This window comes from Lycium barbarum, chromosome 1, assembly GCF_019175385.1.
Source record: "Lycium barbarum isolate Lr01 chromosome 1, ASM1917538v2, whole genome shotgun sequence".
Taxonomy (NCBI): Eukaryota; Viridiplantae; Streptophyta; class Magnoliopsida; order Solanales; family Solanaceae; genus Lycium; species Lycium barbarum.
The window spans coordinates 11,465,863-11,610,041 of record NC_083337.1 but is presented as its reverse complement, the minus strand read 5'-3'; the positions used below and the strand labels follow the sequence as shown (position 1 = coordinate 11,610,041).

The 144,179-nt window shown below is 38.1% G+C and overlaps 3 protein-coding genes, 4 long non-coding RNA genes, 1 other non-coding gene and 1 pseudogene across 8 annotated transcripts; 6 read left to right on the top strand and 3 right to left on the bottom strand.

Annotated features, from left to right (window-relative positions):
• Positions 1-53,040: 53,040 nt before the first annotated feature.
• On the top strand, positions 53,041-53,694 carry LOC132609551 (uncharacterized). The gene is made up of 2 exons (XM_060323602.1): positions 53,041-53,343; positions 53,413-53,694. Exons 1-2 carry the CDS (start codon positions 53,041-53,043, stop codon positions 53,692-53,694), a joined length of 585 nt encoding a protein of 194 aa, XP_060179585.1.
• Positions 53,695-56,342: 2,648 nt separating this feature from the next.
• On the top strand, positions 56,343-69,108 carry LOC132631854 (uncharacterized). Its single transcript, XM_060347564.1, has 3 exons — positions 56,343-56,542; positions 57,313-57,450; positions 68,841-69,108. Exons 1-3 carry the CDS (start codon positions 56,452-56,454, stop codon positions 68,855-68,857), a joined length of 246 nt encoding a protein of 81 aa, XP_060203547.1. The 5' UTR covers positions 56,343-56,451; the 3' UTR covers positions 68,858-69,108.
• LOC132631862 (uncharacterized) lies at positions 61,694-68,817 on the top strand. The gene is made up of 2 exons (XR_009579130.1): positions 61,694-64,220; positions 64,562-68,817. It is a non-coding gene; the product is annotated as an uncharacterized LOC132631862 (long non-coding RNA).
• Positions 69,109-71,223: 2,115 nt separating the features above from the next.
• On the bottom strand, positions 71,224-71,340 carry LOC132618491 (U5 spliceosomal RNA). Its single transcript, XR_009574147.1, has one exon. It is a non-coding gene; the product is annotated as a U5 spliceosomal RNA (small nuclear RNA).
• Positions 71,341-72,719: 1,379 nt separating this feature from the next.
• Positions 72,720-75,103, bottom strand: LOC132628668 (MYB-like transcription factor ODO1). The gene is made up of 2 exons (XM_060344447.1): positions 74,267-75,103; positions 72,720-73,646 (listed from the first exon to the last, which is right to left on the bottom strand). The coding sequence occupies exons 1-2, from the start codon at positions 74,442-74,444 to the stop codon at positions 72,724-72,726; spliced, it is 1,101 nt and encodes a 366-aa protein (XP_060200430.1). The 5' UTR covers positions 74,445-75,103; the 3' UTR covers positions 72,720-72,723.
• Positions 75,104-78,472: 3,369 nt separating this feature from the next.
• LOC132619092 (small nucleolar RNA R71) lies at positions 78,473-78,566 on the bottom strand (annotated as a pseudogene).
• Positions 78,567-86,635: 8,069 nt separating this feature from the next.
• LOC132628630 (uncharacterized) lies at positions 86,636-89,667 on the top strand. Its single transcript, XR_009578125.1, has 3 exons — positions 86,636-87,361; positions 88,078-88,128; positions 89,333-89,667. It is a non-coding gene; the product is annotated as an uncharacterized LOC132628630 (long non-coding RNA).
• Positions 89,668-90,214: 547 nt separating this feature from the next.
• Positions 90,215-94,623, top strand: LOC132628586 (uncharacterized). The gene is made up of 4 exons (XR_009578121.1): positions 90,215-90,876; positions 91,301-92,317; positions 93,034-93,084; positions 94,289-94,623. It is a non-coding gene; the product is annotated as an uncharacterized LOC132628586 (long non-coding RNA).
• Positions 94,624-95,170: 547 nt separating this feature from the next.
• LOC132628542 (uncharacterized) lies at positions 95,171-99,579 on the top strand. The gene is made up of 4 exons (XR_009578117.1): positions 95,171-95,832; positions 96,257-97,273; positions 97,990-98,040; positions 99,245-99,579. It is a non-coding gene; the product is annotated as an uncharacterized LOC132628542 (long non-coding RNA).
• The last annotated feature ends 44,600 nt before the right edge of the window (positions 99,580-144,179 follow it).

Below are 144,179 nucleotides of genomic sequence, written 5' to 3'. Positions count from 1 at the left end.
AACTAAACGAAATCAGATTGTACATACCAGGTGGCAAAGAGTATGCCAACACACACAAAACAACAAAATCAGACCAACAAACAAATAAATAGGACCGTTAAAAACCTTATCCAGGCATACATGTAGCCAAACAATATCTTAGCCATCGAGTAAATCACCACACACCCTTTTTGTGGTGGTGTGGTGGCACAAGGTGGCTAAAGTCTTAAAGGCTCGCCCATGGCATCCCACACCACAAAAGGGTGGGGAAATACCCGTTATAGGCTAAAAATGGTGGGAATGTGGCGGAGGGGCGATGGCTGGTGGTGGAAAACCCTAGCACCGCCATTAGAATCTCTTAAAGAGAGAGAAATGAAATTAGGGTAGAAAGGGGTAAAAATGACGCGTAATTGATTGGGGGGGGGGGGGTAAGTATATTAATTAGTCCCTCCCTTTAATGAAATATAACACAACTTTAAAAATATAACACATAATTTAAGTTAATTAGCTTAAAATGCCCTCGTAAAATAACATTTTGACGAAATAAAAATCATAATACGTCGTTTTAAAATATGAGCTTCGAAACAAGCCCAATATTGATATACTTTTGAGAAATATTTAAAAATGGAAACAAATGCAGTAAAAAATGAGTGGTAGTTTACACGTCGTCTTCAATTAACAATTTTCTCGAGTCGGATGAAGCGGGATATGTATCTTCTTTTCAAATTACATTTGTGACAGTAAATAACTCGTAATTTCTTGTAATTGTTAATTTTTATGAAAATAATAATTAAACGTCAATCTTTTCAATTTGCTCGGGATTTTTAAATTGTTAATTTTAAAGGTGCATCCTTGCTCCATCTTTGACTCGAAATTTTGAGAATTAAAATATGCGTCTTACGCGGTGAAAATTAGGTGTCAACAGTGGATCGGTTGACTAAGTCCGCTCATTTTTTTCCCGTTCAGGTTTCCTATAATGCGAAGAAGTTAGCTAAGATGTAAATTCGGGATATTGTGAGATTACATGGGTCCATATTTCTGTTGTATCTGATCAGGGTATTATCTTTACCTTCCAATTTTAGAGGGCATTTCATGAGGAGTTGGGTACTCGATTAGATCTTAGTATAGCTTTCCATCCCCAGATCGATGGCCAGTCCGAGCGGACCACTCAGGTGCTCGAGGACATGTTGAGAGCATGTGCTATTGATTTCGGTGGTCATTGGGATCAACACTTGCCCTTGGTAGAGTTTGCGTATAATAACAGTTATCATTCGAGTATTGGCATGGCTCCTTTTGAGGCCTTATATGGTAGGAGATGTAGATCTCCGATTCTAGGATTTGAATTGATGTCCTCTCATTGATTCCTCCTAAATTAGGTTTACGACGAAACCTAGAAATCGATCACTGATCCAATTTGAATACCTCTGCAGGATAGACCTCAACAGAAAACTGAAGAGTAACGGTAGCAAGTGATTGAGTTCAGTAGTTCCTCATATAAAATTATTGACTCTAGAGATATAGTAATATGGAGAAGACAAAATTGATTTTTTAAATGAGTCATTTTTCGTGGGTGAAAATATTTTAGAAAATACTTCTTTTTTTCTGCTTAAAATTATTACAGGTCCCAATTGATTCAACAATTAGATTATTGGAGTTATCAGGTTATTATTTTAGGATTTACTTTTTTAACCATAGGAATCCTTTCGGGAGCGGTATGGGCTAATGAAGTGTGGGGGTCGTATTTGAATTGGGACCCAAAAGAAACTTGGGCGTTTATTACTTGGATTGTATTTGCAATTTATTTATATACTCGAACAAATAGAAATTTGCGGGGTGCAAATTCTGCAATTGTAGCGTCTATAGGCTTTCTTATAATTTGGATATGCTATTTGGGGTGAATCTATTAGGAATAGGGTTACATAGTTATGGTTCTTTTCCATCAACATTTAATTGAATTCAAGACAAGTTATTCCAAATACAAGAGCGGGGCGGCGCATTGTATGAACCAGCGTGCGGACTGTGTGAATCAAATATTGCATTGATGATTCACACGGTTTTCTACCATATGTAGTTCAATTTCATTGTTTTTACTTAACTTAAGAGTTAAGAGAATAAAAAGGTCTTCTTTTGCCGAGGGAGCAGCCCCATTTGTCACCTTGAATTGGTCAAAATATGCGGACTTTCTTACTTTTCGTGGAGGATAGTTGGTTTGATGGGTTTGAGGCTACACCTTGGAGCACGGACCTATTGATAGAGTCATTTGATAGGGTGAGAGTTATTCAGGCCAAGCTATTGGCAGCTCAGAGTTGGCAAAAGATGTAAGCAGACCGGAAGGTATGGATTTGAAGTTTGCTATTGGTGATCAGGTTCTACTGAAGGTTTCACCCATGAAGAGTGTTATGAGGTTGGGTAAGTTGAGCCCCAGGCACATTGGTTCGTTTGAGGTGGTGGATTGTATCGGTGATGTAGCTTATGAGTTAGCATTGCCACCAGGTTTGGCGGGAGTTCATCCAGTCTTTCATGTTTCGATGCTAAAGAAGTACCATGCCGACGGTACCTAAACTTTCTGTTGGGATTCTATATTACTTGATGAGAATTTGACTTATGAGGAGGAGTCTATCGCAATCTTGGATAGGCAGGTTCGGAAGTTGAGGTCAAAGGAAATTGCTTGCAATGGAAGCACCGTCCTGTGGAAGAGACTACTTGGGAGACCAAGTCTGACATGCATAGCTGATATCCCCAGTTGTTCACTTATTCAGGTATTTCCCTACTTTCCTTCTTTTCTTCTCTCGAGGACGAGCGACGGTTCAATTGGTATCTGATGTAACGACCCATTTAGTCGTTATAGTCTTTTAGGTAGCTCACTTTTGACTCGAGGGAACCGCTGACACGCTTCCTGAGGTGTCTAGATTGAATTCGGGCATCTTTGTGAAAATATAGGCTTAAAGTGAAAAATAGTTGACCCAAAGTTGGCTTTTGAACAAACGAACCTTTGTCGGAATTCCGTCAATTTCGAGAGGTCCGGATGGTCGTTTAGAACTCGTGTGTGTATTTGGTTCGGTTCCCAATGCACTTGGATGCATTTCGAGACATGGGTTGGGAATTTGGGATTAAGGCATCGAGGGTTGAATTGGTCAACGAGACCTCCGTTGGGAATTTCGAGGCCACGAGCGCGTTCATAGTATATTTTTATGTGGGTCTATGTATATGGCATGTGAGCAGATGGCCTCGGGAACTAGACGAAAAATCGAATCGAATTACGAAATTTGGGAAGTTTTCAGGTGTTTGGTGCTCGCTTTGGCGGCAGCAGCGGTACCATTGTGGCAATAACCCTGTCGCTGAAGCGGTCTAAGCGTTTAGGCTTGACCGCTGCAGTCAGGTGATCGCTAGGGCGGCGCAGCTGGGGCGGTCCCAGTATCGCTAAAGCCGGTGACGGGTAGTTAGTGACATTAATAAAGTATTAAAAGCCCTTAGACCCTCATTATGTCCCATTTCGATATTTGAGCTTGAAGAAACTGTTCTTAGGGATATTTGGAGGAGAATCTTGGAGGTAAATCTTGACCATTTGTTCATTCTTCCTTTAATCTATTATCATGTTAGATTCCCCTTTTCCCTTAATAAACCCATGGTGATGGGAGTTCAAAGAGGGTTTTGGAAGAACATTGTCCCTAGGATTATTAATGATAAATTGGTGATGTTTATGTTAGATATTGACTAATATAAGCTTATTAAGCATATATCTTCCACTTTTAGCGTTGAATTTCGGAATTGGAGATTTAGGGTTTATACCCAATTTGGGGGGTTTGCTTGAAATCAGAAATTAGGTTAATCCTTGAGTTAAATCAATAATTAGTGGTTGGGTTATGATTACCTAGTACGGAATTTGGTATTTTGTCCCCGAATTTTCCGTTTTACCCCTGTGGGCTCGTTTTTCCAATTTCTAGGGTTAGAATTGACCTAATTGATATAGTAGAAATATTAGTATCATTCTTCATGATTTCTAATATAGAATTCTATTATGCTTAGAGTACTTTGGTTCTGAGGTTCAGCGGAAGGGCAAGGCAAAAGAGTGAGTTGTTGGTGTTGCGGTTCGCCAGTCCAGGTAGGTTATGGCTTACCTTTGGTGAGACTTCGTATAGCAAAGCACATATTTAGATTATAATGTCGGAGACAGCATGTGAACTTTCGGGTATGAAGTTGGGTTGGATATTGCCTTAGGTTGGGCCCTGATGTGTGTTGGGACTAGCCACCCCGTTATGTGTACCTTAATTTTTATATTGTGCTGGCTTGATGCCATGAGTAGTTGGTAGATATTGAATTATGTGTTATCGTCTTGATTGGGATAGAATTGACATACCCGTTGTTGGTCTTTGTACTTGAATATGTTGTTGGCGTACCCACTATTGGTACATGTGATATTGATATATTATTGGCATACCATTGTTGGTATTGTGATATGATACATTGCTGGCGTACCCCATTATTGGTACTTGTGATATTGAACCTGATTGTTGATGATTGATATACGCATTGCACGCATTCTCTCACATTCATGATGCATGGCCGATACCCGGTGATGATCAGGTATCGTTGAGTGAGTAAACTTATTTTGATAAACTCATTTACTTGAGTGATTGTGAAAAGGCCGATGTCCGAAGATCAATTCGAGAATCGTTGATTGTATGAAACTGATATTTGATAACTCTTTTACTTGAGTGATTGTGAGAAGGCCGATGTTCGAAGATCAATTCTAGAATTGTTGATTGTATGAAACTGATATTTGATAGACTCTTTTACTTGAATGATTGTGAGATGGCCGATGACCGATGATCTATTCCGGCATCATTGTTGCATGGCCGATTCCGATGATATTTTTGGAATCGTTGTTAGTGCATGGACTCCGCGGGTCCCCCAGGGTGGTGCCGGTGAGAACCCCCAGTGGGCAAAGATCCGGGGTCCCGTCTGCCTGTTGGGCAAAGATCCGCGACGGGTGGCACTTAGACTTCGCAAGTCACGTTGGGTTGTGCTACCGTGACGTCGATATTTTCGTCCGGAGTACATGTGTACACCTCATTTGCATGGCACGGCATTCCATTCATACCATTATTACACTGCATTGCATTACGACTTGATTAAGATGCTTGATGATTGGATTGTGATGATTAGATTGGATCGGATATATTCAGACTTGACATATTTGGGTTTAGTTACTTTACATAGGCGATGATGGATACTCGGTTGTAATTATATTGCCTTATGCTTGGTCGGTTTATTTGCTTATCTGCTTTATTATCTGAATTGTGTTAACTATGCTTAGTCGGCCGATGATGCCTACCAGTACTGTTATTTGTACTGACCTACACTTGCTGTATTCTTTTATGAATGCAGAGTAACAGGTTGGATCCACTTTAGTGACCCGTGGCTGATTGACGCTTCAGCTTTCTCTTGAATTCCCAGGGTGAGCATGGCATCCGCTTACCTTGAAGACCTTCCTATCATATGTCCTATTTTTATTTCAAAAACATAAACATTTATTATTAGTGTTCCAGATTGTATTATTCTCCTTAGATGCTCTTATATTATTCAGACTAGACCCTGGGGGTGTTTATTGCCTTCCGCACTTTCTATTACTTATTTATAGATATATCATGAGACTTACGTATTTGTTCTATTCCGCTGTTTAAATTCATTCTTTCGTGTATTTATTCATTATTGGGTTGAGGGTTCGCTTACCGAGGTGGGAAGGTAAGTGCCCGCACGGCCTAAGCAAAATGGGTCGTGACAGCTGCACTCGAAAGGTACACAATTCGTTGTTCTTGCCCCGTTATTCTTTTCTAACAGCCAACAAAACAGTGTTTTTTTAAATCCACAAAATTCTAAGTGATCAAGATATCATCATTGTAACAATCTAATTATGTGCTAGTTGTTTGCGACGCTAAATTTGAATTGTTACTATGTATCACTTATAATTGTTCATTGATCAATTCCATATTTAAAGGGTTTACTCATGTTCAGCACTTTACTAATGTATGTAAATGTGTTTTGTCATTTTAAACACTATTCATAACATGATAGTGGACAAAAATATTTCCCCGTCTTGTTCAAATGATTGTATATATGGTTTCACTTTGTTAAATCAGCTTCTTTCCTTTTCATTGGAGAAGTTCTAGAGATGGAAGTATTAGGAAGAACGTTTATAATCAATAAACCAGATGCGCTATTGAGTATATACATACGGAGCAAAATTGGGTAACAAATAAGTTGGGGCAACATGGCTATACTCGAATGTCGTTCAACTTCAATTTTTTTGCAAAACCGCCTACTTTTGTCAAAGCAGTCCTCCAGGAGGAAAAATTAGCTATAGATGACCTTTTAGTTGTGAAGTTAGTATAGGTGACTCATGGAGACCACTTGAAAGCAAAACTCAATTAAATTTGGGATTAAGAAAATTGGGGTCCAAAATGTATTTTTTCAAATTTCTTAATCTTTTACAAAATATAAAAAGACCCCAACTTAATCCAAAAAACCCACCAACCCCCTTCTCCTCCTCCTACCCCCCCCCCCCTCCCCACAATTTTTTTTTGACAAAGTTTTGAATTTTTTATTTACTCTTTCATCAGCCCCCCCCCCCCCCCAAAAAAAAAATTGAATTTTTTTTAATTTATTTTATTTTCTTTTTCACCAGCCGTCAACTTCTCCCCCTCCCACCCCTCCCCCCCCCCCCCCCCCAACAATTTTTTTTTTTAAAAAAAGTTTTGATTTTCTTTATTTATTTTTACATACCCCTCCTCCTCCTCCCAACCCTCCCCCTCCCCCCGCCCCAAAAAAAAAATTAAAAATTTTTAACCAGCCCTCACACCTCCTCCTCCCATCCCTTCCCCCCTATTTTTTTTTTTAAATTGATTTTCTTTATTTGTTTTTTCACCCCTCCTCCTCCTCCTCCCAACCCTCCCCCCGCCTCCCCCCCCCCCCCCTCCTCCGGATTTTTTTTTTAATTTTGATTTTTTTATCAGCCCCCACTCCTCCTCCCCCCCCCCCAATTTTTTAAATAAAGATTTTATTTTCTTTTAAAAAAATTGATTTTTTTACCAGCCCCCACTCCTCTTCCTCGCCCCCATTGTTTTAAAAAAAAAAATGATTTTCTTTATTTGTTTTTTCACCCCCGCCCCTCCTCCTCCTCCCCCACCCCCTCCCCCAAAAAAAAAAATTTAAAAATTTTTGAAAAGTTTTTCTTTTTGTTTTTTTGCACCCCCACCCTTCCGGAAAAAAAAATTGTTTTGAAAAAAAAAGGTTTTGAAAAAAATTGTTTTATTGCACCACTCCCCCCCCCCCCCCCCCCCCCCCCACACACACACACACACAAAATGATTTTTCTTGAAAAGAAGTTTTGATTTTTTTTTTTTGGTTTCTTACTTCCCCCACCCACCCAAAAAAAATTAATTTTGTTTTAAAAAACAATTGAAAAGTTTTTATTTTTGATTTTTTGCAACCCACCCCCAACTCCAAAAAAACAAAATCTTGAATTTTTTTTTATTTGGGTTTAGGAAAAGTTTGGATAAAATCCAGGTTGTTGTTGTTATGTGTTTGTAGTGAAATAGATGGTTTTTCTGCTGTTTTCCTGGTATGATTCAGGGTTTAGGAAAATATATCTAATAGATAGTTTTTTTATTCTTGTCCTGGTATTTATCTAGTTCTATTTGTAGAAGATAACCAACAGATTTGTAGTTGTTGCAATAAATTCTACACTTTTTGCAACATTTAGACAATCTGTTGTAACGACTCACTAATCTGTTGGACATAGATTCAGTTATTTGCTTCTGTTTGTAGAAGATATCCAACAAATTTTTAGTTGCTGCAACAAGTTCTACGCTTGTTGTAACAAATAGACAATCTGTTGCAACAACTACAAATCTGTTGGACATAGCTTCAGTTATTTGCTTCTGTTTGTAGAAGATATCCAACAAATTTTTAGTTGTTGCAACAAGTTTTACACTTGTTGTAACAAGTAGACAATCTGTTGCAACAACTACAAATTCGTTGGACATAGCTTCAGATTTTGGGTTCTGTTTGTAGAAGATATCCAACAGATTTTTAGTTGTTGCAACAAGTTCTACACTTGTTGTAACAAGTAGACAATCTGTTGCAACAACTACAAATCTGTTGGACATAGCTTAAGTTATTTGGTTCTATTTGTAGAGGATATCCTACAGATTTGTAATTGTTGCAACAAGTTCTACACTTGTTGCAATAAATAGACAATTTATTTATGAATCAGCAAATGTTGAGGAAAGATACAGTCAAATTGGCAGTCAAACTGATAATCAACCCTCAAAAAAAGATGAAGAATAGAGCGAAGAAGCAGTATATACAAATGAAGAAAGTGAAGAAGAACTAGAAGATGAAGAAAGTGAAGAAGAAATAGAAGATGAAGAAACTGATGATGGAAATGAAGGAGATGAAATAGATCAAGGAAATCTGCTACACCCCCAGAAGGTAGTTGCTGAACAAATTATTACTTAAGTTGTGGTATTTGGAGGCTGTTGAATTTTTTTTTTGTCCTTTATGTTATTTGTGAATGATGTTTATGAACTTATTTATTTTGATTAGTTGTGGTATTTGGAGCCAAGGTGGCTGTTGAACAATTTCTATTTATGAACTTATTTATTTTGCTTACTAATTGTTGCAATAGATGCATACAGTAGAATTGCTTAGTTGCTTAGTCGTTACAACAAATTACTCACCTTGTTGGAAAAAATCAAACAATTGCTTAAATTATTATAAAAACTAAAAAATATGTCGCAACAGATGAGTTAATTGTTGCAACAAATCATACACCTGTTGAAGAAGTTGCAACAAGTTACTAATCTGTTTCAACAGATGGATCAGTTTAAACAAGTTGCCAAAATGATTGCAACAGATCATACAGTTGTTGAAGAAGTTGCAACAAGTTACTAATCTGTTTCAACAGATGGATCAGTTTAAACAAGTTGCCAAAATGATTGCAACAGATCATACAGTTGTTGAAGAAGTTGTAACAAATTACTAATCTGTTTCAACAAGTTACTAATCTGTTCCAATAAGTAACTAATCTGTTTAAACAAGTTACTAATTTGTTGAAACAGATAGTATAGTTGTGGAAGAAGTTGCAACAAATTACTAATCTGTTTCAACAAGTTACTAATCCGTTCCAACAAATAACTAATCTGTTTAAACAAGTTACTAATCTATTGCAACAGATCATACAGCTGTGGAAGAAGCTGCAACAAATTACTAATGATTTTAGTAGATATATATATATTGATTACTAAATATGGTTGATTTTCACTGTTTATCACTAAATATGGGTGAATCAAGTAGTTCACACCAATTCACTCCAATGATCACTCCATTTAGTGCGTATTGGACTTAGTTGATCATCTATCTTGACCCAAAACACCATCAAATTGCTTAAGTATATATATTGATCACTAAATATGATTGATTTCCATTGTTTATCACTAAATATGGGTGAATCAAGTTATTCACACCAATTCACTCCAATGATCACTCCGTTTAGTGCGTATTGGACTTAGTTGATCATCTATCCTGACTCAAAACACCATCAAATTGCTTAAGTATATATATTGATCAATAAATATGATTGATTTCCATTGTTTATCACTAAATATGGGTGAATCAAGTAGTTCACAGCAATTCACTCCAATGATCACTCCGTCTAGTGCGTATTGAACTTAGTTGATCATCTATCCTAATCCAAAACACCATCAAATTACTTAAGTATATATATTGATCAATAAATATGGTTGATTTCCATTGTTTATCACTAAAGATGGGTGAATCAAGTAGTTCACATCAATTCACTCCAATGATCACTCCGTTTAGTGCGTATTGGACTTAGTTGATCATCTATACTAACCCAAAACACCATCAAATTGCTTAAGTATATATATTGATCAATAAATATGGTTGATTTCCATTGTTTATCACTAAATATGGCTGATTCCCTTTATTGATCACTAAATATGGGTGAACCAAGTAGTATATGTTGCAGCAAGTGTAGTATCTGTTGCAGAAACGTCGTATCCGTTGGAACAACTGTAGTATCTATTGGAACAACTGTAGTATCCTTTGTAACAACTGTAGTATCTGTTGTAGCAAGTGTAGTACCTGTTGCTACTCAAATTACCATCAAATTGATTAAGTATTATATATTGATCACTACTTATTATTGATTTCCTTTGTTTATCACTAAATATCATTGATTCTCTTTGTTGATCACTAAATATGGGTGAATCAAGTAGCATCCATTGTAACAACTGTAATATCTGATGCAACAAGTGTAGTATCTGTTGCAACAACTGTAGTATCTGTTGCAACAAATGACATAGTTGTTGAACAAGTCCTTACTCTTGTTAGATAAAACACAACAAGTTACCCACTTTCTGCAACAAGTCACTCCACTTGTTGGATAAACCCCAACATGTAACTTAGTTGCTGCAACAAGGCCTGTCAGCTGTTGCTACAGATTGCTTATTTGCTGGAAATCTTTTAGCAGTATATAAAACACAAGTTACTAGTTGTTGCAACAAGTACTGTTACTTGTTTGATAAAACCCAACAAGTTACAGAGCTGTTGCTACAGATTCATTACTTGTTGAAAAATGTTCAGCAATTTATTAACAACAATACACACATTTGTGATTTGAACACGTTCAACATATCATATAAACCAAGTTCACAAGCACCAAGAACAAAAATTACCATTCTAAAAAAGAATAACATTAAAATGTCATAAGTTCCAACAAATAACTATTATTACAACACAGTGCAATTAACAACTATGGAGCATTTCAGCTTGGACAACAACTACAAATCTGTTGGATATTTTCTACAAATAGAACCAAATAACTGAAGTTATGTCTAACAGATTTGTAGTTGTTGGAACAGATAGTCTACTTGTTGCCACAAGTGTAGAACTTGTTGCAACAACTATAAATCCGTTGGATATCTTCTATAAACAGAACCAGATAAATACCAGGACAAGAACAAAAAATCCATCTATTGGATATCTTTTCCTAAATCCTGAACCATACGAGGGCAACAATAGAAAAATCATCTATTTCACTACAAACACACTACAACAACAACCTGAATTTTATCCAAACTTTTCGTAAACCCTAAAAAAAATCAAAACTTCTTTTCAATATTCTTTTTGAGTGGGGGAGGGGGGTGGTGCAAAAAGAAAAAAAAAACTTTTCAAAACTTTTTTTTAAGGGTGGTGGGTGCAAAAAGCCAAAAAGAAAGACTTTTCAAAACTTTTTTTAAAAAAGCAATTTAGGGGGGGGGAGGGGGGTTAGTGAGGGGTGGGAGGAGGAGGGAGGGCTGGTGAAAAAATTAAAAAAAAAAGTATCAAAATTTTTTAAATAAAATTGGGGGTGGGGGGGGGGGGGGGGGGGGGTTGGTGAGAGGTGGGGGGAGGATTGCGAAGAGGAGGAGGACGAGGGGTGTGAAAAAATAAATTAAAAAATCAAGTTTTTTTAGGGGGGTGGGGATAGTGAGGGGTGGGAGGAGGAGCGGGGGCTGGTGAAAATAAAAAAAAAACATATCAGAACTTTTTAATTTTTTTTTTTGGTGGGGGGAGGGGGGAGGAGGAGTGGAGGCTGGTAAGAAAAAATCAAAACTTTTTTTAAAATATTTTTTTTTGGGGGGGGGGGGGGGGGTGGGGGTGGGGGGAGGGTTGCGACGACGAGGAGGAGGAGAGGGGGGGGTGAAAAAATAAATAAAAAAATTAAAAAAAAAATGGAGGGTGGGGGTTGGGGGTTGGGGGAGAGTTGCGAGGAGGAGGAGGAGGAAGGGGGTGGTGAAAAAACAAATAAAGAAAATAAAAAATTAATTATTTTTTTGGGTGGGGGGTTAGGGGGTTTGGAGGAGGAGGAGTGGTGAAAAAAAATAAAGAAAATCAAAAAGAAATTGGCGGGGGGGTGGGGTGGGAACGGGGGCGGGGCTTGGGGGGCATGGGGGGCATGGGGTCGGGGGCGGGGTCTGGGCGGGGGTGAGTCAAAGTGTTAAAAATAAAACTTGAGTGCAAAGTGTTAAAAATAAAGTTGAGGATCAAAGTGTCAAAATGAAAATTTTTGGGCAACTTCAAAACCCCTTAATCACTAATAGAAAATTATCACCTCTACCTAATAATTAAGAATTGAGTCACCTCTCCTAAAATAAAAAACTAAAGAGTCACCAATAATTAAATGCCCCTCCAGAATGATATATCAGGGGAACTCTACCAATGCGGTATATTAGTTTATTCTGATTTTTCTCCGGTTCCGCCGCTGCCTTAAGTTATCCCTTTTTATAATAACTTTACTATGACTCACTCCCTAGGCCATCATGTTTGCCATGACTCTGTTTTGACTCATGAGTCATGTCTCACCTTTTTGTGTATCGGATACTCCAAATTAAACTATCCTTCCTTTACATGACTACTTAATAATATAGGAGTAGTATGTTTCTTCCGAACCAAAAAATAATAATAAACAAAATGTGCTAAGTAGTACTGTATTAAAATAAAGATAGCGTTTGTTGAGGTAAAAGATAAACTTGAGACGCACCACGAAAATCGTAGCTGCAAATTGTAAAATAACATCTAGCTGCTCTCTTGATATAACAAATCACTTTGAAATCTCCAATATACCTCTAAAGAAGATTCAATTTCTTTTAAGTAATTTAAAATGAAGGACTTTTTTTTTCTAGGAGTATAGAAAGAATGAAGAACAATAGAGGATCATTTCATCTAGTGGTATCATCTCCGATTTAATAGAGAGTCGAGGACGAGATATAGATATGCATGCATTTAAATTTATCAGACATAAATTTGTAAAATAATTTGAACTATAAATTAAATTCGGGATAAGAACACTACGTGACACATTGGAAATCAACAAGACAAATTTAGCTCTTCTTTGTACAAATTACCCGAAATGTACTTCCTCCCAAAATAAAAACAGGTTAACCACGCGAAGCTTGGGCAGACGGTCTCCTCACTGAGACTCTTCGTTTTCAGTATCAACATTGGATAGATCGACGGAGCCCCAATCAGAACCGTAGAGAACGAAAGTTGGACGGACATAGGCAAGGATGACGGGACACCTGGACGGAGGTACTAATGGACGGCCCACTTGACGGCGAAAGCGGACTCGACGTTGAGATCAACGATAATTCTGATCTTGCACTAAGCACCGGCAGTGGGGTAATCGGTGGTGGAAGGGGTGGTGGATGTGGGAAACATAGGGATGAGGACTTTTTTGATGTTAGCGAGGCGGGGGAGATCAGAATCGGTGGTGGTTGTTGTTGCATTCTTTTGGGGAATTTAGGGTTTTGTTAGTTGACCTTTTTGTATTGATTTCGTTTGAGAGAGAGGTTTACATGTGGATCATTAGTGTATAATAACTGTATAATATGTGTACCATTAATGTATAATTACCGTATAATATGTGTATCATTAGTGTGTATACATTATACACTGAGTATCTATTGATTATATATTTATTATACACAAATTATACAGAACGTGTATATAATATGTGTGTGTGTGTGCATATATATATATATATATATATATAGTATAAAAAGTGTATATATAAAGTGTATAATAAATGTATATATAGTGTATCATATATATCTTCGCTACAACATGTCTTTTGATTTTTTGTGGTCATCCGGTTGCCAATATTTTCACCGGATGATCCTTGCCCTCTAAATTCAAAGTATAATAATCCAGATAAATATTGTGGGCTACTGTAATTAAATTAATTATATAAGTTTGGTATATGATTTTATAAACATTTTTTTGTGCGGATTTCCCTTGAAAGGCACTGGTCTTTAATTTTTGCCCCTCAAATTGATGGTCTTTAATCTTTGTCCTTCACCTAATACCCTGAGATTATGGGTTCAAACCCAACTTAGTAAAAAAAAAAAAAAGAAATTTCGCAAGGCAGAGGTTTGGATTCGCAAAACTCTGCCTGAGGCCTAACTTTGGCACGAATAGGCCTAACTTTGCTACAAAACTCTACCTTATGATTTTTTTATTTTGACTGAGCCGGGATTCGAACCCTAAACCTCATGGTATCAGGCGAATGGCAAAAATTAAAGACCACCAATTTGAGGGGTAAAAATTAAAAACCAGTGCCTTTGAAGGGTAATCGTGCAAATGACCCTTTTATAAATTCAAATTAATTGGGCTTAGCCCATTCAATTACGTTATAGATGATGAGCCTACTTTATTAAGCTTAAGATGTTATCTAATTTTAGAGGCTTAATTTAGTGTCACGTGTTAACTGATGTGGCACGCCGGGTCAAACGGAAAAGCCAATACGATCCTGCCACATGTCAAAATGACATATCATGTCTAGTTAAATCAAAGACCAATTAAACTACACCATGTGTATAAGTGACATGTTTCAGCCATTTAAATATCTTCATATCACTTGAATCTGATTGGTACAAAAAATATTATCCTCCCCATAACTCTTTGATAAGCAATTTTGATGCTTATCAAAGAGTATTGTAAAAGTTCTTACATTATATATATATATATATTCTTTTGATCAATGTTTAGGATACTTATTAACAAACAGATTTGAACCTTTAATATTTAAATGACATGTCATTTGGTTATAGTATTGAAGTTAATCCCATCATAAAATCAAGCATAATATAATAGAATTTGAGTGGTAGTCATTTTCTTATTTGTGTTGAAAGTTTAGCCAGCATTTGAAATGTAATTGAAAAATAATCACTCTTTAATGCGAAAATAAAATTTGGACAAATATCCTAGCTAAAACAGATAAAAACTCCAACATAAATATGAGAGAAAATGGCCAAATGCACCCCCTATGTATAACTAGATTACCAACTACACTTATTTTACACGGGGGTCCTATTACCCCCATAAACGTTGTTAAACTGAAATATTTACCCCCTAAACGCTGATGTGGCAAAGAGAGTGAGGCTAACAAAACTAATTACATTAACAAAATTGTACACATGTCATTTTCTTATTGGAAATTGTCACGACCCAGCCCCGTGGGCCGCGACTGGCACCCTACATAGGTACCCAGACCAAATCGCATATTCATTTATCAAATCAAAACTTATGTCAAAATTTCACCAAAAGCCATTTCAAACATAGTTTATATCAAAATCTGTCTTAAGCGGTCGCGTGTATCAAAATATCATACCGAATCAGAAAAGAGCGGCGGAATATCCATCGCCGGTCAAAAGTACAAACATAAGCATAAGGGTCGTTTGGGGCCACCATAACAACGGACCGCATTAAGACCAAATATCAAAATCAAACGAACACATATAGGACCCTCGCCCCACATACATGACTACAGGCCTCTACGAATCCAAAACAAAGACATATGGCGAGACAGGGCCCCGCCGTACCCGAATAGTCAAATGTACAAAATATATACATAGCAGCAGAGGTATGTACCAAAAGTGGACTCCGGATCAAAGGGGAGTACTCTGAAATAGCAGAAGGTAAAGCCTACAACGGTGGATCACCGGCGTCTGTACCTGCGGGCATGAAACGCAGCCCCCGAAAAAAAGGGGGTCAGTACGAAATATGTACTGAGTATGTAAAGCACGGAGTACAGAAATATAGGCCACAACTGAAAGCAAATAAGATACAAAGGAGGAGTTTTGAACGGAGTATCAAAATCTTGTATCAAAATCATATATATATAATGCAAACAAATTCATGCAACGCTCAAGAACGTGATCACCACTCCGACGCTGGTGCCACACACAGCATAACACCAGAAGGTTCAAATCTCCGTACATCCCCAAACACACACATATGAGCATATCGCATCACCAGCCATATCACAGCATAACTCCAAACGGAACCCGGCCCTATGGCGAGGCCTCGGGGAACCGTAACACAGCATACGGCCGAATCATCATAGGGCGCACGAATCATAACCGGCCCGGGAACCGGTGAACGAAGTCATAATAAGGGCACGAGCGGAGTCGTGAGCAAATAATGCAATTTATATATCAAAATAGCCTTTCAAAACTTGCTTACTTCATAAGTCAATTCATTAATCAAAATAGTCGAATAATTAGTTAGTACAGAAGTTCATTTCACCAAAATGTTTCCAAAATGGTATGTGTGGCTCAAAACATAGCCTAGTATATTATAAGAATCAAAACATTATTTCATAGAGGACAATTTCAAAATCAAAGACCCATTGTCAAGATTTTTCTAAAAAGGAGAGCCTAATAGAAAGAACAAGGCATCTCGGGGTTAGCGGGCCCACCTCGGGTCAAGTCGAGGTGGCGAACATGAATTACGGACATTTAGGGTCTATGGGATCATACATAAAGGTTTCAAAGTAATCCGATTGCATTTGCATAAGTTTCGGACGTTTGATTGCTGTCTAGCCAAAATAGGAACATTAGGCTTCAATTGAATTGAATGAATAGTAGTCATTTTCTAGATCGGATTTCGAGGAGCAGAATTGCTCCCGGGGTTCCGATATCAACCTAACATACTAAGACATGCCAAAAGAAGAAGTGGGGAGCTTTACATACCTTATAAACGTCTTATGCTCACCCCATACTCAAATCCCGTTTCGTCCAGAATCTGCAAATGGTCAAGGTTACCAATTAGAGATTCTAAGGCTTAAGAATTCCCTTAACTTCATTTTTGCCTACCGAAATTTCGGCAGCATTTCCCCTATATATCTAACACCCCCGAGACTTAGCTCGGCTCAATAAACATCAACAACAACGACCCAAACATCACAAACAACATAAACCACAACTAAAGCACTCTAACTTCAATATTCTTCCTTTCTATATGAGTTGACAATTTTTCATTCAAACTTCACAATACCAAACTGGTGTCCACATTATTATATTCATTCACTCATTCAAGATCATTCAAACACATCTCAATTATGTTCCAAACAATATACACAAATTCAAGAAGTTCGTCACTTTCCATATTTCATCCGAAACGTCAAAAATTCCGACGAACATACTAACTCGTATTGTTTCATTCCGAATTCATTAACAACAACCATAAGTCACATTTAAAGTCTTAATATCGTAATTATACAAGGATATACACAAATATACCGAAATCATATACTTTCCCATAATAATCCGCAACCATTTCCAACGCCAATTCAATTCGTTAAACATTCATTTACGTCATAAATACCACAACGATGCAACTAATCAACTTAAACAAAATCAATTTCACTTGCCTTCCACACTACACAAGTCACGGCCACAACACCACACACACACACACCCACGGTTTCATACATACATCAAAACTACGAGGTTCTCGTCTATTCTCAATCCTTATCATATTCATACCAATTCCATAACATTAAAAGGGTAAAATTCTTACCTTTTCTTGAAATTCCGACTTGTCGCAAACGTGCTCCTTTCGCCAAACTAATTATATCCCGTTGAAGAGCGTCTTGAGTACACTACAAATATGGGAGGAACAAGATTTTTGGATCAAAACAAAGGCTAGAAAAAAAAAATTCTTTCTCCCCAAAGGGGGTTCGGCCGAGAGCCTCAAATGGGGTGTTCTTCAATTCTCTTTTTTTTTTTTGATAAGGTTTCTTGATAATTCCAAAGGAGCAATGATATATATCCAACTAAAGGTCATGTGAAAATCACATGACCACTTAATAAGGGGCTTGGGCCTAGCCTTGGCCGGCCACCCCCTTGGACTTGGGCTCAATTTTTGTTAAGTTTTTCCTTGGCCCAATTCGATGAAGGCTCGTTTTGTAATTCCCGAAACTAATTTCCGAAATTCCAAACTTACCCTCGGCCTTCCCCAATGTATTTACACCAATAATTTCGCAACCAACATAGTCATGTTAACTAAAATCAAAATATTTCCTCACAACATACAAGTCTTAATCATCTTTCTCGATTTCCAATTATGCGAAAACACGGGACATAACAGAAATTATATAACTATATAATCTTATTATTCTTTTATTAATGTGGCATTACTCCTAATATGTAAAATATTATTTTGAGACAATGATTGTTTTTGGTTACCCTCTTCACTGATTGGCGGCAAGACCACCAGAAGCGAAGAAGACGATTGTCTCGGTCACTCTTTAGATTTCTCTCTTCTAAATCTGTATCAAGAAAATCCATAAAGAAGAAAACATTTTAATAGGGTTCAGCAAAAGAGGACACATTAATTTAGAATTATCGATCCAACTCCTACCCGCCCCATTCGTTTTTTACTCAGATCTGTATCAAAATTGTTTTTCTTGTGGATGTGTTCGAAGACTAAACCGGAATACGTCGAATTTGCTTTCCCATGACATGTATAATCCTCATTGTATGAATTCAAACTTGATCCAAAGAGAATGTGCAGAAGTTTCACAGGTTTTTCTGTTGTACCAACGGCCGACGGTGATGAAAGGAAACAGAGGAAGAAGAAGCTTTCAAGAAACTTTCGTCAGTGATGGCGACAGAGAAAAAGGTGGTGGCGGTAGTGGTGAGTCAAGGGAAGGAGAAGGGAATGGGTTACGAATAGGGGGTGGTGGTGGAGGGGTTTTGATGGTAGTAGCAGTAGAAGAGTGTTATATCTCGTGTTTTCACACGTTTGGAAAAATTCGATAAATATTGGATTCTTGAGATATAAGGTTAAATTTGATAGTTTGTTGAACATAAGAGTTATGTATGAAAGAATATTATCGTGGAAGTGTGGGATAAGGCTAAGGGCAAAACGTGGAATTTCGGAAATTGGTTTCGGGAATTGCAAAAATAAAATTTGTAGCCATTTGGGCTTGCAAAAATAAGAAGCACAATGAGGCCCATTTCTTGATATGGCCCAAACCCATGCCTTTAAGATATTTCCCATGTGCTAATTAGTGAATATTAGTCTTTAACTCTTAAGAAGGTTCAAGAGAAAAATAAGACAAGGAAAGAAAAACAAGAACAAGAGCAACACTAGAGACCATTTCGGGTTTGGCATAGAAAAATTACCCCCTCCAAATCTTGCCTCCAAAATTATTTTCTTGTTGGAATCCTACTAATTCTAGGTCCCTTCTCAACTTGGTGTAGTTGGTTTGGAAGAAAGAGGTCTTGTTCCTTCAAGTTGACCTTATATTCAAGTGAAGAAGATTGAGTAAAAAGGTAAGAATTTATCCTTTATTATTGTGTTATGAAGTCTTGTTTGTGTTGTAGTATGTAGAAATGAGTTGATTGTGTGAAGAAATGAAAGTTTGCAAAGTGGGTGTGTGTTATAGCTATATGGCCGTGAGTATGTATATGTTGTATAGCCACAATGTATAGAATTCATGTTATATCTTAGTTGTGGTTGTGTGAAATGCATATAGGAATTGAAAGTTGCATGAATTTAGTTGATGTTGATAGAAGGGCATATGGCCGTGTACTATGTAGAAGTTGGAATGGAATGGATTAAGTTTGTTTAGTATGTTAGTTGTGTTATTGAGATTCTTGTAATGTAAATGAAGTTAGAATGATAAAAGTTTGTATCGAAATGAGATATGGAAGCTTATGTCGTTTTAGTACGATTTTATGACATTATGAAAATGAAGTTATTAGGTTGCTAATTATAACAAGTATTGATGAACTTGGAAGAAGGAAACATGTTATGAATACGTATGCCAAAGATTAGGAGTTTTGGATAAATTATGACTATGGCGGAAAGTTGTATATTATGTATATCGAGTGTATAACTTAAGGAAAATGATATGAAATGTCTCTAAATCTATATTGTGATGATCTTGAGTGATAATGGATGTGAAATCAATGATGTTAGTTTGAAAGTTTGGGTTAGAATGAAGGTTATGTCAACTTGTGAGAAAAATGACTAGTTGAAGGATAATTGTGTTTTTAATGTTCTTTGTTGATGTTGATGTTGTTGTTTGGGTTGTTGTTGATTGATTTGGCCGAGTTGAATTCTCGGGGGTGCTATATGTATAGGGGAAGTGCTGCCGAAATTTCGGTAGACAAATAAGAGTTGAATTGAACTTGTAGCATCTATAACCTACAATTGGTAAATGTGACCATTTGCAGATTTTCGACGAAACGGAGAGTGAGCTTGGATAGGCTTAAAAAGCTCAAAAGGTATGTAAAGCTACCCCGATCCTTCTTTTGGCATGTCTAAGTGTTTTAGGATCGGATTCGGGCCTCAAAAGACCTTCTTGGCCATCGGAATCCGCAAGCGAAAATCTCAGTTTTTCCTTCAGTAGAATTGAACCATTTTGATATGCTTTCCTGAAATTATGCAAACTTTCTCTAAACTCCTTGAAAAGCTATAGAATGTCCGTAGAACCTTTATAGGTGGCCCCATAAGCTTAAAGGGCGTAATTTGAGCCCACCACCTTGCTTGTTCCGAGGTGGGCCCGCTATTCCCGGTTTTGCCCTTAATGTACTAAAGTCTCCTTTTCGAACGATTTTTGAAAGAAACGTTTCGACTACCCTTTTTATTACCTAACGAATATGGTTTTAAATATTCTATTAAGTCTGATAAATTATTTTGACACTCGGAACGACTTCAGGAAGGTTATGCTTCTGTAATTTATTATGATGTCCGAAATGCTTTTATTATGATCCCGTCCGACTTCATTGGATGTGTTTGTCATTAATATGCCTCATCGAGTCTCTGAAAATATTTATGATATTTTAACTGCATTTAGTTTCTCACTACTCTATTCGTGGATGCCCCAATGATTCCCACACTGAGCCCGGGCCAGGATATGTTGTCAAGCGTAATCCCCTGCATTGTTCGCCGTGCCTCGATGTGAGGGGGCAGGTATACGCGTACATGGGTTTGTGGAGTATGTTGTGCCATGTACGTTTGTTCTGATATGATTTACTATGGCCATCTGATATGACATATTGTGTTATGGGGTTATGCCCCTATTCTGATTCTTCTGTGTTGTGGCACCAGCGTCGGGAGGGTGACCACGTTCTGTCTGCCGAGTCCCTTGGCAGGGGCCGGATTTGATATGACATATGTTTCTGTACACACTCCGCATGTTTTGAAAATATATATTTGATACCTTGTATTTTCTGTTTACTTTCTGTACATTCTATACCAGTTATGATTTTGTTTCTGCAACTCAGGCTTTACATATTCAGTACATATTTCGTACTGACCCCCTTTCCTCGGGGGCTGCGTTTTCATGCCGCGCAGGTACTGACGACAGGTTTGCCGATCCGTCTGTCTAGGATATCTTTTCCGCCATTTGGAGCGCTCTTTTATTCAGAGCCATCTTTTGGTACAGTCTGTCACTTCTATATGTGTATATTCTCGTTCATGGGTACGGCGGGGCCCTGTCCCGCCATATGATTCTGTTGGTCCATTTAGAGGTCTGTAGACATGTTTGTGGGTTGGGATCTTTCTGTACAGATATGTGTATGTGTTGTGTTTGGGCGATCCCCTTCGTCGCGGCGGCCGGTCCGCATATATTTAGATGTTGCTTTGTTGGCCCTGTGAGGCCTTTGTTGGTATTTTCTGCGTGCAGGGTATTTGGGATAGTCCGTAAAACAAAGGAAACTCTGCCGAAATTTTTCTGAAAATTATCTAAATTTAGAATAAAGCCTTGTTGGCTTCTGCCATATACTAGAATGCGTTTTAGTGCCCAGATCGGGCACTAGTCACGGCCTACGGGGTTGGGTCGTGATAAAAGTGGTATCAGAGCGGTTCGTCCTCGGAATGTCTACAGACTGTGTCTAGTAGAGTCTTGTTTATCGGTGTGTTGTGCACCACACCTATAGACGGGAGGCTACAGGGCATTTAGGATACTACCCTTCTTTCTGTCTTAGATCGTGCGATAGAACTGTGTTATCAGGATGATTCCTCCCTAACAAATTGTTACATTTGCAGTTATGCCTCCAAAAAAGGCGACAGCGGCCCAAAAGGCCAAGGCAACGGCTACGGGAGAGACTAGTCGGGCCCAGAGGGTTACCAGGGCCCATGCTCATATTGCTCCTGATGTTTTGCCCCCGGCAGAGGGCTCTTCCACACCGCCACATGTAGAGGAGATTGGAGCAGCAGCAGCTGCAGGTCGAGGGGCGGCTCCACCGCCAGCTCCCGATATTCCAGTACCTGAGCCTCCAGCTCCACGGCCAGGGACTGAGGATCAGACTATGAGAGAGGCAGTCCAGCTATTGACTAGACTTGTGGCAGGACAGGTTCAGGGGCACGGACTGGGAGGTGACCGGGCTTACAGGCGTGACAGTTCGAGAGCCCGTGAGTTCTTGACTTGTGGCCCTCCAGAGTTCTTCGGGACAAAGCCCGAGGAGGATCCCGAGGAGTTCATCAGGAAGATGCGGCGCACCTTACAGTTTATTAATGCTTCCGCGACAGAGTCAGTCACATTGGCTTCTTACCGGTTGTATGATATAGCGGCAAATTGGTACGAGTCATGGGAGTTATCCAGAGGCGACGACGCTCCCCCAGCAGTTTGGGATGATTTTTCTGAGGCTTTTCTTAGCCACTTTCTGCCTCCGGAGCTACGGCGAGCCAAGGCTGACAGATTCTTATTGCTGAGACAGAGGGGTCGCAGTGTTCGAGAGTACAGTATGGAGTTCGACTCATTGGCCCGATACGCACCTGCTGTGGTAGCTACTATGGCTGACAGGATGCACAGGTATATTATGGGGCTGGACCGTTATTTTGTCGACAGCTGTTTAGTATTGGCTGCTCAGCCCGGCATGGATATTGCCCGGATTCAGGCCCACGCCCAGGGCATGGAGGACCGGCATAGGGAGCGTCAGCCTGATAGGATCCAGGATCGGAGACAGCCCAAGAGGGCCAGATCATCTGGGTATTCTGGAGATTCTCGGGGCAGGCAGCCTCAGCAGCCGCAGCAGCCTAGCAGACATCTATCCCAGCCGGCTCAGAGCGCACCTCCACAGCCTACAGGTCGCAGATTTGATAGCCCAGGTTATTCAGGAGCAGGTCAGAGCTCCAGGGCTTCAGGTTCGCGGACAGACAGGGGTTCTGGTCAGACGAGGCCACCTAGGCCTCAGTGTTCTTATTGTGGCAGATACCATCCTGGGGAGTGCTACAGAGCCACCGGTGCATGTTTTACTTGTGGCCGTCAGGGCCATTCTGTGAGAGATTGCCCGTATAAGGGTAGTTCGGGTGGTGCAGCGCAGCCTACCGGATCAGCCGCCAGGTCTTCATCTTTATCAGTGGCTATGCGCCCTACGGGGCCAGGTACTTCAGCACCAGCGGGTCACGGCAGAGGTCGTGGTGGAGCTTCTAGTACTAGCGGTCCTTCGAACCGCATCTATGCTCTGTCCAGCCGCCAGGATCAGGAGGCATCGCCTAATGTCGTTACAGGTACATTATTGGTTTTCTCTCGGTCTGTGTATGCATTGATTGATCCAGGTTCGACTTTGTCATATATTTCGCCTCTGGTTGCTTGTAAAATTGGTATAATATCTGAACCTATAGAGCCGTTTGAGGTAGCCACACCGATTGGGGACTTTATTGTAGCAAAACAGGTATATAAAAACTGTTCCGTAATTGTATGTGGCCGTGACACTAAGGCAGATCTGGTGGAGTTAGGTATGGTCGAGTTCGATGTTATTATGGGAATGGACTGGCTAGCCTCCTGTTATGCTAATGTTGACTGCCAAAATAAGGTAGTTCGTTTCCAGTTTCCTGGGGAGCCAGTTATAGAATGGGCCGGTAATACAGCATCGCCGAAAGGTAAGTTTATTTCATACCTTAAGGCAAAGAAAATGATCAGAAAGGGTTATTTTTATCAACTGGTTAGGGTACAAGACTTGACAGCAGAAACGCCGACTCTTCAGTCAGTTCCCGTGGTTAATGAATTTCCAGATGTGTTCCCAGAAGAGCTTCCAGGCCTTCCTCCAGAGCGGGAGATAGATTTTACTATTGATTTGCTTCCAGATACTCAGCCGATATCTATTCCCCCGTACAGAATGGCACCGGCAGAATTGAAAGAACTGAAAGAGCAGTTGAAGGATCTGTTAGAAAAAGGCTTTATTAGACCCAGTACTTCGCCTTGGGGAGCCCCGGTATTATTTGTGCGTAAGAAAGACGGGTCGTTGCGTATGTGTATTGATTATCGACAGCTGAATAAGGTAACCATAAAGAATAAATACCCCCTCCCCAGAATTGAAGATTTGTTTGATCAGTTGCAGGGCGCCAAGTATTTTTCGAAGATAGATCTTCGGTCTGGCTATCATCAGGTACGGGTACGGGAGGCCGATATTCCTAAGACAGCATTCCGGACCAAATATGGGCATTATGAATTCAGAGTTATGTCTTTTGGGCTGACTAATGCTCCTGCGGTATTCATGGATTTAATGAACCGGGTATTCAGGCCATTCTTAGACATGTTCGTAATTGTATTTATCGATGATATCCTGGTTTATTCTCGGTCCAAGGCAGAGCACGCAGATCATCTGAGAGCGGTATTGGGAGTACTTCGGCATCAGGAATTATATGCAAAATTTTCTAAATGTGAATTCTGGCTGGCTTCAGTGGCATTTCTAGGGCATATTATTGCAGCTGATGGTGTCCGGGTGGATACACAGAAGATTGAGGCCGTGAAAAATTGGCCCAGACCCACGACGCCCACAGAGGTACGTAGTTTCCTGGGGTTAGCTGGCTATTACAGAAGATTTGTGGAAAAGTTTGCTTCGATTTCAGCGCCTTTGACAAGGCTAACTCAGAAGGGAGCCAAGTTCCAGTGGACTGATGCTTGTGAACGAAGCTTCCAGTTGCTGAAAGAGAAGCTGACTACAGGCCCAGTTCTGACTCTTCCAGAGGGACCCGATGGATATGTTATTTATTGTGACGCTTCTGGTGTGGGATTGGGCTGTGTATTGATGCAGCACGGCAGAGTTATAGCTTATGCTTCTCGGCAATTGAAAAAGCATGAAAAGAATTATCCTACTCACGATCTGGAGCTTGCAGCGGTGATCCATGCCCTGAAGATATGGAGACATTATTTATATGGCGTTCATGTTGATATCTATACAGATCATAAGAGTCTCCAGTATATTTTCAGACAGAAAGAGCTTAATTTGCGGCAGCGGAGGTGGCTGGAGCTCCTGAAAGACTATGATGTGGATATTCTGTATCATCCGGGCAAGGCTAATGTTGTTGCAGATGCGCTTAGCCGGAAATCTATGGGCAGCCTGGTAGATTTACAGCCAGACAGGAGAGAGATAGTACGTGACATTCATCAGTTGGCTAATCTTGGGGTTCGTCTGGCCGATTCTGGAGGTACACGGATTTCTGTCCGAGGGGTTTCTGAGTCATCTATTAAGGAAAATATCAAGCGGCATCAATATGAAGATCCTGTTTTGGCACGATACAGAGACACGGCCTATGATAAGGGGAAGACTCCGTTCGAGTTCACTCCGGACGGGACTTTATTATTCAGGGGCAGGTTGTGTGTACCTGATATTGCAGGTCTTCGGCAGCAGGTTATGAGCGAGGCACATTATGCTCGCTATTCGGTCCATCCTGGGTCTACAAAGATGTACCATGATCTCCGATGCTTATACTGGTGGGATGGCATGAAACGGGATATCGCAGAGTTCGTCGCCCAGTGTCCCAATTGTCAACAGGTCAAAATTGAACATCAAAAACCGGGTGGACTGTTGCAGGAAATGGAAATTCCGACGTGGAAGTGGGAGATCATTAATATGGACTTCATTACAGGGTTGCCTCGCACTCCACGAAAGTATGATTCCATCTGGGTTATTGTTGATAGGCTGACAAAATCAACCCATTTTCTCCCCGTCAGAACTACTTATTCCGCCGAGGATTATGCCAGGCTTTATATTAAAGAAATAGTGAAGCTTCATGGAGTTCCTATATCTATTATCACTGACAGAGGTGCTCAGTTCACAGCGAACTTCTGGAGATCTTTTCAGGAAGGATTAGGGACTCAGCTGAGCCTGAGCACAGCTTTCCATCCTCAGAGTGACGGACAGGCCGAGCGCACTATCCAGACGCTTGAAGATATGTTGCGGGCCTGCGTTATTGATTTCAGAGGTAGCTGGGAGGATCACTTGCCATTGATTGAATTTTCTTATAATAACAGCTACCATTCCAGCATCCAGATGGCTCCGTACGAGGCTTTATATGGTAGGAAATGCAGGTCACCTATCGGCTGGTTTGATATTGGCGAGACAGAATTAATCGGCCCAGATATGATCCAGCAGGCCGTTGATAAGGTGAAACTTATTCGGGAACGACTATTGGCAGCCCAGAGTCGACAAAAATCATACGCTGACAAACGGCGTCGTCCTTTGGAATTCCAGGTTGGTGATTGGGTATTTCTGAAGGTATCGCCTATGAAAGGCGTAATGCGGTTCGGCAGAAAGGGTAAGCTTAGTCCGCGTTATATTGGGCCTTATCTGATCGTGCGGAAAATTGGAAATGTCGCCTATGAGTTAGATTTGCCATCTGACTTGGAAGCGGTACATCCGGTATTTCACGTCTCTATGCTTCGTAAGTGCATCGGTGACCCTTCCAGAATATTCCCTGCAGATGATATTCAAGTGACGGAGCAACTATCGTACGAGGAGCAGCCTGTATCTATTTTGGATCGTCAGGTACGGAGGCTCCGTAATAAGGATGTAGCCTCTGTTAAGGTACTGTGGCGGAATGAGAATAGGGAGGAAATGACATGGGAGGCCGAAGAGGAAATGAAGAAGAAATACCCCCATCTGTTCCCTATGCCCACAGGTAACCTTGAATCCCTGCTTAATTTCATTTTAATACCAATCGTATGTCATATGTGTTGTCTATAATTAGAAACTCCCCCAAGTTATTTTCCAACCCTATAAGATTAATTTTTCATTCGAGGACGAATGTTCTAAAGGGGGGGAGGATGTTATATCCCGTGTTTTCACACGTTTGGAAAAATTCGATAAATATTGGATTCTTGAGATATAAGGTTAAATTTGATAGTTTGTTGAACATAAGAGTTATGTATGAAAGAATATTATCGTGGAAATGTGGGATAAGGCTAAGGGCAAAACGTGGAATTTCGGAAATTGGTTTCGGGAATTGCAAAAATAAAATTTGTAGCCATTTGGGCTTGCAAAAATAAGAAGCACAATGAGGCCCATTTCTTGATATGGCCCAAACCCATGCCTTTAAGATATTTCCCATGTGCTAATTAGTGAATATTAGTCTTTAACTCTTAAGAAGGTTCAAGAGAAAAATAAGACAAGGAAAGAAAAACAAGAACAAGAGCAACACTAGAGACCATTTCGGGTTTGGCATAGAAATATTACCCCCTCCAAATCTTGCCTCCAAAATTATTTTCTTGTTGGAATCCTACTAATTCTAGGTCCCTTCTCAACTTGGTGTAGTTGGTTTGGAAGAAAGAGGTCTTGTTCCTTCAAGTTGACCTTATATTCAAGTGAAGAAGATTGAGTAAAAAGGTAAGAATTTATCCCTTATTATTGTGTTATGAAGTCTTGTTTGTGTTGTAGTATGTAGAAATGAGTTGATTGTGTGAAGAAATGGAAGTTTGCAAAGTGGGTGTGTGTTATAGCTATATGGCCGTGAGTATGTATATGTTGTATAGCCACAATGTATAGAATTCATGTTATATCTTAGTTGTGGTTGTGTGAAATGCATATAGGAATTGAAAGTTGCATGAATTTAGTTGATGTTGATAGAAGGGCATATGGCCGTGTACTATGTAGAAGTTGGAATGGAATGGATTAAGTTTGTTTAGTATGTTAGTTGTGTTATTGAGATTCTTGTAATGTAAATGAAGTTAGAATGATAAAAGTTTGTATCGAAATGAGATATGGAAGCTTATGTCGTTTTAGTACGATTTTATGACATTATGAAAATGAAGTTATTAGGTTGCTAATTATGACAAGTATTGATGAACTTGGAAGAAGGAAACATGTTATGAATACGTATGCCAAAGATTAGGAGTTTTGGATAAATTATGACTATGGCGGAAAGTTGTATATTATGTATATCGAGTGTATAACTTAAGGAAAATGATATGAAATGTCTCTAAATCTATATTGTGATGATCTTGAGTGATAATGGATGTGAAATCAATGATGTTAGTTTGAAAGTTTGGGTTAGAATGAAGGTTATGTCAACTTGTGAGAAAAATGACTAGTTGAAGGATAATTGTGTTTTTAATGTTCTTTGTTGATGTTGATGTTGTTGTTTGGGTTGTTGTTGATTGATTTGGCCGAGTTGAATTCTCGGGGGTGCTATATGTATAGGGGAAGTGCTGCCGAAATTTCGGTAGACAAATAAGAGTTGAATTGAACTTGTAGCATCTATAACCTACAATTGGTAAATGTGACCATTTGCAGATTTTCGACGAAACGGAGAGTGAGCTTGGATAGGCTTAAAAAGCTCAAAAGGTATGTAAAGCTACCCCGATCCTTCTTTTGGCATGTCTAAGTGTTTTAGGATCGGATTCGGGCCTCAAAAGACCTTCTTGGCCATCGGAATCCGCAAGCGAAAATCTCAGTTTTTTCTTCAGTAGAATTGAACCATTTTGATATGCTTTCCTGAAATTATGCAAACTTTCTCTAAACTCCTTGAAAAGCTATAGAATGTCCGTAGAACCTTTATAGGTGGCCCCATAAGCTTAAAGGGCGTAATTTGAGCCCACCACCTTGCTTGTTCCGAGGTGGGCCCGCTATTCCCGGTTTTGCCCTTAATGTACTAAAGTCTCCTTTTCGAACGATTTTTGAAAGAAACGTTTCGACTACCCTTTTTATTACCTAACGAATATGGTTTTAAATATTCTATTAAGTCTGATAAATTATTTTGACACTCGGAACGACTTCAGGAAGGTTATGCTTCTGTAATTTATTATGATGTCCGAAATGCTTTTATTATGATCCCGTCCGACTTCATTGGATGTGTTTGTCATTAATATGCCTCATCGAGTCTCTGAAAATATTTATGATATTTTAACTGCATTTAGTTTCTCACTACTCTATTCGTGGATGCCCCAATGATTCCCACACTGAGCCCGGGCCAGGATATGTTGTCAAGCGTAATCCCCTGCATTGTTCGCCGTGCCTCGATGTGAGGGGGCAGGTATACGCGTACATGGGTTTGTGGAGTATGTTGTGCCATGTACGTTTGTTCTGATATGATTTACTATGGCCATCTGATATGACATATTGTGTTATGGGGTTATGCCCCTATTCTGATTCTTCTGTGTTGTGGCACCAGCGTCGGGAGGGTGACCACGTTCTGTCTGCCGAGTCCCTTGGCAGGGGCCGGATTTGATATGACATATGTTTCTGTACACACTCCGCATGTTTTGAAAATATATATTTGATACCTTGTATTTTCTGTTTACTTTCTGTACATTCTATGCCAGTTATGATTTTGTTTCTGCAACTCAGGCTTTACATATTCAGTACATATTTCGTACTGACCCCCTTTCCTCGGGGGCTGCGTTTTCATGCCGCGCAGGTACTGACGACAGGTTTGCCGATCCGTCTGTCTAGGATATCTTTTCCGCCATTTGGAGCGCTCTTTTATTCAGAGCCATCTTTTGGTACAGTCTGTCACTTCTATATGTGTATATTCTCGTTCATGGGTACGGCGGGGCCCTGTCCCGCCATATGATTCTGTTGGTCCATTTAGAGGTCTGTAGACATGTTTGTGGGTTGGGATCTTTCTGTACAGATATGTGTATGTGTTGTGTTTGGGCGATCCCCTTCGTCGCGGCGGCCGGTCCGCATATATTTAGATGTTGCTTTGTTGGCCCTGTGAGGCCTTTGTTGGTATTTTCTGCGTGCAGGGTATTTGGGATAGTCCGTAAAACAAAGGAAACTCTGCCGAAATTTTTCTGGAAATTATCTAAATTTAGAATAAAGCCTTGTTGGCTTCTGCCATATACTAGAATGCGTTTCAGTGCCCAGATCGGGCACTAGTCACGGCCTACGGGGTTGGGTCGTGACAAAGAGGATGTACGGAGGAGCACGGCGGGAGTAGGATTAGAGGCGGCTCAATAAGATCGATGACCTAAAGCTAACTTTAACGATAGGCCTTATTTTTTCTGCTCAATATTTTTTAAAAGAAAAATTACCCTATAAATCAATTGTAGGTAAAACTTAGGCCTCATCCTTCCTTAACTAGGAGTTTTGGGTTCGAGCCTCAGAATAAAAAAAACCTTGCTAGGGTGTGCTTCCCTCTTTAATCGGCCTTGCATGTCTTGAAATTGAATTAATCAGAAAATTCAATACATGCATCGAACAACGGATGAAAAAAATGGGGCCCCTAAAAATTTGGGGCCTAAAGCCCCCGCTTTAGTGGCTTGGCCCTCTGGCCGGCCCTGAGTAGGATCAGAAACAGAAAGTGGGTTCACCGGCGGTAAAGGTAGATAACGAAGAAAGTAAAGAAAAAGCAATATAATAAGGAGAAATAATGAAAGAAGGCAAAAGAATGAGAATCAAATATGAAAAAGTTATTTCTTAAAGGAAATGTACACGTGGCAGGTGCGTGTACATCACGACATAACACAAATTTAGGTATGACCTTTTAAGGGGGTATATATTCCATTTTAAAAATGTTTGGGGTGGGGGGGAGGGATAGGACCCCCGTGTAAAATAGGTGTGTAGTTGGTAATCTGGTTATACGTTGGGGGTGCATTTGGCCATTTTCTTTAAATATGATGGAGTTAGAGCTTTTACATGTGAAACTCTAGCAAACTGTGATGGAGTTTCAAATTCAAGGACAAAGTTCTTAAGTTTCTCCCACAAACTCTATGACGGAATCCTTGAGTTATCAGTTGTAGAACCACCAACTGCATGACTTTTTTCTTGAATTCTCAGTTGTATAACCACAAACTCTACAAGTCTTTTCTTTATTTCTCAGTTTTTAAACCATATATTACACGACAAAATCCTTGACTACCACAAACTCCAAAACTCCTACTTTTAAGTTTTCAATTATAGAACCACCAATTTCAAAACTCTTCCTTTGAGTTCTCAGTACCACCAACTCCAGGACTATTTCCTTATCAATTGTAGAAACATGAATTTGATGACTCTCTCCTTGAGTTTAGTTGTAAAACTACAAACTCAATTACTCTTCCTTAACTTCTCAATCATAAAAACGACGAACTCAATGACTCCGTCCTTGAATTCTTGATTGCAGAACCATAAATTCAATCAAATATACTTTTTTTCGCAATAAGGTCATATCAATATTGTACCTGTATCATAAGAAAATTTCAGAAACATATGTAAAAGCTATTGAATCTTTGAAATTTAATCAATATTCATGTCAAGGAAATTTTAGGATAGTTCTTGAAATTCAAACTTACAAAAGTGAAATTTTATGACAATGCCCTGGAGTTCGAACTTATACAAGTGAAACTTAGTGAGATTGCATAGCGGTTCGAGAAGGAAATAATTCAAACTCCATGATTTTTTTTTTTGGGTTGATTTGGTTCAGTTTTTGTTGTTGCTTAAAATCAAAATTGTTATAAAACTATATAATTAGAAATAAATAAGAGAAACAAACTTATTAACTTTGTAGAGAGGGGGGAGAGATTGTATTTCACTTGTTGTTGATATTTCAAATGAGAAGGCAAAGGTCTATATTTATAGAAGAGTTTTTGCCTCTCAATCTTCAACATACAACTTATGCAACTTGTGCAAGTTGATTTACAATTTGCTACAACTATGATACAACTTACAAGTGCAAGTTGCATTTATCACTTTATGAACAAGTAGTAAAAGTTACATTTCTAATAAAACGTCCAAACAACAACTTGCCAAATAGTTCATAATACTCCCCCTTGGATGTTTTATTAATAGATAATGTGTCTCGTTAAAACTTTACTACAAAAAAACCCTATATGGGAAAAAATTCTTGTGAAGGAAAAAGAGTACACATATTTAGTGATACGCATTGCTAGCTGTCTCGTTAAAAACCTTACCAGGAAAGCTCAATAGGATAAAACCTCGGTTAAGGAAAAAAAGGGTACAGCGCGTATTTTACTCCCCCTGATGGAAACATCAATTAATGTATCGAAGATGACAAATTCCAATCTTGTATATCAACTTCTTAAATGTTGAAGTTGGCAATGGCTTAGGGAACAAATCCGCTAAATTATCACTTGACCGAATCTGCTGTACGTTGATATCACCATTCTTTTGGAGATCATATGTTAAGAAAAACTTTGGTGAAATATGTTTAGTTCTATCTCCTTTTATAAATCCTCCCCTTAATTGGGGTATGCACGCTGCATTATCTTTATGTAAGATGGTGGGTACTCTGTCACATTTTTCTCAAATGAGATGTATCATTGATCTCAGCCACACACATTGTAACACCTCGTAGCTTCGGGCGAAGGTTTGACTCATAAGATGATAATATAATGGAACCAATATGAGGGTTATAGGAAGTGTTTTGAAAACTAATAAAGTCATAAGGAATGCTTTGGGCAAAGCAAAGTTGGAAGCCATTCTACGGGGCATGTTTGCAAGTGAGTTTGTAGAAGGTCTTACTTCCAACGACCATAACCCCTTTATTAATTAGGAATTTGGGGAAAATTCCTAAATGAAAGTTGTAGCCCTATGAAATACCTTTCCAACGGTATATTATGGGGTCAAGGGGACATCTGTACAAAAAGTTATGGCCATTTTACTGAAGGAATACAGAGCAGTCCGTTCACTGGTCATGTTATACGAACTGGTTATACGGCCCATATAAGTCGTCCGTACTTCATGAAACTTCAAATCGACGTTCTGTTTTGCGCCATGATAAAATATGGTCCTATTATACGAACCGTATAACTTTATACGGACCGTATAACATGTCCATATAACTTCCGCCTCACTTTTGTATAAATTCAAGCCTTCAGTTCTTTTATTTCATTATTCACAATTCCAAGCCCTAGAAACAATCCAAAACATCAAGATAAGTCAATCCAAATCCTTCCAACTCAATTCTAACATATACTCTAATAATCTAAGCAAGAAATCATTGTTCCTAAACTAGGGTTTTCAACAAAACCCATCTCAAGGTTCAAGAATTCAAGATTTTGGAAATCTTCTTCAAAGTTAAAATCTTTAATTCAAGTTTGGAGCATTACCAGGTATGTATAGTTACTATCTACGTGTGGGAACATCATTGTTCTTCCCCACGCCTCATAATCCATAAATTATGATTCTCTACTAAAACTAGGGTTTTTACACCATGTTCATGACAACCCTAGGTCCATGTCCATGAATAGATTACGTATGAATTGCTATTATTCTATCATTGTGTTCTTAATAACTCCATATGATTATTGAGAATAACTCCGTAATACATGAAAACCCATATCTTGTATTCCATGGGTTCTTGCATACATGTTTTTAGCTAAGAATGCTTATTTCATGAATATCCTACATGTCTACAAGTTTTCATGCAACTATATTATGTAATTACTTTCATGCCATGTTAAATACAAGCTATTTCATGAAATCATGTTTACAAGTTATTTCGTGAAATCATGATTACAAGTCAAGTACAAGTTAATTCACGAAAATCATGGGTTTCTTAGCCAATAATATCATGTTCATGTTTTTGGGAGTTGCACGAATTACCGAGAAGGCTCAGATAGCCTGAAACTACGTAGCCACCATAGGACAAGGATATCTCCGCCCAGTTAGGACAATTCCTCAATTTTACACTGAATGGATCCTTCAGGCACGTTACCACCTTATACCCTGGCAAGGTATGGGGGCTCTGCTGGTCCGGCAAGGTACCAGACTCCACGTATCCACGTGGTGATATCATGTTGTCAGTTTATGAAATGCTCTCCCTACTTATCATGTTTTACTTATGTTATATATATATATATATGTACCCATGCTCATGCTCATGTCCAGGTTTTCAGTTTCAGTTCTTATCATGACCACTTACCTCTCATCGAGTTTTCCTATAATAACAGTTATCATGCTAGCATTGGGATGGCACTGTTTGAAGCTCTGTATGGGCGAAGGTGTAGATCACCAATTGGTTGGTTCGAAGTTGGTGAAGTAGAGTTGTTAGGACCAAATTTGTTTTACTAGGCTATGGAGAAAGTTAAATTAATACAGGAGTGTTTGAAAACGGCTCGGAGTCGCCAGAAGTCTTATACAGATGTGAGGCGAAGGGACTTAGAATTTTCAGTTGACGATTGGGTGTTCCTTAAAGTCTCACCCATGAAGGGTGTTATGAGATTTGGCAAGAAAGGAAAGCTCAGTCCCAGATATTTGGACCTTACAGAATTCTGTGAAAGGTCGGTCTAGTAGCTTATGAACTTGAGTTGCCATAAGATTTGGCTGCTGTACATCCCGTCTTTCATGTGTCTATGTTGAGGAAGTGTGTAGAAGAACCGTCGTTAGTTGTTCCTATTGATACTATAACAGTTAAGGATGGTTTGACCTATGAGGAGATCCCCATAGCCATTCTTGACCGTCAGGTTCGCAAGTTGAGAACTAAGGAAGTAACCTCAGTGAACGTCCTGTGGAGAAGTCAGAAAGTTGAGGAAGCTACATGGGAAGCCGAGGAGGATATGAAGTCCAAGTACCCATTTTTGTTTGAAGAGCAAGCAGGGAACTCTCAAGGTAACTTTCCATAGCCCATGTCATGTTATGTCTCATGTTCCACGCTCATGTTATGTATCCAGTGCCGATGTTCATGTCTCAGTATTCACGTTTCCATGTAACCATGTCATGTTAGTTCAGTCTCCATATTTCATGTCATGTTTCCTTCACATTCATGTAGTCAAGTCATGTCCAGTCAAATTCTTAAGCATGACCTATCATTCGAGGAAGAATGATCCCAAGGGGGAGATATTGTAACACCTCGTAGCTTCGGACGAAGGTTTGACTCATAAGATGATAATATAATGGAACCAATATGAGGGTTATAGGAAGTGTTTTGAAAACTAATCAAGTCATAAGGAATGTCTTTGGGCAAAGCAAAGTTGGAAGCCACTCTACGGGGCATGTTTGCAAGTGAGTTTGTAGAAGGTCTTACTTCCAACGACCATAACCCCTTTATTAATTAGGAATTTGGGAAATATTCCTAAATGAAAGTTGTATCCCTTTGAAATACCTTTCCAACGGTATATTATGGGGTCAATGGGACATCTGTACAAAACGTTATGGCCATTTTACTGAAGGAATACAGAGCAGTCCGTTCACTGGTCATGTTATACGAACTGGTTATACGGCCCATATAATTTTATACAGACCGTATAAGTCGTCCGTACTTCATGAAACTTCAAATTGACGTTCTGTTTTGCGCCATGATAAAATATGGTCATATTATACGGACCGTATAACTTTATACGGACCGTATAACATGTCCATATAACTTCCGCCTCACTTTTGTATAAATTCAAGCCTTCAGTTCTTTTATTTCATTATTCACAATTCCAAGCCCTAGCAACAATCCAAAACATCAAGATAAGTCAATCCAAACCCTTCCAGCTCAATTCTAACATATACTCTAACAATCTAAGCAAGAAATCATTGTTCCTAAACTAGGGTTTTCAAGAAAACCCATCTCAAGGTTCAAGAATTCAAGAATTTGGAAATCTTCTTCAAAGTTAAAATCTTTAATTCAAGTTTGGAGCATTACCGGGTATGTAGAGTTACTATCTACGTGTGGGAACATCATTGTTCTTCCCCACGCCTCATAATCCATAAATTATGATTCTCTACTAAAACTAGGGTTTCTACACCATGTTCATGACAACCCTAGGTCCATGCCCATAAATAGATTATGTATGAATTGCTACTATTCTATCATTGTGTTCTTAATAACTTCATATGATTATTGAGAATCAGTCCGTAATACATGAAAACTCATATCTTGTATTCCATGGGTTCTTGCATGCATGTTTTTAACTAAGAATGATTATTTCATGAATATCCTACATGTCTACAAGTTTTCATGCAACTATATTATATAATTACTTTCATGCCATGATACAAGGTACATACATGTTAAATACAAGCTATTTCATGAAATCATGTTTACAAGTTATTTCGTGAAATCATGATTACAAGTCAAGTACAAGTTAATTCACGAAAATCATGGGCTTCTTAACCAATAATATCATGTTCATGTTTTTGGGAGTGCACGAATTACCGAGAAGGCTCAGATAGACTAAAACTACGTAGCCACCGTAGGACAAGGATCGCTCCGCCTAGTTAGGACGATTCCTTCATTTTACACTGAATGGATCCATTAGGCACGTTACCACCTTATACCTTGGCAAGGTATGGAGGCTCTGCAGGTCCGGCGAGGTACCAGAATCCACGTATCCACGTGGTGATATCATGTTGTCGGTTTATGAAATGCTCTCCCTACTTATCATGTTTTACTTATGTTATATATATATATATATATATATATAGATAGATAGATATATATGTACCCATGCTCATGCTCATGTTCATGTCCAGGTTTTCAGTTTCAGTTTTTATCATGTTATTGCATGTCCCATGTTATTTCTTTCAGTTGCTTTACATACCAGTACATTCAATGTGCTGACATCCCCTTCTTTTTCACGGGGGCTTGCATTTCACGATGCAGGTACGGATTTGCAGGACGACGCCTTTGCTCATTGGGATCTGCACGTACCAGCTTATTAGTGAGCCCTATCTCATTCGGGGTCTAGGTATTGTCTTTCTTTATTTAGTTTTGCATCTAAAGGTATGCTGGGGGCCTTGTCCCAGCAAGTACGCTACGTGTTTCAGACTCATGTTAGAGGTTTCATAGACAAGACAAGTGTCATGTTAGACATCTAGCGTTGGTTAGCCGGTTTAGCTCATTTATGATATTGTCTGCATTCATGACTTAATCAAGTACTTATGTTTAATATTATGACTTACTATATTTTATAGAAGCTCATCATGCACTTCACGTTATATTTTGGCGCATGTATGCCTCATGATGATTCAGCAAGCCATGTGGTTCGCTCGGTCATATGCGGTCAGGCACCGAGTGCCGTGTTACGCCCAGGCCATAGTTTGGGGCTTGACAAAGCTTGGTATCAGAGCCTAGGTTCAAGTGTCTTTAGGAAGTCTATGAAACTGTGTCCAGTGGGTCCACTGTTATATGTGTGAGGGCCCCATACATATATATAGTTGACCACCAAGACATTCAGGATTGTCTCACTTCTTTCATATTCTAGATCGTGCAGTTAGAGCAGTACTTTTAGGATGTCTTTCTAATTCGTGCGTGTACGTATTTTCAGAAAATGCCTGCGAAAAGGAAATACACTAGAAAGGCCGCAGCCACCAGCCAAGGGGCTACTGCAGAAGCAACTGGCAAAGAGACCATTCCGACTCAGACAGCAGCCCCAACCGCTCCTACAGTTGCACCTCCTAGTGACTCGGACGGGGATGTTATGAATGCTATCAATATGCTCACATAACTGGTAGCAGCTCAGCCCCAATGTCAGGAATCTGGGTCAAGTTCAGGAGGTAATGTAGAGTCTTCTAAGACTAAGGACTTTCTTAGGATTAATCCCTCAATCTTTACAGGGATAAAGAAAGATGAGGACCCTCAGGACTACATTGATGCTCTTCAGAAAATATTCAGGATTATGACAGTTACGGAAACCGAAGCAGCTACTTTTGGAGCTCATCAGTTGCAGAGCATTGCTAACACCTGGTATGAATCTTGGGAATTATCCCGGGGTGAGGATGCACCTGATGCTACATGGGATGAATTTACAAGCGCATTCCTGGACCACTTCATGCTAATAGAAGTCAGAGAGGCTAAGGCTAAGCAATTTCTGAAGCTTAAGCAGAATGGCAGGTCAGTTCAGGACTACTATTTGGAATTTGTTAGTCTGGCTAAGCATGCTCCACATATGGTACCGGATATGAGGGCAAGAGTGAGGAGGTTTGTTGGAGGACTTGATTCCCATTTGTATGATGGGGTCAACATTGCTGCACAGAATGAGGGAATGACCATCTCCAAGATGGTTGCTTTCGTACAGGGTAATGAGACAAGGCTAAAGGAGGAGGAAGCCTTGTAGAAAGAGAAAGACAAGGAATTCAACAAGAGGGTCAAGTCTACCGGACAGTTCAGCAGGAACAGAAACAGGAAATTCTTTAAGTACAAGTCAGCAGGACCTGCTCTGTCCACAGCAAGTGCCCCAGTCCCCAAGTTCCGTAATGATAAGAAGCAGAATTTCATGTCATCAAGTTCTTACTCTCAGACTAGTGTGGGTCAGTCGACTTATACCCATCCGATATGTGGCAAGTGTAACAAGAGACACTCAGGTGAGTGTCGTATGGGTACTGATGCCTGCTTTAGATGTGGTCAGAAGGGCCACTTTCAGAAAGACTGTCCATCAGCCAGACAGGGTTCCGGAGGCAATGTGATGCAGTCCATAAATTCAGCAGCTCCTCGCCACAATCAGGCCCAGCAGGAGCATGGCACGACAAGGTCCGGCAATACAGGCGGTGGTCAGAACCATTTGTATGCATTGACAGGTCGTCAGGATACAGAAGCTAGAGTAGATGTTGTCACAGGTACACTCACAGTTTTCACTTTTGAAGTATATGCCCTTATTGACCCAGGATCTACCTTATCTTATCTAACCCCTTTTGTTGCTAAAAAGTTTGGTATTGAACCAGAAAAACTGTATGAACCATTTGAGGTGTCCACCCTAGTTGGGGAATCAGTCATAGCTAGACGTATTTATAGGGGTTGCCCAGTTTTAGTCTATCACCGCAGAACCATAGCTAATTTAGCGGAATTAGAAATGGTAGACTTTGATGTGATCATGGGTATGGACTGGTTAGCTTTATGTTATGCCACAGTATGTTCTAGAACTAAGGTGGTAAGATTCGAGTTTCCTAATGAGCCAGTCATAGAATGAGAGGGTAATTCAGTAGTACCCAGGGGTAGATTTATTTCTTACGTAAAAGCCAGAAAAATGATTTCCAAAGGTTATATCTACCACCTAGTTAGAGTCAAGGATTCAAATGCCCAGACTCCAACTCTCCAGTCTATCCCAATTGTAAATGAATTTCCAAAGGTCTTTCCTGAAGATCTTCCAGGAGTCCCTCCTGACAGGGAGATTAAATTTGGAATTGATCTACTTCCCGATACTCAGCCGATATCTATTCCGCCATACAGAATGGCTCCAGCAGAGTTAAAAGAGTTAAAAGCCCAGTTGAAAGATCTTCTTGACAAGGGGTTTATTAGGCCTAGTGTTTCGCCTTGGGGTGCGCCAGTCTTATTTGTCCGAAAGAAGGATGGTTCCTTACGTATGTGTATAGACTACCGTCAGTTAAACAAGGTCACCATTAAGAACAGGTACCCTCTTCCTAGAATAGATGACTTATTTGACCAACTGCAGGGCGCCCAATGTTATTCCAAGATTGACCTCAAATCAGGCTATCATCAATTAAAGGTTAAGGAAGTTAATATTTTGAAGACCGCTTTCAGAACCCGTTATGGCCATTTTGAATTTCTTGTTATGTCATTTGGGTTGACAAATGCGCTAGCTGCTTTCATGGATCTTATGAACAGGGTCTTCAAGCCTTATCTCGACTTATTCGTTATTGTCTTCATTGATGATATTTTGGTGTATTCCCATAATAAGGCTGATCATGCAGAACATCTCAGAATGGTGTTGCAGACTCTTAAAGATCGCGAACTTTTTGCAAAATTCTCAAAGTGGGAGTTTTGGCTTAAATCAATGGCGTTCTTAGGCCATGTGATCTCAGGTGAAGGTGTTAAAGTTGATTCTCAGAAGATTGATGCCATAAGGAGTTAGCCCAGACCCACCTCAGTTTCTGATATAAGAAGTTTCTTGGGTCTGGCAGGCTATTATCGACGTTTCGTAGAAGGATTTTCTTCTATCTCTGCTCCGTTGACTAAGTTGACTCAGAAGAAAGTTAAGTTCCAATGGTCAGATGCTTGTGAGCGAAGCTTTGAAGAGTTGAAAAAAAGATTGACTTCTGCTCCAGTTTTGACGCTGCCAGAGGGAACTGAAGGGTTTGTAGTTTATTGTGATGCTTCGGGAGTTGGTCTCGGATGTGTCTTAATGCAGCATGGTGAGGTTGTAGCTTATGCATCTTGTCAGCTCAAGGTTCACGAAAAGTATTATCCGACTCATGAACTAGAGTTGGCAGCTGTAGTTTTTGCACTTAAGATATGGCGTCATTATTTGTATGGAGTGCATGTTGATATTTTCACAAATCATAAAAGCCTGCAGTATATCTTCAAGAAAAGGGAGTTGAATCTTAGGCAAAGGAGATGACTCGAATTGCTTAAGGATTATGACGTGGATATTCTTTATCATCCGGGGAAAGCGAATGTTGTAACTGATGCTCTTAGTCGGCATTCCATAGGGAGTTTAGCCCACATTGATGCAGATAAGAGAGTTATGACCAGGGAAGTTCACCGTTTGGCTAGTCTTGGAGTTCGACTTTTGGACTCCGAGGATGGTGGTGTAGTTGTTCAGAATAGAGCCCTTTCCTCTTTAGTGGTTGAAGTTAAAGAGAAACAGTTTAATGATCCTTACTTGTTGCAGCTGAAAGAGGGGATTCACAAGCATAAGACGACGACTTTCGAACAAGAGGGAGATGATGGTACCTTGAGGTACCGAGGTAGATTGTGTGTTCCAGATGTAGATGGGCTCAGAGAGCGAATCAAGTCAGAAGCTCACAATTCCACGTATTTCATTCACCCAGGTTCCACTAAGATGTATCATGATCTTAAGGAGATTTATTGGTGGAACGACATGAAGAAGAATGTGGCAGATTTTGTAGCTAAGTGTCCGAATTGTCAGCAAGTGAAAGCCGAACACCAGAGGCCTGGTGGCTTGGCTCAGAATATTGATATTCCTGTCTGAAAATGGGAAATGATCGATATGGATTTTGTATCAGGTCTACCTCGTTTAGCTAGGAGACATGACTCTATTTGGGTGATCGTTGATCGGCTTACTAAGTCGGCGCGCTTTTTGCCAATCAAGACTGTTATACCACATTTAAACGGGTTAAATTAGAGTACAACATTTTGGTGATCCCTATTTGTTTTATTTTAAGGAGTCGCCACCTAATTAATTTAATGGTGAATTAGGACACCTAATTTATTAACTAAGGTAAAGCCTAACTAAACCTCCGTTAATGGTCTGCTTAATTAGCGTGATTCTAGGTAAGAGTTCTAGATTATCCTAAAGGGAAGGGGTTAGGCATCCTTTAGAATCCATTAATTATAGTTTACCGTCCAAACTTAGGTTAATTAATTAGGGCTAAAGACGCAAATATAATATTTAAAATTTAAGAAAATGGCTTGTAAATATTGCTAAGGTTTTAAAGGAAAATGTAATAATGCTATTTAAAATAATACTTATAAATATTGCTAAGGCTTTAAATGAAAAATGCTATTTAGAATAACACTTATAGAAAATATAATAATTTGCATAAAAGGAGACCTCAAATGCCATTTAAAATAAAACTTATAAATGTTGATAAGGCTTTAGATAAAAGGCTATTTAAAATAAGATTTGCATAAAATATATAAGTAGGACTTGTTTTTGTTTGGCAGTATTTTTTGAAGTACTACTGCAGAAGATAAAAAATTTGCAGTGTGCAGTTGCTAATTTTCATGGTTATTTGGCCAAAGAATTAATGCATTTGAAAATAGGTTCTTTCTTTAGTAATTGAATCTACTGCCTTTCGTTAATTGCTGGCATAAGAATGATTGATTCGCGTTTTTAAAATTTCTAAGATAATAAGAATAAAATATGATTCCCTTAACTCAAAAATATGAATTTACGCTATTGAAAATCAATTATTCTAAAAGTAAATATTATAGATACTATAAATAACTTTAATATAAAAAGAAGAAAATGAAACTTATGGAATTAATTGTTGGTTTTCCTTAACTTAACTACCCATTACTAAAACTAAACCCCACTAATTTCGCTAAGGTTCATTCTATCTAAGGAAACAAACAAAGCAAAGTATTAGTTGCACAAATACAAATCAAATGCATAAAATAAAATAAGGGAGCAAATGGTATTAAATGGGCTCAGCCCATTTTAGGACTGCTGATCGTGCTGCTATTAGAATGGGCTCAGCCCATTTTTTAAAAGGCTGCTGCGGATCTGCCTGCTATTGGGCTTCGGCCCAATAAATTCTGTTTTCTGTTTTCTATTTTCTGCTGCGGACAGGATTGATAGGGAATGACTCGGAAAGATTTCGTTGGGCTTTTAGCCCAACACTGAATGCGGAAGAAGAGCGAGTCCCTCGGACTCGTATGCGATGGTCATGCATAAAATGAAAGGAAAAGAATTAGTATATGATCGACGAATGAGATTAAACATGTATAATATAAACTCGAAACAGATCAAAGATTATGTATGTTGTGTATATTTAAGAGGAAAATGAAATAGAGACAGGAAGAAAAGGAAAGGCCTTAAACCAATTCAAACAATACAAAGAAAGCCCAAATCAAATAGATCACTTAGAGCCAATTCAGCCTGGCTCAAACATAAACCAAAACTTAGCACATAAAGGAAGCCCAATAATAAACAACCGAAAGAGACTTAACCCAAACTGCATGCATAGGTTACAAAATCTATACCTATATTAGTGATATACTTGATTTATACCAAAATATACAAGTTCCCTTATGCTAACAGTATGCAAGACTGCATAGATCAGGTATATTCAGACATGTCCATGGTATATTTACCCCCTAAATCAACAATCAGGTTCGCACAAGGACATGTTTACTTTTGAACTACTATGCATAGCACATCCTTTTATATTTAACTAACATGGAAACATGGATTGGGTGTACTGGTTAACGTGTAAAGAATTGTTATTGCATATTTTAGAAGTTAAGGACTCAACTCAAAATGAAGGCACTGTACAGGAGGCAAGACACTCAAGCAACAATTCATTTCAAAACAATCAAACAGGGAGTAAGATGCGGTTTCCATGTGGCCTATTTATGAAACAAACTGACAGGATCTCAACTATTCAAAGTTGCCTAAAAACCACATTTCAGATACCTATTCTGGTTAAATCAAGAATCACATAAACCATCATTTTTGTTATGTTGAGGACTAGATGAAACAAACAACTTATGTTAACACTAAACTTACAATCTCTAACTTATGAATCGACATGGGGACATATTTGTTACAGTTTTAGGCTAGGGAATATTGTATGTTAGTTAAGGATTATCAATCATACCATTTGATTAAACAAGCCAATAAACAGATGCAGATTTATACTAAGGTGATCTCAGATAATGCAAACATGAACAAACATCAAGATTAAGGCTAACTGAAACATAGACATATATTTGTTCCACTTTATCAAACAGCATTAAGCCAATATTGAAAGTATAGATTGCATTTTGAACCTCATTCAACATTTTCGAATACCAGGAATATCTTCAACTAATCACAACAAACATAACAGAGACTAGGTTACCAGGAAAAGTAACTAAGCAGGATTTCGGGATCAATAGTTAACCCATACAAACTAAACATGATTTAAAACAGGCATATACTTATCTAACTCTTGCATACTGAACCTAACTAATCGAGACCAGATTAACAACTAATTCATATGAACATGTTTAGATAGGAATCGAACTCATGTAAACATGCTTAACTAATAAATGGCATAACTAAGCAAGGAATGGCAATTAACACGTAAAAAAAAAAATCTTAAGTTAGTGATTAACATGGCTATACTAACAATTTAACATATAGGCAGAAAATAAGCAAGAAATGCTGAAAATAACTTAAAGGGAGGAGGATTACCTTCTTCGGGTACAGCGAAGTGGGTGCGGGATTTCCAATCTACCTTGAAGACTACCAAATCCGAGCTTGCGATGCTCGAATTCGAAGCAATGCCAAGACAAACGAAAACCAAAAATGACTTAGTATTTTTGACTCGATATTCAGAAATATAAGACTGTTGAACTAATCTTGCTTAGGGGATTTTGGGTGGCTGAAAACTTATTTTCAGGGGGGTTCAAGCCGCCTCAAAAACTCTTTTCTTAGGGAATTTCTGGACGACTCAAGAACCTCTAATTTTTAAGGGATTTTCCAGGGGGGTTCAAGGCGGCTAAAGACTTCCCCCCAACTGACTGAAAAAGCGATTATTTATAGGGAAAAAAAACGTCTAGGGTTCTGCTCGTACTCAAAATTTTGGGCAGGATTTTAAGGTTTAAAACGTTCGGATTTTCGATCAGAAGGGAGAAGAACAGACAAATTCATTAAAGCTTGTCACGAAAAATAGAAAAGGGAACAGATAAAAGATGGATTTCAATTCTACAAGCGGACGAAAACTATTAAAAGATTTCAGATTGCCAGCGGAGGAGAGGGGGAAAACAACAAAAACAAAACCTTCAACCGTGGAATTTCTGAAGGGCAAAGGACAGGCTAATTAATTCCTACCCTTAATCGGCCATGCATGGCCTGGATTCAACGAAAAGGCCTCTGCGGATTTGCTATTTTTGTTGAAGAAGAGAGAGAGAGAGAGAGAGAGGGAAGAGGAGAGAGGAAGGGGAGGTGTGACGCTGAGGAGGTGATGAAACCCTAGTGGTTTCATTTGTGTTTAAGATGAGCGGGTCGGGTCGGGTATTTTAGGTAGTAGGCCGGGTCAGGCATTTCGGGTTAGTGGACTGGTTTGGGTAGATGAATAGTGGGATGGGCGAAAAAATGTGGGCTGAGTGAATTAACAATGTGGGCTGATTTTATCAATTGGTCCGAAAATAGTATGGGTTGATTGGGCTCGGATTTGGCTAATATTGGCTGAATGAAAAGAACAATTTGGGCTACTACATTTAAATAAAAGACCTATTTAAATAACTCTATATTAACGTGTGCTAAAATATTACCTAATATAAAATATGTAATTATTAGTGCTAAGATAATAAAATTATATGACGTCGTAATAGCCGTGCAATAATATTTTTTGAAAGTCAACAGTAAATAAACGCTATATTTAATTGTGCGAAAATAAATGCGATGCGTATGCATAGGATGGTAAAAATGCTGAAATGATTATAATGCAAATTATAACAATACTAGTAATAATAATAATAATAATAATAATAATAATAATAATAATAATAATAATAATAATAATAATAATAATAATAATAATAATAATAATAATAGCCAGTGACTACAATAGGATAGTGAAACGCTGATATTAATAAAAAGCTAATAATTACGGTAAAATATAAGTAATTATTTCTTAAGTTACCAAAAGTACTAGAAGCGTAAATAGATATTTCGGAGGAAGGCGGGACAAAATTGGTGTCAACAAAGACCACAGATTCAGCAGAGGATTACGCCAAGTTATATGTTAATGAAATTGTCAGATTGCATGGGACCCCAGTGTCTATTATTTCATATCGTGGTGCTCAGTTCACAGCAAACTTCTGGAAATCCTTTCAAAAAGGATTGGGTACCAAAGTGAACCTCAGCACAGCTTTTCATCCACAAACAGATGGCCAGGCAGAGCGCACTATTCAGACCCTTGAGGACATGTTGAGAGCATGTGTCCTAGATTTCAAGGGTAATTGGGATGACCACTTACCTCTCATCGAGTTTTCCTATAATAACAGTTATCATGCTAGCATTGGGATGGCACTGTTTGAAGCTCTGTATGGGCGAAGGTGTAGATCACCAATTGGTTGGTTCGAAGTTGGTGAAGTAGAGTTGTTAGGACCAAATTTGTTTTACTAGGCTATGGAGAAAGTTAAATTAATACAGGAGTGTTTGAAAACGGCTCGGAGTCGCCAGAAGTCTTATACAGATGTGAGGCGAAGGGACTTAGAATTTTCAGTTGACGATTGGGTGTTCCTTAAAGTCTCACCCATGAAGGGTGTTATGAGATTTGGCAAGAAAGGAAAGCTCAGTCCCAGATATTTGGACCTTACAGAATTCTGTGAAAGGTCGGTCTAGTAGCTTATGAACTTGAGTTGCCATAAGATTTGGCTGCTGTACATCCCGTCTTTCATGTGTCTATGTTGAGGAAGTGTGTAGAAGAACCGTCGTTAGTTGTTCCTATTGATACTATAACAGTTAAGGATGGTTTGACCTATGAGGAGATCCCCATAGCCATTCTTGACCGTCAGGTTCGCAAGTTGAGAACTAAGGAAGTAACCTCAGTGAAAGTCCTGTGGAGAAGTCAGAAAGTTGAGGAAGCTACATGGGAAGCCGAGGAGGATATGAAGTCCAAGTACCCATTTTTGTTTGAAGAGCAAGCAGGGAACTCTCAAGGTAACTTTCCATAGCCCATGTCATGTTATGTCTCATGTTCCACGCTCATGTTATGTATCCAGTGCCGATGTTCATGTCTCAGTATTCACGTTTCCATGTAACCATGTCATGTTAGTTCAGTCTCCATATTTCATGTCATGTTTCCTTCACATTCATGTAGTCAAGTCATGTCCAGTCAAATTCTTAACCATGACCTATCATTCGAGGAAGAATGATCCCAAGGGGGAGATATTGTAACACCTCGTAGCTTCGGACGAAGGTTTGACTCATAAGATGATAATATAATGGAACCAATATGAGGGTTATAGGAAGTGTTTTGAAAACTAATCAAGTCATAAGGAATGTCTTTGGGCAAAGCAAAGTTGGAAGCCACTCTACGGGGCATGTTTGCAAGTGAGTTTGTAGAAGGTCTTACTTCCAACGACCATAACCCCTTTATTAATTAGGAATTTGGGAAAAATTCCTAAATGAAAGTTGTATCCCTTTGAAATACCTTTCCAACGGTATATTGTGGGGTCAATGGGACATCTGTACAAAACGTTATGGCCATTTTACTGAAGGAATACAGAGCAGTCCGTTCACTGGTCATGTTATACGAACTGGTTATACGGCCCATATAATTTTATACAGACCGTATAAGTCGTCCGTACTTCATGAAACTTCAAATTGACGTTCTGTTTTGCGCCATGATAAAATATGGTCATATTATACGGACCGTATAACTTTATACGGACCGTATAACATGTCCATATAACTTCCGCCTCACTTTTGTATAAATTCAAGCCTTCAGTTCTTTTATTTCATTATTCACAATTCCAAGCCCTAGCAACAATCCAAAACATCAAGATAAGTCAATCCAAACCCTTCCAGCTCAATTCTAACATATACTCTAATAATCAAAGCAAGAAATCATTGTTCCTAAACTAGGGTTTTCAAGAAAACCCATCTCAAGGTTCAAGAATTCAAGATTTTGGAAATCTTCTTCAAAGTTAAAATCTTTAATTCAAGTTTGGAGCATTACCGGGTATGTAGAGTTACTATCTACGTGTGGGAACATCATTGTTCTTCCCCACGCCTCATAATCCATAAATTATGATTCTCTACTAAAACTAGGGTTTCTACACCATGTTCATGACAACCCTAGGTCCATGCCCATAAATAGATTATGTATGAATTGCTACTATTCTATCATTGTGTTCCTAATAACTCCATATGATTATTGAGAATCAGTCCGTAATACATGAAAACTCATATCTTGTATTCCATGGGTTCTTGCATGCATGTTTTTAACTAAGAATGATTATTTCATGAATATCCTACATGTCTACAAGTTTTCATGCAACTATATTATATAATTACTTTCATGCCATGATACAAGGTACATACATGTTAAATACAAGCTATTTCATGAAATCATGTTTACAAGTTATTTCGTGAAATCATGATTACAAGTCAAGTACAAGTTAATTCACGAAAATCATGGCCTTCTTAACCAATAATATCATGTTCATGTTTTTGGGAGTGCACGAATTACCGAGAAGGCTCAGATAGACTAAAACTACGTAGCCACCGTAGGACAAGGATCGCTCCGCCCAGTTAGGACGATTCCTTCATTTTACACTGAATGGATCCATTAGGCACGTTACCACCTTATACCCTGGCAAGGTATGGAGGCTCTGCAGGTCCGGCGAGGTACCAGACTCCACGTATCCACGTGGTGATATCATGTTGTCGGTTTATGAAATGCTCTCCCTACTTATCATGTTTTACTTATGTTATATATATATATATATATATATATATATAGATAGATAGATATATATGTACCCATGCTCATGCTCATGTTCATGTCCAGGTTTTCAGTTTCAGTTTTTATCATGTTATTGCATGTCCCATGTTATTTCTTTCAGTTGCTTTACATACCAGTACATTCAATGTGCTAACATCCCCCTTTATTGCCCGGGGGCCTGCATTTCACGATGCAGGTATGGATTTACAGGAAGACGCCTCCGCTCATTAGGATCTGTACGTACCAGCTTATTGGTGAGCCCCATCTTATTCGGGGTCTAGGCATTGTCTTTATTTATTTAGTTTTGCATCTAAAGGTATGCTGGGGGCCTTGTCCAAGCAAGTACGCTACGTGTTTCAGACTCATGTTAGAGGTTTCATAGACAAGACAAGTGTCATGTTAAACTTCCAGAGTTGGTTAGCTGGTTTGGCTCATTTATGATATTGTACGCATTCATGACTTAATCAAGTACTTATGTTTAATATTATGACTTACTATGTTTTATAGAAGCTTATCATACACTTCACGTTATATTTCCACTCATGTATGCCTCATGATGATTCAGCAAGCCATGTGGTTCGCTCGGTCACATGCAGTCAGGCACCGAGTGTCGTGCCATAGTTCGAGGCGCGACACACATTCTCGGCTTGCTTCATGAATAGCTATTATTTTGGCAAGATTTGATGAAGTAGACAAAATAGATTGTTTTGTAGATCGCCAAGATATGTCAATACCCCCACATGCAAACACATAGCCTATTTGCGATCGAGCTTTATGTGAGTCAGATAAATACCCTGCATCGGCATAACCAATAAGATCGGGACAGTAATTGTTTGAATAAAACAAGCCTATTTCGGTAGTCCCTTTTAGATACCGCAATATCTGTTTGATTCCATTCCAGTGTCTCCTGGTTGGAGCAGAGCTATATCTTACTAACAGATTAGTTGAAAATGCTATGTCAGGCCTTGTTGTATTATCAAGATACATTAGTGCACCAATTGCACTAAGATATGATATTTCAGGACCAAGAATCTCTTCATTATTTTCTTGAGGTCGGAACAGATCCTTATTCACATCAAGTGATCGGACAACCATCAGAGTACTTAATGGATATGCTTCATCCATGTAAAATGATTTCAACACCTTTTCTGTATAGGCAGATCGATAGACAAAGATACCGTTTGTCAAATGTTCAATTTGCAGACCAAGACATAATTTTGTCTTTCCAAGATCTTTCATCTGCCTTTTGAAGTTCTGCTGGAGTTCCAATAAGGTTTATGTCGTCAACATAAATAGCAAGTACAACAAACCTCAAAATGTTGTTTTTTTTATAAAAACACATGGACAAATGACATCATTTATATAACCTTCCTTAGATAAATACTCACTAAGGCGGTTATACCACATGTTTCCTGATTGCTTCAAACCATACAATGATCTTTGCAATTTGATTAAGTATATTTCCCAAGACTTTGAACTATATGCTTCGGACATCTTAAATCCTTCAGGAATTTTCATAAATATCTCACTATCAAGTGAGTCATAAAGATAGGTTGTAACCATATCCATCAAATGCATCTCAAGTCTCTCATGGACAACGAAACTAATGAGATATCGTAATATTATTGCATCCATAACCGGTGAGTATGTCTCTTCATAATCGACACCAGGTCTTTGTGAAAATCCTTTTGCAACAAAACGTGCCTTATACCTTTGTATTTCATTTTTTGCCAAAAGACCCATTTGTAGTCAACTGGTTTAACAACCTTCGGTGTTTGGACTACTGGTCCAGAAACTTCGCTCTGATTTAGTTGTTTCTTGCCATATTGGCCAATCACATCTTTGTTGATATTCTCCAATAGATTGAGCTTCAATATCCTCACTATCTTGACATAATTTTTGTTGCAACATTATATGCAAAGACATAATCCACCACTATTTCTAATCGATTCAATTTGTTTCCATCATCAATTGGATTTATTGACAGTTCTTCATTTTCTTGAGTCTCAGACTCATTGATCTCTTCAAGGATCATATGATTACTCAAATATTGAATTCCTTTATGAGGTTCTTTCGTAGTGTCATCTTATTCATTTGTTTTTCATTTTCTAGGATTTCGATCCTTAGAACCCAATGGTCTACCACGCTTCAAGCGTGTTTTGGACTTATTAGCTACGACACTAGTAGATGGTCCTACAGGGATATCAGTCAGAACTGGGACATTTTCTGGAGGGATATGTGATTTGGTAATTCTTTTCAAATCTATAAATGTGTCTGGCAGTTGATTTGCTATTTTCTGCAGGTGAATAATCTTTTGAACCTCTTGCTCACAAATAGAAGCACGTGGGTCAAGATGAGACAATGATGGATTAATCCACAAAATTTGTCTTATGATTTCACTATTTTCTCCCCCTAATTTTGGAAAAAGTGTCTCATCAAATTGACCATCTGCAAATTGAGCATTGAACAAATCTCCCGTCAATGGTTCAAGGTAGCGAATAATGGAGGTTGATTCAAACCTAACATATATTCCTAACCTTCTTTGGGGACCTATGTTAGTATGATGTGGTAGTGCTACAAGCTCATATACAACACATCCAAAAATTCTTAGATGGGAAGTATTAGGTTCTTGACCCAAAACTAATTACAACAGTAAGAATTTATGATAATTTGTCAGTTTGAGACGAACAAATGTTGCTGTATGCAAAACTGTATGACCTCAAACAGAAGTGGGCAACCTTATTTTCATAAGTAATGGTCTTGCTATCAACTGCAGATGTTTAATTAATGATTCTGCAAGACCATTTTGAGTGTGAACATAAGCTACAGGATGTTCAACTTTTATCCCAATTGATAAGCAATAACCATTAAATGCTTGGGATGAAAATTCAGCAGCATTGTCAAGGTGAATAGACTTGATCTAATTATTAGGAAATTGTGCCCGTAATCGAATTATTTGTGCTAATAATTTTGAAAATGCCAGGTTGCGAGATGACAATAGGCACACATGAGACCATCTAGAAGAAGCATTTGTTAGGACCATAAAATATCTAAACGACCCACTAGGTGGGGTGAATAGGTCCACAAATATTCCCATGTATGCATTCCAAAAATGTAGGGGACTCAATCCCAACTTTTGTTGGTGATGGCCTAATAATTAACTTTCCTTGATAACAAGCAATACAAGAAAATTCATTATTTGAAAGAATCTTTAGGTTCTTTAATGGATGCCCTTTTGAATTTTCATTCGTCCCATCATTATAAATCCGGGATGTCCCAGTTGATCATGCCAAAGTACAAAAGTATTAGAATTAGTAAACTTCTAGTTTACAATAGAATGTGCCTCAATCGAACTAATCTTAGTCCAATATAATCCAGAAGATAAAGCAGGGAACTTTTCTATAACATATTTCTAGCCAGAGACATTCTTGGTGATACCAAGATATTCAAGATTCATCTCATCCATTGTCTTAATAAGATATCCATTTTGGCGGACATCTTTAAAACTCAATAAGTTCCTTCAAGACTTAGGAGAGAACATGACATCGTTTATAATGAGTTTTGTTCCCTTAGGCAAAATTATGATGGCTCTTCCGGAGCCTTCAATCAAATTAGTACTACCAGAATTCGTAGTAACATTTATCTTGCCCATGAGTAAATGAGAAAAATATTTCTTTTCTTTGAATATCGTGTGCGTTGTAGCAGAATCAATCAAACAAATATCTTCATAATTGAATTTTAATTCAAACTCATTTTGAGAGATATCCATATGTTAGTCTTCAAAATAATTTCTTGAGACAGCAGAACGTTGTGCTGCTAACGTGTTATGAAACTATATAGTTGTAAATAAGTAAGAGAAGTAAACTTAATAACTTTGTAGAGAGGAGGGAGATATTGATCTTCAACATACAACTTGTGCAAGTTGATTTACAATTTGCTACAACTATGATACAACTTACAAGTTGCATTTATCACTTTATGAACAAGTAGTACAAGTTACACTTCTAATAATACATCCAAACAACAACTTGCCAAATAGCTCATAATAAAAATCTATTAATTTTTTTTTTGGCTTAAAACCAACATCAACTAAAATTTACTCCTTTCGTCCCAATTTAAGTGTCTTAGTTTCACTGGACACAGAGTTTAAGGAATAAAAAGAGATTTTTAAATCTTGTGGTCCTAAGTTAAAGATGTGTGTAATGTACTAAAATGTCCTTTGAATTTTGTGATTATAAATTTATCATATAAGATGTTTGAATTGTCAACTTGATAAATATAGAAATATACACTCTCTACTCTCTTCTCTCTCCTCTCTCTTCACCCAACGATAACAATACCTGACCTGACCTTTCATTTTTTCCGGCCAACTACCACCGGAGGTCGCCCTAGGTAAGTTGGCAGCACCTCTCTCTCCTCTTCTCTATCTCTCTCTCTCTCTCCCTCTCCTTTTCTCCCACAGCTTAGTTTCTCTCTCTCTCTCTCTTCCTCTCCTTTCCTCCTTCTACTGCTGTCCACAACCACTGCAGACCCGTACCACCATTGTAGGGTTTGGGTGGTTTCGCTCCTCCCCCTAGCCTTCTCTTTTCTTTTCCCTTTTTTTTGGGTTTTCTTTTGGTCCCGCATTACAGGTGGAATCCGAGCAGCAGTCGCGGCGAACAGTTATTCCGGTGAATGGTACTTCGGTGAACAGTACTCCGGTGAACAGTAACTCCGACATGAGCGACCAGCGACAGTGTTTCGGCAGCAGCAGAAGCACTACTTAGCAACTATTACAGGTTCTGTCCAGCTTGGAGTTGGTACCTCCGGCTATAGTTAGTTAATTTTTCTGGTGTTCCATCATTTTAACGAAATTATTTCTGTATTTCTACTCCCTGTAGTTCTATTTTCCGCTTGTATGGTGTTGGTGCCACCTTAGCTCGACCTTTATTATAGTGGCTGCGGTGGATGATGGTAGAGTAAGGTCATGTCCTCAGGGGGAGGAGGGGTGGGAGATAGGAAGAGGGTGAAGAGCGGAAAGGGAGCAGCTAGGCTGAGAATTAGGTCCTGGAACATTGGCACCCTGACGGGGAAGTCTATAGAGTTGGCGAAGATTCTTGAGAAGAGGAAGATCAACATAGCATGTGTACAGGAGTCTAGATGGGTGGGAGATAGGGCCCGGGATGTAGATGGGTTTAAGTTGTGGTTCTCAGGAGGCCCAAAGGGCAAGAACGGAGTTGGTATTCTAGTTGATAGAGAGCTTCGTGATCTGGTGGTAGGGGTAAGGAGGGTGAGTGATAGGCTGATGACTATTAAGATAGTAGTTGGATGACATACTTTAAACGTGGTTAGTGCTTAGGCACCGCAGGCAGGCCAGGATGAGGAGATCAAAAGGCGATTCTGGGAGGATTTGGATGAGGTTGTGCGGGGTTTTCCGCACTCAGAGAAGCTTTTTCTTGGTGGTGATTTCAATGGCCACATCGGGTCGTCGGCTAGGGGATACGATGATGTGCATGGAGGCTTCGGGTTTGGGGATAGAAATGAGGGAGGTACGGCACTGTTGGATTTCGCGAGAGCTTTCGATTTGGTGACAGCGAACTCTAGTTTGCAGAAGAGGGAAGAGCACTTGGTCACCTTTTAGAGTATGAGGGCCAAGACCCAAATTGATTACCTACTTTCCCGTAAGTGCGATAGGCGTTTATGCACGGACTGCAAGGTTATCCCGAGCGAGAACCTCACGACCCAACATAGGCTCTTGGTTATAGACCTGGAGATAAAAAGAAAGAGGAGTAATTGTATCGGGTCAGCCAAAGATTAGGTGGGACGCTTTGAACAAGGACAATGCCCAGGAGCTGGGGGAGCGGTTGAGGGCGATGGGAGCCTGGAGGAGTAGCGGGGATGCGAGTAGTATGTGTACTACGACGGCTGCTAACATTAGGGAAGAGGCAAGAGAGGTGGTAGGGGTCTCAAAGGGTTACTCTGGCAGACACAAAGGGGACTGGTGGTGGAACGGAGAGGTACAAGGTAAAGTGGAAGCTAAGAAAACAGCGTATCTAAAGCTAGTGGAGAGCACAGACGAGGAAGAGAAGAGGACTAACAAGGAGCTGTATAAGAAAGCGAGGAAGGAGGCGAAGTTAGCAGTTACGACGACTGCTTTTGGACACTTGTATGAAGATTTGGGGGAAAAGGGGGGGGGGGGGGGGGGGGACAAGAAGTTGTACAGGCTAGCCAGAGTGAGGGAGAGGAAGGCTCGGGACCTGGATCAAGTGAAGTGTATCAAAGAAGATAGAGGGAAAGTTTTGGTAGAGGATGCCCTTATTAGACGAAGATGGCAGTCCTACTTTCATAAACTCCTGAAAGAAGAGGGGGACCGGAGCATAGTTTTAGGCAAATTGGAGCTCTCTGAGAGCCGCCGCGATTTTGGATACTGCAGGCGGGTCAAGGTCAAAGAGGTCGAGGGGGTTCTGCGGAAGATGAGCAGGGGGAGAGCCACCAGGCCAGATGAAATACCGGTAGAATTTTGAAAGAATGCGGGTAGGGGAGGCTTGGAGTGGCTTACGCGGTTGTTGAATGTTATTTTTAGGACGACGGAGATGCCTGAAGAGTGGAGATGGAGCACCATGATCCCGTTGTATAAAAACACGGGGGATATTCAGAACTGCAACAACTATAGGGGTATCAAGCTGTTGAGCCATACGATGAAAGTTTGGGAGAGAGTGGTGGAAGCGAGGATGAGGAAGTTAGTTTCTATTTCAGAGAACCAGTTCGGATTCATGCCGGGGCGTTCGACTACAGAAGCCATTCACCTGGTGAGGAGGTTGGTGGAGCAGTATAGGGATAAGAAGACTAACTTGCACATGGTGTTTGTCGACCTTGAGAAGGCTTACGACGACAAAGTCCCAAGAGAGGTGCTGTGGAGATGTCTGGAAGCTAGAGGTGTTCCTGTAGCATACATTAGAGCGATTAACGACATGTATGATGGAGCCAAAACCCGGGTGAGGACAGTTGGAGGTGACTCAGAACACTTTCCAGTCCCGATGGGCCTGCACCAAGGGTCCGCGCTTAGCCCGTTTCTGTTTGCTGTGGCTATGGACGCTCTGACAAGCCACATTCAAGGAGAGGTACCGCGGTGCATGTTGTTTGCAGATGACATTGTGCTTATTGCCGAGTCGCGGAGCGGTGTTAACACGAGACTGGAGGTTTGGCGACAGACTCTGGAGTCGAAGGGTTTCAAGTTGAGCAGGACTAAGACATAGTACTTAGAGTGCAAGTTCAGTAATGGGAGTCAAGTAGAGGACGAGGACGTGCATCTGGATGCTCAGGTCATCCCGAAGAAAGAAAGTTTCAAGTACCTGGGGTCGATCATCCAAGGGACTGGCGAGATTGACGACAATGTCACACATCGTATTGGAGCGGGATGGATGAAATGGAAGCTCACATCAGGGGTGTTGTGTGATAAGAAGGTGCCGCCTATTCTAAAGGGAAAGTTCTACAAAGCGATGGTTAGACCGGCTATTTTGTATGGGACGGAATGCTGGCCAGTTAAGAAAGCGCATGTCCAGAAGATGAAGGTAGCTGAGATGCGGATGCTGAGATGGATGTGCAGGCATACCAGGAGAGATTGGATTCGGAATGAAGTGATTCGGGATAAGGTGGGTGTGACCCCTGTGGTGGATAAGATGTGGGAAGGGAGGTTGAGATGGTTCGGCCACGTGTAGCGGAGATGCGCTGATGCGCCAGTGAGGAGGTGTGAGAGGATGACTGTGGTGGGCCTGAAGAGAGGGAGGGGTAGGCCAAAGAAGGCTTGGGGAGAGGTGATTCGGCAGGACATGGCGTTACTCCAGCTTACCGAGGACATGACCGGTGATAGGAGGGGGTGGAGGTCGAGTATCAGGGTAGAGGGCTAGTGGGGAGCTGCGAGGTTTCCTTTCTCGTATTAGGAGTATTTTTATCCTGCTTCTATGTGTTGGTCTTGTCTATCTTTGTTATTTTATCATGACTTCGTTGCTCTTGCTATTTCTCATTTTCACATGATTTTGATTTGCTTGTCCGTATGTGACTCTTTTACCTTGTTTTCCTTGTTTTCTTTTGAGCCGAGGGTCTTTCGGAAACAGCCTCCCTACCTTCCAAGGTGGGAGTAAGGTCTGCGTACACTTTACCCTCTCCAGACCTCACGTTGTGGGATCCAACTGGATATGTTGTTGTTGTACACTCACAAAAATGAGAGCACCACACTTAACAACATTTAAAAAAAGAAAAAAGAACAGCAGCCCAAAACCCGACCCAGTAGAATCCGATAAGGGCAAGTGAAATTTCCCAAGCCTACTGCTGACTGACCATTTCTTCCAAGAAGCAAAACCAAAAGTGCCTGAAAATCAAATCAAGAAAGAAGAAAGAAATGCCTTTGAGTGCAACAATGGTTGGAGCCCTATTGGGATTAGGCACCCAAATGTACTCTAATGCGCTTCGCAAACTCCCTTACATGCGCCGTATGTATATCCCCCCTTTTGCTCATCCCATTCTTCATATTTTATATACAGTTTCTTGGAATTATCTGATTAAAGACTAGATTTTTCTAGTACCCTTTATTGCATTTCACTAATACATACCCTTTATTTCTTGCAATTTTAAATACACTTCTTTTTGGGAATTAACTGATTAAAGATTAGATTTTTTAGAACCCTTTATTGTATTTCACTAGTATCCTTTATTTCTTGAAATTTTAAATACACTTCTTTCTGGGATTAAGTGATTAAAGACTAGATTTTTTCTAGTACCCTTTATTGCTTGAAATTTTTAAATACAGTTTTTTTTGGGATTTTAATGATGATTTTTATGTTTGGGTTTTATAGATCCATGGGAATATTTGTTGGGTATGGGAATTGACAACTTATAATGTGCTTAGATGGATTTTTGCTACTGAAAATGCTAAAAAAAAAATTGAGTATTTTGCTTAAAATTTATTGAAGGAGATATACATGTGAGATGGGTAATCTTGAAAAAATATTCATTTTTGGGGTAATTGCTTGTGTGAAACTTCAGATAGTTTGCTCGTCTGGGTTTACCTGATAGGAGTAGAAAACGGGCGGGTTGGATCAGATATGTGCTGGTCAAAATCAGTTTAAACAAAAAAAGGATAAAATATCCGACCCGCCCATAGTTAACACGGATAAAAAATGGGTTAATGCCCTTCGCAAACTTCCTTATATGCGCTGTATGGGACTTATCGATTCTTGATTTTTTGGTTTGGGTTTTGTAGATCCGTGGGAACATTTATTGGGTATGGGAATTGGTGTTGTGGCTGCTAATCAGATGGTGAAATGGGAAGCTAAGAGTAATGAAGATCTTGATAAATTGCTTGAGAAAGCTAAACTTGCTAATGAGCGTCGTTACTTTGGTAAGTTTAAATTTCAAGAAAATTTGGATTGAATGTTGAGTACCAGATCTTTTTTTTTTCCAGTACCTTTTTATTGTATTTTCATTGTTTCTATCTATTGGCAACTATGCAGTAACTTAGGAAAGGCACAAGCTTTGAAATTGACAACCTCAGATGTGTTTAGATGAAGTTCTACTACTGAAAGTGCTAAAAATTGAGTCTTTTCCTTAGAATTTAGGGAAAGTTACACATTTGGCCTTACAACAAAAAATAATTACATTCACTAGCCAAATATGCACTACAACAAAAACAACAAACCTAGTGTAATCCCACAAGTGGGGTCTGGGGAGGGTAGTGTGTACGTAGACCTTACCCGCTTTGGGAGGTAGAGAGGTAGAAAATATACACTATTTTGTAGATCAGTGGGAGCATTTGTTGGGTAAGGGAATTGGTTTCGTTGCTGCTAATCAGATGGTCAAATGGGAAGCTAAGAGTAATAAAGATCTTGATAAATTGCTCGAAAAAGCTAGGCTTGCTAATGAACGCCGTTACTTTGGTAAATTTCAGATTTTTTCTAGTACCCTTTATTGTATTGCACTGTTTCTATCTTTTGGAAACTGTGGAATGACTTAGGAAAGACATTAGCTTTGAAATTAACAACCAGAGATTTGCTTAGATGGAGTTTTGCTACTGAAAATGATAAAAAAATTGAGTCTTTTCCTCAAAATTTGTTGAAGGATGGATATATGTGAGATGGGTAATCTAAAAAAACATTCTTTTTTTCAAATATAGTCAAGCTTCAGATAGTTTTCTCATCGGGGTTGATCATAATTGTTTGTTGGTAAAACAAATCATTTTATCAATTTCTTTAAGTTTCATATCAAGCAAATTTGGATTGAACCCCAGGTTTTTTCTAGTACCCTTTATTGCATTTCACTGTTTCTATCTATTTTTTTTTGAGAAACTGGTACCGAAAAATTTAATTCGAGAGAAAATTTCACTGTTTCTATCTATTTGCAACTATGCAATCTTTGAGATTGTCTACTGGGGTTGTGCTTAGATGAAGCTCTACTACTGAAAAGGCTAAAAAGTTGAGTCTTTTCCTTAAAATTCACGGAAAGTTAAACATTTGGCGGGGCGTCCAAAAATAATTACATTCTCTAGCCCAAGATACCAAAAATATACACTATTTTGTATAAAACATGCATATTTTAATTAATATACAAAAAACATACATTTGTTGGCTATTATTTTGGTGGGCGGCTATACAGCGTAAAAATCCCTAAAATTTATTGAACGATATGCATGTGAGATGCGTAATTTGTATCATATCAAGCGAATTTGGATTGAACAGCAGATATTTTTTAGTACCCTTTTTTGTATTTTCACTGTTTCTATGTATTGGCAACTGTGCAATGACTTAGGCAAGATACAAGCTTTGAAATTGTCAATTGCAGATGCGCTTAGATGAAGTTGTACTACTGAAAGTGCTAAAAATTTGAGTATTTTCCTTAAAATTTATTGAAGGATATACATGTGAGATGCGTAATCTGAAAAAACTTTTCTTTGCTCGTAGTTAGAAGTGGCAACTGGGGTGGGGGTTTCGGATATGGGCGGGTTGAAATTGGTTTAAACATAAAACAGATAAAATATTCAACCCGCCCATAATTAACACGGATAAAAAATGGGTCAGGTTAGAACACAAGCTAAAAGCTGAAATAAGCTGAGACTCCCAGAAAGCAAGAACTCATGAAAAATAACAAGCAAACAATGAGAGAGAAAGCTAGGCTTGGCAATGAGCGTCCTTATTTTGGTAAGTTTCATATCAAGCAAATTTGGATTGAACCCCAGATTTTTTCTAGTACCCTTTATTGCATTTCACTGTTTCTATCTATTGGCAAATATGCAGTGTTTGAAATTGACTACTGGGGATGTGCTAAGATGAAGTTCTAGTGTTCTACTACTGAAAATGTTAAAAATTGAGTCTTTTCCTTAAAATTTAGGGAAAGTTACACAGGTGGATTGAACCCCGGATTTTTTTAACACCTTTTACTCTATTTTACTGTTTCCAATCTATTGGCAACTATGGAATCACTTAAAAGGCACAAGCTTTGAAATTGACAGCCTGAGATGTGCTTAGTTGAAGTTCTACTGCTGAAACTGCTAAAAGTTGTAGAGTTTTTGTATACTTCGGTTAGTTACATATCAAGAAAATTTGGATTGAACACCAGATCTTTTTCTAATACCCTTTATTTTATTTTCACTGTTTCTAGCTATTGAAAACTATGCAATCACTTTGCAAAGACACAAACTTTGAAATTGACAACAGGGATGTGCTTAGATGAAGTTATACTACTGAAAGTACTAAAAATTGAGTTTTTTCCTTAAAATTTGATTGAAGGATATACATGTGAGATGGGTAATCTGAAAAAAGGATGCTTTTTTGGGTTGCTCACAGTTAGGAGTGGAAAATGGGCGGGCCGGATCGATATGGGCGGGTCGAAAGCGGGTTAAACAAAAAACGGATAAAATATCCTAACACCCATATTTAACAGGGATAAAAAATGAGTTAACCTACAGCCATGGTTTCAGGAATAGTCAGCTGAGAACACAAGCTAAAAGTCGAAATAAGCTTAGACTCCCCGAAAGGAACAACAACAACAACAACAACAACAGCCCAGTGAAATCCCACATCTTGGGGTCTGGGGAGGGTATAATGTACGCAGACCTTACTCCTACCAAGGTAGGATGGCTGTTTCCGAGAGACCCTCGGCTCAAGCGGACAAATGGGTATCGATAATGGATAATATCCATATTTGATCCATTTTTAAATGGTCAGTTATCCAATCCATATTTAACGGGTCGGATTGGATGGCTACTTGTCTTTTAACCATTTTGCCAGCCCTACTCACAGTTGTTTGTTGGTAAATTAAATCCTTGTTCTTCCAAAGGATGTAGTCGGTCAATGGGAGGCCAGTGTAATTGATAGAGGAATCCTCAGAAATGCGGGAAATCGTGATTCCATTCCTGAAAATTCTGAGGGATGTCTTTAAAGTAGTAAATCACTTGTTTTGAACTTTAGAAAAGTTGTCATTCAGGATATTGGTTATCACTACCATTGAGGTCTTTTCTTTAAGAGATCCTATTTTTCGAGTCTATCTTAATTCTTTATCTTAATATGGTGAATAAGTTTGTAATTTTTGTTGTGTTTTATTGGATACTAGTTTTACTTTTGAGTTGCAAGTATCTAATTCTTGGATGTATGGATCTTGTTGTTCATTTGAGGCATCCCAAATCATCATGTAGTATGCTAATTTTACAAGGATTATTGAGCTGACCTTAAAGCTGAAGTGTGTATTGTGAGATTGAACTGAGCTCTAATGGTACTAGGACTGGCCTCAAAGATCTGTTATGCATTTGGATTGCAAGCCCTAATATTTTCAGTACCCTGTATAATTTTCCCCTTAGATGTCTTTTGCACCCTAACACTTTGTTTGGATGGTTGTTATATATTGTTTCATAATGTATCGTATTGTATTGTAATGTGTTATATTGTATCGTGTTGTATTGTTTTGATTAGCACAACGTTTGGATAGATTGTATCGTTTCTCGTCGTTACATAATCTCACGCATCAGCGATCTGAAGGATAAACTTACAAGAAAAGTAGGGTACCGGATAGAGCTACCTCAAAAAGTTAGGGTAAATGATAAAATAGAATTATTAGATAATAAAAATGAGAGGAAAAGATAAGGTAACGATGCAATAACACCAAATCGGTTGTTACATAAAATGGGATTTTTCGTCGTTACGTAACGACGGATTTAACGATACAATACATTAAAATTAAAATAACAATCAAAACAAACATTGTATTTAACCTAACAACACAGTACAATACAATAGGTAACAACCATCCAAACAAGCTGTAAGGGTGTGTTTGGTATGAAGGAAAATGTTTGCTTGGAAAACAAGTTCTTACTTATTTTCTAGTGTTGGGTATGACCCAGGTACTTTTTCTGAGCCGAGGGTCTACCGGAAACAACCTCTCTACCTCACAAAGGTAGGGGTAAGGTCTGCGTACATCCTACCTTCCCCAGACCCCACTTGTGGGATCACACTGAGTTTGTTGTTGTGGTTGGTAAGTAAGCAAAATAATATTATCCCAAGAACATTTATACGTAATCTAGCAAAACACTTTGGGGATGGAATAGGGTGGGAAGTGGGGGTTTGGGGGTGGTGGGGGATGGAATGGTCAAGGGATGGGGTTGGATGGGCAGAGAAGAGACAATGAACTTGGAATGTTTCACTTATGGGACTCCTTCACCAAAAAAAAAAAGTTTCACTTATGGGACTCCTTCACCAAAAAAATAAATGTTTCACTTATGGGACTTGTTTTCCCTACTTCCATTAGGGAAGTCATTTTCCTCATTTTTAAAGAACTTGTTTTCCTAGAGAAAATGTTTTCCAAGAGAAAATGTTTTTCAAAATATTTTGACCAACCAAATATAAGAAAATGGGAAACGTTTTTCCTCCATACCAAACACACCCTAAAAGTAAGTTAAGGAGCAAAGAAAAGATAATGGAAGAAAAATATGCCAAAAATAGTTTTTGCTTAAGTGTGGGTTAGGCGAATGTCTCAGGATCGAATTCTGCAATAGAAAAAAAGCTTTGTATTTAGGTGGAGAAGGGTAGAAGGGTGGGGCCATTATCCATTGAGTTTCAAACCATGCGCCTCTGGCCTGTGGGATTTGTCGGTTACCAAGAAAAAAGAGTCTTTGCTTGGTGCAGCAACACATATGTTTACAGTTATCAACTGAGCCTTCATCTCTTTTGCTCCCTTGCTACTTATACCGATTGACTTTCTTTTTCAAGGGGTTCTTTTCGGGCAAAACTGTTATTCCAGTACTCATGGAAAAGGGATTATCAATCTCGGTTGCATCGTTTTCACCCTTTGCCACAAATCCCGCACCTGCATATACCTTAAACATCTTTTGTTCCCAAATCTGATACTTTTTTACCACCATTGTTGAAGTAAAACAAAAAAGCAAACATTTATTAGTGGATAATAGAACCAAGACTGACGAACCTAGAATTAGATCAGACAATAATTCTCATGAAATATAGCTTCCATAGCTATTCAGATTTATTTTATTACACGACATAACTTGGTTTTCAGACTTGATTTTGAAAAGAAAGCTTTAATTATACTTGACTATATTTTGTTTTCACCAATATAGGGTGTGCTTTGTGTTATATGACTTAGGTGTTGTTTGGTTTGAATTTGGTATTGGGTTTATATGACTGATGGGTTTTGTCTTGAGCATTAGGTTTATTTCTGAGGGTAAGTGGCTGGATGTTGCAACTCAAGGGACCACCATCTGAGTTGCAACTCAGGGCCCTTTCAAAATCTCCAGCCTCTTTTGGCTCTATTGGCCTCCTCCACCGAGTGAAATTAAAATAAAATCAACCCATGGCCGAGATCAGGAATACCAGTGGACAGGCTCCATGAATTAAATGTTCACTTTTGCAGCTCAGTAGAAACCTTAAAGTCCCCACAGTGTAGATCTTCCACCATGCATATTTTAAGAGTAGCAATTCTGAATTTTGTTATTTCTTTTAACACCATTCTATTAAATCCATTCTGGAAAATACGTTTACCTGATCAGAAAAAATTAAATCCATTCTGATCCAACTTGCATTGAATATGCTCTGCTGGCCAATTCAAACCCTTGACAACACTCGTGTAGCTCTTGGAATGCTTTTGAATTGCAGGACTGGAGTTGGTGTGGTCTTTTTACAACAAACCTCCATTCTTTGTCTCTGCTATACCTGAACCTCCAGCATTTAGTGAGAATGATGAACCTTTTTCTTGTCTTTGCGTGGTGCTAATTCTCAAGTTTGGTGAAGTTCTGACAAATGCAGCTTTCTCTCAATTCGCTCATACCAAAAATCATGTTCAGTGGCTTTTTCTTTAATCTCAAAAGACTTCTGGCCAACCATAACAAGGGGTGTTGTATCCATCAATGAGGGAAAGCAACCAGTTTTTTTAAGATCACAAGTAAGATTATCTAGCGAAAAGTGGTCAGTGAGGTTAGGTTTGTGGGGAGGTGAAAGATGGAGGAGAAAGTGTAGTGTGGGATTGGAAGGTTAATCGGAGGGGAAGAGAAGATAAGGCTTCTCTCTCATGCTCTAAAACGATTTCTTTCGAAGTGCATGTGAGGTTTTTTACTGGCCTCATAGAATATTTTAATGATTCTTTTTCATTCCAACCATTCTACTGCATAGAGTAATATTTAAACAATAGACATCTTATCAACACCCAAAAATCTAAATCTCCCCCACGCTCCGGAATGTAAATTGTGTTTCTTTAGTGATGCTTGATAAAGCTCAACCAAGTATTTTGGCGTACGAAAGGTACATGACCGGTGTCCTCTTCCACTGCATCGATAACATCTATTTTTTTAGCCATTTGTTTCTACCACTTCGTGCTTCTCATCCTTCTTTTTCCCCTTTTGGTGGTGATTCTTTGATGAATGATTAGCCCCAAGGGGAAGAATTTTTTACGACCATGACAATGACTAGGGCCATGACCTTTTCCACGCTCAGAGTAGTGGGCTGCACCTCATTCACTTCAGGGAACGGTGTAGAGCCAGTTAGTTGATTTTCATGATTTTTCATTAACAAATTATTGGTTTCTTCAGCCACGAGAAGATGAGAATTCAATCCAGAATGCTTCTTGAAACCTTTCTCCCGACATTGCTGCTGCAGGAGCACAATCAATGCATGAAAGGTGGAGAACGTCTTTTCCAGCATATCAGAATCACTAATCATATCTCCACGTAGTTTCAGCTAAGAGGGTGTTTGGATTGGCTTTTTAAAAGTAGCTTATAAGCTAAAAGCTAAAAGCCATAAGTTGGAAATAACCAACTTTTGGCTTTTGACTTATTTTTGTACTTTCTTGACCTAAAAATAAGTGTTTAATTTTTATCTTTTCCAAACACCACAAAAAGTAGAAAAGAGCTTAAAAGCCAATAAACACTTAAAATAAGCCAATCCAAACACCCTCTAAGATGTAATCCTGAACGTTGCAGTATTGTACTCAATAATTGACTTAAAGTCTTGTAACCTTAGATGGGGCCAATCGTACCGTGCTTTTGGGAGGATGATCATCTTCAGTTGGTCATACCTTTCTTTCAAGTTATTCCACAAAACAAGTGGATCATTAATGGTGAGATATTCAATTTTCAAAACTTCATGCAATAATATCATTGCTTTAGAGCAATCTTGGTTGGATATTTTATTTTTGGACTTAATGGTGTCTCCAAGACCCATTGCATCCAAACGAATTTCAGCATGCAACACCCATGAGAGGTGGTTCTTCCGAAATATCAAGGGCAACAAACTCAAGTTTTGTAAGATTAGCCAATGATTAGAGAGAAGAAAAAGTAGTCTTTAAATTAATTTTTGAGACGGTAGAGCGTCGTGCTGATAACGTGTTATAAAACAAAGATAATATAGAAAGAACCATGTATTTTGGAACTACTAATAGAAAGGGAAGACATATATTAGGAAGAGAATCGTTCCTTTTCTTTTCGGTGTATCAAATGAGAAGGCAAAACTTCCTATTTATAGAAAAATTTTGCCGCTCAACATACAACATACAACTTGTGCAAGTTGATCTACAACTTGGATACAACTAAGATACAACTAAGGTACAACTTTCAAGTACAAGTTGTATTATCATTTTAAGTACAAATGGTACAATTTACGTTTACATGTGGGGGTACTGTCATATCTTGCCGATCTACAAAGCATTCTATTATGGCTACTTCATCAAATCATGCTGAGATAATAGCTATTCATGAAGCAAGCTGATAATGTGTGTGGTTGAGGTAAATGATACATCTCATTCGAGAAAAATCTGATTTGAAATGTGACAAAATACCTACAACTTATATGAAGATAATGCAGCATGCATATCCCAATTAAGAGGAGGATTCATATAAGTAGATAGAACAAAGCACATTCCACCAGAGTTTTTCTTCACACACGATCTCCAATAGAATGTTGATATCAACGTATAGCAGATTCGCTCAAGTGATAATTTAGCGGATCTGTTCAGGGGAGTAAAATACGCGCTGTACTCTTTTTTCCTTAACCAAAGTTTTATTGGGTTTTACTAGTAAGGCTTTTAATGAGACAGCTAAAAATGTGTATTACTAGATATGTGCACTCTTTTCTTTTTACTAGAATTTTCCATAGGTTTTTTTCTAGTAAGGCTTTAACGAGGCACATTATCTATTAATGAAACATCCCGGGGGAGTGTTATGAACTATTTTGACAAGTTGTATTTTGGATGTATTATTAATAGATAAAACTAGAAGTTTAAATTGTACCACTTGTACTTAAAGTGACAATATAACTTGTAATTGAAAGTTATTGTTATTGTGTCAAATATAACTTGTAATTGAAAGTTGTATCTTAGTTGTAGCCAAGTTGTAGATCAACGTGCACAAGTTGTATGTTGTATGTTGAGAGGCAAAATTTTCTATAAATAGGAAGTTTTGCCTTCTCATTTGATACACAAAGAAAAAGAAGGAAAGAAGAAAACACTCTCTAGAAGGAAAGAAGAAAACACTCTCTTCCTATTACTAGTTCTAGTTAATTACACAGTTCTTTCTATATAGAATCTTTTTATAATAAAATGTGTATAAACTTTGGAATAAGTTTTTGGTTCAAGCCAATTGGCTCTTATGATAAAACTAGAAGCAACAAGTCACTTTAAATACATTCTTTACCCTTAACAACATTAAGCCTAACATACAAGACTAGTCCTTGTGAGAAATTATGAGAGAAATATTATTATTGAATTGTGTATCTACATTATTACATTGAGCCCTATTTATAGATACTAAATCCCAATCCTTTTTCACGTAGGATACTATATACAAATCTTATTCATATTCTAATACTCCCCTTCAAGCTGGTGCATACAAGTCATATGTACCGAGCTTGTTACAAATGTAACTAATACGTTATAGATGTAACTAATACGAGGACAGGTGAGAGACTTGGTGAAAATATCTGCAAGCTGATCACTCGACCTCACAAATTTTGTAACAATATCTCTGGAGACCATCTTTTCTTCGACAAAGTGACAGTCAATGTCAATGCGCTTAGTCCTATCATAAAATAGTGGATTTGATGCGATATGAAGGGCCGCTTTGTTATCACGCACAAGTTAGTTCCATCTGACTAATTTCTCCAAATTTTAATTCTCGGAGCAACTGCTTAATCCAAACTAGCTCACAAGTTGCTACAACCATTGCACGATATTCTGATTCTGCACTAGATTGAGCAACCACACTTTGTTTCTTACTCTTACAAGATACCAAATTACCTCCTGCTAAAACACAATATTCGGATGTAGTGTCTATAAATAGGGCTCAATGTAATAATGTAGATAGACAAATCAACAATAATGTCTCTCATAATTTCTCACATGATATCAGAGCAGGACCTATCCCAATTATTATTTCCCGATAGTCGGCCCCATATTAAGATTGCTCACGCACCAGATGTCCAGCCCTGGGCGTGAGGTGGGGTGTTAAAATATCCCAGATCGGTGGTTTAAGGGATGGGTGGACTTCTTATATGAACTTGGGCAGTCCTCCCCTCGTGAGCTAGCTTTCGGGGTTGAGTTAAGCCGAAGATCCATTTCTTTACGGTCCTAAAAAGATTTTAGAAATTAATGTTGATTCTACAGTAGTGGAGTAGTGGAGATTGACATGAAGGGTAAGCCTATGGATAAATTTCAGAAACTCAAAAGTTATCATCAGAAAGTTATCTTTCTCAAAATGTTCATCATGAAGAGGAGATGCAAAATTTTTGCCAAATAAAAGCAGAAGCTTCACAAGGTAAAGATTTGGTGAACTTGGAAAACTTCTCCAAAAGTACCTAGATAGAAGCTGTCATGCTCCTAAACAAATTCTTTGAAAGTACATGGGAGGTTGTTTATTGGCCTATTAGAATATTTTAGTGATGCTTTCCATCTTTCATGATCTGAGATCCCACGAGCTTTGCATTTATATACTAGTCAGGGAAAGGTGTATATTAAAGAAATGTCATTGAAGTCAAATGTGAGGTATCAAATACTGCTTGCATCCCAATTTATGTGGTGGTGTTTGATTGGGCACAATTTTTTTTGGAAAAACTACTTTTGAAACTTGTGGTCTAAGATAAACCATAGACATTTGTGTCTATAAATCATCTCATTAAGGGTAAAATGAGAAGTTTAAAGTTACAATGTTAATATAGAATTGTCATTTTTTTTGGATAAACTCGAAAGGAAAGTGTCCACATAAAATGGGACGTAGAGAGTTGTAAAAAGGAAAAAGGACATGGTGTAAAATTCCGCAAAGTGAAGACACTAGGAAACATGTCGTAAGGAATCCTAATTTTTTAAGTTAAACTTCTTTAAATTGTCAAGTAATTTGCCATTTATTTGGCCTTAGGTTGAATAAACTCAATTATTTCTGAAAGCTGTGTGGGTTCGTTTACAGTGAGCTATATTGGCTGTGTAACTTTGATAACTTGATTTTCTCTCCTATCGACCATTAAAGTGTAGCCTAATGATCCGGGTTTTGTCCTCGAGACTAGGAGATCCTTGGTTCAAATGCTACCCAAATTGTGGTACTTATAGTTAAATATGTTTAACAAATCACTTGTATGCAGGTGTTTGTTCTATCAGTTTGTGGTTCAAATAGCAGTATAAGCATCAGGCAAGAAAAAGTAATGTAACCGGTGATGCTGATTAAAACAAAGTCCCTTTATAGTCGTAACCTACAAAAACAAGAACAAATAAGGCAATTAATATTTTCAACTTTTTTCATTTTATTATGGATTTTGAACATTTCAGACATAAATGCCTTAAGCCGCCTATTGCTTCTGAAAATGTTCAAAATCCATTTTTTTTTTTTTTTACTTTGTTAAAATGGGATGGGAACATTTTGGTAAGCAGTGCATGAAAATAACGTGAAGTTTATATCTAAAACCAGGGGAACCCTTTTAGAAACTCTGTATGAAGAGTAGAAGTGTACTACAATATCAAAGGCTCAAACAAAACTGATGGAGAACGAATCGAATCGAATTGTCCCTATGTTTTCAATCATGATGAAATAGAATCAAGTTTTTGCTTCATGTTTGCGTCTGTATGCTTTAAGGTGTAGGCATTGTGAAAGTTACTATTCTGGGCTCTGATTTTGTTGGAGTGGCTTTCTTTTATGCTATGTGTAGTCTATCAGTATATTCTTTGGACTTATATTTTTCCTTGTCCTAATCTCAGTTGAACTTTGTAGTCTATCGGTATATTCTTTGGACTCTTACAATCTCCGTTGAACTTTTGTTGCAGATGATGATGAAGATTAAAATTATGGGTGGTCTCCAGAGAATATGTTGTTTGCTTAAGCAATTTTTTATCCTCTTTATAAGGTTTGCAGTACTTTGATCTTTGTATCGGCGAAGAACACTTTGCAATAATCATATTTGAATGTCTTGCAAAATGTGTTCCCTAATAATGAGATCATCCATAGTCTCCTATGACTGTTTGGATCATTATATGTTACAAACCTCAAATTTCTTTTAACTTAAAAAAAACAAACTCTCTTTTGCTTTTCTGATTTTTATAACTCTCTGAATCGAGCAATTTGGGGTACTAAGCCATCTCTTAAAGTGGCTAAATTGTTTTGAGCCTTGCAAATATGGATTACTATGAGTCGATGAACATATATCTGCTCTCTGGTTTGAGATCTGTTGTTTTCATATACATGTCGTAGGTGTTTCATATACACAAGCTTGTGGTATGGCAATATGCTAGCAAAATACCTTGTTGAATTATATGTTTCATAGCCACAAACTTGTGGTAAGGCATTATGCACCTGACCACGACCACGTTCATGGCTCACACCAGCAACAGAAAAAGGAAAAGCAAGAACAAGAAGAACAACTACTGCTATTTCTCGATTTCAAGCAAGCCAGCATTGGCGTTATTTATTTTCATATTCCATGTTCGTCCATTTATAAGTTGGTAAAGAAGAGGCAATTCTATTTTCTTAAATAGAATGATATAGTGGTTGCATTGAGGTTATTCTAACTCACTGTTTATTATGAAAGAATCGTGATTTAAGTTTGGGATATCTATGCATAAAACAAGGTAGTCAAGATTTGGTCTTAGAGCCCGTTTGGATTGGCTTATAAGTTGCTTATAAGCTGTTTTCAGTTTTTTTGAGTGTTTGGCTGGCCAGCTTAAAGTCATTTTGTGTTTAAAATAAGCTCAAAAAACTAATTGGGCTCATTTGACTTAGCTTAGACTACCTCAATTTATTTTTTTTAGCTTATAAACTGCAAACAGCTTATAGGCATAAGCCCATCCAAACAGGCTCTTAGTACTTTGCGAAATAATTTACATATTTTTGTCCTACGTTAGAATTTGGATCCATTGTCCTCGAAGTTACAGTTTTGACTCGAAATTTCCTTTAATCAATATTATATAGAAATAGGTTCAAATTTGCGCTTATGGTTTGTAGAATATCTAAATTTGCCCTTGGAATTTGGGAAAAATCACTTTGACCCGCAGCGAAATGGATTACAGAAAGACTGTCATCGGTAGGAAGTGTTCCTTTGTTGCAGTCATTCTTCTTAACTATTGATTCTACCAATTTCGTATTTGTTCTCTTTACCAACATTGAATGTATATATGTTGTGACTCCTCTCTCTTTCATCATATTATGTTCCATCTTCCAAAAATACCTTGTTTTATTAGGTTGAGTTTTTGCTATAGAAGAAATAAAGAAATCAGCTCTGATTTCTTGAGTAGGTATTGTTCCAGGCGATAAAACTTTCATTAAACCATTTGCTCTGTATGAGGAAGTTACTATAATGGTGACTGAAGTAGAGAACAATACTACTAAAGAATGTTGCTATAATGGTGACTCAAGTAGAGAACAATACTACTAAAGAATGTTACTATAATGGTGACTGAAGTAGAGATCAACACTACTAAAGAATGGTCTCTTTCTCCCAAAATTTAAACTTGGCTTGTTTATTTTCGCTTGTTCAATAGACTTCCAATCATTTTGACCTCGACACAAGTCAAACATATGTCAATCTATACAATCGCTGAAACTTGTACGTTATTCTTTAATGTATAATTATTTATTCAACATTAACTTTTGAGCATAGAAATGCATATGGCCGCAGTGATGGAGCCAAAATTTTCACTAAGATGATTCAAAATATAAAGAAGTAAATGTATGAAGAAGCCAAGAATATTCATCATCTACTATTTATACGTAAAAAAATAATATTGACCTTGTATACAATGTACTTTTTTGACGAAGAGATTTTTTTTTTTTTTTTTTTGACGAAGAGAGTTCGAAACTTCCTTCAGGTATCCTAGCTCCGTCCATGCCCATGGGCTATGGCATATGGAGAAAGGGCAAAAAGGCAGCAACTCTGCCGTTGTTCCGTGAGACTATAAATGTGATAAAACAGAGTTATATCAATCTTTGTCCCAATTTTTTTGTATTTATGGTCCCAATGTAATAAGTTCTTCTAATCTTCTTTAACCTGCTCCTTTTTTTTTGATAATTCTTTGTCAAAAATAGGCATTTTTGTTGTGACCATGTAACTGTTCAATGTATATGCAAGTATAGAACTCACAAGTTGCCAATGACCTTTATACTTATTGGTTAAATAAAAAACGAGTTTTAAAATCTTATACTTGAATTGCTGGGAGAACTCAAAAAGAGAACCCCTTCAAAAATAGGCGTATGCCACTATTTGCGGCAAACACACGGTATTCTTTATTAAAACGCGAAAGAATAGTTCGGGTTGTGCTCACTGCGATGGGAGCTGTTGTATATTAGAGTAAGCAGCAGGCAGTTGCCTTCAATTTTGATGTGGGCGCTGGAGAAGATTGAATGTACAGTTTTATATTATGATTTATTTGAACTGGAACTTTCTTCTTATTCTCATCCTAATATATGTATATACAGTGGCGGAGTCAGGATTTTTCACTAAGGGGGTTTAAAATATTAAAAAGTAAACACACGAAGAAGCCAAAGGGGTTCAACATCTACTATATATATACATTAAAAGTAATTTTAACCATGTATAAACAATGTAATTTTTCATTGAAGGGGGTTCAGATTAACCCCTGGGCTCTACTTGGCTCCACCCTTGTATATATACACGGTCAGACTTTTCTATAGTAGTCATCCTCTATAAGTGATATTTTATTATGCCAATTAAGTTTTTTGAACTAATTTTTCATGTTATGTTATATTATACGTTTTCTATAATAATATTTCGCTATAACATTAAAAAATAAGACAAATGACACTGTTATAAAAAGGTTCGACCATATATATAACTTAAGCTTTTTCGACGAATTACAATTTGCCAAGATTTTTCGTTCTGATCATTAAGTATAGAACGGGACTATCTTTCCATTTAAACTATAATTAAATTAGTCTCCCTTTCTTTTTGTAGTTTACTAGTTTTTGGTGTCAATTCATAAACTTTAAGAGGGAAAGCAAAATCCAAGAAAAATTGACCAGCGACCCCGGAGAAACAATAAGGCAATGCATGCGCATAAACAAAGAAGGAAAACACCTCTCATTTCTCTAGGAGAACAAAACGTTTCGTTATTTAATTTTGACTTCCTCATACAATTACTTAATGAAAACGAAAAGAAATGAAAAGTAGACTCATGAATAAATCTCTAGTACTTTTTCCGTTTCTTTATATGTGGTATAGTTTAGGAAAGAAATAAAGTCTTTATAATTTATGATATAAAAGATGTCTACAATTGTGTGGTTATAGAACTTTTGAAACTTTTTGTTTTAAACATGTCATAACATTTGTGTAGTTATGAAAGTTTCTCATTAATGGTATCGTGAAAAATGTATTTTTTTTTTCAAATTTAAAAATGTGTCATCTTTTTTAAATGAACTGAAAAAAGTGTGTCACATCTATTGGACATCGACACTAATAGGAAGGAATCATGACAATAGTTACATCATACATTGTAATTATGTGTTTTTCTTTTCCAAATATCACAAGTTAACATTCTTTTCAAACTAATCATGCCTTTTGACATAAAGCTCATTAGGTGCACTAATCGATGATCAATCGTGCCCAAATTTGAAAACTACCAATTTCTTTTTTCCCAACTAGGTGTAATATAAATTAACATCCAGGAAACTAGAAAAAATCTGTAAAAAAAATATTAATTAACCATCCCATGAAAGTTGATTCATAGAATTAACATTAGTGTACAATCCATAAGACACTAATGCAGAATCCATAAACTCAAAATCGAAGTTAGAGCTGTCGTCAAACGTATTTTCCACCATTTGATCATGATCATTAACCTTGTAAACATCCTCTTGATCATATGAAAACTTTGTCTGAAGAATTGGAAATTGTTGATCCCCTTGTTGTACTTGCATTACTTCTTCTTGTCCATTAGCAGGATTTAAGGTTGTTGGTTCAAGTCCAGTTCCATGCCACATGCTATTCTCATTTATATAAGATGACACATTACTCGTAGCGCTTCCCATTAAAGAACAACTCGCGAAATCCAACATGGAATTTTGAGCATTAACAAGATTTCTCTCGCTTGTTTGGGACTGAGGCATAGTTATTGTACTATAATTTCTTTCGCTCCACGTGAAAGTAGGGTTTTGGTATAATTCAGTGTTGGGAACAATAGGAGTGTAATTGTATGTACTAGAAGTATTGTCACTACTATAAGTGAAAGGAGGAAAGGTGGCAAGAGTTGATTTTATGTCCATTGAAGTTACTTCTTTATTTGTTGAAGTATCAATGGTGAAAATTGAGGTAGAATCTTGATGATAATTGCTGTTGGCTTTTTTGGTTGAATTGTTGGATTTGTTCTTGAGGAGATTGTGGGTATTTGGATCTAACCCTTGAGCAATAAGCTTCTTTTTAATGCAAGAGTTCCAAAAATTCTTCACTTCATTATCAGTCCTACCTGGTAAATGTTTGGCTATTTGTGCCCATCTATTTCCCAAGATCCTATGAACATCAACGATGGTTCTTTCTTCTTGTTCAGTAAAAGAACCCCTTCTTAAATCTGGCCTCAAGTAATTTATCCATCTCAGTCTACAGCTCTTTCCACACCTTTGTAGCCCTGCAGAATGTTCGACGATATAATTCAGTAAATAAATGTGTATCCTTTTTAACATTCTAAACTTATACAGTATCATATCAAACAAAAGTTTTGGATTCAAGTCTCACATGCCTCCTTCATTATAAAACAAAATTCCCCATCGTGAGTGCTTGACTCATGAAGAAAGAATCAGGCCGCACGTGAGAGGGGCAACAAAGATATAATGAAGCAAATAAAATGTATTCTCTATATTAGTTAAGTTTATGAATGAGACGGCCACACAATTCAACACAAAATATTAATCAGTAAACAAGAATCCTCCAACTAAGGTTGAAAGAAAGAAAAAGCTCTTCTTTAAGGAAGGTTAAGCTGTCTTGTCTTTAAGACAGCCAAGCAGGGGAAGGATCTCGACTCGGAGTGGAACGCTATCCCACAATCCTCTTGAATGAGAACAGATGCAGTAAGGCAGGTATGCTCAAAAAAAGAAAGAAATGAAAACAGGCTGAAGGTATGAGCGAGTAAGACTAGGTTATAGGCAAGACAATTATACTGCATAAAATATCAGTCAGTTAACAAGAATCCTCCAATAAAGAACCAAAAGAAAATTATGAGAAATTAACAAATTTTATATGTTTATGAACCTGTTAGTTTTGGGACAGAACTCCAGCAGCCATGGCCATGGGTGGTGATATGTCTAATGAGTTTTTCATCTTCTTCTGGAGACCAAAGACCCCTTTTTACTTTCTGTTTGCTGCAGCAGTGATGGCCCATGCCTATGTCCTTCTCACCACTAGTGTCCTTAAACTGCACAATCTTCATCTCTCTCTCTATATATATAGTGGCTGGTCTATGAATAATAGTATAAAATACAATTGTCTTCAGTACACTACAGAGAGAGAGAGAGAGTGGTGTTTTCTTTCTCCAAATATTTGTAATTACTATACGTGTGCAACAAAGATGAAGTAGACATCTTCTCAATGACTATAATAGAGAGAGAGAGACTTTAACTTGGAGTGTACTCATTAAAGGACCACCTTTGGTACTCATTGGGTGATTTAGTTTGCAGCTTCTCTAAGCCTTCTCTTTTACCCATTTTATTTTTTAGAGTTTAAGCTCTATATACCGATGGTTTTTTTTTTTTTTACATAGCTAGATTATTTATAAGGAAATTATAGCGTAATTGTGTGACATTCATGATGGAGGGAGAGTCAAAGAGAAAGACTAGTAGGCTTTTTGGCAAATTTTTGAAGAAGGGGTGCACATGACACCTTAAACGAATTTTGCATCAGAATAAGAGAGGAAATTAAAGAGCTTTATAAGTATAGTACAAGTACACATGGCACGCACATTTTTGGACTCGATGATTGCATAGCCGAGAAACAAATTCATCAGATCTGTTTGATCAAAGTGGACAATATGTACCATCAGAGGCGGATCTAGGATTTAAACTCTATGGGTTCAACCTTAAGATTCTTAGTGTAAACCCGTACTATTCTAAAAGTTATGGGTTCATGTCTACTATTTATTGTAGTTTTCATAAATTTTTACACATAAATTTATGCTTCGCGTCGAAAGTTGGGGGTTCAATGGAACCCCCAGCTAGCATGCTAGATCCGCCACTGTGTACCATGTGCTTGAGTCGTGACAAATTGCAGGTAAATTTTTACAATAAACATTAAATGGTAGCATGATAAAAATAATAATTACCCTGTTGTGATATATTAAATTATACTACTGAAATAAAAAAAAATATATACATTGTCAATTACTCCATAACTTAAATTCTTACTTTTAGCTTTATTATCACTCTTCCTTTACTGAAATTTAAGGATATATTTTTGCACCAGTAGTTAGTATATACTCATGTACTACTATGTACGATAACAGTTGAAGAAAAACATTAGGTCAATAGCTGATCTACTATTTGTTTTAGCATCTCTTAATAGTATAATTATACTATATTTGAAGATAGTCCTGAATACAAGAAATTGATTTGTTAACCTCATACTCAATATTACTATATTTTGTTTCATCTTTCTGTATCGATTTGACAATTTTTAAGTGAAAAGAAATAGGGCACACTCATATGGTTAAAATACCAACAATATACACTGTATTCACATATGCGCGCATGTTTAGTGTGTAGAAAATGAGATAATATTTCAAATGTCACTCAACTATGAATATTTTATTTAGAAAGCCACTCAACTTTGGTTTCTAACCAGAAAGTCACTCAACTTTGATTTCTAACCAGAAAGTCACTCAACTATGGGTGTTTCACTCGGAAAGTCACTCAATTTTGGTATGGAAAGAAACTTGTATAGGCTCACTCTTTCCTTTTATTTTATCAATCTTCTTTTGCAGATTAGAGGCAAGATTCCATGTCCCTCTCTAATCATTGTAAGTTTCTTACATAAATTAATATGGTAAGGGGTCAAGCCAAAACCCCTCACACCTTAGGCCCACAACCTAATGGTGATGGCTTAAATTAAAAAAAAAAAAAAAAAAAAAAATCAACTTTGTTTCTAAACCAGAAAGTCACTCATCTATGGGTGTTTCACTTAGAAAGTCACTTAACTTTGTTTTTTAACCAGAAATTCACTCAACTATTTAAGTGATTTTTTAATTACATTTTGTTGATTTTTACTTAAAGCTAAAATTGTAAGAAATAAACAATACCCATTTTGACCATTTTATTAACCCGATCCACTAAAAATATAATGACCAAGACCTTTTCAAATGATGTTGTAAGTGGAAAAGCTATATACGTATAAGGTTCCTACTTCTTCTTTTGCCAACTTAAGCAGACACTTCTTTTTTTTTGGGGGGAGGGGGGGGGGGGGGGGGGAACTTTTGATATTTGGCACAAATATCTAGATTTAGTGTCATTTGTACTTCACTTCTTAGCACTTTAATCGCAGTTTTTAATGCAAATTGTTGTATATGATCTTATGTTGGTATGCTTGTATGAATAGGTACAACAGGGACCAATGGAGGGTATTCCGAGCAGTTTTTGATTGAATCTGAGGCTGTGCATGTTGGTTGAACATGGGAAGGAAGTTCCAGCACTTGAAGGCAGAATCCGACTACTGAAGGGTCTCATGCGCTGGCTATGCGTCGCACAGCCAGCACACAAAAACCCCATCTCTGAATCTCAGACAGGCCATGCATTGGCCATGCGCCGCACAAGCAACACACAGAGGAGATCATGCGCTGGCCATGCGACGCATAGCAAGCGCACAAGCGGCATCAGTTGTCCTACTTAGATCGGGATTGGGCCAACTTATCTTATATTTACCCTAGCATATAAATAGTAGTTTGGAACATTAGAAAGGCGGCTTGGACGAATTTTGAGACTTGTGAAACTCTTTCTGGGTTTTATTCCTCTTCTATTATTTTTATTTACATTGAAACCCTATGTTAATCATGAATTCTTGTTTCCATTCTCGAATCATGTGTAACTAAACACCGTAATTCTGGGGTTGTGGCGTAGCCATGAATATTGACGTTTGACAAGTATTTCAATCTTAGTATCTTGTTCGTATACAATTGCCTCTTTACTTCTGTGCTTAATTACTTGATTGTATGCGCAATAGTTGAGTTCTAATTACTAATTGATACTCGTGCTTGGGAAAGACGTTGTCAATATGGAGAAGAAGTAACGAGATTGTGATCTAAATATCCCTATAGTTGGGCTAGGATTTGTGACTAGGATACAAATATACTTAGTTAACCGTAATCAATTTCATGCCGTGCTCTTATTGCATTCTTGATAGGTCAATACCATAGGAATATAGGAGGCGAGTTATCTTGAATCGGCGAGTAGTGGTTCGGGAGAACACTACAAGATTAATAATCCGGTTAATTGACAATTGTGAACAAAGTTGCTAAGGTGGGATACTTGAATGACTCAATAGGATTGGTGAACAGACCACGACCCTAGAATACTTATAAAATCTTGATAAAAGCATTATTCAAATACGTTCTTAGCATAAATTCTGGTTACATTGTTAGTTATTTTTATTACAGCATTAGTTTAGAAAACAACAAAAACTTTTATTCTATACTTGCATAGGTAGTAGCAATAGTTTATTTTCGTGAAAGTATTGGTCATAAGTCTCTGTGGGTTCGACATCCGATTTTATATAATCACTATATTACTTGTACGACCACGTACACTTGCGTGTGCATTTGGACGCAACAAGTTTTTGGCGCCGTTGCCGGGGAGTTAGAAGTCAATTTTTTTTTGCCATAATAAAGTTTATTGCTATACTAATCCAGGTATTAACGTCTTGATCTTAGCTGCTACTTGATTGCAGGTACTTTACTCAAATGCGAAGGACTACGAGTCAAAACAATCTTGCGGAATTCGATCCTGAGCCTGAACGTACTTTCAATCGGCGCAGGAGAGATTTGAATTTATTGCAGAACCCGTAGGCTGTAGCAGAGTTACCTGTGGTCATGGCTAATAATCAACCAACGAAAGTGAGAGAGGTTGCAGTGTCTCGTGTGGCGGATGTCACTTCAAGCATTGTCAAGCCCACCATCGAAGGGCACTTTGAGCTGAAGCATCCTATGATTCAACTACTTCACTCAAGTGGGCAATTCACGGGAATGTCGCACGAGGATCCTCAGCATCACATCCATACTTTTATGCAGATTGTCGATACTTTTGCTACTGGAAGGGTCACTAAAGAATATGTGTGGCTGACACTGTTCCCCTTCTCTCTATTGGGGAATGCAAGTAACTGGTTATTAGCAGAGCCCGCCAATTCTATCACTACGTGGGATGATTTGGCGACGAAATTCTTGACAAGGTTCTTTCCACCAACAAAGACAGCTCCTCCGAAGGGAGATCATGTCATTCAGGCAAAAAAATGGAGAAAATTTGTATCAAGCCTGGGAGAGGTTTAAGGGTCTTCTCAGAGATTGTCCTCACCACCATCAGACGAATGAAGTTCTGGCACACACATTTATTGAGAGTCTGGATGCCCAACATAAGTCATCACTAGACACTGCTGCAGGAGGGTAGGCTCTTGATCTAAGCTATGAAGAACTATTCACACTATTGAACAGGTTTACTCAGAGCACTCCAGACTGGCAGGATGATGCAGCTAGCAGTTCAGTTAGGAAGGCACCGGGTGTCTTTGAAGTAGATAATTTTACAACACTATCAGCACAGATTGATACCGTGCGCACTGAAATCAAGAAGTTAACTGCTGCGCAAGCTCCACCACAGGTGCATGCAGTGCAACAAGCCATCGTTTTTTGTGAAGTCTGTGGAGAAGGTCACAACAGTGATGAATGCCCTGCAAATCCCGCATCCATATACTTTGTGGGTAATGCAAGCAAGGGGCAAGGAAACAACAATCAATACGGGAATTCCTACAACCCAAATTGGAGGAATCACCCAAATTTCAGGTGGAGTGACAACCCAGGTAATCAGAAACAAAACTATCAGCCAGCATCTGCTCCTCAAGCACCCACGAACAGTATGGAAGAGATGATTAAAAAGATGATGGGTGATATGCAGAAGATGATGATAGTCTAGCAGAAGTTGATAGCAGATAATCAGAATCGCGATTTGGCTGTGCGGAATTTACAGAGGCAGATGGGACAGATAGCTGGTGCACAAAATACTAGACCACCTGGAGGACTTCCAAGTGATACGAATGTGAATCCCAAGCCTTGTAATGCTGTGACTCTTCGAAATGGGAGAGAACTAGAGGAAGTGGCTCCGAAGAAAACCAGTCGAGTAGAAGCTAAAAAAGAGAAGATTACCGAGAAGATGATTGAAGAAGAGAGGGTAGTCAAGACACCAGTGACAAAGCAGCCACAACCCGTGGTTGCAAATCCACCACCTCCATTCCCTCAAAGTCTAGCAAGGCAGAAAGAAGAGGCGACTTATAAGAAGTTTCTTGATTTGCTTAAGCAGGTACACGTGAATGTCCCATTGGTTGATATGCTGCAGGGTATTCCAAAGTATGCTAAGTACATCAAAGATATTGTTGCAAAAAAAAGCCGATTCGTAGAGTATGCCACCGTTGCACTTACTGAGGAGTGCACTTCGCGGATTCAAAACAGGTTGCCCACTAAATTGAAAGATCCCGAAAGTTTCACGATTGAGATTTCTATTGGGAAGCAGGTTGTTGCTCGAGCACTATGTGATCTTGGTGCAAGTATAAACCTGATGCCTTCATCTATCTTCAGGAAGCTAGGTTTGGGAGTGCCCAGACCAACCACTATAGTTCTTCAGCTGACGGACAGATCGTTAGCAAGACCAGAAGGCATTATTGAAGATGTACTGGTGCAAGTGGGGTCGTTGATAATTCCTGCAGACTTCATGATTTTGGACTTCGAGCCAGACCCGAAAGTCCCATTTATTTTGGGGAGTCCATTCTTGGCCACAGGGAGAGCAGTTATTGATGTAGCTACCGGGCAGCTCACCATGAGAGTACATGATAAAGTTGAGGTCTTCAATGTATACCAAGCTTTGAAGATGACTGCAATCTATGAGGAGTTGTTCGCCATTACTGTTCTGAATGATGATACACGAAGGCCATTCATCACTTCTCATGATCCATTGGAGAGAGCCTTGGTGGGGGATGATCTGTTTGGTGACACGGCGGTGTTTGAGATGGTGCAGATTCTGGATATGGAAAGTATTTATATTCGGGCAAGCGAGTTTGAGCACTTAGACAGGACAATGGGAGTAACTCCGAAGTTATCAATTGAAGAGCCTCCGAAGTTGGAATTGAAGCCCTTGCCCGCCCATCTTAAATATGCATTCTTAGGTGAGGGTGATACCTTGCCAGTGATATTGGCAGCAGAGTTGACCACCGAAGAGGTTAGTATTTGTTTGGAAGTATTGAAGTCTCACAAAAGGGCATTGGGGTGGCATATATATGATATTCAGGGAATTAGCCCCGCACTATACATGCACAAGATACTCATGGAGGATGATCATAAGCCTAGCGCACAACATCAACGGAGACTGAATCCGGTGATGAAGGAGGTTGTCAAGAAAGAGGTAATCAAGTGGTTAGATTCGGGCATTATTTTTCTTTTTTCGGACAGCAAGTGGGTGAGCCCGGTGCAATGTGTCCCGAAGAAAGGAGGGATGACAGTTGTGACAAATGACAAAAACGAGCTCATTCCTACTAGAACAATCACTGATGGAGAATTTTCATGGATTATCGCAAGTTGAACGAGGCAACCAGAAAGGATCACTATCCCATTCCCTTCATAGATCAAATGCTAGACAGGTTAGCCGGGCAAGAGTTTTATTGTTTTCTAGATGGCTATTCTGGCTACAATCAGATAGCTATTGCTCCGGAGGATCAGGAGAAGACCACGTTTACATGCCTATATGGTACATATACTTTCAAACGCATGCCATTTGGGTTGTGTAATGCACCAGCTACTTTCCAAAGGTGTATGATGGCTATTTTTTTAGAGATGGTTGAGGACTTCGTAGAAGTGTTCATGGATGATTTTTCGGTATTTGGGAACTCTTTTGAGATTTTCTTGAAGAATCTAGACCGAGTACTTGCGAGATGTGAAGAGACTAACCTGGTCTTAAATTGGGAAAAATGTCACTTTATGGTCCGAGAAGGCATCGTTCTTGGGCACAAGGTTTCAAATAGAGGACTGGAGGTGGATCGTGCTAAAGTGGAGGTCATTGAGAAGCTGCCACCCCCTGTATCAGTCAAGGGTGTGCGCAGTTTCCTCGGGCATGCAGGATTCTACAGACGCTTCATAAAGGATTTTTCAAAGATCTCAAGTCCGATGTGCAGGTTACTTGAAAAGGAGGTGAAATTCCTATTCGAAGAGATTGGTAACCGCACCAATAATCAGTGCACCTGACTGGAACTTGCCATTCGAGTTGATGTATGATGCAAGTGGCAATGCTATGGGGGCTGTGTTGGGACAGCGACGAGAGAAAGTTTTTCATTCTATCTACTATGCTAGCAAGATGTTAGACGCTGCCCAAATGAATTACACTGTGACAGAGAAGGAGCTGCTAGCTGTGGTTTATGCATTTGATAAGTTTCGGTCCTATCTCGTTGGGACACATGTTATTGTCTATACAGACCACACAGCCATTCGCTACTTGTTCAGCAAGAAGGATGCTAAACCCAAGTTGATTCGGTGGATTCTCCTTTTGCAGGAATTTGATATTGAGATTAAGGATCGTAAGGGAGCTGAGAACCAAGTCGCAGACCACTTGTATAGATTGGAAAACCATAATCATTTTGTGAAGGACGTCCAAATTCGAGAGTCGTTCCCTGATGAGCAGCTATTTGCTATTCCCGCGGCCGAATTCCCATGGTATGCTGATATTGTGAACTTGATAGTAAGTGGGGTGTACCCCCCAGAAGCCACCTCACAACAGAAAAAGAAGTTGTATTATGACTCCTAGTTTTATATATGGGATGAGCCGTATTTATTCAAGCAAGGGAGTGATCAGTTAGTGCGGAGATGCATTCCACAGACCGAGGTGAATCAAGTGTTGGAGAGTTGTCATTCTTCCCCATATGGAGGGCACTTTCAGGGTGATCGTACTGCTGCTAAAGTTTTATAATCTAGTTTCTATTGGCCCACTCTTTTCAAAGATGCTCATGCATTTGCTAGAAGTTGCGACAGATGTCAACGAAAGGGAAACATCTCTAAGAGGCACGAGATGCCTTTGACAAACATATTGGAGGTAGAAATATTTGATGTCTGGGGCATCGATTTTATGGGTCCCTTCTCACCATCCTTCGGTAACAAGTACATTTTGCTTGCTGTCGACTATGTTTCAAAATGGGTAAAAGCAGTGCCTCTCCCAACCAATGATGCAAAGGTGGTGGTAAATTTTGTGCGAAAGAACATAATCGCAAGGTTTGGAACCCCGCGAGCAATGATTAGTGATGGTGGTGCTCACTTTTGCAACAGCTTGTTAAAGAACCTTATAGCAAAGTATGGGGTGAAGCATAAAGTCTCTACAGCTTACCACTCACAGACATACGGACAGGTAGAGGTCTCGAACAGAGAAGTGAAGAAAATCCTAGAGAAGACTGTGAATGCTCAGAGGAAGGACTAGGCAATGAAGTTGGATGACGCCTTGTGGGCGTATCGCACAGCATATAAAACCCCCATCAGAGCTTCTCTTTACAGGTTAGTTTATGGGAAAACGTGTCATCTGCCGGTTGAATTAGAGCATAAAGCATATTAGGCAATAAAAAAGCTCAATCTTGATATGAATCTAGCGAGAGAGAAGAGATTGCTCCAATTACATGAGCTTGATGAATTCAGACTAGGGGCATATGAGAATGCAAAACTATACAAGGAGAAGACTAAGAGATGGCACGACAAGCATATCCAGCATCGTGAGTTCGTGCCAGGGCAACAGGTACTACTCTTTAACTCGAGACTGAGGTTGTTTCCGGGAAAGTTTAAGTCCCGTTGGTCTGGACCATTTGTAGTGACTAGAATCACCCCCCCCCCCCCCCCATGGTGCAGTCGAGGTACAAACCATGGATGGGGTGCGCAAGTTCTTGGCGAACGGGCAGCGTCGCAAGCGATATTGGGGTGGTGATTTTGACAAAGAGAAGGAGCAAGTGCTCCTTAATGATGAGTAGAAAAGAATCTGCATCGTGCCGCGACGTTAACTAAGGCGCTTCTCGGGAGGCAACCCGAGTTTGTAATGTAACAATTCAAAATAAAAGAAAAGTACAAAAAGTGTCGTGCCACAACCTTAACTAAGGCGCTGGTTGGGAGACAACCTAACTTTTGTAGCATATATGTCATGTTTGTTCATGTTGCAGGGCAAAGGGAGGCACGGGAACTCAAAATGAATGCAAAACAGTAAGAATCGAGATCCAGGTTTGTTTGTGTTTTGCCTATGCATCGCATAGGAATCCCTCACAAAGTAAGCAGGCCAAAAATTTGGCTAAGTATAAAGTTCAGAAGGGGGGGGGGGGGGGGGGGATTGTGCGTTGGTCATGCGTCGCATGGCTAGCGCATGTTCGGTACTCAGAGGCAAAAAATTTCTAAGTATAAAGTTCAGAAGGGGGGGGGGGGGGGGGGTGTCATGCGTTGGTTATGCGTCGCATGGCTAGCGCATGTTCGTCACTCAGAGTCAAAAATTTTCTAAGTATAAAGTTCAGAAGGGGAGGGGGGGTGTTTTGCGTTGGTCATGTGTCGCATGGCCAGCGCACGGGTCGACTCGGTTCGATTTCTTTTAAAAGAATAAGACACGGACGACCCCCCAATAACCCTCACTTCTCACAAACTTTCACCCTCTCTCTACAAAACACCCCCACTCGAACCCAAATCCTAAAACCCTTCTCCCAATCCCTTTCAACTCTAAGGAAGGTAGTGTCAATCATCTCACATTACAACACAAGGTAAGATTTCGTGTGCTTTCACTCATGGAAACCCCTTTCCCTTTTTCCCCTTTGTGTTGGTAGGGAACGTTGATAAACCATGGTTTATGGGGTTGGACGAATTGGGGTGAGGGTTTGGTATTGTTGTGTTGGTAATGGGTGTTGGATGCAAGAACAATGATTCCCAAAAATAAGGGAGGGTTTTATAATCCTCTATTGTTGCAAAACTCCAAGGGATAGTCCTATGCCCACAAGTTGTTTGATAAAATTCCTAAATCAAGTTTTTTGTGATTTTTGTGAAGTCTTGAGTAGAAAATAAACTTGAAACAACATTCAAAACCATGCGGCATTGCCGTGAACAACCATAGGTCTTCCAACATGATGCTCCTTGTTTTGTAGAATAGTTTTTTTTTTTTTAGTCGTTTTTCTTTTTGAATATTTAGTCTCATTAATTTTGTTCGTTTTAGTCTCTAGATTAGTTAACTTCTTTGTTTCATATTTTTTGCACCATAGTTTGTAGTACACGACCCCACACTTGGGCTTAACTGGCGGGCGACAAAGTGAAGTGTTAGTGTATAATAAGTGTGGGGTCGTGACTTGGGCTAAATTTGCTAATACCGTTGAATGGTTGTGTTTTGTATCTCTACAGGTACAATGGTGACCAAGGGAAAAAGGTAAAGTTGATGAGTCGGGCCCCTCATAAGGTTCCAAGAGGAGTAAAGGGGGAAAGCACACCGCTACTAAGAAAGGGGCAACAACTCGTAGTGGCAAGCAACCAGTGGTCCCTATCCCTCGGGCTTCTTCCCAGAGGCGGCGGCCCACCTTCTACGGGATTGGTTTGGCAGAAGAATGGTACAAAGAGTTCCCTCTGGCTGATGGATATGTGCATGAACGGGCTGTCAATAAGGTAGCATTGAAGAAAATTTTTAGGGGAATTTACAATGAAATAATCGAAATGGGCTGGAACTCGGTATTTGATAACCCAAGGCCGGTCAACATTGACATGGTTCTGGAGCTTTACTCCAATATCATTTTGGCAAGAACAGAGGGTGGTGAGCCTCATCATTCGGTGAAATTGAGAGATGAATGGGTGCCGTTGACAGCCTCCACTTTGTGTGCACAATTCGGAGTTCCCGACCATCCCGTGGGGCTATTGCTTGAGTTCATCAAAAGGCCTGACTATAAGGCCATTCGGAAAACCCTATGTGGGCCTGATTCCAAGGCCAAGTGGGCATGATACAGAGAGGACCCTAGGAAGCAGAAGACTATGCTAATGGGTGATTTCATGAAGGAAGCACGAGTGTGGCTAAAACTGCTCAACTACCGCATTATGCCACTTGACCACTTCACTACCGTGTTGAAAGAGCGAGTGGCCATCGTGTACTTCTTCTTGACGGGGCAACCTGTCAACCTTGGATACTGGATGCTTTAGGATATGATCCGCATCATATAGGGCAAATCCCTTACGCTTAGCTTCGGTAACACACTTACAACATACCTGAGGAGGTTGGTCCCGCATTTGGAGAGTAAGTATGACAGGGTGCTTGAGACCATCACAGCTGAATTAACATAATTCATCTTCAAACCATCATTAAGACAATGAATTCATTGAAAATGAACAAGCTTTATATACAAATGCACCATCAAACAAAGATTACCCATTAGTGTAGAAACTCATCCAGTAAGAAACGTATCAATATTCAACACTGCAACATCATTTGTAGAATGATTTAGGAGGGAATAAGGGTAAAATAAAATATTTTGGTCAATATATTTTTAGTGGGTCCGGTCAATAAAATGAGTTCTTTGTTTATTTCTTACAAGTTTAGCTTTAAATAGAAATCAATAAAATATAATTAAAAAATTACTTAAATAGAAAAATTACTTAAATAGGTTCAATGGTTTGTATGTGAAACATCAATAGTTGAGCGACTTCCTGGTGAAAACAAAGTTGAGTGACTTTCTGGTTAAAAAACAAAGTTGAGTGACTTTCTGAGTGAAATATTCATAGTTGCGTGACCATATGAGATATTATCTCTGTAGAAAATGGTATAAAATTCCCCAAGCTTTCCTATTTGTCCAGAATGAATTTAATGTAATGAAATTTTAGACAATCAATATATTTTAACATGCTGTAGCATTTAATCTAACCTAATTTGTAGGTTATTGATATCAAGGTTATGATGGGTTATTGATATCAAGGTTATGTGTTTTTATTTTTCTATGACATAATAATATAAAAATTCTTTTATATTGACTAGTGTGTATAAATTAAACTCCTTTTGGATATGAGGAGTACAACATGAGTATTTCCACAAATATCTATAGATATCTTACAAGGGCATAAATGTGACACCCATGAAGGAGGGAAATTCACAAAGAAAGACTGGGAGACTTCTAGACTGACAAGCTTTTGAAGAAAGGGTGCACATGATAACTTAGGCGATTCCCATATCGAAATAGGAGAAGAAAGTGCAACGCTTTATAAAGCATAGCACAAGCTAAGTTCACATTGTACACACATTTTTGAGCTCGATGATGGCATAGCCCAGATGGACAAATCCATGAGGCCACAACAGACAATACGTGTTACACCCCGTACTTCGAAGAAACACTGTTAAATTTGAATGTAAGAATGTCGAGTTACGACTAGTTAAAACAACTTTGGAGTATGAGGAATGAGACATTATTAAGTATATTGTTTAAATAATGGATGATTATGATCTTGTAAGTCGTCATCGGGAAAGAGTATTTTAAAACACAAGAATATGGTCATTATCATGTATAATAAGTGATAAATATCATGTATGGAGGGTTTCGGAATATTTCGAGATCGAGCAAGTTGAAGAAAATAAGTTCGACGAAAATTTGAGAAATGCTGGACAAATTTTTAGTCAACTTTGGAGGGGTATATCTCTATGCATATTTGGAGTTTTAAGGCGTTTCAAAAGCCTAAAATGAAGTTCGTCAAGTCTAGTTTATGATTCAACAAACCACTCATCGATAGGACGTCGGAGTAGAGAATTATAGACGCTACAAACTGAACTGTCGCGCAGAAACAGCACTGCTACAGTACGCTACAGCACTGCTACAGTACTGTAGCTACAGTGACGCCGTTTCAGCCCTTATAAAAAGGGGCAAAACCCCATTTTTATCATCTAAAAACTTCTCAAATTTTCCAGAAAATTCAGCAACAAAAAGGGGCCTAAATCTCACATAAAAGTGAGGATTGTGAGTGAAATTTCAAGCTACGAAGTACTAATCGAAGTCCGGGCAACGCATAATCACGAATATAATTTTGTTTGGAGTTAGAGGAGCATGGGAACAATAAGATGTTGAAGGATTTGCTACTTTCATAAAAACAAGGTAAGAATCAATTCCTTTTTCTTATGTTATGAAGGTTTGTTTGTGTTGTAGTATGTAGAAATGAGTAGAATTTATGGAAATATGAAAGTTTGCAAAGTGGGTATGTATATATATTATATATGTAGCCATGGGTGTATATATGTTGTATACATATATGAGTTGAATTTTAAGTTGCATACTAGTTGTGGTTATTGTGGAATTTGTATTGGAAATGGAAGTTGAATGAAAATTGGATGAAATTGGAAAGAAGCCATGTTGGCCGTGTGGTAGATTGTTGTTGGAGATGAATTAGTAAGTAGAAAATGTGTTGGAATGGTTTTGTTGCATATATAAGAATTTTGGATTGAATATGGAAGTTGATGGAATTGTTGAATATTGAATATATAGCTTGGAATACTTTTGGTTTATGTTTGAATGGTCTTATATTAGTATGTGAATATGAAAATATTGATATCGGGTTGTAAGTGCAAAGTTGGATTTGGAATTGTCGCATTATTTGGAAAATAAGACTATTTACGCTAGAATGCGTTCCTAGTCGATTATTGATGTTGTATATATTGTTGTTGGTATGGTTGTTGTTGTTTTAGCCGAGTTTTAACCTCGGGGATGATATATATATAGGGGAGATGCTGCTCAAATTTTTATAGACAAGAATTGGTTAAGGTTGAAATTTTAAGTCTTATGAATAGTAAATTGGTAAATGTGACCATTTGTAGGTTTTGGACGAAACGGGATTTGAGTTTTGGCAAGCGTAAAGGGCAAGAAAGGTATGTAAAGCTATCCCGATTCTTCTCTTGGCATGTCCTAGATGTACTAGGCTTGGATTTACGCCTCGGGGAATATTCTGTCCATCGGAATCCGCGTTTGAAATCGTCTCTTTTTCATTCAATAGAATTGAATTCCTTAAGTATGCTTTGATGAAAAATTATGAAATTTTTTCCCAAATTGCTTAGGAAGTTATGGAATGTCCTAGAACCTTTGTAGGTGACCCCATAAGCTTAAAAATACGTAATTTGAGCCCACCGCTTCATTGGTTCCGAGGTGGGCCCACTATTTCCAATTTTACCCTTTATGTGTCTATGACTTGTCTTCGAGCGTTTTCGTTAGAGATACTCTAACTACTCCTTTATCTACTAAATAAAAACTATTTTAAATATTTCATTAAGTCTTATAAATTGTTTTGAATCTTGAAAACGATCTCGGATAGATTATGCCTCCGTAACCCGTTATGACATCTAAATTTACTTACTATGTTTCCGTCCGATTTCATTGATTTGATTTGACATTCGATATGCCTCATTGAGTCTCTGGAAATATATTTATGGTATTTTTAGTGCATTTAGTTTCTCACTACTCCGTTCGTGGATGCCTCAATGTTTCCCCCACTGAGCCCGGGCCAGGATATGTTGTCAAGCGTGATCCTTTGCATTGTTCGCCGTGCCTCGATGTGAGGGGGCAGGTATACGCGTACATGGGTTTGTGGAGTATGCTGTGCCATGTACGCTTGTTCTGATATGATCTGATATGGCCATCTGATATGATATGCTATGTTACGGGGTTATTCCCCTTTTTTCTGATCCTTATGTGTTGTGGCACCAGTGTCGGGGGGTGACCACGTTCTGTCTGCCGAGTCCCTTGGCAGGGGCCGGATATGATATGGCATATGTTTTTGTACATACTCTTCATGTTTTGAAAATATGCATTTGATACTCTGGACATCTCACTCACATTTCTGTACGTTCTGTTCCGGTTATGATTTTGTTCCGTAATGGGACCAGGTATGACATACGTTTCCTGTAAGTACTATTTATGCTTTATGATCAGCATTTTGCTAATCTGGATATTCCGTTCATTTTTCTGTACCTCCTGTTCCGATTATGACTTTGTTTACTACGTTCCATGCTTTACATACTCAGTACATATTTCGTACTGACCCCCTTTCTTCGGGGGCTGCGTTTTCATGCCGCGCAGGTACAGACTACAGATTTGCTGACCCACCTGCCTAGGACACCTATTCTGCTATTCTGGAGCGCTCTTTTGTCCAGAGCCTATACTCTGGTACAGTCTGCTGCTGTTGGATATATGTGCGCTATTCATGGGTACGACGGGGCCCTGTCCTGTCTTATGTTTCTGTTATGTTCTGTAGAGGTCTGTAGACATACATGTGGGTTCTGTATATGTTTTGGGTTGCTATGATTTGTGATAGCCTTATCGGCTTCCATGTGTTATATATGTTCCTCTATGACACTAGTAATGTCGACTGACTTTTATATTTATATAATCTGCTAGTCTGCTGGTTTGGATTATTGGGTACGTTTGGGTGTCCAGCACGGACACTAGTCACGGCCTACGGGGTTGGGTCGTGACAAAAGTGGTATCAGAGCAGTTCGGCCTCGGAATGTCTACAGACCGTGTCTAGTAGAGTCTTGTTTATCGGTGTGTTGTGCACCACATCTATAAACAGGAGGCTACAGGACATTTAGGGTGTTACTTTTCTTTGAATCTTAGATCGTGCGATAGAGCCAGCTATAGGAAATGAACCCCTTTTTTTTTACTAACCCTTGATTGCAGCTGGAGAACGGTATCGACGTAAGACAGCGACTGATGATATTGGAAGCTACACAGTACACAGGTAAGTAATGGTATGGAAGATTTATGCTGGGTAAGGTGTTTGAAATACGATTGAAACATGAAGCTGAAGATTGAAAAGAAAAAAAAATAAGCAGGAAAGTGTAGTAGGTGCAGTTTGAGTTGGGCATGTGAGGTAAGCCTCAGCATCTTTATACTTTTATTTGAAATTATTAGCCCCGTGTGGCTCTGAGGCGATATGATACGATATGTATATACGTATATGTGTTGGCCCTGTGAGGCATGGTTGGTATTTCCTGTGTACAGGTTTTGGGATAGTAAGAAATACAGAGGAACCTCTGCCCAATTTTTTCTAGAAATACGGAGAGGAAAATGAGATATAAATTCTTAACGTGTCTTGAAGATCGATACCGTAGGGTAAATCTATTATGTTGGATTAAAGTTTAAGAGATACCCTCCATGTCATTTGTAAGAAGCATTATCCCTATTTGGAAAAATTTTATCTCGAGAAATCATATATGAGTAGCAAATTCTCAATTTATTTAAACGGACCGGAAATATGTTCCAACCCCATTTTGCTTTAGAACAGCCTAGGTTGAGGGGCAAAAATATGTGGAAGGGCAAAGATGCCCAACGGTTAAGTTTCCTCTAATTGGAAGAATACAAAGTGTATGACAGGCAGTTGAGGATTGAGTGGTCCGCTTACGACTCAAATATATATATATACAAATATGGAGGTAATTATGTGAATTAAGTACTAACAGATTCCGCGAAGTTCGTCGGATTCTAGTTTTCTTTTGCTGGTAGTCGGAAGATGCCTCACAGTAACATTATATCAGTTTTCATCGACTGATTGGAGATGGGATCTGTGGAATAAAAACTTAAACTCGTGAGCTGTCTAAAATTACATATATACACACATGGAGGTGAATATTGAGGATTTACAGGGGCGATATGATAACTATATAGTTAGAAAAGTAAAAGAATCCCCTCTAAGTCTGGGTGGGACCCCCTACGAGGGCGTTTTGAAAGTTGTTAAGACCCCAATTTTCCTTAAATTACGTGACCAAGGTCGCGCGGGGCAGTTGACGTGATTATACCGGCCTTAACGCACCTAAATGTATTGAAGTTTTCGAGGTTAAGCGTGCTAAGGTGGGAGGATGGGTGACCCCCCTGGGAAATATGTATGAAATCCCAAAGATTCAGCCACAAGAGACGAATGAAAGAATGAGATCAAAATTGGATAAGGGTGTGTGGTAAGCACGAAATGAAAGGGGCATACAAGGATATAACGACGAAGACTGAAGAGACGACAGACTAAAGAGACGACTGAAGCGATAAAGCATGGAGAGTTAGTGGACAGACAAATAACAAGAAAAAGGGATGACCTTGAGTACAGGCGTAAATCTTGGCTACAAAAGAAGAAGAATGGATTGCATAGTTTGGATAAGTTCAGTTTTACCGGGCAAGCAATACTGAAAGTAAGTAAAGTAAATACTGATAAATACGGGAAAAAAACATTGATATCTACCTCGGGGAGAACTCTACCTCAACATTCGAGGACGAATGTTTTTAAAGGGGGGGAGAATGTTACACCCCGTACTTCGAAGAAACACTGTTAAATTTGAATGTAAGAATGTCGAGTTACGACTAGTTAAAACAACTTTGGAGTATGAGGAATGAGACATTATTAAGTATATTGTTTAAATAATGGATGATTATGATCTTGTAAGTCGTCATCGGGAAAGAGTATTTTAAAACACAAGAATATGGTCATTATCATGTATAATAAGTGATAAATATCATGTATGGAGGGTTTCGGAATATTTCGAGATCGAGCAAGTTGAAGAAAATAAGTTCGACGAAAATTTGAGAAATGCTGGACAAATTTTTAGTCAACTTTGGAGGGGTATATCTCTATGCATATTTGGAGTTTTAAGGCGTTTCAAAAGCCTAAAATGAAGTTCGTCAAGTCTAGTTTATGATTCAACAAACCACTCATCGATAGGACGTCGGAGTAGAGAATTATAGACGCTACAAACTGAACTGTCGCGCAGAAACAGCACTGCTACAGTACGCTACAGCACTGCTACAGTACTGTAGCTACAGTGACGCCGTTTCAGCCCTTATAAAAAGGGGCAAAACCCCATTTTTATCATCTAAAAACTTCTCAAATTTTCCAGAAAATTCAGCAACAAAAAGGGGCCTAAATCTCACATAAAAGTGAGGATTGTGAGTGAAATTTCAAGCTACGAAGTACTAATCGAAGTCCGGGCAACGCATAATCACGAATATAATTTTGTTTGGAGTTAGAGGAGCATGGGAACAATAAGATGTTGAAGGATTTGCTACTTTCATAAAAACAAGGTAAGAATCAATTCCTTTTTCTTATGTTATGAAGGTTTGTTTGTGTTGTAGTATGTAGAAATGAGTAGAATTTATGGAAATATGAAAGTTTGCAAAGTGGGTATGTATATATATTATATATGTAGCCATGGGTGTATATATGTTGTATACATATATGAGTTGAATTTTAAGTTGCATACTAGTTGTGGTTATTGTGGAATTTGTATTGGAAATGGAAGTTGAATGAAAATTGGATGAAATTGGAAAGAAGCCATGTTGGCCGTGTGGTAGATTGTTGTTGGAGATGAATTAGTAAGTAGAAAATGTGTTGGAATGGTTTTGTTGCATATATAAGAATTTTGGATTGAATATGGAAGTTGATGGAATTGTTGAATATTGAATATATAGCTTGGAATACTTTTGGTTTATGTTTGAATGGTCTTATATTAGTATGTGAATATGAAAATATTGATATCGGGTTGTAAGTGCAAAGTTGGATTTGGAATTGTCGCATTATTTGGAAAATAAGACTATTTACGCTAGAATGCGTTCCTAGTCGATTATTGATGTTGTATATATTGTTGTTGGTATGGTTGTTGTTGTTTTAGCCGAGTTTTAACCTCGGGGATGATATATATATAGGGGAGATGCTGCTCAAATTTTTATAGACAAGAATTGGTTAAGGTTGAAATTTTAAGTCTTATGAATAGTAAATTGGTAAATGTGACCATTTGTAGGTTTTGGACGAAACGGGATTTGAGTTTTGGCAAGCGTAAAGGGCAAGAAAGGTATGTAAAGCTATCCCGATTCTTCTCTTGGCATGTCCTAGATGTACTAGGCTTGGATTTACGCCTCGGGGAATATTCTGTCCATCGGAATCCGCGTTTGAAATCGTCTCTTTTTCATTCAATAGAATTGAATTCCTTAAGTATGCTTTGATGAAAAATTATGAAATTTTTTCCCAAATTGCTTAGGAAGTTATGGAATGTCCTAGAACCTTTGTAGGTGACCCCATAAGCTTAAAAATACGTAATTTGAGCCCACCGCTTCATTGGTTCCGAGGTGGGCCCACTATTTCCAATTTTACCCTTTATGTGTCTATGACTTGTCTTCGAGCGTTTTCGTTAGAGATACTCTAACTACTCCTTTATCTACTAAATAAAAACTATTTTAAATATTTCATTAAGTCTTATAAATTGTTTTGAATCTTGAAAACGATCTCGGATAGATTATGCCTCCGTAACCCGTTATGACATCTAAATTTACTTACTATGTTTCCGTCCGATTTCATTGATTTGATTTGACATTCGATATGCCTCATTGAGTCTCTGGAAATATATTTATGGTATTTTTAGTGCATTTAGTTTCTCACTACTCCGTTCGTGGATGCCTCAATGTTTCCCCCACTGAGCCCGGGCCAGGATATGTTGTCAAGCGTGATCCTTTGCATTGTTCGCCGTGCCTCGATGTGAGGGGGCAGGTATACGCGTACATGGGTTTGTGGAGTATGCTGTGCCATGTACGCTTGTTCTGATATGATCTGATATGGCCATCTGATATGATATGCTATGTTACGGGGTTATTCCCCTTTTTTCTGATCCTTATGTGTTGTGGCACCAGTGTCGGGGGGTGACCACGTTCTGTCTGCCGAGTCCCTTGGCAGGGGCCGGATATGATATGGCATATGTTTTTGTACATACTCTTCATGTTTTGAAAATATGCATTTGATACTCTGGACATCTCACTCACATTTCTGTACGTTCTGTTCCGGTTATGATTTTGTTCCGTAATGGGACCAGGTATGACATACGTTTCCTGTAAGTACTATTTATGCTTTATGATCAGCATTTTGCTAATCTGGATATTCCGTTCATTTTTCTGTACCTCCTGTTCCGATTATGACTTTGTTTACTACGTTCCATGCTTTACATACTCAGTACATATTTCGTACTGACCCCCTTTCTTCGGGGGCTGCGTTTTCATGCCGCGCAGGTACAGACTACAGATTTGCTGACCCACCTGCCTAGGACACCTATTCTGCTATTCTGGAGCGCTCTTTTGTCCAGAGCCTATACTCTGGTACAGTCTGCTGCTGTTGGATATATGTGCGCTATTCATGGGTACGACGGGGCCCTGTCCTGTCTTATGTTTCTGTTATGTTCTGTAGAGGTCTGTAGACATACATGTGGGTTCTGTATATGTTTTGGGTTGCTATGATTTGTGATAGCCTTATCGGCTTCCATGTGTTATATATGTTCCTCTATGACACTAGTAATGTCGACTGACTTTTATATTTATATAATCTGCTAGTCTGCTGGTTTGGATTATTGGGTACGTTTGGGTGTCCAGCACGGACACTAGTCACGGCCTACGGGGTTGGGTCGTGACAAAAGTGGTATCAGAGCAGTTCGGCCTCGGAATGTCTACAGACCGTGTCTAGTAGAGTCTTGTTTATCGGTGTGTTGTGCACCACATCTATAAACAGGAGGCTACAGGACATTTAGGGTGTTACTTTTCTTTGAATCTTAGATCGTGCGATAGAGCCAGCTATAGGAAATGAACCCCTTTTTTTTTACTAACCCTTGATTGCAGCTGGAGAACGGTATCGACGTAAGACAGCGACTGATGATATTGGAAGCTACACAGTACACAGGTAAGTAATGGTATGGAAGATTTATGCTGGGTAAGGTGTTTGAAATACGATTGAAACATGAAGCTGAAGATTGAAAAGAAAAAAAAATAAGCAGGAAAGTGTAGTAGGTGCAGTTTGAGTTGGGCATGTGAGGTAAGCCTCAGCATCTTTATACTTTTATTTGAAATTATTAGCCCCGTGTGGCTCTGAGGCGATATGATACGATATGTATATACGTATATGTGTTGGCCCTGTGAGGCATGGTTGGTATTTCCTGTGTACAGGTTTTGGGATAGTAAGAAATACAGAGGAACCTCTGCCCAATTTTTTCTAGAAATACGGAGAGGAAAATGAGATATAAATTCTTAACGTGTCTTGAAGATCGATACCGTAGGGTAAATCTATTATGTTGGATTAAAGTTTAAGAGATACCCTCCATGTCATTTGTAAGAAGCATTATCCCTATTTGGAAAAATTTTATCTCGAGAAATCATATATGAGTAGCAAATTCTCAATTTATTTAAACGGACCGGAAATATGTTCCAACCCCATTTTGCTTTAGAACAGCCTAGGTTGAGGGGCAAAAATATGTGGAAGGGCAAAGATGCCCAACGGTTAAGTTTCCTCTAATTGGAAGAATACAAAGTGTATGACAGGCAGTTGAGGATTGAGTGGTCCGCTTACGACTCAAATATATATATATACAAATATGGAGGTAATTATGTGAATTAAGTACTAACAGATTCCGCGAAGTTCGTCGGATTCTAGTTTTCTTTTGCTGGTAGTCGGAAGATGCCTCACAGTAACATTATATCAGTTTTCATCGACTGATTGGAGATGGGATCTGTGGAATAAAAACTTAAACTCGTGAGCTGTCTAAAATTACATATATACACACATGGAGGTGAATATTGAGGATTTACAGGGGCGATATGATAACTATATAGTTAGAAAAGTAAAAGAATCCCCTCTAAGTCTGGGTGGGACCCCCTACGAGGGCGTTTTGAAAGTTGTTAAGACCCCAATTTTCCTTAAATTACGTGACCAAGGTCGCGCGGGGCAGTTGACGTGATTATACCGGCCTTAACGCACCTAAATGTATTGAAGTTTTCGAGGTTAAGCGTGCTAAGGTGGGAGGATGGGTGACCCCCCTGGGAAATATGTATGAAATCCCAAAGATTCAGCCACAAGAGACGAATGAAAGAATGAGATCAAAATTGGATAAGGGTGTGTGGTAAGCACGAAATGAAAGGGGCATACAAGGATATAACGACGAAGACTGAAGAGACGACAGACTAAAGAGACGACTGAAGCGATAAAGCATGGAGAGTTAGTGGACAGACAAATAACAAGAAAAAGGGATGACCTTGAGTACAGGCGTAAATCTTGGCTACAAAAGAAGAAGAATGGATTGCATAGTTTGGATAAGTTCAGTTTTACCGGGCAAGCAATACTGAAAGTAAGTAAAGTAAATACTGATAAATACGGGAAAAAAACATTGATATCTACCTCGGGGAGAACTCTACCTCAACATTCGAGGACGAATGTTTTTAAAGGGGGGGAGAATGTTACACCCCGTACTTCGAAGAAACACTGTTAAATTTGAATGTAAGAATGTCGAGTTACGACTAGTTAAAACAACTTTGGAGTATGAGGAATGAGACATTATTAAGTATATTGTTTAAATAATGGATGATTATGATCTTGTAAGTCGTCATCGGGAAAGAGTATTTTAAAACACAAGAATATGGTCATTATCATGTATAATAAGTGATAAATATCATGTATGGAGGGTTTCGGAATATTTCGAGATCGAGCAAGTTGAAGAAAATAAGTTCGACGAAAATTTGAGAAATGCTGGACAAATTTTTAGTCAACTTTGGAGGGGTATATCTCTATGCATATTTGGAGTTTTAAGGCGTTTCAAAAGCCTAAAATGAAGTTCGTCAAGTCTAGTTTATGATTCAACAAACCACTCATCGATAGGACGTCGGAGTAGAGAATTATAGACGCTACAAACTGAACTGTCGCGCAGAAACAGCACTGCTACAGTACGCTACAGCACTGCTACAGTACTGTAGCTACAGTGACGCCGTTTCAGCCCTTATAAAAAGGGGCAAAACCCCATTTTTATCATCTAAAAACTTCTCAAATTTTCCAGAAAATTCAGCAACAAAAAGGGGCCTAAATCTCACATAAAAGTGAGGATTGTGAGTGAAATTTCAAGCTACGAAGTACTAATCGAAGTCCGGGCAACGCATAATCACGAATATAATTTTGTTTGGAGTTAGAGGAGCATGGGAACAATAAGATGTTGAAGGATTTGCTACTTTCATAAAAACAAGGTAAGAATCAATTCCTTTTTCTTATGTTATGAAGGTTTGTTTGTGTTGTAGTATGTAGAAATGAGTAGAATTTATGGAAATATGAAAGTTTGCAAAGTGGGTATGTATATATATTATATATGTAGCCATGGGTGTATATATGTTGTATACATATATGAGTTGAATTTTAAGTTGCATACTAGTTGTGGTTATTGTGGAATTTGTATTGGAAATGGAAGTTGAATGAAAATTGGATGAAATTGGAAAGAAGCCATGTTGGCCGTGTGGTAGATTGTTGTTGGAGATGAATTAGTAAGTAGAAAATGTGTTGGAATGGTTTTGTTGCATATATAAGAATTTTGGATTGAATATGGAAGTTGATGGAATTGTTGAATATTGAATATATAGCTTGGAATACTTTTGGTTTATGTTTGAATGGTCTTATATTAGTATGTGAATATGAAAATATTGATATCGGGTTGTAAGTGCAAAGTTGGATTTGGAATTGTCGCATTATTTGGAAAATAAGACTATTTACGCTAGAATGCGTTCCTAGTCGATTATTGATGTTGTATATATTGTTGTTGGTATGGTTGTTGTTGTTTTAGCCGAGTTTTAACCTCGGGGATGATATATATATAGGGGAGATGCTGCTCAAATTTTTATAGACAAGAATTGGTTAAGGTTGAAATTTTAAGTCTTATGAATAGTAAATTGGTAAATGTGACCATTTGTAGGTTTTGGACGAAACGGGATTTGAGTTTTGGCAAGCGTAAAGGGCAAGAAAGGTATGTAAAGCTATCCCGATTCTTCTCTTGGCATGTCCTAGATGTACTAGGCTTGGATTTACGCCTCGGGGAATATTCTGTCCATCGGAATCCGCGTTTGAAATCGTCTCTTTTTCATTCAATAGAATTGAATTCCTTAAGTATGCTTTGATGAAAAATTATGAAATTTTTTCCCAAATTGCTTAGGAAGTTATGGAATGTCCTAGAACCTTTGTAGGTGACCCCATAAGCTTAAAAATACGTAATTTGAGCCCACCGCTTCATTGGTTCCGAGGTGGGCCCACTATTTCCAATTTTACCCTTTATGTGTCTATGACTTGTCTTCGAGCGTTTTCGTTAGAGATACTCTAACTACTCCTTTATCTACTAAATAAAAACTATTTTAAATATTTCATTAAGTCTTATAAATTGTTTTGAATCTTGAAAACGATCTCGGATAGATTATGCCTCCGTAACCCGTTATGACATCTAAATTTACTTACTATGTTTCCGTCCGATTTCATTGATTTGATTTGACATTCGATATGCCTCATTGAGTCTCTGGAAATATATTTATGGTATTTTTAGTGCATTTAGTTTCTCACTACTCCGTTCGTGGATGCCTCAATGTTTCCCCCACTGAGCCCGGGCCAGGATATGTTGTCAAGCGTGATCCTTTGCATTGTTCGCCGTGCCTCGATGTGAGGGGGCAGGTATACGCGTACATGGGTTTGTGGAGTATGCTGTGCCATGTACGCTTGTTCTGATATGATCTGATATGGCCATCTGATATGATATGCTATGTTACGGGGTTATTCCCCTTTTTTCTGATCCTTATGTGTTGTGGCACCAGTGTCGGGGGGTGACCACGTTCTGTCTGCCGAGTCCCTTGGCAGGGGCCGGATATGATATGGCATATGTTTTTGTACATACTCTTCATGTTTTGAAAATATGCATTTGATACTCTGGACATCTCACTCACATTTCTGTACGTTCTGTTCCGGTTATGATTTTGTTCCGTAATGGGACCAGGTATGACATACGTTTCCTGTAAGTACTATTTATGCTTTATGATCAGCATTTTGCTAATCTGGATATTCCGTTCATTTTTCTGTACCTCCTGTTCCGATTATGACTTTGTTTACTACGTTCCATGCTTTACATACTCAGTACATATTTCGTACTGACCCCCTTTCTTCGGGGGCTGCGTTTTCATGCCGCGCAGGTACAGACTACAGATTTGCTGACCCACCTGCCTAGGACACCTATTCTGCTATTCTGGAGCGCTCTTTTGTCCAGAGCCTATACTCTGGTACAGTCTGCTGCTGTTGGATATATGTGCGCTATTCATGGGTACGACGGGGCCCTGTCCTGTCTTATGTTTCTGTTATGTTCTGTAGAGGTCTGTAGACATACATGTGGGTTCTGTATATGTTTTGGGTTGCTATGATTTGTGATAGCCTTATCGGCTTCCATGTGTTATATATGTTCCTCTATGACACTAGTAATGTCGACTGACTTTTATATTTATATAATCTGCTAGTCTGCTGGTTTGGATTATTGGGTACGTTTGGGTGTCCAGCACGGACACTAGTCACGGCCTACGGGGTTGGGTCGTGACAATACGTATCATAGGCATGATCATGACAAATATGGTACCAAAGCTAGATGCCTCCTTAGTACTCCATTTGCTCCTCATCTTACGAGGTATTAGTAGCCGTTTCCAGCTGTTGTTCCCCTCCCAAGAATAGGTTCTTATGCGTTACTTACCTCAATGAGGACGTTGACCTGAGAGAGGGACGGGGGTAGGGTGGGGATGGTGTAAAGTAGGGGTGGGCATGGTACGGTATTAGAAATTTTGGTATGGTAATTTTGAATTTCAGTTTTTAAAAATACTGTACCATTACCGTACAAATTAATTCGGTATGATTCAATATTTTGAATTTCGGTTTCGGTATTTTACGGTACGGTAAATCGGTAACCATAGTTTGTTCGATTTTGACTTATATATACTCATATAATAGAGAATTATGACTTCGGCTATTTAAGAAATGTCTCAATAATATCGTGCTAACACCTTACACATGTAAAGATATTCAAAAGAAAGCACAAGCAATTCCCTTAGTAAATCAATTAGACAAAAAGGGCATTTCAATCAAGTTTAATTAGTTAAAATATCAACGTCTAAATAATTAATTTTGTACTAATACTAGATTATATAGTTGTTAGTAGTTTAATAGTTATATATATATGAATTGTATACGTAACTATATACTTCAGTATGGTATTCGGTATTTCGGTATATTTTCACAAATACCAGATACCGTACTGAATGCCAAATTTTTAAAAAATGCATACCAAATACCATAATACCAAAATCACGGTATAAAAATTTTCGATTTCGATATGATAATCGGTATATACCGTACCATGTCCACCCCCTAGTGTAAAGGGCTTTATAAAACATCACAAGTTCATATGCTATGCACATTTTTGAATTCGATGATGACGTAGTTCAAGAGATAAATCTGTAATCAGTTAATCAGGCCAACACAGATAATACGTGTCATGGGCTTGACTCGTGAGACAACTTGTTGTGTTGCTTTTGTGGCCAATGATGCAGGTATTCTTAGGGGAAAATGATGTCCGCAAACAAAACCCTAATACAAGAAATCTCCTAACCATCTGATAGGTGAAGGAATAAAATAAACGAATAATAAATGAATACCACATTTGTCATGATCCAATTGTTTTCGACCAACATCAACGGCTTTTCCCAAACACACATATGAATCTATTTGTCTCAAAAAAGTTGGCTTAGTAATGAGTGTAACATACTTAAATAATTACGTAATAGGAAAACTAACAAAGAAAACAGAGAGTACAATTATGAGTCAAATATGTAAAGACACAATTTCACTTTTAATGTGCCATTGATGAGATTGACTTTTTTTTTTTGGTATTTTAGACATGTTTTCATAAAGCCAACAAATTTACCAATTAAAGCCTGACGACGGACAACGGGACAAGACAATGAGTGAAAAAAATGTTATATTTAATGTGCTATTGATGAGATTGACTTTTTTTTTTGTATTTTAGACATGTTTTCATAAAGCCAACAAATTTACCAATTAAAGCCTGCCGACGGACAAGACGACGAGTTAAAAAAATGTTAAATTTGTGGTGTTATGATATTACCGTGAAAATGCGAGCAAACAATTCTTAAAAAATGAGTAGTTATGATGTTATTTAATGAAAAATGTGTCCAAAAGAATCTTAAATAATGCAATGGTATGATTTTCTTACTTTAGATCATTATACAACAGTAATTGCCCTGTTGAATAAAAGACAAAGTCATTATTGTTGGGAATGAGTGATAATAGTACGTATGGCCATTCAGGGGAAGACCTAATTATTTTGTATGAGCCATCATTTTCCTAGCATCCACATTCAACCCACAAATTAACAAGAATCTTCATCAAGTATCAATCTCCGAGTTTCTTTTTTCTTTGTCGAGAGATGAATTTAAAATTTGTGAATTTTTATAGCAATCTCAAATCAACATACAATAATAACTGAATTCGTAATTTAATTTTTATATATATTTAATAAATTTATAAATTCAAAAAAGAACGGCTTACAGATTAAGGTGGTCTAGAACAAGTAACTTTCTAATCCTAATTTAGTAGTCTACACACTATCTCTTCGTCCCAATAATGTACCCCAGTCATTCCTTTTTACTCGTTTAGTTTGTACGTTGTGTTTTCTTCAAAAGTCACTAATTAATTAATTAGATGTTTTGATACCAAATTATCCTTATTAATGGGGATTTAAAATTTAAAATTTGACTCTCAAATTTGTTTGGAAATTTTCTCTTTAACGATAAGCATAAAAGTTAAAATAATACTCTCTCCAGTCCATATTACATGGAGTAGTGATTTTAGCTTGAGCGCACCCATTCACCCCTAGAAGTAAATATATTTTCACTAAATAACCCTTAACTAAATAGTACATATTTAATATGATTTCTTATGGACTATTAGTTAGGAAAAGAATCCACTTATCTACTAAAGGTATATCTGGAAAAAAAGAGTTAAAAGTATAATAACTTTTTAATTATGTAAAAAATCATTTATTTTGAACTAAATGTGAAATCTAAGAATATCATATAATATGGACCGGCGGGAGTAATAATCAATTTCTCATAATTTGCTAAAGTAAACAAGTCAAAGGAAAAAATTATTTTTGATATACTGGACAAGTAAAATGAAACAGAGGGAGTAGCATCATTCGATGGGCATGAAACTTAAAAATGAAAGATTCTTTTTTAAAAAAAATTGTGGTTTAAAACAGGTTTTAGCCATTTGTGTGGCTATAAATCGTATCATTAAAGTAAAATGAAAATTTTAATAGTAAATTATTTCTAAATATAGAAATATGACATTTTTATTGAGACATACTATAAAGAAAAATTTGTCAAATAAATTGGGATAAAGAAAATTATCCGTTGCTAATTAAAATATACTGATAATATAAGAAATTTCTTTTCTTCACTCAACCGTTACTTGGGAGATTTCAATTTCTTTGGTGTCAACGAAGATGTGATGATTGGGATGTCTTCTTTCCATGTTTTTCCCCTTTGCACAATACCTTTCACAAAGAATCTTCTTAATCTTTTTCTGTTTTATTTTTATTTTTTGTGGTATTTTTTCCTGTGGAGGAAATCACGTGAAAAAGCAAATATTTAATTGCACGGTTTGCCTCTCCAATGGGCTGGTCTTTAATTTTGCCCTTCAAATGAATTGGTCTTCAATTTTTTCCCTTCAAACTTATGTCGGGCAGCGCATAAGCTCTTTAAGCGCAACGGCATAATTTGTGTGATATTATGATACAAAAATTTAAGTTTATAACCCGTGAAATAGTTATTTATTATGAGGAACAAAAAATAAAGACCAACACAAAATATGGGGTGAAAGTGCAAATGTCCCGCTTAAAGAGGGGCATATCAAGCACCAAAGGAAATTTAAACAACATTTTTTTCCTCTTTCTTTCTTAATTAAGGTTTTCTTGATGACAGAGACACCCTCTAATAAAAAAATGTTTCATACCGCGTGTGAATAATATTAATAAAAAAACAATATTCATATATACACCGGTTAACACTTGAAAATTATACAATTACAAATATATATCAATTTCTTTTCATAACAATTTTAAATGCACATAATAGGTTGTACAAATTACAAAATTCTGTACCCGTCCCTATTTTTCATTTTAAGCTGAATTAGTATTTTCCCTCTCCCGTAGTTCATGATGAAATAGGTATGTATGATGCAAGAAATCACATGAAGATGAATAATTTTCTTTTTTTAATATGAAAACTAATTTAGAATGTGTAAATTATTTTTTCATCAGTCCAATCCTTTGAATGCTTATGATTTCATTTAATTTATTTGAAAAGTTAATTAAAGTCTAGTCTTGTCATTAATTAATCCACCTTTCTCCTTCTCATTTTGATACACCTCTGTAGTTTTCCTTGTAGATCTCATGTTTCACAACAAAACCACTTATTATGCATATGGATCTAATCCCGGGGAAAGAAGAGGAGATATCACGGTAAATTAGGGGTGTTCACGGAAAATTGAAAAATCGAAAATCAAATTAAATCGAAGAAAAATCGACTCAAACCAACCATGAACACTTTTACTATAAACTATCAGATCAAGTGTTCTCCCGATAAAAATTTGTTTGAACATGATATTAATTATATAAAATCAATAAAGGATATCTATTCACTTAATTATAACTAATTAATAAAATATATTTTAACTTTTATAAATTATTACTCCTATAAGTTAGTGTAAATATTCCATATGCTTAATTTTTTTACCTGCTCTAAATGTGTTTCAAGTATAGTTCCTTTATGAGAGGTCACAAACGCGACTCCAGAAAAAAAGGATGTTGGCTTGAGTATGAGACTTCTAATTAAGGATCGATGGAGAAACTCTATCGTATCAATTGAAGCGCCTAACCTTTCTTTTTTAGAATTAGAAAATAATTATAATTATTTTTCAAGGCAACCGAATAATCTTCAGAAAATAATTATAATCATTTTTTAAGACAACAAAATATAATACTTAGCTGTCATGACCCGACTAGGGGCCATGACGGGTACCCGAGGCTAACCACCGAGCACCACTCATTCTATTACTTATCATACTCATTAAGCGTATATTCATTAATTAATACCCAATCATAGGAAAACTATTTTTCATTTGGAAACATAATTACTTTTATATACATAAGCCCTTCGGCTATCAAAATAATAATATAGGTACAATAGTAACATTGTGAGACCATACTACCCACACATGCGTGTCTACGAGCCTCTACTAGAGTAGTAGACATATGGACGGGACAAGACCCCGTCGTGCCCAAAATACATATATACATATATATACAATAGAATAAACCAAATAGCACCTCCGGAGTAATGGAGTGCTCCCGTAAATATGCTGATAACTTCTACGAGTCTGGGTCACCTCCCTGTCCACCTGTGGGCATGAACACAACGTCCAAAGAAAATGGACGTCAGTACGAACATTGTACTGAGTATGTAAGGCATGAATGAAATGAACATGATAGAGAAATCATAAGTCATAAGGTGAAGATACAACCTGCGTAACTCTTAAGAGTGGATACATTTCATACATATATCATATATATAATTATAGTACATGTATCATCATAGCGCATACATCATTGTATCACATAAATCATCATCGTTAACCCGCGTCTGGGTAACCATCATATGCCGCCCACTAGTGGTGATCATGCCCGGCCCTCTAGGCTCGGTGTAAACATCGCAGCCCGCCTTAGCAGTGACATGCCCAGCCATTTAGGCACAGTGGAATCGTATGCAGCCCGCCTTAGCGGTGACATGCCCGACCATTTAGGTACAGTGGAATCGTATGCAGCCCGCCTTCGCAGTGACATGCCCGGCCAACTAGGCACGGTGGAATCGTATCGTCGTACAATCAATCATAAACTCATCATTATTACACATCTCATAGGCATATCATAATCTTATCATAACTTAACATCATCATACATTCATCGTTAATCCTACATTGGAACTTGGAGGTAATCATGGCTATGTCGAGGTGATATAAGGTCGTGAACCCCCGACTACGTTATGGAGTGATCATAATCGTCATGTCTCACCTTGGAGGAGCTAGCATTTTAAGGTGAGTGTACACAAGGAAAATCATTAATGAAACTATACTTAGGATCATTAGCTTCATGGACCTCTTATATTACTCTAGGATTCTTCATACTTGTATTCATCATCATCATTATCATGCTCGTATCGTATCTCCTTTCTTTATCATGTGTGTAGATGGATTCTTATAGTCATGGACTCATAATTTCCGTTATTTAGGAAGATTGTGGAAAATAAGGAAGATTCATGCCTTAGAAGGAAAGGATTAGCCTTACATACCTCTTTCGTTTAGCTATTCTATCGTTTGATCGTTCTTCTTCGTTGCTCGCGTTTCTACCTTCAAGAAAGTTCATATTCATATTAGATAATCGATAACATAAGCGCATTTGGACTAAGCTAGAGAAATTTGAGCAGCATCTCCTTTATTTATATTACTTTCTCCATATCATATATCAACTCCCAAACGTCAATAACAACATTCATAATATCATCATCAATAACTTTTATCAAATTCATCATTATCCAATCTCCACAATTTCCTCTCAAGGTCATCCATAATCATGACCATAGCACAACTTTACATTCATTCTCATCTAATGTTTCTATCCTGCTCTTGACATCATTCATAACGTAATTACAACCTCAACATACCAATATTCATGATTCATTCCAAGCTACTACTCAAAAATGACACTATTCCCACTTTCATGACCCATTTCCTATACCCTTCCACAATCCAAGTGTTTCAACTTTTCAACACCTTAAATAACATGTAAATACCATAAAACTTACCTTAGATGGTGTAGAAATAAGCCTTGAGTTGAAATATCTCTCTTGCACCAAAACCCTAGTTCACTTCCATTGATATTTCTTGACTTGGATGAACTTTGATGTGTTTGTCACACTTAGTTTTGTTGATTTGATGAAGTTGATCATCAATTTCTCATGAGTTCTTGTATATGGAGTGGGTGGAAGGTTCTAGAGAATTCTTGAGTTGTGAAGAATGAAAAATGAAATGAAATTAATGAACTTGGGATATTCTTTTATAAATTAAAATCTGTCCCGACATCATTATACGGACACTTATACGACCCGTATAAATTTATACTGTCCATATAAGTGACCGTGAAACTGCTTCAGCGACTACCCTTTTCTGTGTCAATTTGACGGCACATTATACGGTCCGTATAAGTGACCGTGAAATCACCCCGTCAACTTCTCGCTTCTGTGATCATTATACGACACATTATACAGTCCGTATAATTTTATACGGTCCGTATAAGTGACCATATAATCCTATCAGTGAGGGACTTCACTGTGATGATTCTGCGGTCCATTATACGGACCGTATAACATTATACGGACTGTATAATCGGCTGTAGAACCCACCTTTTCTCCGATCTTGTTCTCGTCACTTCGTTTGATCTCCAATCCTTATGGAACCTTCTTGACACTTGTTTGACACCTCATTAACGATCTAAGGGACATTAAAATTCTTCTCCAAGGCACTATTAAATCATCATTAACTGGTTACTCGTAAATCCTTTCCAATACCTATCGTATGCCTTGCCTTTTCTTGACAAACTTTCTTTTCTTACTCCGAATGTCTTTGAGACCTTAATTAGGGTCATCAAATGCTATTCCTTACTTATTCAATTACCGTATTTTCATGCTCTTCATTAGTCTATTCATTATGCATCAACGGGGAATTTTTCGAGGTGTAACATTAGCATATGCTTAGGAAAAAAAATGCCTTCCGTGTGAATTTAAGTGTCTTACTTTATTTCATAGAAAAAAAATTAATCATTTTCTAAGACAATAAAAATATAACTTAGCATATGCTTAGGAAAAATAATATCCCTTTTGTATCAATTTAAGAGTCTTAATTTATTTTATAGAACTTAATTATAATTGTTTTTTAAGACAACAAAAAATATAAGATTTAGCTTATGCGTATGAAAAGAAATTATCGATTCATATCAATTAAGTGTCTTTCTTTTCTTTTGAGATAATATTTTAATCATTTTTTAAACAACCAAAGATATAAGATTTAGAAAATAATTATAATCATTTTTTAAGACAACAAAAATAGAACACTTAGCTTATGCTTCGGAAAAAAATATATTCCCTCCGTGCTAATTTAAGTGTCTTACTTTTTTTTTAAGATAACAAAACATATAAGTTTTAGCTTATGCTTAAGAAAATAATATCATTTTCGTATCAATTCAAGTGTATTACATTTCTTTTTTAAAAATAATTATAATCATTTTCTGAGACAACAAAAAATATAAGGCTTAGCTTATATGCTTACGAAATATAATATACCCTCCATATCAATTTAGGTGTCTTACTTTTCTTTTAAAAAAATATTATAATTATTTTTTAAGGCAACCGAAAATATAGTATTTAGAAATAATTACAATCATTTCTAAGACGAAAAAAAAAATTATAATACCTAGCTTATTCTGAGGGAAAATAATATCCCTTCCGTATCAGTTTAAGTGTTTTACTTTATTTTATAGAAACTATTTATAATTATTTTTTAAGACAACAAAAAATATAAGATGTAGCTTATGCTTAAGAAAGATAATATCCCCTCCGTACCAGCTTAAGTGACTTACTTTCTTTTATTTTATATGAATTTCTAAAACTAATTAACATGAATGTTGAAACGCTAAATATTGAACGATAAAAATATTCTCAAAATGTTGATCGCCTTTTATGCCCTTTCCTTGAAAAAAATATTTCAATGTGGCATAAAACTATAGTAATTTAAAACTTTAACTAATATTTACAATTTAAAGTCAACAAATATTCTATAGGATATTAAAAGTAAAATTAAAAAGTGATAGTTTGAATAGAAATAGACAAGTTTGGCTAGTTATAATAACACAAGAACATTTTGACAGCTTGCAAAAAAGCACAAGCTCAACTCTACTAGCGCACTTATTTGCTGCGTTATGCAAGTTATCTTCTTTTTTTAAAAGCTCGGATAACGGATGTTAACGAGGGGACGTTAACACACTTTTACATACCACACAAAAAAGGTGCGTTAAGGATACTTTGATATCACGTGTTTTTGGGGTATTTTGATTCAATGAGTCTTTTATTGGGTCATTTAGGTTCCGGACTCGAATACTTCCAGTCTCTGGCAATGGTGTATTTTTTTAACATGTAATATTTGAAAGAGTGATCGAGTTGTAATGTATGTTACCAAGCTCAGAGTGTCTTTAAATGAGTTAACTATTGTGGTTGTTAACCACTAAGTTTGGTCATAATTCATACTTGTACCTTTGCCTCCTCATGGCAAGAACAATAAACTTCATACTTTAGATAGTTTTTATATTTGTAATTTCTTTTTTGAAATACTTTTAACTGAAAATAGGGATAGAGTGGGAAAAAGAGTGCGGAAGAAAACACAAAAAGGATAAAGAAACTACTAACTCCTCCGTTCATGATAGGGTATTACTTTATGATTTATATATATAATAAAACGTGTCATTTTTGGATTTTCCCTAGAATTCCGATATATGTTGCAACTCTTTTTTATTGATATTTTAACATCAAAGAAGAAATACTTATTTTATTACAATGATCTATAAATTCGTGTAATTTAAAAGAATTTTTGAGGGAAAAAATTACTTTTGGGAGAGTGTTAGCATAACCACAACATCGAGCAGAGTACCATTGTTATTTAATAAATGAATTTGAAGATATCGGTCAATGAAATAAATAAAAATCATGAAAGACTTGAGTTCATATTCCAGAAAAGATAATAAATATTAGGTAGTTTCTTTTGACCTATCAAGCCTTGATGAACACAATTATTTAAATCTGTACAGGCGAAAAAATAATATATACTAATAAAGCAATCGAGATCTCATGAATACCGTTATATAAGCAGCACACACATAATGAAAGAGGACCAAACAAATTGAGGTGACATTATAAATCTTGATGCTAATCATTGTAATGTGTAATGATAAGCACAATAGAGAATATTTGTTTCATGTCAACATTAATTCTGATCTGATGGGGGTTAAATACATAGAAGTATTATAAAGCAAAATGATGCCTTAGAAGGTAGGAAGTCAATTAAGCTTTTGCTGTTAAAAGGAGAAGAGTTTATCATTATTAACTACAATGGACCACATAATAAATGCTAATAATATCAATATTTTCTAGACAAAAATTCAGTTTTGCCGAGTGCCGGCAATTAAGAAGTCTAATTACCTTGGTGTACCAATTTCATTAACCTTACTTGTTTGTAACTTCTTTCGTTTTTCAATTATATTAAAATCCTTAACCTACTTCATTAACCTTACTTGTTTGTAACTTCTTTCGTTTTTCAATTATATTAAAATCCTTAACCTACCTACTCTGCTCCTGTGAGCTTGCTCACATGGCCGACTCCGAACCCCAAAAAAGAAGAATAATTATGGTAGGCTGACAGCCGGCATAAAATTTTTCAATTCATTATGAATTTTCATAATACATATGAAGAAAGAGTAGTAAAAACTGGAAAAAAAAAAAAAGAGGAATAAAAAAAAAGGCCAAAAACAAAAATAAATTAGCCATTTAAAGGCATTAAACGGGGAGTGAGAGACACACACTCTGGCATCATTACATTGTATCTAATAAATGCAATTTGGTTCGACTTAATGCGTTCAATAGGAACAAGTCTCGGGTTATCTCTCCTATGTGATTTGCGAGCAATTGCACAAGACGGAGTTTATTTTGTGCGCACTCAGAGGGTAGTGGCTGCGGGTTCTCTTTTCAGCTTTTTTGAGTGTTTGACTGACCAACTTATAAGCTATTTTGTGCTTAAAATAAACTGTTTTCAGTTTATAAGCTGTTTTTTTTTTTTAAATTAAGCCAAACGGACCCTAAGTAAGTTTTAATAATAGAATATAATGACGACTTCTGAAAAAGAGATCGCAAGACGATGTTCAAGAGGTCACTATTCAAATTGTATATCAAACGAGTTCGAATTTCAAACTTCATGTCCCACTTTTGCTTGATTATGTTTCCTTATTTTCATATGAAAAGAAAACTTGGGTGAAAAGACAGAAAAGGAACGGTGGACATGCATTTGATGATGATTTATAGCCTGTGTGGCCAAATTTATTTTTCCACAAAAATATTTATTTTGAAAAAGTGAGATGTTTGGCCAAGTTTTTGGGAGAAAATAAGTATTTTTAGAGAGTAACAAAAACTGTTTTTCAGAAGCTAAAAAAAAATAGTTTATGCCTAAAAGTACTTTTCTGAAAAGCACTTTTGAGAAAAATACACTTAGAAATACTTTTTAAAAGATTGACCAAATACAAATTATTTTTCACAAAAAGTACTTTTTTGAAAAATACTTTTCAAAATAAACTGATTTTAAAAATCTGGTCAAATAGGGTACGAAACAAATAGAAGTCACCTTATTTAATTAGATAAAAAATCACTTGTGACTTAAAAGCAGGGTGGATCCATTGTTATAATGTCGAGTTCATCTGACTCATCAGTACATTTAGCACAGAGTATAAGTTTATGTGTAAGAGTTTATTAAAATTAAAATAAAATAATACATATATACGAACACATAACTCTGAATGTATAACACTTGTTGCTAAGAATCTTAAGGGTTGAAACTGCAAATATAAATCATGGATTTGCGTTCGGTTAAATGAAAGGTTCTAAGTTAAGTAAATCCTCATTTCCAATTCAAGAGAAGACTCAACTTTTCCCTTTCAAGAAACTACTCAATATTTAAAATGGTTTTAAAATTAATTTATTAATCAACTAAAAATAATAAATAATATTCCTTCCGTCTCATATTACTTGGTCATTTTCTCTTTTGCATGTTCATTAAGAAATCATAACTAAAAGACGTATTTTACTACCTTACCCCTATCTCTCTCCAATAAATATATTCTAATTAATATTGACTATTTTCAAGAACATTTAATACTAAGGGTAAGATGGGAAAAAATTAATTAATTTTATCTTAATTTTATAAATGAATAAGTAATTTCAAACATATATTTTTAGTAATGTGGCCAAGTAATATAGGACGGAGGGAGTAATCGAAAATGTGGCACCTTCAAGATATCAAATAGTGTGGATTGCCTTTTTGTGAGGATACTTTTGAATGAACTTTTGAAATTGGATTAGCTTTTAAACGGAATACTTTTGAACTTGGTCGTCAAAATGAGCTTTTCGTGGAATAGTTTCATGTCTAAAAGGGGTCAATCTTAATAAAAATGAAATTCTTTTGAAACTTGTGGTATTAAATATAACATTATATCTTTGTAGTACAAAAATTTCTCATTAAGAATAAAATAAGAAGTTTAAAGTTAAATTATTTTTAAATATAAAAATATATACTGCCTCCGTCTTATATTACTTGTCCACTTTCTTTTTTCAAAAGTCTTTAAGATATAACTTCTCACCATATTGATATGAGAAAATTTGAAACTTGTAGCATATTTCGTGTAGGTTTTGAATATGTAAATTAAAATTTTAACATATTGAATTAATCTAATCCAATTTAACTCCGAATATTAGTCAATTTGACTTTAGAAAAGCGAAACATAACAACTAATATGAGACACGGGAAATATTATTTTGAACGGACTAATAAGGAGTAGTCTTATTTGACGGAAACAGAAGGATTAATTCACATGTCCTTTCTTTAGTATGCCACAAAATTAACAACCATTTCTCATTTTGCTATGAATGAAGCAAATAAGGGCCACTGCAATTTGAAAGTTAGTACTAACATACATGGACTTAAGTCAAAAAAATTCTTAAGAAAAGACAATTATGATCAGAACTACCTTCCCCAATTTTGTCGACTTAGACCGTTAATTTGCCACAATTTAAGGCTTTTCATTTGCATCCAAATTGAAATCGATCCTAAGAGAAGAATGTGAAATGAGTTTAAATGTTAATGTATATTGTTAGTATCAGCCATAATTCGACGACTTTTGATCGTACCGACAATATGATATTTTCAAATTTCAAATAAGATGCGTGGTAATATATTTTCTATTGATATAGTGCAAATATAATTTAGCAGTTTAAATAAAAACTTCTTATACCTTGTTGATATAATAATAATTGTATTGGGTGGAAAGTGAATCCGGGGTTAGTTTATGAGACTGGATGCTCGATAGGCTCGGGGGACCCATCCAACTGGCCTCCACTTCTACCAACTCAAGTCACGTCCACAGACCTCGATCAGAGTGTCGCACGATGGTGCCGCAGAAAGGTCACATCACCCGTACTTTAGGGTTTGAAAAGTCCAATCTTGGCTTATATAGAGATAGCTTAGGGTAGAAGGAAAGAGACCTTCTGGTTCATACTTTTGTAACCCTTACTTTTTTTCTCTCAAGAAGGTAATATACAAAAGCTCATTATTTAACTCATTTCAGCACCACTACTCCGAACCAGGCTCACAAAGGAGTTGTCGGGATTGGATACGACCCATTTGTCTTCAAAACCTATAAAAATAAATCTCTAACTGATTTTTTGATTAAATCCATTTTCACTGGAAAACAGTTTGACAACGTTTGTGGGGATAGACAGCTGTGGTGTCGTCATGATCCAATAGCGGAAAATCTTAAAACATTCGCTTGGATTTAGAGTTGTTCTGTTAAAAAACGCTTAATCATGCCTGAGAAAGATAGTAGCACGTCGGAGAGCAGTTCTCCAACTGGAGTAAGAGACCTGTTGGGCTTGGGACCAAGGGAACAACAGAACTCTAACAAGGAAAACAACCCAGATTTAGATGAACAAGAAGAGAGGGAGGAGATAGCACCACCCCCGGAGGAGGTCCGTGACAAGATCCCAACTAGGGAAGACTGTCCTAACCATTCGACGGAAAGCAGGGAGAGGCTTCCTAGAGACGTTATATTGGAAAGAGGAAAAGGCACCCTCATTCTAGAGTGGAGGGGATGTACAAAGCAGAGGACCCCCCCCCCCCCCCCCCCCAAATCGAAAGTAACTTTAGCGGCGGTCTTGGCATCGAATAGTGTGATGATGGAGCACATGGAGAACCTTATAAATTCTCTGACTGAGAAAACACTGGCCAGTCGCCCTTCAAATAACCTGGAGGTTATCAAGGAACCTGAGACTCTTAGAGTAAACAAAGAATAGATGGAGCCAGAGCTAGTCGAACAAAACGCAGATTTAGAAAGGATCGTCAAGATAGAAAATGACCTATATGACCGGATGAGTCAAATACTCAGGGCTCCCCCTGTCTTGAAGGGGCGGGAGCAAGGAAATACAGAAAGATCCCTTACAAGCTGAGTGCGGCTCCCGCACCTATTCCAAAGAAGTTTAAGATGCCGGACATACCCAAATATGACGAAACCACAGATCCGAAAGAACACACAACGACCTTTGAAGCGGCCGTCAGTGGACACGACCTCAAACAACACTAGATCGAATCAGTCATGCTGAAAAAATTCACACATACGCTCATTAAGGAAGCACTTTCTTGGTATACTTTTTTACTTGAAAATTCTATTAACTCTTTTGCTGCTCTTGTAGATACGTTTGTGAAAGCTCATGCTGGAGCTCGAAGAGTCGAGACGCACAAGGAATATATCTCTAATATAAAACAGAGGGATGTCAAGTCGCTCCGCAGCTATGTGGAAAGGTTCCAGCGAGAGAGGATGATGCTTCCTATTATACCCGAGGACTGGGCCGTAGCGGCATTCGCAGATGGTTTGAACGTCAACGGTTCAAATGCGTCGAGAAAACTAAAGGAAAGCCTAAGGGAGTTCCCCACCAAGTCCTGGAATGAGGTGAACAACATATACACGACCAAAATGAGGATAGAGGATGACCTCAGAACCGATGCTCGGATTGAAATAAGAAGTAAGCCGCATGAGAGGCCTGCGAGTTTCCTCCCCGCCAGACAAAGGAACCCGAGAGATTGGTATGAACCGTACACAGCTCGCCCCCTCCAAGGGGCGACGCAGGAATCCGAAGATCGCGGTATGACCAAGGCCAACCTAGGGAGACGCCATAAAGAAAGTCATCGAACGATCCCGGGGCCCCGACTTTGGCGTTGTATAATTTCAATGTGGAAGTTGAATAACTATTCATGGCAATGAAAAAGATGAAGGAAGCAAGTTTTTTGGTAGCAACACGATCTAACCCTAATAGAAGCGACGTGGAGTTGTGGTGCGAGTTTGACACCCTTTCGGGGCACTCAACTGAGGACTGTAAGCACTTGCATTACGATGTAGCGGACTTATTGCGAAGGGGGAACCAGAAGGAATTCTTAAGCATCCCGTCTAAATACACCCGAGAGCAAGAGGCCCGGACTTTGCATGGGCAACTCGAGCCTCCGGGCGCGATCAATGTGATTTTCGAGGGAAAGATTATTGGAGCGGTATCCCAAGAACCTCATGACAAGAAACCTTCCCTTTCCAAAAAATGAGGGAGTGATCACCTAGAAGATAGCATAACGTTTATCGCTACGGGAGAGAAAATGTCGGGGGTTCATACACTGACGCACTGGCAATATCCCTCCAAATCTCTAACTTTAATATTAAGCGTGTGTTTGTCGATCCAAGTAGCGTTGTAAATGTGATGCAACTCCGAGTTCTCAAGGAGATGCAGATGGTAGAGCAAGTGATCCAGGTGGTCAAAATGCTGACGGAATTCAACTTGTCAAGCAAAACCACTCGAGGGTAGATTGAGATAGTTACATATATGGAATGGGTCTCCTCGAAAGCCTTGTTTGACGTCCTCGAGGTATAGATGCCCTTCAATCTGGTGATAGGGAGACCCTGGTTGCATACCATGAGAGCAATCCCCTCTACTTTCCATCAGGTTATGAAGTTTCCAATCCTTTGGGGGATTGCTTAAGTCCGGGGGGACCTAGAGCCGAGCCAAGAAAATGCTGCCCTGGCGACTGCTAAAGATAACCAAGGGGGTGACTATTGCTAACAATTATAGAATGCCGACCTCGGTGACTAGCCCATGGCCTGAGCTAAAGAAGAACATGTAAAAAACGCACCCAGTGAGGATTTGTAGTAGAGGATACCAATAGGATTCGTTGCGCCGAAAGAGATAGACACAGAAAGTATCATAGCAGAAGATCTTGAACTAACCGGTTATTTTCCAGATCTACCAAAAGAAAAGGTATACCTAGGCTTCGGCCTAGACCTAGAGTTCCGAGGAAAATTTGTAACAACCCGTTTAGTCGTTATTGCACTTTTGACCCATTTATTCCTGATGACCCTTTCCCAAGCCCTGTTAGTATTATTTTAACCTGCAGGGATGTGCAACACTATTCTCGAGGTAATCGAGCGAGTTTGTTGTGACTTATGGGAATTAGAATCTTAAAGTTAAAAACTGTTGATCGACATTTGACTTTTGGATAAACAGACCTTTTATAAAAATTCGTCGATTTCATGAGGTTCAGAGGGTCGATTATGCCTTGGTGGGATGTTCAGTTCGGTTCCCGAGGCACTCGAGAGCATTTTGGGCTTTGGGCTGGAAAGTTAATTTTTGGCCATTAGGGTTTGACCCGGTCTAATAGACCTCCGATGAGAATTCTAATACCACGAGTGAGTCAGTAGCGTGTTTTTATGCATATGTGCATATCCGTTTTGTATCTCGAGTGATTGTTGGGATTTAGGGAGAACTTGGTTAAAAACCAGAAATTACTGGTTTTTGATGTCTCGCCCCAGCGAAACTGGGTGCGCCCCAGTGAGACTAGGTGCACCCCAGCAAACCCGCCTCAGCTAGGCTTGGTCCGCCGGTGCGAAAGTTGTAGATTCTATAGAAATCTGTCCCAGTGGATGGTATTCCGCTGAGGCGAATGCGCGGCAGTGGGACTTTTTCCGCTAGACCGAAAGACTCTGTTCCAGATTCATTAAATGCCTAAGTTAAACCCTTCATTTCCCATTCCCAAAATTATTTCTCCAAAGTGTCTCAAGGGAGATTTGAAGTGGTTATAAGTGTATTCTTCTTGGGGTAAGTCTCTTCCAACTTGTTATCCATCATTTACCTCTCCTAAGCTTGAATCTATGGTGGAAATCTAGAAAGCTAGTTGAAAGAGATGAGTCTCAACCTTAATTTTGTTATTTGAATTGTCGGCGTTAAATGTGAGATTAATTGATGGATTTGTCTAATCCAAGCATGAAATTTCATTAATTAGTAACCAATAGGCTTGAATATTCCATTTGAGTTAAGAGATTGAATAAGGAAAATCTAGGGTTTATGCCTAATTTGGGGGTTTTGCCTTGAATGATGAAATTGGTCAATAATTGAGATAAATTAGCAATTGGAGAGTAGAATTGAACTTCTAGAATGTTGGGTTACCAGCTATATCTTTTGAAATACCCTTGTGGGCCCATTTTCTCTTTAAAAGTCTAATCTTCGATTCAAATAAGTCTATAGCAATATGTGTATCGTTAGTCTCCTTTTGTAACTTAGATTACAATGTTGACTAGACTTCGATTATTCGGAAGCTCTTCAGAAAGGCAAGGCTCACGTTTCATTGTTCATGGCACCAGCTCGGCATGAGGTAGGTTACAGCTTACCTTAGTTAGATTTTGATTAGTGAAACGTATGCATGCGTAGAATTGATGGGAGAAAGCATGATTAGATCTTCGGACATGATGTTGGGATGGATATACTCTTAGGTTGGTATGACTTCTGATTATGTGGGCTTGTCGCCGTTATTTTACGCACTGTGACATGTGGTGTACTTGTTGATGCGATTAGGTAATGTGAGGTGACACATTCACTCTGATGATTGAAAATATGTATTGTTCCCATTTCCATGGTTGTTGTAATTTATGCAAGTCTTATTATGACTTATGGAGCTTTGTGATCTCCATAGCACATTCATTGATATCTCATTCTTGCATTGATATATTCATGCATGATGGAAAACAGTGTGATAAAAGAATCATGGAACAATTGATTGAAAAAGACGTTGGAAACATTTTATGAAAGTAAAGATGAAAGTCAACTCTAGGTTTTGTGCGGAGTGGCTGGTTTTATGAAAGTGAAAGATGAAAGTCACCTCTGGACTTTGTGTGGAGTGATTGGTACATGGACACCATGGGTCCCCCGCAGGTCATGACTACAAAGACGTCGAGATTCCGTCCGGAGCATGTGTGTACAGGTTGCGTTATTGGCCATTGCTTGCATTGCATTGCATTGAATATACCATCATCTCATTTTACATATATTGATCGGATTTGTGGTTGTACTTGTGTTGTGGCTATTCTGAGTAAATAGTGAAAGACTTGGCAGACTTGTGTTTAGGTGTTTCACCATAGGCTACGACTCGGCTATTGATCAATTGTGATCTGTGTGGATGTTCATACCTGTCTGACTCTGTGTTTTATATGCGTGAGCTAATCTTAGTCGACCTATGATTCTTACCAGGACTTGTTGGTTGTACTGATGCTACCTAGTTGCATTCTTTTCTGAGTGCAGGGTTTGTTACAGATTCCACATCAGACCCTCGTGTGTAAGTTTCCCGAGGCAGTCAGTTGGAATTTCCAAGGTGAGCCATGCTCCGATCGCTACTCGGGAAAAGTCTTCTATCATGATATTTGTCCCTTGTATTCACGACAGAATTGTTCAGAGTTGATATACTTCTACTAGTCAAACTTATGCACTTAGTAGCTCTTGCACTGTGACTTGACCAGATTTCTTGGGTAGTTGTTGTATTTCCGCACTTATATACTTTATATGATATGGAGATTGCTTAGATACTTCTGTTTCTTTTGGTATGCTTAATTTGAATGATTGAATAAGGGAAGGGTTCTCCTACCATATGGGATTTAGGTAGGTGCCCGCGCAATCCATGATTTGAGTCGTGATAAAACTACTTGAATTTTTGACAAATAATATGAGTAGCTTCACTTGGTCGTGTTTGGATATTACAGGCGTTCCTCCGGAATCGGCCACTCATAAGCTCAACGTGAATCCGGATTGTCAGCCCATTAAGTAGAAAAGACGTCCGGTGTCAATAGAGCGCAATCAATTCGTTAAGGAGGAGGTAGCCCGGCTTACCCAGCGGGGAGCAGCCCGAGAGGTAAAGTACCCGATTGGCTGGCGAATGTAGTGGTACTCCCTAAAAAGCCTGATGGTTTTCGAATGTATTTAGACTTGAAAGATTTGAATAAAGCATGCATAAGGAGCTCGTACCCCGTGCCCCACCTAGACAATATTGTCGATTCGGTGGTCGGGCACAAGTTTCTCAGCTTCCTGGACGTGTTCTCAGGGTTCAACCAAATCCGATTGGACCCGGTGGACCAGGAAAAGACTTCGTTCATCACGAAGCACGGGACCTATTGCTATAATGTCATGTCCTTTGGCTTACAGAATGAGGGAACCAACTTTCATCAATTAACTAACCGGATGTTCCAACATCAGATAAGTCGGAGTGTGGAAATTTATTTGGATGATAAAATTGTGAATCCTTAGAAACAGAGGAACATATAAGACATTTGCAGGAAACATTCAATATCCTTCGCGCCCACAACCTAAAGATGAATCCAGAAAATGCGTCTTCGGGGTGGGCTCCGACAAATTCTTGGGGTTCATCGTGTCCAACAGAGGCATTGAGGCCAACCCGGACCACATCGGGGCCATCGAACAAATACTGTACATCCTTTATAATGCCACAAAGGTGCAACAGCTAATTGGAAGAATAGCCTCTCTAGGGAGGCTCATATCAAGGTTGTCCGAACACTGCCAGAAGTACTTCAAAGTACTAAAAAAGAAAAAGGACTTCGAATGAACCCCAGAATGTCAACAAGCTTTGAAAGATCTAAAAAAATACCTGTCAAATCCACTCCTGCTCGCAAGTCCGGAGATAGGGTAATAACGTCCAAATCCACTCCTCCAGTGAGAAAGTGTACACGGTCGTATGTAATATAATTTACCCAACTATGAGTAGAGGTGGATCGCACAGAGAACAATATGTAGGCGGCTAGGCAAAGTAGGAATTATCACTTTCTACGCTAAGCCAAACACTTGACAATATTTTAGTTTTGAGAAAATTATAACTAATGCGAAAATATAAACTAATCTAGAAAGCAAGTAAAATGATCAATGACCACAAGCATGGAAACAAAGGAAACTATGCTCAAGTAACGATCCTATGTATTTCACGATTTTACAAATAAGAGCGGATTTATGTTAATAGATAATGATTTCTAAAATTTAATTGAAAGTTTTCCAACCAAATCAATGAATATCACGCTAAACCTTTTCAAGCCTTTGAGTGTGATATTAAGCACAACCAATTGAATCTCAAGTTAACTTTCTTATTCCTAGCTCAAGTTATTCGATATGGTTTAAAGCCCCAAATTCTCAACCTCAATTTTTCTCTTTCGAGCTCAAATCGAAGTAAATGGGCGAGTCCTAGGGTTAGCTAATCCCTTAAGAAACATTAATGAACAAGATTAATTAAAGAATCAAAGACCGACTTCATTAGAAATAAAAATTATTCAATACATAAGCAAAACAAGAGTTTTAATCCAACACTTGATAATGAATAATCACATAAACAAGATTCAAGTGAAATAATAAAATACTACACACTTAAATATTCAATACATTGCAAGGAATCAAAGAAATGAAGTAAAGGTTCAAGAAATTACTCAACCAAATCTTCAACACCCAAGTGTGGTGTAAGAACTAGGCTCCAAAAAATCTTGTAGAAATGGCCAAAGATGAAAATAATGTCCTCAAGTCTAGCTCTTGTAGTATCCCAAATTTTCCAAGTCAAAATATGACAAAATAAACCAAAAGTTGTTGATTTGCAGATATGGCCGTTTTTGCAATTTTAGCCACTTTTTTTATTTTCTTCAATTTGACCCCTTTTGACTTGTTTTTCACTTGATTTCTTTCTGATTACTTCTCAACCATATAAACACTGTAAAACACCGAGAAAACATTACAAGTGCACTAATTTTATCACTATTATTCACAAAAGTCTAAGTAAAAACAAGACATAAGTTGGTAAAGTACCAACTTATCAAACCCCCAAACTTAAACTATTGCTTTTCCTCAAGCAAATCAAAACTCCCAATTTCCTTTGAAGGAATCCACATTTAAGTTCAATAGTGCACCAACATACCAAGTCAAAAAGTCTAATACAAGCACAAACACATGACTTTAATTGGTACCAACAATTAACCCGAGACATATGAATCACCAACAACTTTTCAAAAACTCTTTTTTTTTTCAAGTGCTGAAACACCAAGTTAATCAAAGTAGCAATCAAGTCATGGCACTAAAGCTTCAAAATTTGCCTCATTATCACAAAACAACTTTCTTTTGTTCATTCCTCTCCATTGAATATGGAACAAATTCACAACTCAAATTCTCATGTGCCCTCACAATCAAGAGAGAATCCCAGCTCATAAAATGTAATTTAAAACACAAATGAGCTATCAAATGGAAAGAATTAACCCTCTCTCTCACAAAGATGTTTAAATGCACACAAGTAGTACCATAGGCTTGATCTTCATGTATTTCTCCACTAAAGTAGACAAACTTGATTCAAAATCAATTAGGACTTAAAGGGTTGTAATGTAGGCTTTTGGTTAAGGCCGTACAACTTGAGTAAGACTGACTCAAAACCTCCCTAACCACTACAATTGTAACAACCAAAGCACACTTCCTTTCAAACTTTTCCAGCCTTCTTTTCATTTTCATTACACCAACCAGCCTTCCTTTTATTCACAACTCTTTATTGTTCCTTCCCTTTTTTTTCATTTTCAAAATAACAAGGAAATTTTCAATTTTTTTCCTTTTCTAGTCTACTACTTTTTGTTTCTTTTCATCTGTTCACCTTTAAAGTAACTCCTACATCACAACTTTTTCCAAACATCGCCCCCAAACTTAGGCTTTTAGCCGATGTTCGCACTTTCAAAACACTTAGGGAGGTAGGATGCCAAAAGATTGGTCAATAAAGAACAAAAGGTTAAAGCTTGTAACATGATTGCCAAAGAAAAGGTTAAAGGCTCGAAAGGGGTTGACTAGTGAAAATATGCAAGGATAGGAAATTTAAGAAACAAATACGGTCCAAGGAAGGCCTAACATCATTTTTCAAACCAAGTGTAATCTAGGATTTCGCCTTGAAATTCATTCCGAACAAATTCTAGACCACAAATAATGCAAAAGAGCCCACAAAAACCTCACCACACATGGCACATGAAACAAATGAACGCACAAAGTCACTCATAGCCTAAAGAGACTAATGAGTGAAAGTAAGAGCCCAAAATTGAGTCTAAAAGTGACAATAAGAATCCTTACATCAATCATTTTTCTTTTTTCAAAAATCATGAATTCATATGCCAAGGTTTAATTAAGTTGGTACCAAGCAAGCCAAAAATTAGCCAAGGGGCAAAAAATCACATCCGAACACCATTTTTTCTCCTAAACTACCTAAAAACACCGGGTTCAAAAGCCATTATCATCCTTGGTAAAATAACCACGATAAAGAAAAGCCAAGAATATTGCTAATACACGACAAAACATGGGCATACAAAAACAAACAAAAACTAGCATATCTTATTAATATAAGAGTGTCCCGTCAAAATCAAAATGTGAAAACAAAAAAGTTAATCTACCAAATCCATGAAATCCATCAAGCCACAATCGACATGAATATCATTCAACATTTAAGCTCCCCCCAAGTTAAAATGTTGCCTTGTCCTCAAGGCAACAAAACAATAAAGCAAACTAAGAGGGATTCCCTGAAAATATTTATCAATGAGAGATTCCATGTTTCTGCTCCTCGGACCATTTCGTATGAACAAAAGACCATTTCATGTCAAGAAGTACCTGAAAATGTTATTAGAATCTAGAAACAAGGCACAAGCAGTGATGCATCAGAGAGTTGCACATGACTAAGAAAACTCGTTTAAGGTATGTCAAGCTTAGCTCATTCAAAACTGGACTAATCCATCCTAGTAACAACTCCAAAGATTTCTAACCCAACAACACATGATGGACACTATTCATTAGGGAGTATACCATACAACCCTTAGAAATAATTCCAACAGACTTGCTGCTCCAAAGAAAATTAATGACTAAAATTCAAGCAAGCGGTTTTTTTTTTAAATCAAAATCCATGAAAGATGAAACAACTAAGTTTCGTTGCATAATTCTGCACAATATGACTAAAGCTAACAACTTTCATAGCAAAATTTGATAATTTCATCAAACAAAATCAAGCTTCTTACAAGCCTAGCTCATGGGTTAATGCCAAAAGATTGCCTATGCTCGAGCAATCTGACCAAGCAGCCCCCAATTTACTTGACTACCCAAATCTTACTTATAATCTACTCAGAATAGGGCTCGGTTACTCAGACTTCACCGGCAAATGAAATCTTCTCTCAAACAATTTGTTGAACTCGTTGCGTGCATCACTTTCACCAAGCTTTTTGTCACAATTAAAAGATTGAATTACCCTCCCAAAAACATGGAAATTATAGTTCAATTATAGCTTAATCTTAATCAAACAACAATACCAAAATTTCACACTTCCATATCAAACGAATAATAACAAGAAAAGAAAAGAAAAAGAGAAGAGCAGAAAAATCTGTAAAACAGAGAGAGCATTGAGATGAGGGAGAAAAGATAAAGAGATGAAGAAGACGAGAAGACAGAAAAAGTACCTGGTGGAGTGAACAGCGTTGTGAGAAGCAGAGGGTTGAGGTTTTTTTTTTTTAGGAGGAAAAGAAGGGAAATAATCGTGTTATGTTATATTTAAAATTCAACCGGATATAACTTATTTGGGCGTGACTTTTATGCTTGCTTTTCTTTAAAAAATTACGAACCACCCAAGTCCACTTTAATACTCTTTTACCATCACTTCTTTTCCATTCTCTTTTTGGGTTTAACTGTTAGAATCAATTCCTGCACAAAAACAATCTACACGGTCTATTTGGCTATTTCAGAAACTGCGATAAGTGCTGTGCTAGTCCGCGAGGAAAAAGGTACGCAATCTCCTATCTATTATACCGGTAAGGCCTTGTCCGAGGCTGAAGTTTGTTACCAGCACTTCGAAAATCTGGCCCTGGCTCTAGTGGTCAGGCCCGAAAGCTGAGACCGTATTTCCAGTGTCACTCGGTCTGTGTGGTAACCACATTCCATTTAAGGAAAATCTCGCACAAATCAGAGCTCTCGGGAAGGTTAGCGAGTTGGTCAATTGAAATATGCGGATATGATATCACTTATCGGCCCCGGACTACCATTAAGTCAGAAGCCTTAACAAACTTTATTGTTGACTACAGTTCGGGCATGATGCCTTGTGCTCAAAAGGAACTGATCCGGGAATCCTAAGCCGCTTCCGAGGAGTGGGTCTTGTATACGGACATAGCCGCTAACATAAAGGGCTTTGTTAGGGATTGTCCTGATTGCCCCGTCAAGGGCTACAGTCAGGCAGGCCATTAAATATTTACCTCCAACTAACAATAAGGCCGAGTATGAGGCCGCGATTGCAGGATTGGAGTTAGCTCGAGGGCTCGGGGATGAAAACGTGGAACTAAAAAGTAATTCTCAGTTGATCATAAACCAGATCCACGACAAATATGAAGCAAAAAATTAGTGGATGCGGGAGTATTTGAACAAATTCGTGATGCTGCTGTCTCATTTCCAACAGTGGAAAGCCACTCAGATCCCTCGGGAAATGAACGCACAAACTGATGACCTAGCAAACCTGGGGTCGTCGACTGAGGCAACAGAAGCAGGGTCGGATTCCATAGTCCATCTACTGCACTCCATCCTAGAACCCGGTTTGCACGAGGTAAACACTACCAGTCTGACATGGGACTGGAGAAATGACATCGTAAACTACCTGCAAAACGGGACTCTCCCTAAAGATAGCAAAGCAGCATGAGCTATAAGAGTCAAAGATGCGCGATATTGCATGGATAAAAGGGAGTTGTATCGCAAGTTGTACCTTGGCCTGCTGGACAAATGTGTGGGACCAACGGAGGTAGAGTATGTAATGAGGGAAATACACGAAGGTAGCTACGATAATTATTCTGGGTAAGAGTCATTGGTCCGGAAGATAGCAAAGGCTGGATACTATTGGTAGCGGATGGATGAGGACGCCAAAGCCTTCTTTCAAAAATACGATAAATGTCAACGGCACTCTCCTATGATCCACCGGCCTGCCAAACTGCTCCACTCAGTAACATTCCCATGGCCCTTCTTGAAATGGGGAATGGATATCATGGGACCGATGCCGGGGGCTATAGGAAGCGTCAGGTTCCTACTGGTGATGGCAGATTATTTTTCAAAATGGGTGGAGGTGAAGGCGTATAAAAAGATCAGAGAAAATGAGATAATAAACTTCATTTGGGATAATATCATATTCAGGTTTGGGGTGCCAAAGAAAATCACATGTGATAATGGTTCTTAGTTCGTGGGGATGAAGATCACCAAGTTCCTGGAAGGGTTGAAGATCAAGCGAATAGCCTCCTTCTCGTACCACCCGTGCACGAATGGGGATGCAAAATCAACCAATAAATTCTTGTCCAAAAACTAAAAAATAAGCTGGAAGATGCCAAGGGAAGATGGCCAGAGGAATTACCTGGCGAGTTATGGGCATATAGAATCACAACTAAAGCCAGCACCCAGAAAACTCCATTTTCCCTGGTATATGGGGTAGTGGCCCTAATACCCATGGAAATCGGAGAACCCAGCATCAGATACACCTAAACCACGGAGGAATCCAACAAAGAAGCAATGACGATTAGTTTGGACCTATTAGAGGAGCGCAGAGAGATAGCTCTCATAAGAATGGTGGCGCAAAAGCAGAGGGTCGAAAGATACTTTAACAGAAAGACGAACTTGAGACACTTTAGGGTTGGGGACTGCGTCCTCTGAAAGGTCACGTTCGCGACACATAATGTCATCATGGGCAAGTTAGGGCCTAACTGGGAACGCCCGTACAAAATAGTGGGGATCGCGGGCAAAGGATCCTACCGAATCAAAGACGATCACGAAAATAAAAAATAGCTGGAATGTTAGCCACCTCAAGAGGTTTTATATCTGAAGGGGCAACAGGTATGGTCTCCATTGTCTATCTTATATTAACTTGTTTTTTCTCCTTAGCAGGGGCTACCCCTAGAAGAACATATCATGATTGAGCCGAAGATGCGCGTTACACTCTTTTCCTTGATCGAGGTTTTGTCCTAATTAGATTTTACCAACAAGGTTTTTAACGAGGCGATAGTCCAGAATTGTATCACACTAAGCCAATACCGGGATTTTTGGGAAGCTAGTTAGATACTGAAAACCCGATCCTCGAGTCCTCGGTACTATGCATTCAAGTACCGGAAGGAGATAAGGGGACACCGGGTGAACGAGCAAGACCTCCAAGCACAGACTTTCTTAAAGATACACACATGTGGGTTAGGACTGTCAGAAAGTAGCGGGTGTGCCCCACTTTATTTATTTTGTACATCTTATGAAAATTCTGTAAAAGCCCCCAAAAGACGCTCATGTATCAATAGGATGGCCAGCTCATCCCAAAATTCAGGAATGGAATAAGAATCCCCACTTATTTCCCAACTATTGTCAGCAAGACATAAAAAAAAACATTCGAGGCTAAACCGAACTCGGAAGCCACACGCCTGATAACGTCTAAATCCACTCCTCAAAGAGAAAGTGTACACGGTCGTCGCAATATAATTTATCCGACTATGAGTCTGGGTCGATCCCATAGGGAACAATATACTAGGTGCTTCAAACAAATAAAGAATTATCACTAACTACGCTAAGCCAAACACTTTTTCAATATTTGATTTTTGTTTTAACAACTAACAAAGATAAAACTAACTAGAAAGCGGGTAAAATGAACAATGGCCACAAGTATGGATAACAAAGGAAATTACGCTCAAGTAATGATCCAATGTATTTCACGATTTTACAACTATAAGTGAGTTTATGTTAATAGATAATGATTTCTAAAATCTCATCAAAAGGTTCTCGACCAAATCAATGAATTTCACTCTAAGCTTTCTCAAGCCTTAGAGTGTGCTATTAAGCACAATCAATATAATCTCAAGTAACTTTCCTATCTCTAGCTCAAGTTATTAGATGGGATTTAATTACCCAAATTCTTGTTAATTAATCTTTCCCAACCTCAATCTTCCTCCCTCGAGCTCAAATCGAAGTAAATGGGCAGGTCTTAGGGTTAGTTAATCCCTTAAGAAACATTAAAGAAAAAGATTAATTAAATCAACAAGACCCACTTCAATAGCAATAAAAATCATTCAATACATAAGCAAAACAAGAGTTTCATCCAACACTTTAATCATAGAATATTTCTATAAACAAGATTCAAGTGAAGAAAATAACTACTACACACTTAGATATTCATTACAAAGCAAGGAATCAAAGAAATGGAGAAAATTTTAAGAAAGTTCTCAACTCAATCTTATAATCTTCAACCCCAAAGTGTGGTGCAAAAACCCTAAGCTCTCCAAGACTTGTATGAAACGGCCAAAGATGATAAGAAAATATCTCAAGTGTTGCTATTGTAGTTGCCCTATCTTTCCAAGTCCACAAATGAGAAAATATAGAGTTTTCAGTTTTTACAATTCTGCCCCGTTTTTGCAAAACTGGACAGTTTTGCACAGTTTTTGCCATTTCTTCAATTTGGCCTCTTTTTGACTTGTTTTTTTTTCTCACTTGGTTTCTTCCGAAGCTCTTCTCAATCATATGAACCAACTTATCACAAAAATCTAGGAGAGTATTTATAAGAGGGAGACAAAAAGTGCTAAAGTGACATCTAATGACGCTCTGCGGACCAAGTATGCCGTCGCAACTGGAGTATGCGACCGCATACTCTGAATTCTCTCCGCAACTTCGATCTTCTTGCCAGTCGACATGCGACCGCAGAATGAGTTTGCGGAACCGCATAGTCTTCGCATCCTTGCATATTTAGCTCCACTCACTGATCATTCTGAGACTGAGTATGCGACCGCATACCAGAGTTTGCGGTGTGGCATACTGAACGCATATTCAGCTTCCTTCATTTTATGCCATTTTGTCCTTTTTGTGCCCTGGACTCAATGCACCTGAAATAATAGCAAAACACCCCCAACTTAAAGTCTTTGCCTGTCCTCAAGCAAATCAAAACCAAAAGCTCAATGAGGACCTATCAATTCACGATCAATTAGTATCACTATCATTCCTCAATTAAGCACAAAACTCATGACTTTGGTTGGTACAAATAATTAGGCTACAAACATGTGAATCTTTAACCAAATAACTCCCTCATTTTCAAATACAAATTCAAGAATGCAATGGAGTTTCAAAACAATCAAGTAACAACAACCAAGCCTCAAGAAGTGACTCAAAACCACTAGCTTACTAGATATGCTCATTTGACTCAACTTGGAATTTTTTAACATCACCAATCTATCATAATCCATATGCCCTCACAAGAAAGAAAATCCCAAAATCACTATATTCACAACAACAACAACACAAGGGACATATACACAAAGTCACTCACACTCAACAAATAAATTATGGTGCTAACAAATATCACACCATAAGCTTGGCCTTATTTTCAATCATCACTAACTCAAGAAAATTCGGTTGCAGATCACACACGAACTTTTTTAAGCTTGTAATGTAGGCTCAGAGAAGGTTAGGATAAGCATTTGGGATACAAGTGACTACGCCATCCTTGAACACTACACAATACTTGTTGTCCACTTTCCTCTTCATTTCAAAGCATCACTCCTTCCTTTGCATACTAGTTTCCCCAATTATTCCAACTTCTTTTTGTGCAACCATTTTCTTGATTTCTAATGTTTTTGTTCTTTTCCAATTCTTTTTTCACAAAGATACTTTTTTTTTGCACAAAAAGTTTGCAACCTTTCTGTATTTTCCAAATTTCCTTCATTTCTTTGGACTTTTCCACAACACCAATCTTCACCACTTCTCAAGCAACACTAACACCCCCAACTTAGGCTTTTGGCCTCAAATTCACAATTTAATGTTCAAGGAGGGAAAGGTTCAAAAGAGAGAATTTCATCAAGAAGAGTAAAGGCTTGGAATGTGGCAATCAAAGAAAAGGCCATAGGCTCAAATGGGGTTACTAGTGATATTATTTATGCAATGGTAGGCTAGAAAGGATAAAGAGGTTTTTTAAAAAATCACAAAGATAGCCCAAGGTCATCTCTGCAACCAACATAATCAAAATTAGCACTAAAAGACTAACCGGGCAAGTTCTAGATGATAAAAGTAAGCACAAGAATTATTCAACAAACACCCACCACACATGGCATATGAACTAGTCAAGAGGGATCAATTTCACTTCCTAAGCAAAAACAATTAGAGTAATATCACATAATCCAAAATAAACCCATATAGTAGGTAAAGAGTCACAAAATGAGCCAAAAGGTTGTCACAAAGATCATTCTTTCTATGCATCTTGCTTTTCATTTCACTTAAATTTGGAGGGGTATTCGCATTTCAACATTTCACATGCAAGAGACTAACTCTATTAGTATCAAACAAGCCAAGAGTTTTCACATTTTTCCTCAAAGGAGCACCTACACTTAAAATTTTGAGAACGATGGGTTACCTCCCACCAAGCGCTTAATTTAATGTCGCGGCACGATGGTTACCTTTACCACTTTTCCCTCTACTTGGAGGATATGAATTTTTGCCCCAGCTTTGAATCAAGATTCCGGTGATGCTTGTGAGGCAGTGGTAGGAAGGCAAGAAGGCTAACTCTGGAGTATCGCATTTTGCACTTTTTGGCCTTTAAGTGAGGCATGTCATTTTGTCTTCTTGGCATAGCAAACTTCAAAATAAAAACACATTGGTCTTCATCGCCAAAATCCTCCTTATGCTTGGTTAGTTCAACTTCCATATCATCAACCAAGCATAACATTGAAAAATAGATGGAATGTGGTTCAATGCGCCCAAATTCCAAACTTGCATGAAATTTGACATCCTCACCCAAAAATGAACTAGAGTCCTCAAAAATTATTTTGTGAACCTTTTTATGCAACTCTAGTATCATTTCTTCAATTTCGGCATCATTCACTATTTTTGGGTTGTCGGTTGACAATTCACCATTAGCTCTTTAAAATCAATCTTGACCCCGTCTTTAATTGAATTCAACTCAAAATTACTCTCCACGGCCCTTTGATATTGAGAAAAACATTCCTCAATTTTTGCATTCAATTCGGCCTCCAATATGCGGATAGCAATTTCAAGTAGCTCCATTTCTTGACTTTGCTCAATATGTATTTTTAAAAATTCTTCCATCATCCGTGAAAAGCCTTCACGGTGATCCCCATAGACTTCAAGTTGTTGAGCTTGATTCATTAGCCAATCTTGGCTCAAAATTTCCACTTTGTCAAGTTTTTCTTCATTGTGAGAGTCATCCAAAGCTTGTAAAAATTCTTCCATGGTGAGAAACACATTTTGGATAGTTTCATCATCTCCATGTTGAACTTCTTCCCACAATTTGGTCAAGACTTGCCCATATTCTTCATTCTTCCCCATTATGCTTTTTTTTTTTTGGGTAAACAGTTCTTCTATTTCAACCAAAAGTGTTCTTTACAAACCAGGAAGTTGCTGACCAATTCCTACCCTAATTATGACAATAACCTATACACATCAAAACTAGCTAGTATTAAGCATGGACAAATACATCAGAACCTAGCTACAAACTATGGAAAAGAGTTCAATGATGATGACTCTGCCAGTTGGGAAATAAGCTGCCTCTCGTGTGTATATGGACTGCAATCTCTCTACAAAGTTTGTCTGGTGAATTGCTTCCATCCTGAAACCTGAGCTTGTTCCTGTCTCTCCAAATTAACTATACCATCATACCAAAGACACATGAAAAAATTTCCCAATGTCCAGTTTTCCTTCTGGCACATATGTTCACCCATGGTACCTCAGCCTGCCAAGTAGTGATTTGCCTGTGATGTCCAAGCCATGACAAAAGTCTAGACCAAATACCTTTAGTATAAGGGCAATCAAAAAACAAATGCTCAAACAGTTCATCAGTTCCACAGAATACACATGTTTGAGGTACTTGAATTCCAATTTTCTGCAACCTATCCACAGTAGGAAATCTACCATGAGCAGCAAGCCATAAATTGAACTTGAATCTGGGGTGCAAGTGTGGTTGTATAATCAAACTCTTCCAAGGGACCCCCTGGAACTGAGGACTAAGTAATTAGTACGACTTTTCATGCTAAATCTTCCACCAGGTGTTTGCATTTGAGTCAATCAAGAGGTCAAATCACCTTGCATATGCTGAAGTTCTGTAATGAGACTTCTAAGTCCAAGTATCTTCCTCACAACCCAGGCTGCATTCTTGGGTATTGGCATAGAATCCACAGCCTGGTTCTTTATGTAGTAAGAGTGAACCCACTTAATCCAAAGACAATCTTTCTTCATAGTTACAGCCCATAGATGTTTGGCCACAACTGCTTTGTTCTAGTGATAGAGGTTCAGTACATTTATCCCCCCAACAGCTTGGGGCATACAAATTTTCTCCCATGACACCAATGCTTTCTTAGAAATAATGGATGTACCTGTCCAAAGGAATGATCTACATGTAGCTTCAATCATTTTCAGCACCTTCTTTGGTAGTAGGAATATTTGAGCCCAGTAGGATTGTACTCCAAAAATAACAGATTTGATCAGTTGCAACCTTCAAGCATAAGATAGCATTTTTGATGTCCAACAGTTTATCCTTGTAGTATTTTCTCCACCAGTGGCCAGCAATGTAAGATGGATAACTTTTTGGAAGCCAAAGGTACTCCAAGGTATCTGAAGGGTAGAGTACCCTCAGTATACCCCAGTTCCTCAAGAATATCCTGTTTCAAAGAATCAGAAATGCCAGCTAAATATATAAAACTTTTCTCTGCATTTGCTTGCAAGCCTGAGGCCATTGAAAACTTCATAAAAGCTTGTTGAAGCCCATTATGCTTTTCAAAATTTCCTTAACTTCTTCTTTTTGAGAATTGAAAATTTCTTCTTCAAGATTTTGCTCTTCTTTTTCAAGTTGAACCACTTCTTCATTTCCACAACTCTCGTCATGATCTTTTAAATTTGAAATCTCTTCTTCAACCAATTCATTTTGAGGAGTCGATACTTCCATGACAATTGAGGAATTGGCATCCTAAAATGAATCATTCATTCTTTTCATAGCTTCTCCATTTTCTAAAATGGATTGTTGGATGAGTTTTCGCTCTTCCTCCATTTTAGCTTCCCGATCTAAGTATGTTTGGAGAATTGCTATAATGCCTTCAAATCCGGCACTTTGTCCTTCACTTGCCATGTCATTGTCCCTATCAAACTCAAAAGCACAACTAGCATTTTTGTTAGAACAACTTGGGGGAGGGGGAGCAAAATAATTGGGACAATCACCATGTCCACCTTGACCACCACATATATCGCAAACATTCCCATCATAGAATTGAGACGGTACACACATCTCTCTTCCGAGAGCATTTTCACAATCTTGCCAAAAGTGGGGTCCTCCACAATATGGACATGGGTCATCAAAATATGGGTTGCAACCATCAAACCCATTTTCATTCCATGATGCCATAGTAACACAAGTAACAAAAATAAATAACACAAAGAAACACGACAACTCACAAACACATATTCACAAGTTTGGACCAAAGCAAGCAAGCTTAAATCCCAAACTAACCCAAATATGCCAAATTTTTCCCCGGCAACGGCGCCAAAATTGATAACGTCCAAATCCACTCCTCAAATAGAAAGTGTACGCGTTCGTCGCAATATAAGTTACCCAACTATGAGTCGGGGTCGATCCCATAGGGACCAATATACTAGGCGATTTAAACAAATAAGGAATTATCACCAACTACGCTAAGCCAAACACTTTTTCAATATTTGATTTTTGTTTTAACAACTAACATAGATAAACTAACTAGAAAGCGGGTAAAATGATCAATGGCCACAAGTATGGATAACAAAAGAAATTACGCTCAAGTAACGATCCAATGTGTTTCACGATTTTACAACTATGAGTGAGTTTATGTTAATAGATAATGATTTCTAAAATCTCATCAAAAGTCTCTCGACCAAATCAATGAATTTCACTCTAAGCTTTCTCAAGCCTTAGAGTGTGATATTAAGCACAATCAATATAATCTCAAGTAACTTTCCTATCTCTAGCTCAAGTTATTAGATGGGATTTAATTACCCAAATTCTTGTTAATTAATCTTTCCCAACCTCAATCTTCCTCTCTCGAGGTCAAATCGAAGTAAATGAGCGGGTCTTAGGGTTAGCTAATCCCTTAAGAAACATTAAAGAACAAGATTAATTAAATCAACAAGACCCACTTCAATAGCAATAAAAATCATTCAATACATAAGCAAAACAAGAGTTTCATCCAACACTTTAATCATAGAATATTTCCATAAACAAGATTCAAGTGAAGAAAATAAATACTACACTTAGATATTCATTACAAAGCAAGGAATCAAAGAAATGAAGAAAAGCTTAAGAAAGTTCTCAACTCAATCTTCAAATCTTCAACCCCAAAGTGTGGTGCAAAAACCCTAAGCTCTCCGAGACTTGTATGAAATGGCCAAAGATGATAAGAAAATATCTCAAGTGTTGTTACAAATGACAAAATATATCCCAAGTTTTTAGTTTTTGCAGTTATGCCCCATTTTTACAAAACTGGATAGTTTTGCACAGTTTTTGCCATTTCTTCAATTTGGCCACCTTTTTACTTCTTTTTTTTTACTTGGTTTCTTCTAAAGGTCTTCTCACTCATATGAACTAACTTATCACAACTCGAGGAGAGTATTTATAAGAGGGAGACAAAAAGTGCAAAAGTGGCTTTTAATGACGCTCTGCGGACTAAGTATGTGGTCGCAACTGGAATATGCTACCGCATACTCTGAATTCTCTCCGCAACTTCGATATTCTTGCCAATCGACATGCGACCGCAGAATGAGTTTGCGGAGCCGCATAGTCTTCGCATCCTTGCATATTTAGCTCCACTCACTAGTCATTCTGAGACTGAGTATGCGACCGCATACCAGAGTTTGCAGTGCCGCATACTGAACGCATATTCAGCTCTTTTCCTTCTTTTTATGCCATTTTATCCTTTTTGTGCCCTGGACTCAATGCACCTGAAATAATAGCAAAACACACCAATAATAGCCTCATATTATAGATTAAGAACACAAAAACCAAAGCAAAAAGACTAAAATAAGTGGTAAATCACCACTTATCAACGCCCCGAAAAATCGCATCAAACACACGCCACGACCTTAGAGCCTTAGAGCCTTAGAGCGTGCAGGTTCTATGAACCTTTGTGTCATTAAATGAGGTCGAGACGTCCTCGTCATCAGTACCGAAATCAAAGGGCCCTCTTTTATTATGAATCGGGTGATTCATTCCGGTCGTAAAAAGTGTTTCCGAAAGTGACCTGCTCGGATTGATTTAAAAATTATGACCTCAAACACAAAATGCCAAATTAAGGAGGCATGCACCGGTCAACATTTCTTAGCTTAAACACCAACACCCGAATATGAACATAGTTCCAGAAGATGAGCATAGCGGTCACACCCTGATGGCTAAGTGTTAAAAATAGAAAAAACAACAAGATTACTCGTAATCACGACTGTTGCAAGCAAAGTGCATGTCAAAGCGTAGAAACAAACACAAAATTGAAAATAAACGTACTGACATTATCCATTATATAAACAAAAGATCCTGAAGGCTCAGACAAAAAGAATCGAATGGCACATGGACCCCCAATATCTGACAAAAAACGAAACATAAAACGACACACATACCGCAGCATTCAGTAAAGGCACAAGGCTTGCCAAACATGAACAAAACATAAAACAGCACACAGGCCGCAACATCCAGTAAAGGCACGAAGGCCTATAAAACATGAACAAAACATAAAATGGCACGCAGCCTGCAGCATCCAGTAAAGGAAAAAAAGCCCACAAAATATGAGCATAAGCTAAGCAGGAGGAGGGACGTCTTCACTGCCGAGGAACTGGCAGAGGCATCTGAAGAAGAGGGCATCTCATCACGAAGGTCGTCCATAGCTATGTCGGCGGCCACCACGTCTACCTTCGTGTCTAGCAGGGCTGAAGAAATATCTACAATGCGACCCTCGTGAATCTCGTGGAGAGTATCAGCCCGAGTGTTTAAAATGACAAAATCTTTGATGATGTTAGAAACACTCTTATTAGCAGCCCGACGGAGTTGTAGCCGGTTGAGGTGACCTTGAAGGCGTGCCCGAGAAGCTTCCAGCATCTGAACCAGTTCTCGGGCGGTTGCCCCCTCTGCTTCGGCCTACGCCGTTCTCTCTTAAAGCTCCTGATGAGCGGCAGTAAGACTCTTAAGAACACCATCACGATCAGATAAAGCCTTCCTGGCTTCCCGCCACTCTGTTGTGATGGTAGTTTGGCGAGATACAAACCCTGACAGTTCTGCTCGCTGGTGCAAGTTCTTGGACTTCAACCCTTCCAACTCTCTGAATAAAGGAGGGGACATACTCTTCACTAATTTGAGGGAAGAAGCAGTGTTAGCACGACTCTATTCAAGAAAAAGGAAGGATAACATATGTACTCTAAGGAAACATAGTAAAAACCTCATATAAAAGTTATCAGCAACGCACCTGAAGAAATAATTTGGCCAGATGACAGAGGGACACTTCCAAACTTAGGCGAAGCCCGTCAGTCGATGGTGGCGGAGTTGAGGGGCTGGCACCCTTGTCACCGGGTACGCTCTCGGCATGACTAGACGTGATGTTTTCTAGGGGGGTTGCCTCAGCAGCAGCGGACCGTTCCTCAATGCCTTCATCAGTCGTCGCCCCCACCGCGACTTCGTCCATATTAATCGCACCCTGAATAGCTTCGTTCCAATATCGAACTAACCTGCAGCGTGTCCTCACTCGGGAACCTACCTCCCCTGAGGTAAAAGTGCCAGCATCACTCGAAATCCTGCGTTTGCGAGAACTCGAGGCTGCAGCCACATCCAGTGCGATATTGATCCGGGCTTTCTCTCTGGAAGGGGATCTTTGTGATGACGATCCTTGGGCAGTAAGGCCTGTTAGAGGAAAACTCGTCGTGAGATAGAAAAAGTAAAAGAAGGCAAAGTGGGGATAAAGGTTTTTCGGTTTACCATGGTTCTTGCCCCTCCAACGATTAGCAGATATGCTTCTCCAAGTCCTCTCTACCCCGAGGGACGCACGTAGAATAGCCATCACCCATCCGAAGAGGTCTGGCATGAAATCTTGTTCTATCGGGGCCGCTGCAAAAAAGAGAGGCAAAAGGTTAAAAGTAACACCTGTCAAAGTAGAATAAAGGAGGGAATGGAATAAATATCAAGAAGAGACACGTACGGGCAGGGTTCCAATGCTCCGAAAATGGATTAGAAGACACACGGAGAATTAAGTATTGGAGGGATAATGTCGGCGGTAGTAGACCCCAAATAGATTTCTTGGGTATCAGCGGAGGAGGTGGTGTCGGTTCCTTAGTCGGAACAGGCATCAAAAGTCCTGTCCTAGTGCTCCTATGGGATAGTGAGGATTAAACGGTGGGAAGAAGATAAAGATAAAGACATATATTTTGGTGTTTTAAGGACGAAGAGAGTAAAAAGGAGTAAAATGGAAGCAAACAGTGAAAATATAGAGCAAGAGCTTTATCAGGAGATGTTGTGAGAGGATTCAGCGGGCAAGTAGATGGTATAAATAGGGGAAATCGCAATCATTAGCTTCGATTGGTGAAGAGGCACGCCTGCTCCTATCGTTGCCTCTGAAGTGATGCCGCCGAATGAGCGAACGAGTGCATTAAATGTTGCCCTGACAACATGTCTAATCGTGGGAAGAGCTGCGACGTTTCCTTAGTTTCTCGCGCATAATTTGAAAAAGACAGACTCTTCCACTTCCTGAATTCATGCTATGAAGGATTCAGAAAGAGGGGGACTATATGTATTAGGTGGAAAGTGCACCCGAGGTTAGTTTATGAGACCGGATGCTCGATAGGCCCAGGGGACCCATCCATCTGGCCTCCACTCCTACCAACTCAAGTTACGTCCACAGACCTCGATAGAGTACCGCACGTTGGTGCCGCAAAAATGTCACATCACCCGTACTTTAGGGTTTTGAAAAGCCCAATCCTTGCTTATATAAAGATAGCCTAGGGTAGAAGGAAAGGGACCTTTTGGTTCATACTCTTGAAACCCTTACTTTTTTCTCTCAAGAAGGCAATATACACAAGCTCATTATTTAACTCATTTCAATCACCTGAATTTAAAATGATAAGAAATTCTCCATTGGTAACAAATGGTTATCCATTAAGCGGAGGAAATCTTATGTAAAAAGCATAGGGTGGAAAGTGAGGAAGAAAGAGATGTAGAAATAGAAACTGCTTGGAAAAAAGACGTTCTGTTATATTGAAGAACAGATCTAAATTTAGCCAAATTAATAACTTGGGTTTGTGAGAATTTGTAAAATACATATGCTTATGACAAGTAGGATAAATCAAAAAAAATATATGAATCTTGAATCACTATTTTCTATCTTTTTTGCTTATTGTGCCTTACCCATACTCGCAACTACTCCGAACCGAGCTCACAAAAGAGTTCTCGGGATTGGATACGGCTCACTTGTCTTCAAACCCTATAAAAATAAATCTAAATGATTTTCTTAATAAATCCGTTTTCACCGGAAAACAATTATCATGATTATAAACAAACTTGTGCATAAGATAGAATAGAACACTTAACTCGCTTACAACACCCTAACCAGTCAAATTAAATGACTCACGATACAATATCCAAAAAATGTGTATCAACCACTAATTCATAAGTGTAAATCCAATAATCCAGATATAGTTAAAAATAGCTGTTAGTTGAGTCTGTTAATAGATTTCGTAGTCGTCAAATTTGGTATTTCTTCAAATTTTGTTAAAGACTGATAGTGACAACAACAATTATATATATAGGCTTATTACATCGAAAACCCCAAAATTTTATTAGTAAATTTCATTTAAACACTCGAAATACGACTTGTTCCAATTGAGCATCTAAACATATGATAAAGTGTTCCTATTAGGCACCCGCGATCCAAATTATGGAAAATGTTTGCTCGTGTTCTCAAGTGCCCATTATGTAGATAGTTAACCACTTAAAATATATTATCTCCTTTAATTATATGCATTAGACTCAATAAGCCGTAAAACCCAGACTTGTTCAATTAAGGTTGATGTGTATAATTAAAGTATATGACATATATTATATAGTTAACTTAACTACCTAATAGACGTTTGAGAACAAGAACAAAAGTTTTTCTAAAATTTGAACTGAAAGTGTCTAATGGGAATATATTTTATCATGTGTTCTGTGCTCAATTGAAACAAATCTTATTTCGAGTGTCTATATAAAGTTTATCTGCAAGTTTAAAGGGCTATCGATGTATTAAGCCATATATAAATCAACACAAATATTTTATCTTTAGGTCATTATCTATGCAAGTTATAAGCTGTTAATTTAGCTAGCTTCATCTACACTACGAACAACTGTACAGAAATAACGTGGAATTCAGAAATTAGATGGCGTGATTCACATTTTTCCAACCAATAAGAACATCCGTCACTTTCATTATAATTTATTTATCTTATCCTTAATTTACTGTCACTTTTAAACAAGCTTCCTGTTCCTTCTTTGTTTGATTTTCTACAGAATGTTGTCTTCTAGCTTCCAGGGTTGTCACGCTATGTTTCCGATTTTGAAAATTAACTAATTATTTTTATTTTTATTTTGTTTAGAAGTGATTACTTCTTCATTATTGATATGTAACGAGGAAGGAATGATATTGTACAATTAAAACCATATGTGTGAGTGTGTGAGAGTATCCAATTCGATCGGTCCGAGCTCTCTTATTAAGAATGAGTATTCTCGATAATATGCCATGAAGCAGACTCAAACCTCCATGCTCTTAATTTAGTATGAGATTTTTAATCTCGCGTGTCTACTATTTTACACCAAGACATCATATAGGCCTGAGTTGGACATCGAATTGCATCAATTTGAATTATTCAAAGAGTGTAATGAATGGACAATCAAACTTATTTCTCGATTCACTCGAAGAGGTAAATAGGGTTTTCTACATATATACAAGATTTAGATCTATGGGTGAAGAGTAATATTCCCTCCGTCTCATTTTATGTGTTATTTAAGATTTTAGCACATCTATTATGAAACACTAGTACACTACAAGGTATAAGCTACTAAATTGCCCTTAATTAGTTACTATCTCTTATTTCCTCTCAATTTATTTCTCCTACTAATCACTTATGAACTATTTAATAACATGGCTATGATTGACAAGAAGCAATTGATTCTGTCTTGCTTAGCTTTCTGAAACAATAATTATTTTGAAACATTTTCTTGGGACCAAAACAATACTTAAAATGGGAAGGCAGGGAATACTTTGAGCCTTTAATCCAAATTAGCAAACTTAGTGTAAATCTAGGGAATACTTTGAGCCTTTAATCCAAATTAGCAAACTTAGTGTAAGATCCCGTTTGGATTGGCTTATAACTTGCTTATAAGTTTGCTTATAAGCTGTTTTCAGCTTTTTTGAGTGTTTGGCTGGCCAGCTTAAGTCATTTTGTGTTTAAAATAAGCTCAAAAAAATAATTGAGTCCATTTGACTTAGCTTATCTAAAGCAGCTTATAAGCTGAAAACAGCTTATAAGCCAAAAAAAATAAGTTAGAGCCTGTTTGGATGGGCTTGTGCCTATAAGTTGTTTGCAGCTTATAAGCTAAAAAAAATAAGTTGGGGTAGTCTAACTTATTTTTTTTGTCTTATAAGCTGTTTTCAGCTTATAAGCTGTTTTAGATAAGCTAAGTCATATGGGCCCAATTATTTTTTTGAGCTTATTTTAAGCACAAAATGACTTTAAGCTGGTCAGCCAAACACTCAAAAAAGCTGAAAACATCTTATAAGCAACTTATAAGCCAATCCAAACGGGCTCTTAGACTACCCCAACTTATTTTTTTTAGCTTATAAGTTGTTTGCAACTTATAGGCATAAGCCCATCCAAACATGCTCTAAATCTGTTCAAATTTCTTTGTGTGTTTTTAAAGGAGTACTTCACACATTGAGAGTGTATCAATAATTTAGAATATGTTAAGAGCAAAAAGGGTAGACCAATAGTACGTAAAAGATTAAACAGCTGCATTAATTTTTTTATTAAATTATGTAGCTCACTACAAGTCAATGTCTAATCATATACTAGCAAATATTTGTTATATTATGATTTTAACTTGACAATTATTATATTGCGTACATTATATACTAGCTTGTCAACTCTTAATGATCTTATTTTGTGACAGTTTATATATAATGGAATTCTGTAGCTCGATTTCTTGAAGGATTGATGAACTGAAAAGGGTGTCATTAACATTTAAATTTCGAGTTTATAACTCATTAATTGCATGATGATTAAGAAAGATTATGTGAGTAATTAAATTGAATTAATTAGGCTTACGAGGTTTGTTTGACAATGTCCAATTTTCCAGCCAGTGATATAGAGTAGGAAAATTAGGAGGTAAAGTGCATAAGCAGAATATCCATGTTTGTACTTCAAATAAATCAATACGAAATAACAAACTCCTTAAGTACAATTATTTGGGATTACAACTGTATCAGTTTGACTAAGAGTGAGTTGATTAATACTCACATAATATCAAGGGAAAGTACCTATTATTAAGGGAAAGTACAGAGTTGGCCGCTCAGCCAAAAATATAAACATCTCATACAATATACATATATTATACACTAATTATATACGATTGCACATGTATTATATATTTGCCGGTTATTTTTTACTGGACGGCTATACTGTGTAAAAATTTCCTGCTACTACTACTAATTAGGATAACATAAGTCTGATCTTGAAATTTAATTGGTTCCTCTCTTTGTAAAGGGATAATTGAAGGGTTTGGGAAATGGAGATTAGTTACTTTTTCTTTCAAGTAATAAAGTTGTTCCAATTAGAAGAGTTTGAGAAATGGATAAGGTTTTCTAAGAGAAATCACTAATTTGAATGAGCAGAAGCAAGTTTCTTGTAAGTATACCTCAAAGAAGTTTCTATGGATTGAGCTGGCAAAGGATATGCAACAAGGTTGAATTGCAGATAAGAAAGCAAAAAAAAAAGTACCATAAGGTAGCCAAGTCCATGTCTATTTACATTACACCCAAATTAAGCCCAAAAGGATGATAACAATAACAACTAATCATCAATTCCAAGCAAGTTGAGTGAGATATGATGTGTGGTCAATTATATATTTAATTTTTTTTATAAGAGATCGATAAATAAAATACAAGAGATACTTGTAAGATTTTTTTCTTCTATTCAAGTTATAACTTATCACAAGAGATCATTTCCTCGCAAGTTAGAATTCCATGATTATATGGCTCATTTCGTAATAGACCTTTATGAAGCATGGATTATTAATACAAAATAAATGAGATCTTTACATGATTATTTTCTTCCATTCAAACACAACCTTGTTTTTTTGTATCATTTCCTCTATTGACCAATAGGTCACCACTTTAGTGGCCTTATTATTCAATGTTGGCAACTGTTTTACAATTCGACATGTGTGGTCTAAATATTGGTTTTGAGTTTTAAACTTCAAATGACCAGGTGGGCACTTTCAAACTTCAGACTGCTAGTCTAATTTAGAAAAATGACCAACTTCTAAATACAGAGTCACAATCTCCGTTTCAATTTATATGGCGTAATCCGACTGGGCATGAAAATTAAAAATAAACTTTAAAATTTGTGATCTTAAACATGTTATGAGATTCATATAGCTATAAAAGCATGTCATTAAGGGAAAAATAAGATTAAGTAGTCAGCTTCGTTATTCACACCTACCTTCACTGAAAACCCCAAGAAAATCCATATATCTACCACAAAAGACCCTTCCCCCCCCCCCCCCCCCCCACCCAACAATTGATTAGCACGACCACTCTTCTACATCATATTCGCTAACCTTCGCCATAAAAGATCACAAAAACAAATGATTTTAAGAAAATAACTTTCCACTGTCAATTGCAGTAAGAAAATGAACGACTTGGAAGAAAAGGCTTATTGAAGGGTGAAGCCATCTACCATTTTAATTTTTCTCTTTTACTCCTTTGCAACACATATATGCTATTCCTCAACTGGAAAAGTAGAGTCTTCAGACATCAATACCCTCATAAGTCATCATCTAGTTCACATTGCCTCTAAGTGTATATACACTATAATTGTGTGTGTCACTATCTTTTTGTGTAAAGCCCCATATATTTGTGAGTACATATATATATATATACACACACACATGGTTATTCATAAATGTACGTGGATATATATATATATATGTTGTGTAAATTCCTATTGTATGTATATACGAGTATATCTCTCTCAATTACCTTAAAAAACATTCGCTCTCACAATTATTGATGGTTATACATGTACATACATCATACATGGATATGCACTATGTATTCCTTGTGTATATCCATGTTATATGATTACATCCCTTCCCATCACCATTAATATTTGAGATTTTGGAGCAAAATAACACAATTTGGGACACACGACCTGCGCTGCAAGGCATGTGCCACAACGCTTCTGGCTCGCGGTTTGCCAGGCGTTCCATGAGCAAAGCATAGAAGGGGTCATTCATGGTAGGCTATGCACCCCATGTTCAAAGCACTGGTTGGGCCTACGCATCGCGGCCCTAAAGCACAAAGAGGGCATATTGAGGCCGTGCGTTTATCAAGTGTCGTGCGCCCAAGGAGTGGATGATTTTGTTTGGCATGTACGATGCCTCGCGCACTCCTCGCCTTGTGCCCCCGGAGGAAATTTTAGCTTCAAGAAATTAAGGGCAATTTCGTCTTATATTGTTTCAGCGCAAATAAAAGCTTTCAGTAGATGTCTTTCTGAAGGGATTAGAACACTTTTGGAGGCACACTAATGGCGGGGGCATTTGGGAGCACAGAGTCATCGAGTTTTTCTTTTTTTATCTGTTCTTAGTAACTTTATGATTTTTAGATTCGTAGGATTGTCGCCATGACTATGTGTGGCTAGTTTTCATAATTCTAGGGTTATGGTGCTACATAAATATTGATGTTTGAATTTATAATTGTTGATTTTATCATATTGATTTATTTATCTAATCCCGGGTTTAATTATTATGCTGCATAGCTAACAGTAATTTATGTGTCACACCCCAACCTTGGGGGGTGTGGCCGGCACCCGGCACCCGAAGGGCCGAGTGAACTAACTATGATATCTGAACTCTGTAACGTGAATCATAGGCCGACAAGGCCGCTGAATAACAATTGTAAGAAATATATCATGACAACCTGCAAGCAGAAAAGGCCCAACAACACATATATGCATAACTAGGGCCGACAAGGCCACAACCAATAAAGACAACTAGTCAGAAGGCCGGCATGGCCAAACACAATACATGTACACTGACTGATAGTCTGTAAGCCTCTAAGAGCACTAATATGCATCAACTGGTCGGGACAGTGGCCCCGACGTAGCCATAGCCATACTCATAATATATATATATATATATATACACACACACATACACACACACACACACACACATGGATGCATCCTATTTGATGACTCCGACCAGCAACTCCGGAGAATGGAGTGCGAACATCCCTGCTGAACTCTGGTATCCTACTGAGAAAGGTACACCAATCCGCCTACCGTACCTGTGGGCATGATCACAGTGCACAAAATGCGTCTGTACGAAATATCTACCGAGTATGTACGGCGGTAAGTGTAAACATAACATAAGCATAAGAGATATGGATAATCATGGGAAGAGATGTAGAGACAACCTAAAATTCTGAACGAGGCCACTGAGGGCGACCATAACCATGACAGGAATATAACTCTATGCTCGTAAAAATCATTCCTCACGATGGAGACTTATATCATATCATATCATATAATAATATATATCCCTCTATGGGGTGAGCTCATTATCATATCATCATCTCTTATCAGTGGCAATGCACAGCTACGTGCCTACCCGGCCGCCTACAACACGGTTCGGTAAAGAAAGAAATACACCTAGGTGCACAGCTACGTGCCTACCCGGCCGCCTAAAACACGGCTCGGTAAAGAAAGAAGCATGTCTAGGTGCACATATAAGTGCCTACCCGGCCGACTATAGCGCGGCTCGCTAATGAAAATAAATACATATATATAAGTGCAATGCAAGACTGACCTCAGAAGAGATATCATAAGAAGAGTCGGAGTGACCTATCGTCGTTACCCTCCGACTATCGTTATTGTCGCTGCATTCTTTACCTTTCAATTCAAGAGACAACAACATGGATAACATGTAAGATACTTGGTATGAGTTACACATGAAGTAGAGTTCAACTCATTCGGATGGTATCTGATCAATCCAAGTTTAGCAAAAACATTCCAATTCGGTGGCCAAAAGAGATATGGAAGCATGAAAGGCGTTTGATGCAATCATATATGAAATAAAGATTAGTCAATCACAAGGAAGCGTATTCATCGCATATTTAGTGGAAACTTATATCAATGGAAGGTCCGTCATCTTTATGTGATGGACAAGAAAGATAAGAATGCAGGAATACACTTTAATACAAGCTATTTCAGAGAAGAGGTAAGCTTAACCATTTCGGGATAAGCCCGACTCAAGTTTTACGAAAACGTTTCATTCAATAACCAAAGAAACATGGAAATATGGACAGCACTTCAATATAAGTCATGTATGAAGTAGAGGGCTGCTCAAATAAAAGAATATGATCGACTTATGTTTTCACGGAATGAATGTATCAATGAAACGTTCGTCGAGTTCTTGTCATGCCACAAAAGAGAA

Coding starts and splice junctions, on each gene's coding strand:
- LOC132609551 (XM_060323602.1), top strand. CDS start 53,041: ATGTCCTCAGGGGGAGGAGGGGTGGGAGATAGGAAGAGGGTGAAGAGC. Junction 53,344..53,412: donor TGGTGGTAGGGGTAAGGAGG/GTGAGTGATAGG, acceptor GTTAGTGCTTAG/GCACCGCAGGCAGGCCAGGA.
- LOC132631854 (XM_060347564.1), top strand. CDS start 56,452: ATGCCTTTGAGTGCAACAATGGTTGGAGCCCTATTGGGATTAGGCACC. Junction 56,543..57,312: donor CAAACTCCCTTACATGCGCC/GTATGTATATCC, acceptor TGGGTTTTGTAG/ATCCGTGGGAACATTTATTG.
- LOC132628668 (XM_060344447.1), bottom strand. CDS start 74,444: ATGAAGATTGTGCAGTTTAAGGACACTAGTGGTGAGAAGGACATAGGC. Junction 73,647..74,266: donor TTCTGTCCCAAAACTAACAG/GTTCATAAACAT, acceptor AACATTCTGCAG/GGCTACAAAGGTGTGGAAAG.